The sequence below is a fragment of the Euleptes europaea genome, chromosome 2 (assembly GCF_029931775.1).
Source record: "Euleptes europaea isolate rEulEur1 chromosome 2, rEulEur1.hap1, whole genome shotgun sequence".
Taxonomy (NCBI): Eukaryota; Metazoa; Chordata; class Lepidosauria; order Squamata; family Sphaerodactylidae; genus Euleptes; species Euleptes europaea.
Window position 1 is genome coordinate 11,951,127 of NC_079313.1, and position 122,179 is coordinate 12,073,305.

Consider the following 122,179-nt stretch of genomic DNA (forward strand, 5'->3'; position numbering starts at 1 on the left):
ATAGAGCGGGATCGGGTGTCGAATTGGAGGACCATCCAGTCGGCCGCTTTGCCTGTCATAAGGGAAGCTACGTAGCGCACCCGGCTGTCCTCGGTAGGGAACAATTGTCCCTGTTCTCGCATATAACTGTCCACCTGATGGAAGAAACAGGGTAGGGCTTCAAGAGATCCATCATACGTAGTTTTCAACTTGAGCTGTTTCCAAGGACCGGGTATGGGTTGACCCGGTTGCACAGGCTGACCCGGTTGCACAGGTGCTCCGGGTGCAGGTAGAACGGGAGCTCCGGGAGGTGGAGGTGGTGCAGGAGGTTGGACTGGTCCCCCCTGACCCGGTATTGGGACGGGCTGTGCCTGGGCTATCAGGGCTTGCTGCAACTGCCTGTTGTCCTGAAGCATTTGTTCCATTAGCTCTTGGAGTTGATCGACACGGTCAGATAACTCTCGATTCTGGGCTCGTAACAGGTGAACATCCTCTCCTGGGCCGCCGGTACGATGAGGTTTACTTGTCCGGAAACTCGTGGCCCATTGAGAACTGTCCCCATATAGGTCCTCGTCTGCAGACTCTCCGGAGTCTTGGCGTCGGTCTGCAAGGCGGCGTGTGCATTGGGTCGTGCGCGACGGGACAAACACCGGGGAAAAAGACAGACCTAACGGAGGACCGCTCTTTACAGTGTCCTTAGGGCGACCGCCGGTCCGCGCACGATCCGCAGCCAATTGTAACTCCTTATCCCTTGCGGCTTGGGCTTCGGCCACCGCCTTAGCCGCTTCAGCAGCTTCTTTATCCTCGAGAACCTTTCGGGCTTCAAGTTTCAGAGCTTCAGTTGCAGTAACGTGCGGTAAAAGTTCTGTTTCCAGGAGTGAGAGTATGGGGTCGGGTTCCCCGCCCAGCAATGGTTGTATCTGAACCGCGATAGCGGGTGCGTCGGCCCCAAATGTCGAGGCCAAACGTTGGGCCAAGGTGGCTACCGTAGTATCCTTTGTACAATCCGCAAAGAGGAGGGCCGTATGGACAGCGACCCGCTTGGCTTCAGCTTGACAGCTAGCTGCATCGGGTATCAGGGAAAGACCTGAGGCTCCTGCCATGGTACCTTTTCCCAGGGTAGTAGGGGCCGTGAATGGGAGAGACTCACGGGCAATAAGTTCGTCCAATAATCCGGTTAGTACCTGTAAGTCCTCAGTTGCCAGCCGAGCATCATCCAGCAACTGATCAAAATCCTGGAGATCTAATCGAGTATTAGTATCATCCGAGGCTAACATCCAGAGAACTTTCACTAGAGATTGCCACTGTGTCTGTACTAGTCCCTCCAAGCGGCAAGCCTCTAGAGTGGTCCTAAAAAGTTCAGCGACTATGTCCTGTAGAAGGGTAGGATCCTCACATGAGGACTCCAGGGTTCCAAGAAGTAGTAGTCCCAGTTCACTCGGAGAGCGACCTCCTAGCTCCTATCCGAGTGGCAGGCGAACCCTCCAGGGCTCTAGCCTGACTAGGGGATCGTTGAAGAAGAGTTGTAGATATAGCTGTCATAATGTCAGCTCTTGACCCAAAGAACCAGAAATCACCACAGAGACAGTTAGAATCCTGCCTCCTCAACGGAACACCGCGATGGCTCCGGCTCCAGCTCCGACTCCTTCAACTCAACCGGCCACCCAGCCGCCTGAAGTCTACGCTCCGCAACACGTAAGCGTTTCCCCCTCGCCAACCCCCCTACCTGCTCCTACTACTACTTTGAACGAGGGGGGGGGGTTCCCGTCTCCGATTCTTTCTTAAGGTCCCTGCGGGAACACTGCCTTATGGAACATTCTGATCAAACCCTGCCTCCTGGTGTTATTGAACAAGGGGGCTCTTGGTACAAAGACTCAAAATTGTATGTACCCAAAACGCTCCGAAAAGACGTCTTACACTTGGCCCATGGAATGAAAACCGCAGGGCACTTTGGGTTCCTAAAGACCCTTCACCTGTTGCGCAGACAGTTTTGGTGGGGGGGAATGCGTTCTGATATTGACTCTTTTATTCGCAGCTGTCCTATTTGCGCCACAGTCAAACGATCTCAAGGCAAGCCCCCAGGACTACTGCAACCGCTTGAAATACCCTCCAAACCCTGGGAAGTGATTGCTATGGATTTTATGACGGATCTCCCTCTCAGCGGGGGAAAAACTGTACTATGGGTTATCACTGTCTTATTTTCTAAGCAAATACATTTGGTTCCATGCGCAGGGATCCCCTCCGCTCAGAAATTGGCCCGCCTCTTCGTGTCACATGTCTTTAGACTACATTCGTTTCCGCGCAAAATAATCTGCGACCGCGGCAGTAGCTTTGTTGCAAAGTTTTGGAAAGCTTTTCTCAAATTGGTGGGGGTGGAACAGGGATTGTCTAGTGCATACCATCCCCAAACGGATGGCCAGACCGAACGTGTTAATGCTGTACTTGAATGTTATTTGCGCTGTTATGTCAATTACCACCAAGATAACTGGGTAGAACTGTTACCTTTTGCAGAATATGCTTACAATAATGCTGTACATCAGTCCACTGGTTTCAGCCCGTTTTATGCAATATATAGACAGGACTTCGGTCCTATCCCCCCTGTGGAGGATGTGGAAGGGGAGGGGGATGCCGACATTGCCTCTTGGGCACACACCCTCCGCACCACATGGCCCTGGCTGATTAGCAATCTTGCCCGAGCCAAGCGCTTATACAAAGCACAAGCCGATAAGCATCGGTCCCCCGGTGGGGACCTACAAGTAGGTAACCTGGTATACCTATCCACCAAAAATCTGCGTTCCACCCGCCCGTGCCATAAGCTCAACGCTAAGTACATTGGCCCATTTCCCATCACTCGCATCATAAATCCTGTCACGGTGGAACTATCTCTCCCCAAAACCTTAAGACGTGTGCACCCCGTTTTCCACATCAGCCTCCTGAAACCCCATATTGCTTCTCCGCAATGGCATCCAGAACTGCCTCCCGAACAGCCCATAATGGTGGGGGGGGGAAGAACATTTCGAGGTCTCCAAGGTCCTGGACTCCCGTATTCACCATGGAGTTTTACAATACCTAGTTCGCTGGAAACACTTCCCCCCTGCCTATGACGAGTGGGTTCGCGCACGAGATGTCTCCGCCCCCAAGCTCGTCAACGCCTTTCACATTGCCTACCCAGACAGACCAGCCCCCTTGCAGGATGGGAGGGGGCCTTAAGGGGAGCAGGATGTCAGGCTGTTATCTCGGTTTCTCTGTTGCCTCTGTTCCTTTGCTGAACCGTCCAGACTTCAAGGACGGCTTCACATACCAAAGCCTGGGAACGCTACCCCTGGGAAAGTGTGCTCTGTTTATGCTTTGTGTGCTCTGTAATCTCCCGCCTTTTTCAAGCTTTAAATTGCCAACTAACGAGCAAGACCCTCATAGCTGTCATCTTATCCTATATGCACTGTACTGCCTATTTGACCAGTAAAAGCCATCTGCTTGGATTCTAACTGTCTCTGTGGTGATTTCTGGTTCTTGGGGTCAAGAGCTGACAACCTGGCAACCCTAGCTAGCAAGCCTAGCTCCAAGCCCTGCTTGGATTTTAAGTTAAAAATTAAACCATTAAGAGATTTGGCCATTGGTCTCCCACAGGCTGTCCATTTGGGATGTCAGAACACACCAGAAAACCTGCCCCAGTCATGACAACTGTGTAGGGTTGCCAACCTCCAGGTAATTAGTACAGGAAATAGCTGACACTAACATAGCATAACAAAATTGTATTAACTTGCTTCAAACAACAAGTGAAAGGTATATACAGTGATAATGAAATAAAGTATCCACAATGTTAGTATGCACAATAAAGAAGTCCACATAAATGGTTTCCACAATGTCAATCTGTCCATAAAGGTATCTTCAAACTGAAGAATAAGATGGGATATGATCGTTCGGAGTATTCCTCAGTCCCACTTATATCAACAACAGAAAAGAGGGAGAACAGGGCAGAGGATTCCTCACCTCGCCCCCACCTGTCTAGCAAAACCACCGCCTGCGAGAGAATGACAAAGGGCATCTGTTGGCTGGAACAAGGGGAGGACTCAGGCTTCTCTGCAATAGCCCCGCTGTGTTGACTCAGGCGCTATTTCTCACTCGAGAGGACCTGGCGTGGTTTCCTCCTAACACTAGAGCTTTTGCTCTGGAGGTTTTATGGGGTTGAGGGGGTGGGATGGAGCATCCCTGTCAGAAGCTGGCTCAGACCAGAGAGTCTGTGGAGGCTAGCCCCGCTCATCCTGTGGGATTCCTGAAATTTAAAAAAGCCACCTGCCGAACCAGGCAAGGCAAGGTTTTGGGCACCTGCAGAAAGTCTTTTAATTTTTGTAATTCTTGAATTGTGCTGGAGAAGACCAGCCATTTTCTCCAGGGGAACCGATCTCTATTGGCTGGAGCTCAGTTGTAATAGCAGGAGATCTCCAGTTGGTACCTGGTGGTTGGCAACCCTAGGACCCACGGCGATTTCTTATGGGGTTTTCAAGGCAAGGGACTAACAGAGGTGGTTTGCCGTTGCCTGCCTCTGCATAGTAACCCTGGTATTCCTTGGTGGTCTCTCATCCAAATAATAACCAGGGCTGACCACAGAGGTGGTCGGCGGGCAGAGGAGTAAATGGCCGGGGGTTTGCCTGCCACCAGCGGGCACCTGGCAACCCTATATATCAAACGGGTATACAAATCTAACATTTACTGATAATAAATCATAAAGAAATTTATTGTAAAACAATTCTTTGGTGTGTGTGTGTGTGTGTGTGTGTGTGTGTGTGTGTGTGTATATATATATATATATATGCAAAAAATTCCCCCCCACATTCAGTTACACAACCCCATATGGGGTCGCGACCCACAGTTTAAGAAGCTTTGTTATAGAGATATTGTGTGTTGTTCTACCCATTTTGACTTCATATTTCTTTATTACTGCAGAGATTTGAATTCTGCACACGCGTAACCACAGGTGTCCAACACATTACCTAGACAGTGGTTTTCAACCTTTTTTGCTCCATTCCCCCCTTTCACCATTGTTCAGAATATAATTGCCCCCTTCCCAAGATAATCATAAACATTATTGAATATTGCAGATTAAATTAAAAGCAAACTACAATTGTACAGATTGTTCATAATCTACAGGACATCACATTTTGCTGAATAGCAGTCCCAATTTCCCCCCCCCCAGAACCCTAAAATTCCCACCCCCCCTGGAAAATTGCCCCCTTGTTGAGAACCCATCACATGGCATGTCAGTGAGCAAAGTTCTAACCCAGATCTTTTTGATATGCTGAATTTTACAACAAAACTGTGTGTGTGATTGTGTGTGTTTGTGTGTGTGTGTGAGTTGTGCCGTCAAGTGGCTTCTGACTCATGGTGATCCTATGAATGAGAGTCCTCCAGAATGTCCTATCTTTGACAGCCTTGCTCAGGTCTTGCAAATTGAGGGCCGTGGCTTCCTTTACAGAGTCAACCCATCTCTTGTTGGGTCTTCCTCTTTTCCTGCTGCCCTCCACTTTTCCTAGCATGACTCTTTTCCAGTGACTCTTGACTTCTCATAATGTGACCAAAGAACGATAGCCTCAGTTTAGTCATTTTAGTTTCTAGGGTCAGTTCAGGCTTGATTTGATCTGGAACCCCACTGATTTGTTTTTTTGACGGTCCAGGGTATCCGTCACACTCTCTTCCAACACCACATTTAACGTCCCAAAGGGGGGGGGGAAATTAGCGCTCTGTTCCCTGTCAAGCTAGCTTTCTACGTGCAAGGAATACCGCTGGCCTGTCCTATGAATACATTTCCCGCACTTGGAAAACTAGCACGAAACTGCACAGCCAGGTAGGAATTCCCACTTGCAGAGGCATCCTGCGGCCGAGAGAGGGCAGCAAACATCCCTTTCCTCCGTCTCCCCTCCTTCCAGCTGCCCGGCAACGCCATCGCCCCGCCTCCTCATTGGCCCCGGCCGGCGGCCTCCTTCCCCATTAGCCGGGACAGCCGCCGGTTCCCCCTCCGCCGTTCCCGCCCCCCGGCTTCCGCTTCCGGCGCGGAGGCGGCTAGAGGAGGCGAGGCGAGGCCGAGAGGGAGGCGGGCGAGAGCGGCGGGGCGGGGCAGGAAGGCCCAGCCGAGCCATGGACAACCAGGTGAGGGGCAGGGGGCGGGCCCCGGGCGGGAAGGGGCGTGGCCTGGCTTCTTTCCCCGCCCCAGCGGCTGGAGGGAGGGGCGGCAAGAGCCCCCCCCAAGAGATGCTGGGGGGGCGTGGCAGGAGGGCAAAGACTCACTCCTGTGAGGAGGAAGAGGATCCCACCCCTTGGGGCTGTTTGGATGGGAGGCGTGGGGGTCCCTGCCTCAGACCCAGGGTGCTGCTGTCCTGACTGGCAGGAAGGGGGGGCTGCTGTTCCCCCCACAGCATCTCAGATCTGGATTGGCTTGGGTGGTCCTTGCAGGTGGTACCTGTGGAGGTACCCTTCCCCTCCACAGGTCGCACCTGCAAGGACCACCCAATTCAACCCTGATCTGAGACGTGTTCATGGGAGGTCTCGGTGGTAGAACCCAGATTTGATCCAGTTAAGAGAGGTTTCAGCAGTTGGAAGAGGTTGGAGAACCAATAACGGCAGACGATAAATAACTACATGGATCACTCACTATCATTTATTATGACGGTCATTGACCAAACACGTTGTTTTAAAAATCACCTTTACATACCCCATTTCAATAGTATAAGACCGACACGTTTTAGTTAAATACTAAACGAAATATTGATATCTTTAAAACGAATGCAGCTGCCAAGGGAAATAAGTTCAGACGCACGATGGCAACGAACACCTTTTCATTTCTGCTTAGATTTCTGGAAATTATATACTGTTCTACAGAACTTGGCCACCTGCTTTGTTATCTGTGGAAATTCCTCCTTAAGGAGGATGTCAACTCTGTAGGGTTCAGAAAAACCGGTGCCCTTTCTAAAATAAGGTCTAAGATCTTCAGTCGGTCCTCATTCTAATAGCTACACTTAAGAAGGACATGTTTCAGTGTTTCCGGTTCTCCACTACTAAAGCCACCTGGATCAACAGTTTGACTCCTTTGACTGGAAACAGACTGCGTTGGATGGAGCACCAGAGCCCTACATGTCCCGTTTAGCATTGGGCTGTTTTACAAAGATGCATGTTTCCCCATTGCTTCCCTGTGCCTCCTGTCGGTCACACAAAAGTATATGGTCCAGCATGTTTTCATGTCTCTGACAGACAATTAAGCTGGGGGTTATTATTAACTTTGGGCTGCCTTCTTTTCCCCCCATAAACCCCATCCCATGTTGCACTCCTCCCTTTTTCCTTCTAGTGTACGGTCCAGGTGAAGTTGGAGCTGGGGCACCGTGCCCAGCTGCGGAAGAAGCCCACCACCGAGGGCTTCACCCACGACTGGATGGTCTTCGTGCGCGGCCCTGAGCACTTTGAGATCCAGCACTTTGTGGAGAAAGTGGTCTTTCGGCTACATCAGAGCTTCCCGAAACCAAAACGCGGTGAGTAAGCATCTCTGTGTGTGTGTGTGTGTGTGTGTGTGTGTGTGTGTGTGTGTGGTGGTAGAAAATGCCATCAAATTGCAGCCGACTTAGGGTTTTCGAGGCAAGAGACGTTCAGAGGTGGCTTGCCGTTGCCTGCGTCTGCATAGTGACCCTGGACTTTCTTGGTGGTTTCCCATCCAAATACTACCCAGGGCCAACCCTGCTTCGCTTCCGAGATCAGGCTAGCCTGGATGAGTACATATGTAAACCAAGACCAAGAGAATTTATTGTCTATGGCCGATGGCCGTCACAAATAACTAAAACATAGTAATACAACCAACGGTAGTACATACAACTGGCTAAAACATGGTAACGCAGCAATATAAATAAACAAATCAGCGATTAAAATAACAGATACCAGAATGTACTCACTCACTGTTTTAAACTTAATTGGTAACTCCTTCAGAAACCTTATATCTTATTTTCTTTGCTGCTTGGGCAAACAAAGAAACCCTGTGTGCTATGTGAACATCGATGTCAGACAGCAGAAATTAGATTTTATCCTCATCTGAATATACCATAATAACAGATAATATTCCTGCTAAAAATTTGGCCCAAAAATTTGGGTGACCTTGGGACGGTCACAGTCCTCTCCAAACTCTCTCGGCCGCACCTATCTCACAAGGTGCCTGTTGTGGGGAGGGGAAGGGAAGGCGATTGTAAGCAGTTTGATTCTCCTTAAAAGGTAGAGACAGTCGACATATAAAAACCAACTCTTCTTTTTCTATGATGATGACCTGCTTAGTATTCATAAAGGGCTTTGGAGCGTCCACTTCGCATACGTTATCTTGCTGATTTCCTAGCTATACTGTATGGTCGATCATTAAAGCCATGCAGATGTCACAGATGCAGGGTCGTGGGGACTGAAGCAGGGTGAGAAGGTGGCAGGCAAGCAGCCCTTTCAAGTTTGGCGGCAGACCTGCTTTGAACACATGAAGCTGCCTTATACCGAATTAGACCCTTGGTCCATCAAAGTCAGTACTGTCTGCTCAGACCGGCAGCAGCTCTCCAGGGTCTCAGGCAAGAGTCTTTCACATCATCTATTTGCCTAGTCCCTTTAATTGGAGATGCTGGGGATTGAACCTGGGGTCTCTGCATGCCAAGCAGATGCTCTACTGCTGAGCCACAGCCCCTCCCCTTGCATTTGCTCCTTGCTCGGGCTGTGCCACCGTAGGCTCAAAGTTTAATGCCATTCCCACTTTCTTCTCAGTCTGCAAAGAACCCCCGTACAAAGTGGAGGAGTCTGGCTCTGCTGGCTTCATCATGCCCATTGAGGTTTTCTTCAAAAACAAGGTAAGTGTCTCACCTTCTTCTCTTTCTCTCCCTCCCCTCATTCCTTTCAAAGCGAAGTGGCCAGTCGGTATCTCAGAGCTGGCTTCTGGCAGCCCTGTATCACTTTCTTTGCATTGCTTGCTCATATACGTCTAGGAAAAGCAGCTTGCTTACTCTTCTCCCACCCCAGTCTTGCTTGTTGAACTTGTGTGTGTGTGTGTGCAAAGTGCCGTCAAGTCGCAGCCGACTTACAGCAGCCCCTGGTTGGGTTTTTAAGGAAGGAGATGAACAGAGGTGGTTTGCCATTGCTTTCTACGTAGCAGCCCCGGTATTCCTTGGTGGTTTCCCATCCAAATACCAACGGGGGGCAGGGGGGTGACCCTGCTTGGCTTATGAGATCGGGCTAGCCCAGGCCAATAAGGTCAGGGCCTAGGTGACTTACCACCCTCCAAAAAGCAGGGTCATTAAATGCTGCCAGTGACCCATCAAATTACAGTCATGAATACATGGCCGGGTGAACAGCATCTGTCAAACATCAAACCGGCAGCAATGAGTATTAGGGTCAAGCAGCAGCTTACCTGTCGGATGCTGAAGCAGAGAAGTTTTGAAAACCAAGCGATGCCTCAGTTTCCTTCCCTGCTGCCATAATCTTATCATTCTTCCATAATCTTATCCATCATCTTGTCATTCAAGTGTGCAATGGACATGCTTTCCTGTTGTGTGAACCGGGTGTCTGTCAGTGGCTGGCTTTTGTGTTCTGCTTTTCTGTGGAGAGCCAGTGTGGTGTAGTGGTTTGGTTTGGAGCGGTGGACTCTGACCTGGAGAACTGGGTTTGATTCCCCACTTCTCCATATGAGGTGCGGACGCTAATCTGGTGAACCAGGTTTCATTCCCCACTCCTCCACATGAAGCCTGCCGGTATACCTTGGGCCAGTGACAGGTCTCTCAGAACTCTCAGCCTCACCTACCTCACAAGGTGTCTGTTGTGGGGAGGGGAAGGGGTTGTAAGCTGCTTTGACACTCCTTAAAGGTAGAGAAAAATGGGGTATAAAAAAGAACTCTTCTATATAAAAGGTTACAGGTAAAGGTCCCCTGTGCAAGCACCAGGTCATTCCTGACCCATGGGGTGACGTCACATGCCGACGTTTACTAGGCAGATTTTCTTTACAGGGTGGTTTGCCAGTGCCTTCCCCAGTCATCTTCCCAGTCATCTTCCATTCTCCACTGCGGGGGGGGGGAAGACAGCATGCCCGCTCGCCTGCTCTCTCTCTCTCTCTCGCTGTCTCAGGCGCGCCGGCTCTGCAGTCTGGCTGCTGGCGCAAGCGGGCACGAGAGCAGGGGCTCCGAACCAAGTTTGGAGAGCCGCACTCAACGGGCCAAAGAGCCGCATGCTGCTCGGGAGCCGCTGTTTGCCGACCCCTGGCCTAGAGCATCCCTGACAAGAGCTTGTCAAGCCTCTGCTTAAAGACTGCCAGTGAGGGGGAGCTCACCACCTCCCAAGGTAGCTGCTTCCCCTGTTTTGTAAGGCCATCCCTAGAAGGGGAAAATAGAACCTCCAGGTTCAGGGGCACTCTGCCTCCAAATAGTTGGGGACGGGCGTGAGCTGGCACGCCTAACTGCAAACCCTTCACGAGGCTTTTGCCACTCTCTGTCACAGGGGGAACCCAAGAGAGTTTGCTTCACCTACGACCTCTTCCTAGAGGGGAACCCGCCCGTCAACCACCTGCACTGTGAGGAGCTGACCTTCAACAACCCAACGAAGGAATTCCGACGCAAGCTGATCAAGGCTGGAGGGGTGAGTGGTGCTGTAGAGGAAAAGGCCAGTCACCTCCGTTTCTGGTTTTTTCGTGTTGAGCAAATGCAACAACATCAGAGCATAGGGAAACCCCTCGTGCTCCAGCGATAGGCTACCACCAGCTCTTATGAACCAGTTCAAGGCCAGGCAGAACATAAGAGCCACTTCTGCCTGCTGGTATCAAATTAACAATCGGCGCTCTCCTTTCAGAGTGGGACTCTCAGCAAGGGGTAGCGAAAGAAAAGGGCATGTGGTTGGTAAGCAGACCACAGCTTATCAAGGCAGTTGGATTTAGAGCTTGGAGCCGGGAAGCCAGCCGCCCCCCCCCCCAAGGTATCTTTTAAAAGAGTTTATTCAGGAAAGCTTGTGCTTGTTACAGAAACGAGGTTATTCGTGAAGAGAAGCAATTCAAAATAACAGAGTTTTTAAGCAGCTGACTACACAGTAGGATTCTTAGGTTCAAGAGTTTGGCAAAAGCTTAGCAAGTTACGAAAATGTTACCCGTTTCAAAAGCGATGATGCACATCAGTTCAGCATTCAGTAAGGGTTCCAAGAATTCCGTTCGGCATATCCCTGCCCAAGGAATCAGATGGATTGATGATGACATCCGACATGCTATCCACATGTCCAGACCACCACACCCTATAGCTCAGGGTGGGCTGTATTTATCCTCAGGGGTCTCGATGGGGTGAGCTCAAGGCCCAATGAGATCCCAAGGATGCTAAGACCCAGTTGATTAATGATATGTCGAAACTTTGACCAAATGGAGCATCAGAGAGTTCCGGAGGTGAGAAATGCCTGCAGTAACATATCTCATCTGGGGCCTCTCTGTGACAGGATAAGGGCCTAATTGAAAGCAGTTTATTGCCTTGGTGGAAGGATGTTGTAAAATGCGTGGCAGCTGGGTTATCTCTAGAGGTGAGAATGTTCCCACACGTGCAAATCAAGCTTATTCCAAAATGCCCACAGTTTGATATCACAGAATAAGCAGGCCAAAAGCTTGAACCAGGAAAACAGACAGCAAGGGATTGTGGGGAGCACATTTCCTTGACAGGCGCCGTCTGTCCTCCAGAATGGTGTAGTGTTTAAGAGCAGTGGTTTGGAGCGGTGGACCCTAATCTGGAGAACTGGGTTTGATTCCCTGCTCCTCTACATGAGCGGCGGACGCTAATCTGGTGAACTGGGTTGGTTTCCCCTCTTCTGCACATGAAGCCAGCTGGGTGACCTTGGGCTAGTCACAGCTCTCTAAGCCCCACCTACCTCACAGGGTGCCTGTTGTGGGGAGGGGAAGGTGATTGTAAGCTGGTTTGAGTCTCCCTTAAGTGGTAGAGAAAGTTGGCATATAAAAACCAACTCTTCTTCTTCTTGCAAGCCAAGGCAGCCACCCCCCTCTCCTGATCTGGGTTGGCAAGCCCGCAGTGAGTTCGCCAGCTGAGGCAACAACTCCCCCCCTACTCCTGATCTGGACATCAAAGTTAATGGTGCACATGGTCCAGCCCGACCAACTGACATTTATGTAACAAATGAGCTGATTTAGAACTTGGTACGTGTGGTGTGTGTCACGTCACTGAGTGGTCATTGGTCAGCGCCCAATAGTTGTCAGTGTTTTATGGTCTCCTTTCAACGTCACCGTTCCTTGGAACCCAGGCCACCTTCGCACTGGAGGTGAATTGGACAACAGCTTCACCTGCAGGACAGATACAACCTCAACGCACTTCAGTGTGCTTTGGTGTTGTTCGTTTAACTGTAAAGAATTGGTCGTTAGAACGCTGAATTTTTCGCCCACCGGTGTTCCGATCAAAGGCACTTTGGGCAGTGGGCTGATCTCAGGAAAGTCTAGGGTGATTTCAGCAAGAGGGGCAGCCAGGTCTGTAGTAGCAGTTGCCGATAACTCTCTCGCTCTTCCTTCGTTAGGTCATGGTGATGCCAAAAGAAGCAGAAACTGTTGTGCCTGAGTAATCATGCCTGTATCACATTCAGACCATGCACGCAAAGCATACATGCAAGCTACACGCATAAGCCGTTAGCTGGCAGAAGCCGCAAGAACGTAGAAGCCGCTTCCCAGTGGAGTACGATCACATTCTATAGCCTGAAGGGGGAGCTGCTGGTCCAGGCAGAGGACCAGGGCCGGATAAAAAGTCAGCAACCCTAGCAACCCTGAACTCTCTCTCCTTTCTCGCTTCCGAGAAAAACTGGAATTCATATACAGTATGATAGATACCACATTTTGTTGCTTATCTCAGAGGCTGTTTAAGGTGCTATTTACACAGCTCAAATAATGCACTTTCAACCCACTTTCAATGCACATTGAAGGTGGATTTTACTGTGTGAACTGGCAAAATCCACTTGCAAAGAATCGTTAAGGTGCAGTGAAAGTGGATTGAAAGTGCGTTATTTGTGCTGTGTAAATAGCACCTTACACAGGGCTTTGGAATTAGGGTACTCTTCATCAGCAAAAACACCCATTCCAGAAGCGCAGATATGTTCCTGTCCGCCATAGAACAAGGAAATGTAATACTTCCTCTGGATGAGTAAGAATATAAGAAGGGGCATTCTGTCAGGCCTGCTCTCTTCTCTCTGCGTTTGGAAGTATTTTGTCTTTGCTCAAGGATTGTTTATCTAACTGTTGCATTCCTCTCCAGCCTTTGATGCCTGTGGGAGCCTGGCACCGTTACCCTGGAGTTGCCATGTCAACCTGTACTATCAGATATGACCTGTATGACCACTATTCCTCCATATATTCTGCTGTATGCCCTTGCCCCCCCCCATTCCTGCCTTTTTACTTCTGCAAGCTCTGAATACCTGTATGTTTTCCAATAAAGTCAACTTTCTTTTGGATTGCCTGTCTGCGGATGTTGCTTTAAGGAGTACTACGGGGACAAGTGCTTATATTTTTTTTCCCCCAAAAGAAAGTTGACTTTATTGGAAAACATACAGATATTCAGAGCTTGCAGAGGTAAAAAGGCAGGAATGGGGGGGGCAAGGGCATACAGCAGAATATATGGAGGAATAGTGGTCATACAGGTCATATCTGATAGTACAGGTTGACATGGCAACTCCAGGGTAACGGTGCCAGGCTCCCACGGGCATCAAAGGCTGGAGAGGAATGCAACAGTTAGATAAACAATCCTTGAGCAAAGACAAAATACTTCCAAATGCAGAGAGAAGAGAGCAGGCCTGACATTATCTCTATGCTAAGGCATCCAAATGTGAGTTTCACCAGGAACGATTGACATTCCTAGGTTACATTATTTCGCACCAAGGCCTCACCATGGACCCTGCAAAGGTACAGTCTGTAATCGATTGGGATCCACCCTCAACCCGCAAACAAGTGCAGCAATTCCTCGGCTTTGCCAACTTTTATCGAGGATTCATTCCCAATTTCGCTCAAGTAGCACTCCCAATCACTGACCTACTTAAGACTAAGGGAAAGGGAACCTCAGCCACGTTACCCACAGCAAAAATCCAGTGGTCTCCCCAATGCTAGACCGCTTTCAAAACCCTTAAGCGACTGTTCACCTCTGAACCAGTGCTTAAGCATCCTGATCCTGAACACTTGTTTATAGTCCAAGTGGACGCTTCTGACGTAGCCATGGGGGGTGCCCTTTTGCAACAGGGTAAAGATGGTCTGTTGCACCCCTGCGCTTATTTCTCTAAAAAGTTTGCGCACTCTCAGCTGAACTGGCCCATTTGGGAAAAGGAGGCAGCCGCTGTCTACCATGCCCTCACTATTTGGAGACAATTCCTTGAGGGTTCCAAGGTCCCTTTTGAGGTCTGGACCGATCACAAAAATCTGGAGGCGCTTACTGGAACCCGTAAACTGTCCGTGAAGCAACTACGCTGGGCTGACTTCTTTGCTCAATTCCGTTTCGTGCTCAAGCACGTTCCTGGGAAACAAAATGTACTAGCGGATGCCCTATCCCGGCTTCCCCAGTATCCTACCAAAGTAGACCGCCCCACTGAATCACTCTTCACCCCTGCTCACAGGGGAGTACTCCCTACTCTGGCGGTCCAGACCAGATCTCAAACCCAACTCCAATCCCGTTCTGAGCCGGTCGAAATGAATGTTCGAGGTGGGGGGGACTTCCACCCGGGACTCCAGTCTGACTCCCTCGCCTGCTCCATCCGCTCCTCCGCTGCCCAGGCGCCGGAACGAGCTGGTCGTGCAACCCCCCCTCCTCGCCTCCGGTCTCCCCTCCAACCCAACAACCTGGCCCTGTACCGCCCACCTCACAGGGTAAGATGGATCTACCTGCCTCTTTTCTCGACTCTCTTCGTTCCCAATGCCAAGCAGAACTCTCAGCTCAAACACTTCCTACTTCTCTTCTGGAACGGGGTGGGTATTGGTACAGAGACTCCAAACTGTATGTACCTAAGGGGTTACGAAGGGAAGTCCTGCAACTGGCCCATGGAGCCAAAACTGCGGGGCACTTTGGCTTTTTGAAAACGCTTCACTTATTACGCAGGCAGTTTTGGTGGGCGGGCATGCGTGCCGACATGGACTCGTTCATACGCAGTTGCCCGATATGTGCCACCATTAAACGGTCCCAAGGGAAACCCACTGGACTGTTGCAACCGTTAGAAACCCCCTCCAAACCTTGGGAGGTAATCGCTATGGATTTTATGACTGATCTCCCTCTCAGCGAGGGGAAAACTGTGTTATGGGTTATTACCGACCTGTTCTCTAAACAGGTGCACCTCGTCCCGTGTGCAGGTGTTCATTCCGCCCCAAAACTGGCCCGCCTCTTTGTGTCACATGTCTTCCGACTGCATTCCCTTCCGCGCAAGATTGTGAGCGACCGCGGAAGTAGTTACATGGCAAAGTTTTGGAAAACTTTCCTTAAACTGGTGGGGGTGGAACAGGGTCTGTCTAGTGCTTTCCATCCTCAAACGGATGGACAAACTGAACGTGTTAATGCTGTACTAGAATGTTACCTTCGTTGCTATGTCAATTACCACCAGGATGATTGGGTGGAGTTGTTGCCTTTTGCTGAGTATGCTTATAACAATGCTGTACATCAATCCACAGGTTTTAGCCCGTTTCAGGCTGTATATGGCCAGGACTTCAGTCCCATTGGCCATGTTGATGTGTCGAGGGAGGAGGGCGGTGAAAGCGTGGCGTCTTGGGTGCATATGATTCAAACCACCTGGCCCTGGCTGGTGAAAAACCTTGAGCGAGCTAAACGTAAATACAAAGCTCAAGCTGACAAACACCGATCTCCCAGCCAGAATTTTAACGTGGGTGATTTAGTCTACTTGTCCACTAAAATCTCCGGTCCACCCATCCATGTGGGAAACTCAGTGCCAAATACGTGGGCCCCTACCCTATTTCTCGGATCATTAACCCTGTAACCGTGGAACTCTCCCTGCCAAAGACACTGAAACGCATACACCCCGTTTTCCATGTAAGCCTCCTGAAACCTCATGTTCCCTCCCCAGAGTGGCACCCCGATCCTCTTCCTGAACAACCGGTGATGGGGGGGGAGGAACATTTTGAAGTTGCTAAGGTCCTGGACTCTCGTATTCGTCACGGCTCCCTCCAATATCTCATGCGTTGGAAACACTTCCCCCCTGCCCATGATGAGTGGGTGCGCGCCTGCGATGTCTCCGCCCCTCGCCTGGTGCGGCCCTTCCATACCGCCTACCCCCACAAGCCAGCCCCCTGACAAGGCAGGAGGGGGCCCTGAGGGGAGCAGAATGTCAGGCCTGCTCTCTTCTCTCTGCGTTTGGAAGTATTTTGTCTTTGCTCAAGGATTGTTTATCTAACTGTTGCATTCCTCTCCAGCCTTTGATGCCCATGGGAGCCTGGCACCGTTACCCTGGAGTTGCCATGTCAACCTGTACTATCAGATATGACCTGTATGACCACTATTCCTCCATATATTCTGCTGTATGCCCTTGCCCCCCCCCCATTCCTGCCTTTTTACTTCTGCAAGCTCTGAATACCTGTATGTTTTCCAATAAAGTCAACTTTCTTTTGGATTGCCTGTCTGCGGATGTTGCTTTAAGGAGTACTACGGGGACAAGTGCTTACACCTGCTGGATCAGACCAGTGGTCCATCTAGGCCAGCATCCTGTCACACACAGTGGCCAACCAGTTCTTCTGGAGGTCCAACAACAGGGCATAGAGACCGAGGCCTTCCACTGATATTTCCTCCTAACTCTGGGATTCAGAGGTCGACTGCCTCCGAACGAGGAGGTTCCCTCTAGTCGCCGTGGGTAGTAGCCAAAGATAGTCCTATTCTCCATGAACCTGTCTACTCTTTTAAAGCTGTCCATGCCTGTGGTCATCACGTCCTCTGGCAGCAAATTCCCCATTTTAATCACTCACTATTCCATTGCAATGTATACAGTCAACATACAGCTGACACTCTGTATGCAGAAGTATGTCCCCACCTGCCCCTTGAAAAGGAACTGGAATACTGCCTTCCAATAAATACAGCTCGCATTCTGCAAGCCTAGGTATTCCCTGACTGCCATGGGAAAAGGAAATGGGATACTTCTTCCTAACAATACAGCTTACATTCTGCAAGCATAGATGTAGAATCATAGAGTTGGAAGGGACCACCAATGTCATCTAGTCCAACCCCCTGAACAATGCAGGAAATTCACAACTACCTCCCCTCTCACACCCCCAGTGACCCCTACTCCATGCTCAGAAGATGGGCAAGATGCCCTCTTATGATCTGCCTACGGTCATAGAATCAGCATTGCTGACAGATGGCCATCTAGCCTCTTCTTAAAAACCTCCAGGGAAGGAGAGCTCACCACCTCCCGAGGAAGCCTGTTCCACTGAGGAACCGCTCTACCTGTTAGAAAATTCTTCCTAATGTCTAGAAAGAAACTCTTTTGATTTCATTTCAACCCATTGTTTCTGATCCGACCTTCTGGGGCCGCAGAAAACAACTTGGCACCCTCCTCTATATGACAGCCCTTCAAGTACTTGAAGATGGTTATCATATCAAATCTCAGTCTTCTCCTCTCCAGGTGAAACATACCCAGCTCCTTCAACCTTCCCTCATAGGACTTGGTCTATATCCCTGGCTTCCGCAGGAAAAGAAAGTAGGATTTTACTTCCTAATAAATATGGTGGACCGATTTTTTTAAATTAAAAAAAAATGTTTATTGCAATTTGATTTTGTATTTTCATTTTTAAAATTTTGCAGTTGTGCTGTTCTCACGGGAAACCGGGTTTAAAGAGACCACGAAAAAGTAGACTTTGTATTCTCGCATCCACTCCCTTCCAGACTTTGGGAATTCTTCTCAACCTGCCAAAGGATCCCCCTGTTGATTTAACAAAGGTTGGGAGTTTTAAAAGGGTTTAATGGGGAGGGTCAAAGACCGAGGGGGACAGAGAGAAAAGAGCCTTTCATGGAATGAGCAAATAAGCAAACGGAGCGGGCCATGACCTTTATGGGTAATCGTGTCCTGGGATGAGGGTAGGGTTTGTTTGGGTGTTTACAGGAAACCGGGCTCTTTAATCTGCCAGGGAAATCATAGGGGGACGCAGCCCCCCCCCCCAAATTCCACAGGGAAATGGCATGTGTTACTCTGCCCTTCTTGGCCAATAACCAGCAAAATAGGCTTTCGTTCTGACAATGGTGTGCGAATAGCCCTTTGAGAAGCGGCTTTCTGTAAGGGTGCTAATTGCGGCACAAGAATCAACCCGCTTGGAGGAAAGTGGAGAGAGAAAAACCTTTTTCCTCTGTGTCTCTTGCCATGCTGGAGCTTGGAAACTAGGCAAACAACAACAGGCAATAGTGCTGTATAAATAGCAGGTTAACCCCAAAAAAAACAGCACAGGCTCTTTGTAGAAAATACAATACTATGTTCAAAAAAGCATGTACACAAAACCACACACTAATAAGAATACATTAACTAAACAACACCAATGGCGGAATAACAAAATAGGTTTTATAACAAGAGTTCATCAACGTGGCGATAAGTAAATGAAACATTCTATTCCCAAAGATGGCAAGCTCAAGAGGCAAAACCACTCGTAGTGGAACGACTTCAGCTGCCAGGCGGGTTGGTCATGCAACCCTACAACTGTGATATTAAACATGCATAAAGGGATGGCATAGTTGGCTGGCCTTCCGTAGGGTTGCCAGGTCCCTCTTTGCCACCGGCGGGAGATTTTGGGGGCGAAGCCTGAGGAGGGCGGGGATTATGGAGGGGAGGGACTTCAATGCCATAGATTCCAGTTGCCAAAGTGGCCATTTTATCCAGGTGAACTGATCTCTATTGGCTGGAGATAAGTTGTAATAGCAGGAGATCTCCAGCTAGTACCTGGAGGTTGGCAACTCTAGCCTTCTGCCATCTTGAACCAGATTTCAGAGGATGTCCGCGAACAGAAAAGATTCCCCTCTGCAGAAAAGAGGGAGAATGGGAGCACCTCGCCCCCACCTGTCTAGCAAAACCACCGCCTGCGAGAGAATGACAAAGTGTAAGCTCTAGCCCTGTGGCAAAACCATAAACAGATTCCAGCAGACGGCAAGTCCATGAAAGCAGTTTTATTTGGTTAGAATCGACAGGTTTCAGAAGCCATATTCAAAAAGACACTAGTAAGGGGCAAAGGCAAGGTGCAGAGCATATATGGAAAAGCAAAGGAGATAACTGATAACCTAGGCAACCCCCCTCCCAGAGGCAGGAAGAAGCACTTGGCAATTCCCACAGTATGGGGAATTTATGAAGACTAAACACGGGGCACAGACTGGCCTTGGACAGAACAGTACAACAGCACCTGGGAGCAGCACATCGCACTACCGCATACCATCCTCATGGCTTGCTCCTGACACAAAGGGCATCTGTTGGCTGGGACAAGGGGAGGACTCAGGCCTCTCTGCCCTAGCCCCGCTGTGTTGACTCAGGCGCTATTTCTCACTTGAGAGGACCTGGCGTGGTTTCCTCCTAACAGTAGAGCTTTTGCTCTGCAGGTTTTATGGGGTTGAGGGGGTGGGATGAAGCATCCCTGTCGGAAGCTGGGTCAGACTGGAGAGACCTGTGGAGGCTATCCCCGCTCATTCTATGGGATTCCTGAAATTTAAAAAAGCCACCTGCCGAACCAGGCAAGGCAAGGTTTTGGGCACCTGCAGAAAGTCTTTTAATTTTTGTAATTCTTGAATTGTGCTGGAGAAGAGGATCCCACCGCCACCAAATACTGGAGGAAAACATTTTTGGGGTGGGTGGGGGTGGGGAGGGAATGGCAAGGTATTTTAGCCAAGGACTGTCAGACTCCGATTGTGTCAAGATTATTCAAAGGAAACCATGTGAAAAGCTTATTAAAATTTGGCTCATCTTGCCAATGCCAAAGTTAAGAGTTCTACCGGTTAAATAAAAATAATACGCGCACGATATTTTGAAAGCCAAAGGCTTCAAGAAAAACCGCATTAGTGTTTTGATGCTACTGGCAGAAACCTGCTGGACTTGTTGGTGTGAGGGTTCCCAACCTCCCTGTGCAAACTCCATAAAATCACTTGCTCAGACGGTCATGCAGAAACAAGGAACTTTATTGGAAGCTTCAGGTAGTACAGGCCTTACACTGGTAAAGTTGCAAGTGCTCACGGTTTCACAAAGACAGAATTATAACCCCTACAGGGAAGCAGATGTCAAACGTATGTTATGGGAATCTACGAGATAATTGTGCATGGTACAAGAACATCAAAGACCTCAGGGAGCTCGTTATTGCTATCTACCCACCAAGGCCACAGCTGGCGGGAGGGAGTCAGAGAGAGCAAGGGAGGTGGACGTGGGAAGAGACATTCCAACCTGGGGCCTGTCAGACGCAGCGCCTGAACCAAGGAAAGGCAAAAGGCCTGGACTGCTTTTACGAGTCCAGGGGGGGGGGGAACACACCAGGCAAAGGCATACAGACCCTCACATTCTGCCCCCCTTAAGGCCCCCCTCCCCCGAGTCCGGGTGGACGAGGCTTGTCCAGATAAGCAGAGTGAAACTCTCGAACCAGGCGGGGAGCCGCCACATGGGGAGCGGCCACCCATTCATCATGGGCGGATCCCAGGTGCTTCCAGCGGATCAAATAGAACAGTTTTCCCTTTTTCAGCTTAGAGTCCAACACTTTAGAAACTTCAAGATGCGATTCCCCCCCCCCACAACCGTAGGAATTTAGGACTTAGGGAGGGGGTGGAACTGAGGGGCAGCGACATACGGTTTAAGTAGGCTGATGTGGAACACCGGATGCACCCCTCGAAGAGACTTGGGAAGTTCCAACTCTACCGTGACGTCATTGATCACTCGGGTGATGGGGAAAGGACCTCCATACTTGTCACTAAGCTTTTTGCAAGGCCGAAGTGAACGTAGGTTCTTTGTGGAAAGGTAAACCTGCCCTCCCACCTTGAGTTCCCACCCCAGAGACCGATATTTATCGGCCTGGTCTTTGTACTTGCGCTTGGCCCTTTCCAGGTTTTTCTGCATCCAGGGCCAAGTGTTCTGCACTACTTGTACCCAATCCTGGACCTCCTGCACCCCTTCAAGTTCAGGAGTGATGTTAGGAGAACCAAAGGGCCCAAAGTCCTTTCCATAAACCACATGAAAAGGACTGAAACCTGTGGAGGAATGGGGGGCATTATTATAGGCATATTCAGCAAAAGGCAGTAAGTCTACCCAATCGTCCTGGTGGTAATTGACATAACACCTTAGATAGCATTCTACTACAGCATTGACACATTCGGTCTGACCGTCGGTCTGGGGGTGGTAGGCCGAAGAGAGTCCTTGCTCTTCCACCCCCATGACTTTCAGGAAGGCCCTCCAGAATTTGGCAACGAATTGGGCCCCTCTGTCGGAGAGGACCTTCCTCGGGATCGAATGATGCTTCACCACGTGATTAATAAACAGTTTAGCCAACTTCTGGGCCGATGGTAGCCCCGCACAAGGAACAAAGTGAACCTGTTTAGAGAATAAGTCTGTTATCACCCACAGTACAGTTTTTCCCCGACTTGGGGACAAATCAGTGATAAAATCCATGGCGATCACTTCCCAGGGCATGGTCGGGGTCTCCAGAAGCTTTAAAAGCCCGGGGGGCTTTCCCATCCGTTTTTTGGCAGTGGTGCAGACGGGGCAGCTGCGCACATCGGCTCTCATACCTGGCCACCAAAATTGACGCCGCAATAAATGCAAAGTCTTTACAAACCCAAAATGCCCCGCAAGTTTGGCCCCGTGAACCATCCCCAGCACTTCTTTTCGGAGTACTTCAGGGACATAAAGCCTACCCCCCTGCAACCACGAGGAGCCCTGTTGGTCGAGATGTGCGGGGAGAACCTGCTGATCCACCTCTTTCCGAGAAGCGTCCCGGAGCCGCTGTTGAAAAGCCTCCGGGACTCCCTTGAGGGGAGGAACATCCTGGCGGTGGGACTGGGACCGGGTGGGTACTGCAAGTCCCGAGACTTCCTCTCTCTGTTCAGGGGTAAACAAGGAATCCACCGGCCAGTCAAAGTCATTGCGGTATTGGGGGAGCCTAGAAAGAGCATCCGCTAACGCATTGTCCTTCCCTGGTACATGTTTCAGGGCATGTTTAACAGCAGCGGCTTCCTTCTCCCAAATGGCCCAGTTGATTTCGGATTGGGAGAATTTTTTAGAAAAATAGGCACAAGATTTCAGCTGACCGTTCTCGTCCCGTTGCAAGAGGGGGCCCCCCATGGCAACGTCAGAGGCATCGACCTGGACCACGAAAGGTTTTTCACAATCAGGGTGCGCGAGAACGGGTTCGGACGAGAAAAGCAGCTTGAGCGTATCGAAAGCCTGCTGGCAGTCCGAAGTCCATTGCAACCTAGCAGAGGGCAAGGCGGCTCCCGCCCCTTTCCCTTTTGTGCGCAGGAGCGAAGTGAGAGGGAGCGCTACCTGGGCAAAGTTAGGGATAAAGTTTCGGTAGAAGTTAGCAAAGCCCAAAAACTGCTGTAAATGTCTGCGCGTGGTGGGGGGGTCCCACTCCATTACCGCCCGAACCTTCTCGGGATCCATCTCTAAGCCTTGATGGGAAATCACATATCCCAGGAAAGTGATGGAGGGTTGATGGAAATCACATTTAGAAACCTTAGCAAACAGTTTGTGCTCGCGCAGCCGCTGCAGTACCTCGCGCACCAGTTGTACGTGCTCCTTCATGGTTTTCGTATAAATGAGGATATCGTCCAAGAAAACCATCACCCCGCGGAACAATAAATCATGAAGTACTTCATTAATCAATTGCATGAACACACTCGGAGCCCCCGAAAGTCCGAACGGCATCACTAAATATTCAAACATTCCAAAACAACTGGAGAAGGCAGTCTTAGGTTCGTCCCCTTCTCGTATGCGGATTCGGTGGTAAGCCTCCACCAAATCCAATTTGGTGAAGATTCGGCCCTCTTTCAATTGTGCAAGAAGGTCTGGAATGAGAGGGAGGGGGTATGCATTAGACTGAGTGACAGCATTCAGTCAACGGAAATCAATACACAGTCTTAAGTCTCCCGTCTTTTTCTTGACAAAGAAGGCGGGGGCCGAGTATGGAGCCTTAGACAGGCGGATAAAGCCCCGCGCTAAATTGGTGTCCAAATATTCTCGCAACACCACCTTTTCATTAGGACTCATGGGGTAGACCTTCCCTTTGGATAATTTGCCATCCCCCACTATTTCAATAGCACAGTCCGTCTCCCGGTGGGGGGGCAATTCGTCGCATTCCCACACGTCAAACACATCGGCAAACTGGGAATACTCGCTGGAAGCTGGGGCAGAGAAGTCTCGATAGAAGGGGCCCCCACGAGGGCGGCTGCGGGAGTGTTGAGTACTCGGTCTTTATCATGGAATTCGCACGGGTTGCGGGGAAAGGTGAGCGTCCGCTCAACCCAGTCTATGGAGGGATTGTGCCCCAGCAACCAATTCATCCCTAACACAACGGGCGCGGCGATGGGGGCGATGGTAAAATAAAGTCGTTCCCAATGCTCTCCTATGGCCATGATGACCGCGGCTGTGCGGTGAGTGACAGGCCCTTTTTTAAAGTTACTGCCATCCATCTGGGAAAAGCGGATGGGTTCAGGTAGCCGCTTTCGCTTAACTCGCAATTGTCGGGCAGCCTCTTCGCTTATCAGGGTGCGGGCACAACCCGAGTCAACGAGGGCCGTAAATTCTAACATGGGCCCCCCTTTAGGCAATGAGAGATTGACCTTTACATACACATTGTCTTCCTGAGCGCTTACCATCAGTGGAGCTCCTTGCACAACGTTCGGAGCGGTCTGCTGAGGAGCCCCCTTTACAGCAGACCGACGGCGTTTTTTGCCGGCATGTCCCAGTCCTCCTCCTCGCTGGAGGAAGCAGACGCGGTGTTTGTAATCCGTGACTCCGATGAGTCAAAGGCTTCATTTGTAATCCGTGGCCCCGATGGGCCAGAAGAGCCCGAGGCTTCGACCTCGGCGCGTGCGTGCAAGGCCGAGGGTGTGCCCCGTCGGCTCGGTGCGCCGCTCCGGCGGCGAGGTTGCCCCTCGGGAGGGGACTTCTCAGGTTCGGTCGTTGCCGGACGAGACGGTCCCGGACGTCCGGGTCATGAAGGGCATTGAGAGGCAAAGTGTCCTTTCCCCCCGCAAACGAGACAGACCCCGCTCTCAAAGCGTTTGCGGCGTTCGGTCACGGATGGCCCTCCCCCCAAGGGGGGACGAGAGTCCTTCGGACCGCCGGGCCTGTCTCCACGGGTCTTGGTCTCCCGTCCGGTGCGTTGTCGGGACAGGAGCAGCAGCTGCTTTCGGTTCTCGATGTCAGCGGCGTGACGAACCCACCCTTCAACATCAGGAGGGTTACCTTGCATGAAAGCCCAGTGTTGCAATTCCGGGTTCAGACCTTCGCGGAAATACTGCACCCTGGTAGCTTCACTCCAGTCCAAGATTTTACTCGAGAGCGACTGAAATTCGCTCGCATACTGCGTGACAGATTTAGTCCCTTGGCGCAGTTGTAGCAAGGCAGTTTTTGCTCGCTCACCCAAATGCGGGTCCTCGAAACGGTGTCGAAGGGCGAACATGAAGTCATCGAGACTTCGCAAGACCAGGGAGCGGAGCTCATACTGCAGTACCATCCAGGCGGCCGCCTCACCTTGTAGGAGGGATGCCACGTATTGGACCCGAGATTCTTCCGAGGTAAAAGTCCGGGCCTGTTCGCGCATAAAAATGTCCACTTGCACCATAAAAAACGTCAGCTGGTCACTCTACCCGTCATACGTGATCTTCAGATCTCGGCGGGCCGGTGGAGCGGGACGGATGGGAGGTGCGGGAGCCACAGGTGGGTCTGGTTGCTGCCCTCCGTCCGCCGGAGCCACGGGCGTCGTCGGAACCTTCAGTTCGTCCATGGCTTGAGCCATGTCCAGAATCACCGCGTTCATGGTATCCATCCGGTCCAGTAATTCCTGGCGCTCTTCCTGCCAGCGCTGCCGCTCCTCATCCATCTGGTGAAGCAGCAGGGCTTCCTTTCGGGCGGGATCGTCCTCGAACCCCAACCCGTGCACCGCAGTACGTCGTGACCGCGCGTCGCTCTGCGGGAGCGACCAACCCCGGGGAGATTCCAGCCAGGTATTCAAGCGGGTAGGCTTGGACTTTGTACCCAGACCCGATCCCGAGTCAGCTCCACTGGGCGTCTTCCCAGTCGACTTCCCTTCCGAAGGGGCCGGATCGGGCTGCTTGGGTACGGCGCTGTCCTTCTTGTCGTTGTCATCCCCGTTGCCTGCCATAGCTGTCCAAGAACGGTACAGGAGCAGGATAACGAGGCAGAAGACTTGCAACTTAATGTGAGGGTTCCCAACCTCCCTGTGCAAACTCCATAAAATCACTTGCTCAGACGGTCATGCAGAAACAAGGAACTTTATTGGAAGCTTCAGGTAGTACAGGCCTTACACTGGTAAAGTTGCAAGTGCTCACGGTTTCACAAAGACAGAATTATAACCCCTACAGGGAAGCAGATGTCAAATGTATGTTATGGGAATCTACGAGATAATTGTGCATGGTACAAGAACATCAAAGACCTCAGGGAGCTCGTTATTGCTATCTACCCACCAAGGCCTCAGCTGGCGGGAGGGAGTCAGAGAGAGCAAGGGAGGTGGACGTGGGAAGAGACATTCCAACCTGGGGCCTGTCAGACACAGCGCCTGAACCAAGGAAAGGCAAAAGGCCTGGACTGCTTTTACGAGTCCGGGGGGGGGGGACACACCAGGCAAAGGCATACAGACCCTCACAGTTGGCGATCACCTCATTGGGTTTGTGAACAGCCGTCTTACTGGTATACCTGTTACATCTGCTCCTGCCAATAGAAATTACATACTCTTTACTATGACATGTTAGCAACTTTTCACCTTGTGTTCCGACAAAGACAACTGTGGCCATGGCAAAGTGTGAAAAAGACAAATTCCATGTAAGGGGTTATTAGGAAATGGATTGGATACAAAAACAGGCAGGGGCTTGGCTTCCCTGTATGACACCTTGTGTTTCATGAAGGAAAGGCAGGCCACAATACATAGAAATATGCATGTGTGTGGAAAAGTGCCATCAAGTTGCAGGGGACATATGGCGATCTCTTACGGGTTTTTCAAGGCAGGAGGCTAACGGAGGTGGTTTACCATTGCCTGCCTCTGCGTAGCAACCCTGGAATTCCTTATGTATTCCAGCAACCCTGGAATTCCTTATGTATTTATTTCTCGTATTTCTAACCCGCCCTCCTCGGCCGCAGCCAGCTCAGGGCGGGTAACGACGTCTGAAACCATACACAAATTCATAGCATCCATAAAACAGCCATAGAACAATTAATATAAAACCCTAGGCATAAAATCGTTAAAATTAGAAATCAGAACCAAAGATGGCGTTTGGTTCCCCATGTGCTGATTGTAGTCACCCCTCCAAAACCATACAATATACATTGGCAGTCACCCCTCCAAAACCATACAATATACATATGGGAGGGAGAGGGGAGGGAGGTCAGTAAAGATGGTACCCACGGCTGACCTCAACTGTAGGCCTGGCGGATTCCTTGGTGGCCTCTCATCCAAATAATAACCAGGGCTGACCCTGCTTAGCTTCCGAGATCTGACGAGCCAGGATTGCCAACTGACTTGCATGGACTCCATTGAAATACATTACAGCACAAAAAGGGTTGCAAAGAAAATGCGGAATGGATTTTCCATTAAGGTCACTTGGCCCAGAAAGACTACTCTGGCACTGGATTGACAGCCCCAGAGTGCACCGTCAGTCCACTCTGGGGCTGTCATTCCAGTCCCCAAGCACAGATTCTGTTCCCTGGGACCATTATTCCACTCTAGGGGCTGTCTATCCAGGGCCAGAGTAGTCTACCTGGGCCAAGTGACCTTAATGGATAATGGAAAATCCATTCCGCATTTTCTTTTCAACTGTTTTTGTGCTGTAATGTATTTCAATGGAGCCCACGCAAGTGCAGCTAAATTGGTTCCTGATTATGCAAACACTCCTTCCTCCCCGCCCCCGAGGCTCAGCTGGAGGAGGAGGGGGAAACCCGGAATGCCTTATGCACACAAACAAACCAAAATCAACACCTCTGCACTAATATCAAGGATAAGGAAAGTAGTGCAGGAATCTTAGGCTATAGTTACTACAACACAAATGAGTGAGACATCAAAGTGTAATCAATGCATACAAAAGTGGAAAGGGACAAACATACAACTATATACAATGGTATTTCAATAATCCACAAAGGTATGTATAAATGTGTTTTTTTCAATAGTCCATAAGGGTACATAGATCCAAGAAGATTCCAATAGTTGGTCACAAGACCTCAGCAGATGTGTAAAAGACTATTATGAAAGGAAGACGATCGTTTCATTCTTCATCAGTTCCATTCAATTCATGCAATTCAAAAGGTATACAAGGTTCAAAAATTCATTTCTTCCCCTTAGGGATAAATCTTATAACTATATCCATTGGCAAATGTAATAGTCCATATGGCTTAAAATCTATAGAGGATATAGTTGGAATAAACAGAAGTCATTGCAAATGTAACAGTTCCACAAGGGATACACAAGGTAAAATTTTATGAGGGGTGAATCTGCAGTGGAAGGATGCATTCAGAAAAACAAACAAACCCTGCTTCTATTAGTGGAAATCTACCATTGGATCCACCCCGTCAGAGACTTATGATGAAAGAAGACTGAAGCAGAGTTGAGTCAGGATCTGGAGGCAGCACTGACAGCTAAACCGTAAATTAAAATCACATCTTCTGTTACGGAGAAACCAAAGATCAAGCTGCCGCCGCCGCCACCTCCTCCTCTTCCTCTTCTTCTTCTTCTTCTGCCATTTCCACCTTAAAAGGAGGGCGTTTTTCCCTTTGGCTTTTTTTTTTTAAAGCAGCAATTGACATATCATTATGGCATGATAACATTCTCTCTACTGGTTAGTTTAAATTTATCCCAGCTTTCACTGTTAGAAAAGAGTCGTTCTCATGTAACATCCCAGTTTATCAGGTGTGAGGGTCTGTATGTCTTTATATCTTGTATACTGTCTTTCCATAATTCCCCCCCCTTCCACCTGAACTCGTAAAAGCAGTTCTAACCATTTGGCCTTCGGGCGCCATATCTCTCAGGCCCTGGCTGGTATGTCTCACGAGTGCCTCCCCTGCTGTGTTGCCCGGCTATGCTTTGATTCACTCCCTCTTGCCAATTCCGGCCTTGGAAAGTAGATAACCCTAACTAGCTCCCTGGGGACGATTGATGTCTCCATCGCACCAATATATCTTGTAGCTTCCCATAACAATAGGTGTGACCTTTTGCTACCCTGTAGGGGATATAATCATGTAGTGAAGCAAACCGGTTTACTTGCAACTTTCTATCCGTGTGTGGACTGTATCTATTGTGACTTCCAATAAAGAAACCTTGTTTCAACATTTCTGAATGAACAAGTGATTTTTGGGAATTGCACAGAGAGACCAGGAACCCTCACATTAAGTTGCAAGTCATCACCACGTTGCCCAGCTCCTGTACCGCCTCTGGACAGTTATGGCCGGCAACGGGGACTCCAACGACAAGCCGGAGGAAGGCGACCAGAAGAACGGCGCTGTTCCCACAGAACCAACCGTACCCCCGCCGGATAGAAAATAGCCGGGGAAGACACCAAGTGTTCCCGACAACCGACCCGACTTGGGAACTAAGCCAAAGAAGACCCGCTTGGACAGCTGGTTGGAAACCCCCAAGCATTGGTCGCTACCGAAGGGCGACCAGCAGTCAAGGCGGACTGTACTGCACGGGGTGGGATTCGAGGACGATCCCGCGTGGAAGGAAGCCGTACTCTTTCATCAAATGGAGGAAGAACGGCAGCGCTGGCAGTCGGAACGCCAGGAATTACTGGACAGAATGGACCTGATGCAGACAGCAATGCTGGAGATGGTAGGAGCCATGGATGCGCTGAAGATCCAGCCCCCACCCACAGCTCCACCGGACGGAGGTCGACAACCGCCGCCCAATCCTCCGGTACCCCTCGCTCCACCACCGCGCAGAGACCTTAAGACCACGTATGACGGGTCGAGTGACCAGTTAACCTTCTTCATGGTACAAGTGGATGTTTTTATGCGTGAACAGGCCCGGACCTTTACTTCTGAGGATTCCCGGGTCCAGTACATCGCTTCCCTCCTTCAAGGGGAAGCGGCCGCCTGGATGGTCCAGCAGTATGAACTACGCTCCCCGGTTTTGCGGAGCCTTGACGACTTCATGGTTGCCCTTCGACATCGCTTCGAAGACCCGCATTTGGGTGAGCGAGCGAAGGTGGCTTTACAGCAGCTGCGCCAAGGGACTAAAACTGTTGCGCAGTATGCAAGCGAATTTCAATCGCTGTCGAGTCAAGTTATGGACTGGAGCGAGAATACCCGAGTGCAGTGTTTCCGCGAAGGTTTGAACCCGGAGTTGCAACACTGGGCCTTCATGCAGGGCAACCTGCCCGACGTGGAGGGCTGGATCCGACACGCAGCCGACATCGAAAACCGTAAGCAACTGCTGCTCCTGTCCCGGTGTGAGCTCTTGACCCAAAGAACCAGAAATCACCACAGAGACATTTAGAATCCAAGCAGATGGCTTTTACTGATCAAATAGGCAATACAGTGCACAGAAGATAAAATGACAGCTATGAGTGTCTTGCTAGCTAGTTGGCAATATAAGGCTTGAAAACAGCAGGAGATTACAAAGCATCACCAAAGCCTAAACAGAGCACACTTTCCCAGGCTTTGGTATGTGGAGCTGTCCTTGAGGTCTGGACGGTTCAGCAAAGGAACAGAGGCAACATAGAAACTGAGATAACAGCCTGACATCCTGCTCCCCTTAAGGCCCCCTCCCATTCTGCAAGGGGGCTGGTCTGTCTGGGTAGGCAATGTGAAAGGCGTTGACGAGTTTGGGGGCGGAGACATCCCGTGCGCGAACCCATTCGTCATAGGCAGGGGGGAAGTGTTTCCAGCGGACCAAGTATTGCAAGACTCCATGGTGTATGCGGGAATCCAGGATTTTAGAGACTTCGAAATGTTCTTCCCCCCCCCACCATTATGGGCTGTTTAGGAGGCGGCTCCGGGTGCCATTGCGGGGAAGCAACATGGGGCTTTAGAAGGCTGATATGGAAAACGGGGTGCACACGCCTCAGGGTTTTGGGGAGAGACAGTTCCACCGTGACAGGATTTATGATGCGAACGATGGGAAATGGGCCAATGTACTTAGCATTGAGCTTATGGCACGGACGGGTGGAACGCAGGTTCTTGGTGGAAAGGTATACCAGGTTACCCACTTGCGGGTCCCCCCCGGGGGAACGATGCTTGTCGGCCTGCGCCTTGTATTTGCGCTTGGCTCGGTCAAGGTTGCTAACCAGCCAGGGCCATGTGGTACGGAGGGTGTGTGCCCAAGAGGCAATGTCGGCATCCCCTCCCCCTCCAAACCTTCTATCGGGGTGATAGGACCGAAGTCCTGTCCATACACCGCATAAAACGGGCTGAAGCCTGTGGACTGATGTACAGCATTATTGTAAGCATATTCTGCAAAAGGCAACAGTTCTACCCAGTCATCTTGGTGGTAGTTGACATAACAGCGCAAATAACATTCAAGTACAGCATTGACACGTTCGGTTTGACCATCCGTTTGGGGATGGTATGCACTAGACAACCCCTGTTCCACCCCCACCAATTTGAGAAAAGCTTTCCAAAACTTAGCAACGAAACTACTTCCGCGGTCGCAGATTATTTTGCGCGGAAACGAATGTAGTCTAAAGACATGTGACACGAAGAGGCGGGCCAACTTCTGAGCGGAGGGGATCCCCGCACATGGAACCAAATGTATTTGCTTAGAAAATAAGTCAGTGATAACCCATAATACAGTTTTTCCCTCGCTGAGAGGGAGATCCGTCATAAAATCCATAGCAATCACTTCCCAGGGTCTGTTGGGTATTTCAAGTGGTTGCAGTAGGCCTGGGGGCTTGCCTTGAGAACGTTTCACTGTGGCGCAAACAGGACAGCTGCGAATAAAAGAGTCAATGTCAGAACGCATTCCCCCCCACCAAAATTGTCTGCGCAACAGGTGAAGGGTTTTCAGGAACCCAAAGTGTCCAGCTGTCTTTACTCCATGAGCCAAGTGTAAAATGTCTTTTCGGAGCGCTTTGGGCACATACAATTTCGAGTCTTTGTACCAAGAGCCTCCTTGTTCGATTACACCAGGAGGCAGGGTTTGATCTGAGCGTTCCATAAGGCATTGTTCCCAAAGGGACTTTAAGAAGGATTCGGAGATGGGCCCCCCCCCCCTTGGTCATAGTGGCATCAGGAGCAGTCATGGGGGTTGACGAGGGGGAAGCGCTTACTTGCGGTGGTGTGCAGACTGCAGGCGGCAGGGCGGCCGGTAGAGCTGGAGGAGCGGGAGCGCCGGCCATCATGAGTTTCGGTTGCGGAGGCGGCTGGGCAGCCGGTAGGGCTGGAGGAGCTTGCGCTCCAGTTATTGCGTGCTTCCGTTGCGGCAGCGTTTGGGATCGAGTTTGTACAGCTAGTACAGGCAGGGCTTCTCTTTGTGCGGGTGTAAATAAAGAGTTTGTTGGCTGATCGAGTTTCGCCGGGTATTGAGGTAACCGGGAGAGAGCATCTGCGAGAACGTTTTGTTTCCCAGGGACATGCTTCAGGACGAAACGAAACTGAGCAAAAAATTCTGCCCAACGCTGCTGTTTTGCGGACAATTTATGGGACCCCGTGAGGGCAGCTAGATTTTTGTGATCGGTCCAAACTTCAAAGGGGACTTTAGACCCCTCCAGGAATTGTCGCCATAGAGTAAGTGCATGGTGAACGGCCGATGCCTCTTTCTCCCAAATGGGCCAGTTCAATTGGGAGTGCGCAAACTTCTTCGAGAAGTAAGCGCAAGGGTGAAGGAGACCATCCGGTCCTTTTTGAAGAAGAGCCCCTCCCATAGCCACGTCGGAGGCATCGACTTGCACAATGAACATTCGATTCGGGTCTGGGTGCCGTAGCACGGGTTCCGAAGTGAAGAGGCGTTTGAGGGCTACAAAAGCGGTTTGGCATTTATCAGTCCACAGTATTTTAGCGGAGGGTAAAGTAGCCGAGTTTTCTTTACCCTTGGTTTTCAGCAGGTCGGTAATGGGTAGCGCCACTTGGGCGAAGTTAGGGATGAACCCGCGATAGAAATTAGCAAAACCTAGAAACTGTTGCACTTGTTTGCGGTTGGTAGGAGGGGTCCAATCGAGAACGGATTGGACCTTGGTAGGGTCCATGCTAAGGCCATGGTGGGAGATTATGTATCCTAAGAACGTTATTTTGCTCTGATGAAATTCTCATTTAGCCAACTTTGCAAAGAGTTGGTGATTGCGCAGGCGCTGCAGAACTTCTCGGACCAGAACTACATGCTCATCCATGGTTTTTGAATAAATAAGAATGTCATCCAAATAAACCACCACCCCGCGATACAGCAAATCGTGGAGGATTTCGTTGATGAGTTGCATGAAGACCCCCGGGGCCCCTTTCAACCCGAAAGGCATCACGAGGAATTCAAACATTCCAAAACAGCTAGAGAAGGCAGTGAGGGGCTCGTCTCCTTCGCGGATGCGGACCCGGTAGTAGGCTTCTACTAAGTCCAACTTGGAGAATATACGACCCTCCTGCAACTGCCCCAAAATATCTGATATTAGTGGTATAGGATAGGCGTTGGCTTGAGTAACTGCATTTAGTTTTCTGAAGTCAATGCATAGGCGAAGGTCGCCCTCCTTTTTTCGGACGAAAAATGCAGGGGCTGAGTTTGGGGCATTCGATGGGCGAATGAACCCTCTGGCAAGGTTTTTGTCCAAAAAGTCTCGTAGTACAGTGCGCTCGGAAGCGCTCATAGGGTAAATTTTACTCTTGGTTAGTGTGCAGTCCTTTACCACTTCAATTGCACAGTCAGTGGCCCGGTGGGGGGGTAAGGCATCACATTCTTTAATGTTGAAGACATCAGCAAAGTCCTGGTATACATCAGGGAGGGATGGCGGTGATGGGACTTCGGAGATTAATGCCGAAGCGGGTGGAGACAGCACCGCAACTTGCTGTCGGTGCTGGTTGCATTTGGGGTTGGCAAAGGAGATCGTGTTCGTGTCCCAGTCTATACTGGGACTATGACCTTTAATCCAGTTAATTCCCAGGACCACTTCAAATCGGATAGGGGCTATGGTAAAGTCTATTTGCTCCCAGTGGGAGCCAATTCCCATCGCCACCCCTATAGTGCGATGATCAACTGGGCCCCCTTTGAAATGGCTCCCATCCATTTGGGCAAAATGGACGGGGGCTGGTAAAGCCTCGGACTTGACTTTGAGTGCTGCAAATGTGGCTTCATTGATGAGAGTGCGAGCGCAACCGGAGTCAATAAGTGCCTTGACAGGCAGTTGGGGACCCCCTTTATAGTGTTGTAACACTGCGTCCACATACACCGTACTTTCTACTTCTTTCACCTTCGTCGGTTTCGTAGGTTTTACAGGAGAAACTGCGGGGGTCTGCGGGGACGTTCCATTCACCGCAGACTGTGACCGGTTATTAGACAGGTCAAGAGGCGAGTCCAGGTTTAGCACTGGGGTATCCTGGAGATGATCCCTGTCCGAAGATGGAGAATTGTCCCCCACTGGGGCACTTATAATCCGAGACCCGGAGGGGTCTGTAGAAACAGGAAGATCGGGAGAGTCTCTGAACAGAAGTGCAGAGGGTGTGAACCGACCTGGCGTTGTACTGCGGGCGGTCGCAGCGCCTCCGCGTTGAGACCTTCCCCGGTTTTGTGAAAGGTCAGGAAGCGAGTCCAGGGTTAACGCTGGGGTATCCCGGGAAAGATCCCTGTCCGAAGACGAAGAATTGTCCCCCACTGGGGCACTTGTAATCCAGGACCCGGAGGGGTCTGCGGAAGTAGAAAGTGCAGAGGGTGTGGGCCAACCTGGTGATGTACTGCGGGTGGCCGCGGTGCCTCTGCGTTGAGGTCGTCCCCGACCTGGCGTTATACTGCGGACGGCCATGGCGCCTCCGCGTTGAGACCTTCCCCGGTTTTGCGAGAGGTCAGGAAGCGAGTCCAGGGTTAATTCTAGGGTATCCCAGGGAGGATCCCTGTCCGAAGACGGAGAATTGTCCCCCAATGGGGCACTTGTAATCCAGGACCCGGTCTGCAGAAGTAGGAAGTGCAGAGGGTGTGGGCCGTCCCGGTGCTGTACTGCGGGTGGCCGCGGTGCCTCTGTGTTGAGGTCGTCCCCGAGCTCGGGGCAATGCATTCGGTCGAGGGAGTTCCAGGCGTTGAGGACATGCTGAAACAAAGTGGTTCATCGCGCCGCAAACGAGGCAAGCTCCCCTTTGGAATCGGGATTCGCGATCTCGAGGGGGCCGTGCTGATCTCTGCGGGCAGGGAACGGAGGCTTCGGGGGGAGGCTTTTGGTCTCCCCTCACCTTGGGTCGCTGACAAGGTAGTATCTCTGCCGAGTCGGCAAAAGAGATCTTCAGTTTGGGTGGTCTCCATGGAACTGGAGGTAGTACAGGTGCTGGTGTAGATCCAAGCAACGGGACCCCTGGACTTCCTGGGGGTGGCAGGACGGGAGCTCTGGGGTCCCCTGGCGCCACAGGCACTGCTAGAGTTACTGGCAACATGGGCGTTCCGCCCAGAGGTGCCGCAGCTTGCTGCGGTTGAGCCTGATCCGGAGACCCTGGTTGGGGAGCTGGGGCCGAGCCATCCGGGTCGGCTTGTATCTGCTGCAAGCAGTCGTTGTCGTGAAGCAAAACGTGCATTTGACCCTGCAAGTGGGCCACCCGGTCTATGTGTTCCCGATTGTGCTGTCGGAGCAAAAACATATCCTTGCCCGCATCACCTAAGCGACGGGGCTGGCTGATTCGGAAGTTTGCAGTCCAGAGAGTTTCCTCATAGTGCAAGTCCTCTTTGGTTCCCTTACGATCCGCTAAAACTTGATCCGTTTCAAGTTTGGTGGTCAGGGTCGTGGTCACTAGTGGCAGAGCTTCCTGCTCCCATGCCGACATAGAGCCGGCTTGATCCGGAAGATCCAGTTGCGGCAGGACCTGAACCGCTAAGGTCGCTGCGTTGACGCCAAAGACGGGGGTTGACAGTTTAGCAATCCCGGCCATTGAAGCGGTGGTCTAGGTCATTCCGTGGAGGAGCGCAACCATCCGTTTTGCCAGTATTTTTAACCCGGCTCCGCACAACCGGGCCAGTTGAGCATCCTCCACTAGACAAGCTGACACTAGGAGGTCGTGGCGGGCGCTGGCCTCCACGCTACGCCCTTACAAGTCCAGTCAGGCGGCTACGTTCCACTTCTGCCCGATGAACGTAGTCCAGGGCTTCCCCAAAGGAAGGTATCAAGGAGGAGACCCTTCCAGAGCTCCTGCTCCGGGGAACAGATCCACCGGGAACGGGCTCACTCGGAGAGCTCTGTAGTAGCTCCCATCCGAGCGGCAGGCGAGCCACACGGGGCTCCAGGCACGGTAAACTCACTCGGAGAGCTTTGTCTCAGCTCCCATCCGAGTGGCAGGCGAACCCTCCTGGGCTCCAGCCTGACTGATGAAAAGGGTGATGAAGGTGATAGCTGTCATAATGTGAGCTCTTGACCCAAAGAACCAGAAATCACCACAGAGACATTTAGAATCCAAGCAGATGGCTTTTACTGATCAAATAGGCAATACAGTGCACAGAAGATAAAATGACAGCTATGAGTGTCTTGCTAGCTAGTTGGCAATATAAGGCTTGAAAACAGCGGGAGATTACAAAGCATCACCAAAGCCTAAACAGAGCACACTTTCCCAGGCTTTGGTATGTGGAGCTGTCCTTGAGGTCTGGACGGTTCAGCAAAGGAACAGAGGCAACATAGAAACTGAGATAACAGCCTGACACCCGGCAACGAACCGGACGAGAGATCAAACCCCGTGGAGACAGGCCCGGAGGGCCAAAAGACTCTCGTGCTCCCTCCGGGAGCGGACCTTCCATGGCCGAACGCCGTAGACGTTTCGAAAGCGGGGCCTGTCTCGTTTGCGGGGGGAAAGGGCACTTTGCTTCCCAATGCCCTTCTCGAATCGGACGCCCGGCACCGACTCGTCCGACCACCATCGAACCGGAGAAACCCTCTCTCGAAGGACAACCCCGCCGCCGGAGCGGCGCGCCTCCTCCGAGCCGACGCAGCGCACCCTCAGCCCTGCACGCCCGCACCGGAGTTGTTGCCCCGGATACCGCCGACCCATCGGGGTCACGGAGTACAATAGAGACCTTTGACTCATCGGAGTCACGGATTACCAGTCTCACCACCACTTCTTCCAGCGAGGAGGAGGACTGGGACCTGCCGGCAAAAAACGCCGCCGGTCTGCTGTAAGAGGGGCTCCTCAGCAGACCGCACCGAACGTTGTGGAAGGAGCTCCGCTGATGGTAAGCGCCCAAGAAGAGAATGTTTATGTAAAAGTTAAACTCTCACTACCCAAGGGGGATCCCACCTTAGCATTCACCGCCCTAGTGGACTCGGGTTGCGCCCGTACTATGATAAGTGAAGAAGCAGCCAAACTGTTGAAAGTTAGGCGGAAACGATTGCCCGAACCCATCCGTTTTTCCCAGATGGATGGCACTGACTTTAAACGGGGACCCGTAACCCACCGCACCGCGGCGGTTATCATGTCTGTAGGGGAGCATTGGGAGCGCCTTTATTTTACTATTGCACCCATTGTAGCACCTGTAGTTTTGGGAATGAATTGGTTGCTGGGGCACAATCCCTCCATAGACTGGGTGAAGCGAACGCTCACCTTCCCACGCCACCCGTGCAAATTCCACGACCAAGAAAGGGTGCTCAGCAATCCTGCAGCCGCCCTCGTCGGAGCCCCCCTCCCCGAGACTACTTTGCCCCAGCTCCCCAGTGAGTACTCTCAGTTCACCGATGTGTTTGATGTGCGGGAATGCGACGAATTAACCCCCCACCGAGAAACGGACTGTGCTATTGAAATAGTGGGGGATGGCAAACTGTCCAAAGGGAAGGTGTACCCCATGAGCCCAAATGAAAAGACTGTGTTGCGCGAGTATTTGGACACCAATCTGGCGCGGGGCTTCATCCGCCCGTCCAAGGCTCCTTACTCGGCTCCCGCATTCTTTGTCAAGAAAAAGACGGGGGATTTAAGACTCTGTATTGATTTCCGTAGACTGAATGCGGTCACTCAGTCTAACGCATACCCCCTCCCTCTCATTCCAGACCTTCTCGCGCAATTGAAGGAGGGCCGAATCTTCACCAAATTGGATTTGGTGGAGGCTTACCACCGAGTACGCATACGAGAAGGGGACGAACCAAAGACTGCATTTTCTTGTTGTTTTGGAATGTTTGAGTACTTAGTGATGCCGTTCGGACTTTCGGGGGCTCCGAGTGTGTTTATGCAACTAATTAATGAAGTCCTACATGATTTATTGTTTCGAGGGGTGGTGGTATTTCTAGACGACATCCTCATTTATTCGGAGACCATGGAAGAGCATGTCCAACTGGTGCGCGAAGTGCTGCAGCGGCTGCGCGAGCACAGACTGTTTGCTAAAGTTTCCAAATGTGATTTCCACCAACCCTCCATCACCTTCCTGGGCTATGTAATTTCCCATCAAGGCTTGGAAATGGACCCCGAAAAGGTTCGGGCAGTAATGGACTGGGAACCCCCCACCACGCGTAGACATTTGCAACAATTTTTAGGCTTTGCCAACTTTTACCGGAACTTTATTCCTAATTTTGCCCAGGTAGCACTCCCCCTCACCTCGCTCCTGCGCACTAAGGGAAAGGGAGCAAACGCCGCTCTGCCTTCAGCTAGATTGCAGTGGACTTCAGAATGCCAGCAGGCTTTCGATACACTCAAGCTACTTTTCTCGTCCGAGCCCGTTCTTGCCCACCCCGATTGTAATAAGCCCTTTGTTGTTCAAGTAGATGCCTCTGATGTTGCCATGGGGGGGGGGGCTCTCTTACAACGGGACGAAAACGACCAATTGAAACCGTGTGCCTATTTCTCTAAAAAGTTTTCCCAGTCTGAAATCAACTGGGCCATTTGGGAGAAAGAGGCTGCTGCGGTCAAACATGCCCTCACCATTTGGAGACATTTTCTGGAAGGGGCGGAATTCCCCTTTGAGGTTCGTACCGATCACAAGAACCTTGAGGCTCTAAAGGGGGCTAGAAAGCTCAATGCGAAACAGATTCGTTGGGCTCAGTTCTTTGCCAAGTTCCGCTTCGTTCTAAAGCATGTACCTGGCAAGGACAATGCGTTGGCGGATGCTCTCTCTAGACTTCCCCAGTACCGCAATGACTTTGATCGGCCGGTAGACTCCTTATTCACTCCTGAGCAGAGAGGGGAAGCTACAGGACTCGCAGTGACCACCCGCACCCAGACCCAGCGCCAGCAAGTTACCCCCCCCAAAGGGTTACCAGAAGCCTTCCTGCAAAAGATCCGAGACGCTTCTCGGAAGGAAGCAGAGCAGCAGGTTCTCCCCACACAGCTCACCCAACCGGACTCCCTAGGGGCACAGGGGGGTAAAATTTATGTTCCTGAGACACTCCGGAGAGAGGTCCTGGGAATGGTTCACGGAGCCAAACTTGCGGGGCATTTTGGGTATGTTAAAACTTTACATTTGTTACGGCGGCAATTTTGGTGGCCCGGTATGAGAACGGATGTGGAGGTGTATGTACGCAGCTGTCCCACTTGCGCCACTGCCAAAAGACGGATGGGAAAAACTCCCGGACTCTTGAAGCCGCTAGAAACCCCAACCATGCCCTGGGAAGTGATTGCTATGGACTTTATTACTGACTTGCCCCCCAGTCGGGGAAAAACTGTGTTGTGGGTGATAACCGACTTGTTTTCCAAGCAGGTCCACTTCGTTCCTTGTGCGGGACTACCTTCAGCCCAAAAGCTGGCCAGACTGTTTATTAATCACGTGGTAAAACACCATTCGATCCCGAGGAAGGTCCTCTCCGACAGGGGGGCTCAATTTGTGGCCAAATTCTGGAGAGCTTTCTTAAAATTAATGGGGGTGGAGGAACAGGGACTCTCTTCAGCTTACCACCCCCAAACGGATGGTCAAACCGAACGTGTCAATGCTGTGGTTGAGTGCTATTTGAGATGTTATGTCAACTACCACCAGGACGATTGGGTGGACCTATTGCCTTTTGCAGAATACGCATACAATAATGCTCCACATTCTTCCACAGGTTTCAGTCCTTTTCGTGTTGTCTATGGGAAAGACTTTGGACCCTTAGGTGCTCCTAACATCACCCCCGAAATCGAGGGGGTGCAGGAGGTTCAAGAATGGGTACAGGTAGTGCAAAACACTTGGCCCTGGTTGCAGAAAAATCTTGAAAGGGCAAAACGCAAATACAAGGAACAAGCCGATAAACATCGGTCTCCGGGGTGGGTACTCAAGGTGGGGGAACAGGTATATCTCTCCACCAAGAACCTACACTCCCTTCGACCTTGTAAAAAACTGAGTGACAAGTACGTAGGTCCTTTCCCTATCACCCGGGTGATCAATGAGGTCACCGTAGAGTTGGAACTCCCTAAGTCTCTTCGTGGGGTACATCCTGTGTTTCACATCAGCCTTTTGAAACCATACATTTCTGCCCCTCAGTTCCATCCCCTCCCCAAGCCGGAGATCCCTACGGTAGTGGGGAGGGAAACGCACTTGGAAGTCTCCAAAGTATTGGATTCCAAGATGAAAAAGGGAAAGCTGTTCTATTTTGTCCGTTGGAAACATCTGGGCTCGGCCCAGGATGAGTGGGTGGAAGCTCCCCATGTAGCCGCCCCTCGGTTGGTCCGAGAATTTCACTCTGCTTATCCTGATCGGCCTCGTCCGCCCGGACTCGGGGGAGGGGGGCCTTAAGGGGGGCAGAATGTGAGGGTCTGTATGTCTTTATATCTTGTATACTGTCTTTCCATAATTCCCCCCCTTCCACCTGAACTCGTAAAAGCAGTTCTAACCATTTGGCCTTCGGGCGCCATATCTGTCAGGCCCTGGCTGGTATGTCTCACGAGTGCCTCCCCTGCTGTGTTGCCCGGCTATGCTTTGATTCACTCCCTCTTGCCAATTCCGGCCTTGGAAAGTAGATAACCCTAACTAGCTCCCTGGGGACGATTGATGTCTCCATCGCACCAATATATCTTGTAGCTTCCCATAACAATAGGTGTGACCTTTTGCTACCCTGTAGGGGATATAATCATGTAGTGAAGCAAACTGGTTTACTTGCAACTTTCTATCCGTGTGTGGACTGTATCTATTGTGACTTCCAATAAAGAAACCTTGTTTCAACATTTCTGAATGAACAAGTGATTTTTGGGAATTGCACAGAGAGACCAGGAACCCTCACATCAGGGACCATCAGTATTTTCTCATACCTTCTTTTGGAAACCATTGCCAAGATTCATTCTTTTGCAGCTGTTTTAACATGAGAGAATTTGAATGATCCTCCATATGCAAAAATTGTCTGCACATTGAAAAAAAATTCTAAGGAGGACAGGGATGAATAGGGTTGCCAATCTCCAGGTAATAGCTGGAGATCTCCTGCTATTATAACTGATCTCCAGCCGATAGAGATCAGGTCACCTGGAGAAAATGGCAGCTTTGGCAATTGGACTCTATGGCATTGAAGTCCCTCCCCTCCCCAAACGCCGCCCTCCTCAGGCTCTGCCCCTAAAACCTCCCGCCGGTGGTGAAGAGGGACCTGGCAACCCTAGGGATGAAATCATTCTGACTTTCTGTATTACTATTATTATTATTTTTTATTGTTTTTGACGAGGAAGCCAAGCGGATTGACAGTCTGTCCAGGATAACACCATCAGAAAGTCCTCTGCTACTTAGAAAAGTGTAGTTTATTTTACAGTGCAAAGATATAATACAGGTACTTCTTTCACACTCTCCGCTCATAGCATCCCGCATAGAACTTTGGTTTCACTCCATTATATACACCTGGTGGACGCAGCCACCAATCACAGTAGATGCTTAGTCATCCTGACATGGCTACTGTATTGCATCAGCCACCTGGCTATAACTGGATCAGGCCAGCTTTCTCTAGCTCTCCAGGGACTTTCCAGGTTGACTGCATCATCACTAGATCCATCTGATCTAACCTGCACCTGCCAAACTAATCTGACAGCCTTGTAATCTTGACACTCCTTCTCAAGGATTTTAGATTAGTTTGGTTAGTTTCACAAATCTGTTACTATCTACAATTTTTGTAAACAGATCTGCCACATTACCAGCACTGGCACACTTTACAATATATACCATGCTTTTGTTCACAGCTTCAAGTACATTGACATATCTTATCCTTATATGTTTACTTCTGCCTTTAAAGTTTTGCTCGGTCGCAAGTTGTAGCGCTGATTGACTGTCAGTATATATCCTTACTGGTAATTGTACAGATACATTGAGTTCCTTCATGAGATAGACAAACCATTCCACCTGGTTTATGCATTCACTCACAGCACTATACTCTGCTTCGCATGAACTCATGGCTACAAATGACTTTCACTGATTTCCAATGTATGGGCGCTTCACCAAGATACAACACATACCCAGTCATTGATTTGGCGCTCCCCTGATCTGCCCATGATGCATCTGCATACGCAGTCAGTTCCCCATTACATGCATTCAGGCATAACTGCTTGTTCACAGATCCCTTCAGGTATCTGAGTACACGCTTAGCTGCTTTCCAGTCACTCTGCTTTGGTGACATATTTTTCTTGCTCAGGCAATGCACCGCCTGATATATGTCTGGGCGAGTCCAACAAGCAAGATATAACAAACTTCCTATCAGAGACTGATACAGAGATTTGTCACACTCTTCTTGTTCCTGAGACTCTTCACACAAATAACCTGTGACCATTGGGGTTTCAGCTGCATTAGCATCAAGCATGCTAAACCTTTCCAGCAACTGTTTTATTTTTTCTGTTTGAGACAAGTAAAATACACCTTTATTGTCTCTGTTTATTTTTACCCCTAGATAATTTCTTATCTCTCCCAAACATTTCAGTTTAAAACGTTCTCCAAGCTGTTTCTGAAATTGTTCTTGGTCACTCTCATTATTTGTTATTACACACAAATCATCCATGTAAATTAACACGTATGACTCCTGACCTGTGCACCTTGAAAATAAACAAGGATCAGCAACACTTTGTTTGAAGCCTAATTTTTTAACAGCATCAATTAAGCATTTGTGCCACTCTCTGGCTGATTGATGTAAGCCATACAAAGCCTTGTTCAGCTTTAGTACCTTTGCTTCTTCCTTTAATTCAAAACCTGGAATTTGAGTCATGTATACTTCTTCTACCAAAGGTGCGTTTAGGTATGCTTTCTAAATGTCATAATGGAAAACTTTCAGACCTTTCAACCCTGCAACTGCCAGGGCTGTTTTAATGGTTTCACAACGAACCGTGGGCGAAAAAGTTTAATCAAAATTAACAAATTTCCTTTGAGCAAACCCTTTACAAACTAGTCTGGCTTTTCTTTGTACAGTACCATCAGCCAACTGCTTGAGTTTGTAAACCCACCTGCAACCTATCACAGGTTGTCCCTTTGGTAAATGCATTGGTGTAATTACATTGTGCTCCTTCAAAGCATTCATTTCCACACCCATGGCTTGCAGCCATAAATCCCTCTCTCTATCACCAAGAGAAAGTACCTGCTTGTAACTTTCAGGTTCAATTACAGACACGTGGTTGATTAAGTCACAATCTTCAAAGCCATACCTTGGTGGAGGTACTCCTTTATTACTCCTGTTTGAACGTCTGACTACCGTGTCACTAGACTCTCCTCCTTCTGGAGTCTCAATCTTTACTGTTTCCCTGCTTGAAACATCTCCAGGAAAAACACTTTCATCTGCCTCTGGCTGTCCATTAGCCAGCAATAAAACCTCTTCAGAAACCTTATCAGTGACATGTAATCTTGGCCAATTAAAAGATTCTCCGAAGTTCGCAGACCTGCTAAATGACACCTGATTCTGATCATTAGCAAAGCGATAAGATTTTGCTGCATTCTGATATCCCAGAAAAATCAACAGTTTGGATTTCTTGCCACCTGCTCTGCGGTTCTTTAAAGGTATATTCACCCAAGCCTTTGTACCAAACACTCTTAAATGCTTTAAAGAGGGATTTCTATTGTACAATGCCTTGTAGGGAATATTGTTAATGCTGGAGGTCCAAAGTCTATTGATCAAATAACAAGCCACCTTGATGCCTTCCCCCCAGAACTTGGGTTTTAGATTAGCATCCTCTATCAAAGCTTGCAACATTGACTTCAGGTAACCAATCCTCCTCTCAGCCACTCCATTCTCCTGAGAAACGCAGGGATTAGCCAATCTGTGCTCAATTCCCTTGCTCTCTAACCACTGGGCAAATGCATTAGAGACAAACTCACCGCCTCTGTCAGATTGCAAACTGGATACCTTGAGGTCTAGCTGCCTTTCCACCCTATTAATCCAATACTTGATGGTTTGTCATGCCTCACTTTTCTGCTTCAGCAGATACACCCAGCCAAAATGAGAAAAATCATCCACAATGCATAAAGCATACCGGTCCTTAGACACACTCTCAGGAAATGGACCACAGAGATCTACATGCACAATTTGCAAAGGTCTGGTTGCCACCCTTTGGCTTACCTTAGCCACTGGACGTCTGCTTTTAACAGATTTGCAGACAGTGCAATCTAGGAAAGAATTACACTCATTTAGCTTAATGTCATCCTTCCCTAACACACTCAGGGTCTTCTTTAGAATGGAATAGGAGGCGTGGCCAAAACGCCTATGTAGAAGGTGTATGCACTCATTATGTTGATTTTTATTTAAAGACTCCACTACCATAGACGTTTCTCCTGTCCTTCTATGTACCATATAAACATCCTTTTGCAAGTGCCCTTCTAACATTACAACTCCTTCCTGGCTTATCTGGCAGGTGTTCCCTTCAAACTGCACCTTAAAACCAGCCTTAGCCAGCACAGAAACACTTAGCAAATTATTCTGCAACTCAGGCACACAAAGTACATTTTGAAACGTATAGTTTAACTCTGGGAAAAACACCTCCCCCTCAGAGTGTACCTTTAAGTGTTTCCCATCTGCTAGACTTACATTAGACTTAGCAGACTGCTTTTGGTTAACCAACATGGAAGCTTGTTTAACAAAACATTTACTTGCCCCACTGTCCAAGAGCCAAATGTCCTCTTTGCCTCCAGCTTCTGCCAGCACAACAGCAGTGTAAGTTCCATTCACTGACTGTCTCTTAGGTTGCTTTTTCCTGGCCAACTGCGGACAGTTTCGTTTGAGGTGTTGCGCGGACCCACAGGCAAAACACTTCCTGATAAACATCACGCATTCCTCCTCTTGCTTGTAGCTCCTACTCTTCCGGTCTCCCTCACGTGCTTGCGTCTGAGCCATCTGCGCAGGGTAGAACGCTGCCCCTCTTCCTGGGTTGACTCCCTGCTGGGCTGCTGGCATTGGCGTTGACTGTAAATGACCTCTTTGCCTAGGTTGATTTACACCGAACTGCACGGCACTTGACTCCCGCGGCGACTCTGACGCTCCTCTGAATTCCTGGGCTGCAGTCATCTGCTTACGTCCTTCCTCCCGTCGTTCCTCGTCCTCCAGAATCCGTCCCATCACGTATTCATAAGTTAACTGCCCTGATGCCAAACTCTCCAGTGAGGTTACTAAGATATCAAAGCTCGCATCCAGAGAACTCAAGAGCAAATACACCCGGTCTTCTGCAGCTATATTCTTCCCTCTTAACTTCAGCTGTCTAAACAACTCTGCCAGAGTTTTCAAGTGGGCTGCGGCTGGCGTGTGCGGTGATTTATTGCACCTATAAAGCCGTCTCATTAGCTCCAGCACAGTGCCCGCCGAGTCCCGGAGATACACTGTTCGTAAACAATCCCATGCTGTCTTTGCATGCGCCTTGCCCGCCACATATATGAGCTGGTCATCTCCCACCGACAAGGTGATATTGGCAAGGGCTTTTATGTCCTTGGCAATCTCGGCTGCTGTGGTAGGCAGCCTCTCCACAGCGTCCCACAAATCCTCCCTTTTCAGATACTGCTCCAGCCTCACAGACCAAACATGGTAATTCCCAGAGGTGAGCTTATCCAGAAGGATAATTGAGCCATATGATTGAGCCATAACTCACACAGCCTTCACTTTTCCTTAGTAGCTTCTGAAAGATCCTGGACTCTGCTTATCTACCACCACACATAACCTGCACAGTGTAGCAGAAACACTCCTTTAACGTGGAGCTTGGCCCATAACCCTGACGCGGAAGCCAAGCGGATTGGCAGTCTGTCCAGGATAACACCATCAGAAAGTCCTCTGCTACTTAGAAAAGTGTAGTTTATTTTACAGTGCAAAGATATAATACAGGTACTTCTTTCACACTCTCCGCTCATAGCATCCCGCATAGAACTTTGGTTTCACTCCATTATATACACCTGGTGGACGCAGCCACCAATCACAGTAGATGCTTAGTCATCCTGACATGGCTACTGTATTGCATCAGCCACCTGGCTATAACTGGATCAGGCCAGCTTTCTCTAGCTCTCCAGGGACTTTCCAGGCTGATTGCATCATCACTAGATCCATCTGATCTAACCTGCACCTGCCAAACTAATCTGACAGCCTTGTAATCTTGACAGTTTTGATTATTATTGTTGTTATTATTATTATGTTCAATTTGTACCCTGCTCTATTTCCCTGCCAGGGCCGGAAGCAGGGCTGGGCTCAGAGCGGCTAACAATCGTTAAATAACCCAACACATAAAATTCAGCAGGACTATACACAAAAATCAATAAAAAATATAAACAATTATAAACAATGAGCCATTAAAACCTAATTATACTAATTGCCACCATTAATAGAACACTAAAGCCACAGAGAGTGACGGGGTGCGTGGGTGGGAATCAGGATGCAGGGAATATGAATTCTATTTGATATTAAAACATTCCCTGCATGTGTAAAAGTAGTAGTAGTAAAAGGAGCAGAGTTCTATCTCTGGATTCTCCCTGAATCACTAATTTTCTGTGTGGAACACACACTAACACCAGAAACACACCAGAAAGACAAGGCTTGGCTTAAACTATGTTCCCTGACATGTTAAGGTAGGTGCAGAAGATTGGAATACTTCTCTCTATCTTTTTAAACATTTCCTGCATATAGAAAACTAGCATCTCAGGGAGCAGGGCTCTTGTTCTTGCCTTCTTTGCATGCTAGTTTTCTAGATGCAGAGATGTGAATTCTACACACACATATGCCAGAAACGAAAAAGGGGGGGGGAACCTTAACCCTAAAAAAATCTAGAATAAGGTACCCTAAGGTCAAGAATCAACATGCACCATGGGACTAATATTGATATAAGTGATCTTATGAATGATACATAATAAATTTAATACATACACAAATAAACAACTTATATATAGCCCAGTTCAAGCCTCTATGTTATCTATTGTTAATTTTAAACATTCAAAACACATAAACACAAAAATCTGACCAGATAATAATACCAAAACTAACACCAAATGCATTTTGGTTGTAAAGCCTTCTTCAGTGGTCTGAATACATAAAATTCTGAATACACATGCCATTATACAAGAACATAAATATATATGTTACAATCTTTGTGACTGAGTAAAATGGTGTATGTGAAATTCAAAATGTATTTATACAATCTCCATCCAGGATTGCCTTTTTAGTAGGCTTCCACTGAAATACACTATTCAAAGTCTCTCAGTCATAAAGATATATGACGTCAAAATGGGTCAAACTACACACAATGTCTCTATAAGGAGCACCTTATAGAGCAGGGCTTCTTAAACTTTTTTCACTCGCAACCCCAAACCAAAGAAATTTTTACGCAACCCCAGGTATATAGGTATATAAAACAGGTATACAAACCAAACATTTACTGATAATAAATCATAAATAAATTTATTTTAAAACAATTCTTTGGGGGGGGTGTATGCCAAATTTTTCGTGACACCCCAGATTCAGTTACGCAACTCCATATGGGGTCGCGTCCCACAGTTTAAGAAACTTTGTAATAGAGATATTGTGCGTCGTCTTACCCATTTTGATTACATACATCTTTATGACTGCAGAGATTTGAATTCTACACTCACATAATCACAGATGTCCAGCACATTACTAGACAGTGGTTCTCAACCTTTTTTGTTCCATTCCCCCCTTTCACCATTGTTCAGAGTATAATTCCCCCCTTTCCAAGATAGTCATAAACTTTATTGAATATTGCAGATTAAATTAAAAGCAAACTATAATTGTGCAGATTGTCCATAATCTACAGGACATCACATTTTGCTGAATAGCGGTCCCAATTCCCCCCCCCCAGAACCCTAAAATTCCCACCCCCCCGGGGAAAATTGCCCCCTTGTTGAGAACCCATCACATGGCATGTCAGTGAGCAAAGTTCTAACCCAGACCTCTCTTTTTTTATACTAACTTTAAATGGAGGGGATTTTAAATGAATGCTTTAAAATGAATTTTAAATGAATGCTTCATCATACAACAAAACTATAACGTCCAGGAGGGGAAAAAATTAGGAGCTCTGTTCCCTGTCAGGCTAGCTTTCTACGTGCAAGGAATACCGCTGGCCTGTCCTATGAATACATTTCCCGCACTTGGAAAACTAGCACGAAACTGCCCAGCCAGGTAGGAATTCCCGCGGCAGAGGCATCCTGCGGCCAAGAGAGGGCAGCAAACATCCCTTTCCTCCGTCTCCCCTCCTTCCAGCTGCCCGGCAACGCCATCGCCCCGCCTCCTCATTGGCCCCGGCCGGCGGCCTCCTTCCCCATTGGCCGGGGGCCCGCCAGAGCCGCACGCGCCGCCGCCGCCTCTTCCCATTGGCCGGGACGGCCGCCGGTTCGCCCCCTCCGCTGTTCCCGCCCCCCGGCTTCCGCTTCCGGTGTGGAGGCGGCTGTGGGAGGAGGCGGAGGAGGGGAGGCGAGACAGAGAGGGAGGGAGACGCGCTGCCGGGGTGGGGGGCGGGCGAGAGCGGACCGGCGCCCCACCCGCCAACCCACCCGCCATGAGGCCGGCGGCCTGGGCCGGGGAGGCGGCCGCGAGCGGCGCGGGGGCGGCGCCCTGAGAAGCGGCCTGGCCAGGCAGGCGGAGGGAGACGCAGGAAGGCCCAGCCGAGCCATGGACAACCAGGTGAGGGGCAGGGGGCGGGCCCCGGGCGGAGGGGGCGTGGCCTGGCCGCTGTTCCTCGCCCCCACGTGGCGTGGCTGTAGGGAGGGAGGGAGCGGCAGGAGCCCCCCAAAGAGATGCTGGGGGGGGCGTGGCAGGAGGGCCAGGACTCACCCCTGCGAGGAGAAAGAGGAGCCCACCCCTTGGTGGAGGAGCTCGTTTGGATTGGAGGGGTGTGGGTCCCTGCCCCAAACCCAGGGAGCTGCTGTCATAACTGGCAGGGAGGGGGCCCCTGCTGTTTCTCCCCCCCCCCCATAGCATCTCAGATCTGGATTGGCTTGGGTGGTCCTTGCAGGTGGGACCTGTGGAGGGGAAGGGATGGTCGCTGCCCCTCTACAATCACGTGCCCCCCCCAGCAACAATAAAGGGTGTGTGTTGGGTTATGCTTTAGGGTCTCTATCAGTAGCTGTGGGGAACAAATGAACACACGAGGCTGCCTTATATTAAATCAGACCCTGGGTCCATCGAAGTCAGTATTGTCTACTCAGACCGGCAGTGGCTCTCCAGGGTCTTTCCCGTCACCTACTTGCCTGGTTCCTTTAACTGAAGATGCCGGGGATTGAACCTGGGACCTTCTGCATGCCAAACAGATGCTCTACCACTGAGCCACGCCCCCCCCCCAAGTCAGTATTGTCTACTCAGACCGGCAGTGGCTCTCGAGGGTCTCAGGCAGAGGTCTTTCGCATCACCTACTTGCCCGGTCCCTTTAACTGGAGATGCCAGGGATTGAACCCGGGACCTTCTGCGTGCCAAGCAGATGCTCTACAAACTGAATCACAGCCCCTCCCTATGAAGCTACCTTATACTGAATCAGGCCCTTGGTCCATCAAAGGCAGTATTGTCTTTTCAGACCGGCAGTGGCTCACCAGAGTCTCAGGCAGAGGTCTTTCGCATCACCTACTCACGTAGTCCCTTTCATTGGAGATGCCGGGGATTGAACCTGGGACCTTCTGCATGCCAAGCAGATGCTGTACCCCTGAGCCACAGCCGTGTGCATGTCCAAAAGAAGCGTAATGGGGGCAGGTGCCCCTCCAAATATAGTGAAACAAGACGGGCTTTGTCGTTTGAGGTAGGTTGGCTACTGTGGTTGAGGGCCCCTGTCATTGGGAGTGGGCCGAGGGAGAGAAAAGGAAGTCTTCCTCACTCCCTTTGGAAAAAGGAGATGGAGGGTGTGTGCTTGGTAGTCTCTTCCTTAATAGTTGAGGGTAATGGCTGGGCAGGGACTGAGCTCCCTGCAAAGAGGAGCTGTGAAATAGGGGAGAAGAGACCTCAGGGTTGTCTTGAAGTGTTTTGATCCCACGTACCTTGTGGTGATCCATGCAGCAGCAGCCGTGTATGGCCGGGGCTGTTGTTGCTGTTTGCGTTTTTGGGGAGGGAGGAAAAGCTTGGGGTTGGCAGTGACCCTCACCTAAGGTGAATTTCTAAAGGATCATAAGAACATAAGAAAAGCTGGATCAGGCCAAGGCCCATCAAGTCCAGCAGTCTTTTCACACTGTGGCCAATCAGGTGCGTCTAGGAAGCCCACAAACAAGACGACTGCAGCAGCATCCTGCCTGTGTTCTACAGGACCTAATATAATGGGCATGCTCCTCTGACACTGGAGAGAATAGGTGTGCATTAAGACTACTATCTATTTGGACTAGTAGCCATGGGTAGTCCTATTCTCCATGAACATATCCACTCCCCTCTTAAAGCCTTCCAGGTCGGCAGCCATCACCACATCCTGAGGCAGGGAGTTCCACATAAATCGCAAGTCAGCTGTGACTTGACAGCACACACACTGGGATTTGAGCTCTGGATTTCCTGATCTATAGCCTGTATTTCTAAATACCACAGTTTTGTTGACAGTAGTAATTATGCTTGGCACCTTTCACATAGGGGAGTTTAATAACCCTAACAAGCAGCCCTGTTAGGTTGGCCAACGTTCTGCTTTGATGTATGGGGAAAAGAAGAAACGAAGACAGTGTTAGCCTCCACCCAAGGAAGGCTTGAATGGGATTCTTGGCCTCATGCTTTTCTGCCCTGCTCTGCTGCTGCTCACCACTCATATGACGCTTTAAAATGTTCCTGATGCTTTGTACCGTTGTATTCTTGTAGTTCTTGCAAAATCCTTGCCTGCTAGGCCAGTATTGTGCTTCCCATCTTGCTGTAGGGGGACCTGAGGCTGAGAGAATACAGCAACTTGCTGACACTCCTTCCCCATGAGATTGGCACTAGTCACTCCGCAATTGCTGAGCATCATGTACGTGATGGGTCGCTGATTCTCGTGAATATGCGTTTGCTGCTCCGGTGGCAGCATCGCAAGACGTCTGTCATGTGTCAACCTAAATGGACCGCTATTGGTGCAGTGCCACAGGTAGAAATTTGGCACCGCCTCTGAGGGTGGGCGCTATACCTGTGGTGGGATAGGATTGTCTTCCACCTGTGTGCACTACAGTTTTTATGGACACGTGCACTTATGTATCTGGCTGAGGGTCCATTTTGTTGGCTTTCTGAGCTCTTGGGCAGACAGGAGATTTTCCTGGCCCTGCTACTTTAGAATCCTTTTTAACTGGTGATCCTGGAGATGGGGCCTCGGATGAGCAAACCATGCTTCCTGCCTCGGTGAGGCCCGGATTCGATGTCCAATGCAACTGCGTAACAGCTCCAAAAGGGTTGTTGAAACAACCAGAGGTCGCGTGGTCTTTTTAAGGCTCACAGAGCAGAAGCTGTCGTGAACTAGAGACGGCGTCCTTAGATGCGTGTCTGGCGCTCTGCATGTAATTCAGCCAATTTGTTCTCTGCGTGGTCCGGATGGCGTTCCCCAGGGTTACGCTTTCCGGGACATATTTCAGCTCCTGGCTGGTCTTCCAGGCTGTTGGCAATACAAACAGAGGGGAGATTAGATCTTTTTACAACCGTGGAATTTTCTCTTTTGGCCTGGAGAAGGAATGGGGGGGAGGGGATAAGATTCTGTTCCCTCTTGTGTCACATAGCACAGTGGGTATGTTTTTGGTTCTCATCCTAAGCAGACTGCCCCCCCCCCACTATATAAGGTGATGTTTCCAGCACAAAGCCTTTTCCACCTTTCTGGTGCCTTTTAGGAGTTTCTTAGATGTGCATTCGAGAGAGAGAAATAGAAAACGTTGTGGAGTTCGGTTTTCCTAATGGAGAACGCTGCGATCGTCTTGAGAGCCGTGCCAGATCCTTGCGCTTTCTGTCTTCCACGTGTGCAGCGCATGGAAGAAAGCACACAGCTTTTAGCTGCCTGCCCTACTTGTGCCTCAGTTTCAAACTAGTCGGGGCAGGTTGAGATGAGGCTGCTGGGATCCTGGCGGTCTTTGAGATTTGGCAGGCATTTCTCAGAAGTGACCTTTGCAGCCCAGGAAGACAATTCTTCCAAGTCCCAGCTGGAAGAGTACTAGCGTTTCTAGTTCCCTTTGCTCCAGGCAACGTTCTCTGTATTGACAAGGAAAACCCCCCTCCACTGTAAGGCGATGTTTGCAGCACAAAGCATTTTCCACCTTCTTGGTTCCTTTTAGGAGTTTATTAGATGTGTTGTAGCTTTGCAGGGAACTTGGAGTTCATGCTTGAGGGCAGAGTTGAAGTAGAGCGCTGGCCACAGTTTATGAGCATGTGCAAGGAAGTGTTGAGCATTCTCGTGGATCTACAGGATGCAAGGACTTGGTCGATTTCTCATGGAGGGGTCCGTGAAAAGTTTCCAAGGAACATCACTGACCTAGGAAACGGGAGGGGCCGTGGCTCAGCGGTAGAGCCTCTGCTCGGCACGCAGAAGGTCCCAGGTTCAATCCCCAGCATCTCCAGTTAGAGAGACTAGGCAAGTAGGTGATGCGACAGACCTCTACTTGATACCCTGGAAAGCTGCTGCCGGTCTGAGTAGACAATACTGACTTCGATGGACCAAGAGTCTGATTCAGTATAAGGCAGCTTCATGTGTTCCTGTCTTCCCCACCCCTGCTTATGCAGACCCTAAAGCAGGGGTGGGGAACCTCAGGCCCGGGGGCCATATGCGGCCCCTGAGGACATTTTTTGTGGCCCTCGGGAGCTCTGGGACCCTGCTGCAGAGGCGGGGGCGCAGGCCGGCCCTCCCAGAGGGTGTTCCTGGCACCACGGCTTACAGCAGCGCTGCGGCGCCCTTTGGACCTCCTCTCGCCGACTGTCGGCTGTTGAGCAGCGAGAGGGAGGGGGAAAGAGGCTGGCAGCTCCCGGCAGCAGAGCATGCATGCAGGAGCCGATTGGGCTTCGGGGGGGCCCTTTTGTGGACTCTGAGGAGGAGAGGGCATGGAGACTGGGGCCCGGTCGCGCGGGGCTCTGTGCGCAGCCGGGTGTGTGTGGGCAGGGGAGGCTAGGGCCCGGTCGCGTGGGGCCAGCGGGTGTGTGTGTGTGTGGGGGGGAAGGCTTTTCTCTCTTCATCTTTTTCTGTCACTCTTTCTCCTTTCTCTCCCTCTTTCTCCCTGTCAGCTCTTGACCCAAAGAACCAGAAATCACCACAGAGACAGTTAGAATCCAAGCAGATGGCTTTTACTGGTCAAATAGGCAATACAGTGCATATAGGATAAGATGACAGCTATGAGGGTCTTGCTCGTTAGTTGGCAATTTAAAGCTTGAAAAAGGCGGGAGATTACAGAGCACACAAAGCATAAACAGAGCACACTTTCCCAGGGGTAGCGTTCCCAGGCTTTGGTATGTGAAGCTGTCCTTGAAGTCTGGACGGTTCAGCAAAGGAACAGAGGCAACAGAGAAACCGAGATAACAGCCTGACATCCTGCTCCCCTTAAGGCCCCCTCCCATCCTGCAAGGGGGCTGGTCTGTCTGGGTAGGCAATGTGAAAGGCGTTGACGAGCTTGGGGGCGGAGACATCTCGTGCGCGAACCCACTCGTCATAGGCAGGGGGGAAGTGTTTCCAGCGAACTAGGTATTGTAAAACTCCATGGTGAATACGGGAGTCCAGGACCTTGGAGACCTCGAAATGTTCTTCCCCCCCCACCATTATGGGCTGTTCGGGAGGCAGTTCTGGATGCCATTGCGGAGAAGCAATATGGGGTTTCAGGAGGCTGATGTGGAAAACGGGGTGCACACGTCTTAAGGTTTTGGGGAGAGATAGTTCCACCGTAACAGGATTTATGCACCACCTCCACCTCCCGGAGCTCCCGTTCTACCTGCACCCGGAGCACCTGTGCCACCGGGTCAGCCTGTGCAACCGGGTCAACCCATACCCGGTCCTTGGAAACAGCTCAAGTTGAAAACTACGTATGATGGATCTCTTGAAGCCCTACCCTGTTTCTTTCATCAGGTGGACAGTTACATGCGAGAACAGGGACAATTGTTCCCTACCGAGGACAGCCGGGTGCGCTACGTAGCTTCCCTTCTGACAGGCAAAGCGGCCGACTGGATGGTCCTCCAATTCGACACCCGATCCCGCTCTATCCGTTCCCTCAACAATTTCATGACTGCTTTACGTAGGAGGTTTGAGGACCCCTTTCTGGGGGAACGGGCCAAAGCGGAGCTGCTACAACTAAGACAGGGCTCTACTCCAGTCCGAGAGTTTGCCGATGAATTCCAAAGACTGGCGAGCAAAATTGTGGGCTGTCCCGAGGCCACCCTAATTCACCATTTCAGGGAAGCCTTACACCCTGACGTCCTGAACTGGTCGTACATGCGGGGCGATCCCGACACTCTCGAGGATTGGATTCTATTAGCCGAAGAAGTAGAAAGCCGCCGGCGCTTTATTTCCCTTGTCCGCCAAAAACACAAGGAGAAAAGCGCCCAAAAGCCCCAGCCCAAGGCACCCCCCCCTATACGGAAGCCGACGCGTCCACCCCAGGAGCGCGAAACCCGATTCCAAAGGGGTGCCTGCCTCATTTGTGGGGAACAGGGCCACTTTGCAGCGGTCTGCCCGTACCGCCCTGAACCCTTTCGTCCCAGCACGGCAACTCGAGCTAGAGGACGACCGCAACGCAGAGGCACCGCGGCCACCCGCAGCGCAGCGTCGGGAAGACCCACACCCTCTGCACTTCACGCTGGAGACTCATCCGTCCTGCCTGCATCAACTGACCCAGCCGGGTCTCGGATTACAAGTGCCCCATTGGGGGACAACTTTCCCTCTTCGGACGAAGAGAACCCATGGACTTCTCCGGCTTTAAACCTGGAATCTCCCCTTGATTTGTCAAAAAACGGCTCCGGTCTGTGGTGAGTGGAGCGTCTCCACAGACCTCTGCAGATTCTCCTGCTAAACCGACAGCTCCCACCAAAGTAAAGGAAGTAGAAACCACCGTTTATGTAGACGCCATTCTACAACATCACGAAGGTGGCCCCCAACTACCCGTTAAAGCACTTATTGACTCTGGTTGCAGTCGCACTCTCATAAGCGCAGCCACATTCGCAGCACTCAAAGTCGAGTCCGAGGCTTTACCAGCCCCCGTCCAATTTGCCCAAATGGATGGGAGCCATTTCAAAGGGGGTCCAGTTGATCATCGCACTATAGGGGTGGCGATGGGAATTGGCTCCCACTGGGAACAAATCGACTTTACCATAGCCCCTATTCGATTCGAGGTGGTCCTGGGAATTAACTGGATTAAAGGTCATTGTCCCAGTATCGACTGGGACACGAACACAATCTCCTTTGACAACCCTAAATGCGATCAGCACCGACAGCAAGTTGCGGTGCTGTCTCCACCCGCTTCGGCATCACTCTCCGAGGTCCCATCAACACCAGCCCTCCCTGAAATATACCAAGACTTCGCAGATGTCTTTAACATTAAAGAATGTGATGCCTTACCCCCTCACCGGGCTACTGACTGTGCAATTGAAGTGGTGAAGGACTGCACATTAACCAAAAGTAAAATCTACCCAATGAGCACTTCCGAGCGCACTGTGCTTCGGGACTTTTTGGACAAAAACCTTGCCAGAGGGTTCATTCGCCCATCGAATGCTCCCAACTCAGCCCCCGCGTTTTTTGTCCGAAAAAAGGAGGGCGACCTACGCCTCTGCATTGACTTCCGAAAACTCAATGCAGTTACTCAAACCAACGCCTATCCTATACCCCTAATTTCAGATATCTTGGGACAACTACAAGAAGGACGTATTTTTTCTAAATTGGACCTGGTAGAAGCCTACTACCGCGTCCGCATCCGAGAGGGGGACGAACCCCTCACTGCCTTCTCCAGCTGCTTTGGAATGTTTGAATTCCTTGTGATGCCCTTCGGGTTAAAAGGGGCCCCGGGGGTCTTCATGCAACTCATCAATGAAATCCTTCATGATTTACTATACCGCGGAGTAGTGGTTTATTTAGACGACATTCTCATTTATTCAAAAACCATGGACGAGCATGTCACATTGGTCCGAGAAGTTCTGCGCCGCCTACGCAACCACCAACTCTTCGCAAAGCTGGCTAAATGCGAATTTCACCAGAGCAAAATAACTTTCTTGGGATACATAATCTCCCACCATGGCCTTAGCATGGACCCGGACAAGGTCCGTTCCGTCCTCGAATGGGCACCTCCCTCCAACCGCAAGCAAGTACAACAATTCCTGGGCTTTGCTAATTTCTACCGTGGATTTATTCCAAACTTCGCCCAAATAGCACTGCCCATCACTGACCTTCTAAAAACCAAAGGTAAAGAAAACTCTGCCACATTGCCCTCCGCTAAAATACTGTGGACTGATCAATGCCAAGCCGCCTTTGTAGCTCTCAAACGCCTTTTCACATCAGAACCGGTGCTACGGCACCCAGACCCTAATCGAATGTTCATTGTGCAAGTCGATGCCTCCGACGTGGCTATGGGGGGGCCCTGCTGCAAAAAGGACCTAATGGTCTCCTTCATCCTTGCTCTTATTTCTCTAAGAAGTTTGTGCACTCCCAATTGAACTGGCCTATTTGGGAGAAAGAAGCCTCAGCTGTTCACCATGCTCTTATTCTTTGGCGACAATTCCTAGAAGGGTCCAAAGTCCCCTTCGAAGTTTGGACCGATCACAAGAATCTGGCCGCCCTCACAGGAACCCATAAATTATCTGCAAAACAACAACGTTGGGCGGAATTCTTTGCTCAGTTTCGTTTTGTCCTGAAGCATGTCCCAGGAAAACAAAACGTTCTCGCGGATGCTCTCTCCCGATTGCCTCAATACCCGGCAAAACTCGATCGGCCAACAGACTCTTTATTTACGCCCGCACAAAGAGAAGCCCTACCCGTATTGGCTGTACAAACCCGATCCCAAACGCTACCCCAGCGACAACACACAGTCACCAGCGGGCAGACCCCTCCAACCCTACCGGCTGCTCTCCTGCCTCCTCAACGGAACACCGCGATGGCTCCGGCTCCAGCTCCGACTCCTTCAACTCAACCGGCCACCCAGCCGCCTGAAGTCTACGCTCCGCAACACGTAAGCGTTTCCCCTTTGCCAACCCCCCTACCTGCTCCTACTACTACTTTGAACGAGGGGGGGGGTTCCCGTCTCCGATTCTTTCTTAAAGTTCCTTCGGGAACACTGCCTTATGGAACATTCTGATCACATCCTGCCTCCTGGTGTTGTTGAACAAGGGGGCTCTTGGTACAAAGACTCAAAATTGTATGTACCCAAAGCGCTCCGAAAAGACATCTTACACTTGGCCCATGGAATGAAAACCGCAGGGCACTTTGGGTTTCTAAAGACCCTTCACCTGTTGCGCAGACAGTTTTGGTGGGGGGGGATGCGTTCTGATATTGACTCTTTTATTCGCAGCTGTCCTATTTGCGCCACAGTCAAACGATCTTAAGGCAAGCCCCCAGGACTACTGCAACCGCTTGAAATACCCTCCAAACCCTGGGAAGTGATTGCTATAGATTTTATGACGGATCTCCCTCTCAGCGGGGGAAAAACTGTACTGTGGGTTATCACTGACTTATTTTCTAAGCAAATACATTTGGTTCCATGCGCAGGGATCCCCTCCGCTCAGAAATTGGCCTGCTTCTTTGTGTCACATGTCTTTAGACTACATTCGTTTCCGCGCAAAATAATCTGCGACCGCGGCAGTAGCTTTGTTGCAAAGTTTTGGAAAGCTTTTCTCAAATTGGTGGGGGTGGAGCAAGGATTGTCTAGTGCATACCATCCCCAAACGGATGGCCAGACCGAACGTGTTAATGCTGTACTTGAATGTTATTTGCGCTGTTATGTCAATTACCACCAAGATAACTGGGTAGAACTGTTACCTTTTGCAGAATATGCTTACAATAATGCTGTACATCAATCCACTGGTTTCAGCCCGTTTTATGCAATATATGGACAGGACTTCGGTCCTATCCCCCCTGTAGAGGCTGTGGAAGGGGAGGGGGATGCCGTCATTGCCTCTTGGGCGCACACCCTCCGCACTACATGGCCCTGGCTGATTAGCAATCTTGCCCGGGCCAAGCGCTTATACAAAGCACAAGCCGATAAGCATCGGTCCCCCGGTGGGGACCCACAAGTAGGTAACCTGGTATACCTATCCACCAAGAATCTGCGTTCCACCCGCCCGTGCCATAAACTCAACGCTAAGTACATTGGCCCATTTCCCATCACTCGCATCATAAATCCTGTTACGGTGGAACTATCTCTCCCCAAAACCTTAAGACGTGTGCACCCCGTTTTCCACATCAGCCTCCTGAAACCCCATATTGCTTCTCCGCAATGGCATCCAGAACTGCCTCCCGAACAGCCCATAATGGTGGGGGGGGGAAGAACATTTCGAGGTCTCCAAGGTCCTGGACTCCCGTATTCACCATGGAGTTTTACAATACCTAGTTCGCTGGAAACACTTCCCCCCTGCCTATGACGAGTGGGTTCGCGCACGAGATGTCTCCGCCCCCAAGCTCGTCAACGACTTTCACATTACCTACCCAGACAGACCAGCCCCCTTACAGGATGGGAGGGGGCCTTAAGGGGAGCAGGATGTCAGGCTGTTATCTCGGTTTCTCTGTTGCCTCTGTTCCTTTGCTGAACTGTCCAGACTTCAAGGACAGCTTCACATACCAAAGCCTGGGAATGCTACTCCTGGGAAAGTGTGCTCTGTTTATGCTTTGTGTGTTCTGTAATCTCCCGCCTTATTCAAGCTTTATATTGCCAACTAACGAGCAAGACCCTCATAGCTGTCATCTTATCCTATATGCACTATATTGCCATAGTTGCATATATGATAAGATGACAGCTATGAGGGTCTTTTTCTGTCTCTGTCTTTGTCTCCCTCCGTCCTTTTCTTTGTCTCCCTCCGTCCTTTTCTTTCTTTCTCCCTTTCTCCCTCCCTCCCTTTTCCACTGTTTTCCTTCCTCCCTTACCGATCAACTGTGGGCTGCGCCTCCCTGGCACCTCGTTTGCTCGGGCCCACTGCTGGCTGCCCTTCCGCTTGGGAGGGGGAGGGGGGGCACCCCGCAGGCATTCTCTGTGTGGCCTCCCCTGGGGTTGCCAACCTCCAGGTGGTGGCTGCAGACCTGGCAACCCTCACCTCTTCCCCCCCCACCGGGAGATCTACACCTGGTATGGCCCCTGAATGATGTCATAAATGTGCCAATGGCCCTTGGCAGGAAAAAGGTTCCCCACCCCTGCCCTAAAGCATAACCAAACACACACACTTTATTGTTGCTGGGGCCATGTGATTGTAGAGGGGCAGCTACCATCCCTTCCCCTCCACAAGGTCCAACCTGCAAGGACCACCCAAGTCAATCCAGATGTGAGATGTGTTCATCGGAGGGCTCGGTGGTAGAACCCAGATTTGATCCATTTAAGAGAGGTTTCAGCCTGCAGCTGTTGGAAGAGGTTGGGGAACCAATAACGGCAGACGATAAATAACTACATGGATCACTCACTATCATTTATTATGATGGTCGTTGACCAAACAAGTTGTTTTAAAAATCACCTTTACATACCCCATTTCAATAGTATAAGACCAATACATTTTAGTTAAATATTAAACAAAATATTGATATCTTTAAAACGAATGCTGCTGCCAAGGGAAGTAAGTTCAGACGCCCGATGGCAAAAAACACCTTTTCATTTCTGCTTAGATTTCTGGAAATTATATACTGTTTGACAGAACTTGGCCACCTGCTTTGTTACCTGTGGAAATTCATCCTTAATGAGGATGTCGACTCTGTAGGGTTCAGCAAAACCCGTGCTCTTTCTAAAATAGGGTCTAAGATCTTTGCCCGGTCCTCATTTTAATAGCTACACCTAAGAAGGACATGTTTCAGTGTTTCCGGTTCTCCACTACTAAAGCCACCTGGATCAACGGTCTGACTCTTTTGACTGGAAATAGACTGCATTGGATGGAGCACCAGAGCCCTACATGTCCCATTTAGCGTTGGGCTGTTTTACAAAGATGCATGTTTCCCCATCGCTTCCCCGTGCCACCTGTCGGTCACACAAAAGTATATGGTCAAGCATGTTTTCATGTCTCTGACAGACAATTAAGCTAGGGGTTATTATTAACTTTGGGCTGCCTTCTTGTTTCCCCATAACCCCCATCCCGTGTTGCGCTCCTCCCTTTTTCCTTCTAGTGTACGGTCCAGGTGAAGTTGGAGCTGGGGCACCGTGCCCAGCTGCGGAAGAAGCCCACCACCGAGGGCTTCACCCACGACTGGATGGTCTTCGTGCGCGGCCCTGAGCACTTTGAGATCCAGCACTTTGTGGAGAAAGTGGTCTTTCGGCTACATCAGAGCTTCCCGAAACCAAAACGCGGTGAGTAAGCATCTCTCTCTGTGTGTGTGTGTGTGTGTGTGTGTGTGTGTGTGTGTGTGTGGGGTGGTAGAAAATGCCATCAAATTGCAGCCGACTTAGGGTTTTCGAGGCAAGAGACGTTCAGAGGTGGCTTGCCGTTGCCTGCGTCTGCATAGTGACCCTGGACTTTCTTGGTGGTTTCCCATCCAAATACTACCCAGGGCCAACCCTGCTTCGCTTCCGAGATCAGGCTAGCCTGGATGAGTACATATGTAAACCAAGACCAAGAGAATTTATTGTCTATGGCCGATGGCCGTCACAAATAACTAAAACATAGTAATACAACCAACGGTAGTACATACAACTGGCTAAAACATGGTAATGCAGCAATATAAATAAACAAATCAGCGATTAAAATAACAGATACCAGAATGTACTCACTCACTGTTTTAAACTTAATTGGTAACTCCTTCAGAAACCTTATATCTTATTTTCTTTGCTGCTTGGGCAAACAAAGAAACCCTGTGTGTTACGTGAACATCGATGTCAGACAGTAGAAATTAGATTTTATCCTCATCTGAATATACCATAATAACCGATAATATTCCTGCTAAAAATTTGGCCGTAGGACCTTCATACAGGGGGGAGTACATATGTATAGTCTGGGGCAGGTGCAGTTAAGAGGCCTGAATGAACCATATGTCCCGGTCTTATATTGTTGGTAGAATACCCGCTCTTGCTACTTGATAGAACATCTTTGCGGAGGATACCCCTTTCTATGGCTTCTAGCCACGCTCGCTAAGTGGAAGCTCCAGTTTACCCCTGACAACCAGAGTCTTGGGAACAAACTGAGAGGGAGGCTACTGCTTGAGGGCTCCATTTGAGGGCTTCCGGAGGCACTTGGCCACCTGTTGTCAAAAACTGGGTGCTAGACATTTTCCAGCCGGGCTCTTAGGATACGCTTCGTGCTGGCATCAGTCGCCACTTGCTGCTTTGTTTATTTTTTAAAAGGAAAGTTGTGTTGGGTGGTAACGATTGCCTCCTTTCATGAGGGTGTGGTGGTTAGGAGCAGTGGACTCTAATCTGGAGAACCAGGTTTGATTCCCCACTCTCCCACATGAGCGGCGGACTCTAATCTGGAGAACTGGGTTTGATTCTCCACTCCGCCACATGAGTGGTGGACTCTAATCTGGTGAGCTGGGTTTGATTCCCCACTCCTCCACATGAAGCCTGCTGGGTGACCTTGGGACGGTCACAGTTCTCTCTGAACTCTCTCGACCGCACCTGCCTCACAAGGTGCCTGTTGTGGGGAGGGGAAGGGAAGGCGATTGTAAGCCGTTTGATTCTCCTTAAAAGTTAGAGACAGTCGGCATATAAAAACCAACTTTTCTTTTTCTATGATGATGACCTTCTTAGTATTCATAGAGGGCTTTGGAGCGTCCACTTCGCATGCGTTATCTTGCTAATTTCCTAGAGATAGCCCTGTATGGCCGATCATTAAGGCCATGCAGATGTCACAGACGCAGGGTCCTGGGGACTGAAGCAGAGTGAGAAGGTGGCAGGCAAGCAGCCCTTTCAAGTTTGGCGGCAGACCTGCTTTGAACACATGAAGCTGCCTTATACCGAATCAGACCCTTGGTCCATCAAAGTCAGTACTGTCTGCTCAGACCGGCAGCAGCTCTCCAGGGTCTCAGGCAGGGGTCTTTCACATCACCTACTTTCCTAGTCCCTTGAACTGGAGATGCCAGGGATTGAACCTGGGACCTTCTGCATGCCGTGCAGATGCTCTACTGCTGAGCCACAGCCCCTCCCCTTGAATTTGCTCCTTGCTCGGGCTGTGCCACCGTAGGCTCAAAGCTTAACTCCATTTACGCTTACTTCTCAGTCTGCAAAGAGCCCCCGTACAAAGTGGAGGAGTCTGGCTATGCTGGCTTCATCATGCCCATTGAAGTTCACTTCAAAAACAAGGTAAGCGTCTCATCTTCTCTTCTTTCTCTCCCTCCCCCATTCCTTTCAAAGCGAAGTGGCTAGCCGGTATCTCAGAACTGGGTTCTGGCAGCCCTGTATCGCTTTCTTTGCATTGCTTGCTCATAGACGTCTAGGAAAAGCAGCTTGCTTACTCTTCTCCCACCCCAGTCTTGCTTGTTGATCTTGTGTGTGTGTGTGCAAAGTGCCGCCAAGTCGCATCCGACTTACAGCAGCCCCTGGTTGGATTTTTAAGGAAAGAGATGAACAGAGATGGTTTGTCATTGCCTTCAAGGGAAGTAATACTACCACTGTATTCTGCATTGGTCAGACTTCATTAGGAATACTGTGTCCAGTTTTGGGCTCCAGAATTTAAGAAGGATGTTGACAAGTTGGAGTGAGTCCAGAGGAGGGCGACTAGAATGGTCAGAGGTCTGGAATCCATGCCCTATGAGGAGAGACTTAGGGAGTTGGGTTTTGTTTAGTTTGAAGAAGAGAAGGTTGAGGGGTGACATGACAGCCAAGTTTAAATATTTGAAGGGATGTCATGTTGATGAGGGAACTAGCTTGTTCTCTGTTGCTCCAGAGACTAGGACACGGAGTAATGGATTTAAACTAATAGAAAAGCGATTCCACCTAAACATTAGGAAGAACTTTCTGATGGTGAGGGCTGTTCGATGGTCCCCGTCTTTGGAGGTCTTTAAGCAGAGGCTAGATGGCCCTCTGTCGGGAGTGCTTTGATTGTGGGATCCTGCATGGTGGGGGAGGGGGGTTGGACTGGATGGCCCTTGTGGTCTCTTCCAACCTTGTGTGATTTCGTGAATTTCCTGCATTGTGCAGGGGGATGGACTAGATCACCCTGGTGGTCCCTTCCAACTCTATGATTCTTCTACGTAGCAACCTTGGTGGTTTCCCATCCAAATACCAATGGGGGGCAGGGGGTGACCCTGCTTAGCTTCCGAGATCTGATGAGATCGGGCTAGCCCGGGCCATCCAGGTCAGGGCCTAGGTGACTTACCGCCCTCCAAAAAGTACCCAAAGGTAAGCAGGGCCATTAAATGCTGCCAGTGAACCATCAAATTGCAGTCATGAATAAATGACCGGGTGAAGAGCATCTGTCAAACATCAAACCGGCAGCAATGAGTATTAGGGTCAAGCAGCAGCTTACCTGTCGGATGCTGAAGCAGAGAAGTTTTGAAAACCAAGCGATGCCTCAGTTTCCTTCCCTGCTGCAATAATCTTATCATTCTTCCATAATCTTATCCATCATCTTATCATTCAAGTGTGCAATGGACATGCTTTCCTATTGTGAGAACTGGATGTCTGTCAGTGGCTGGCTTTTGTGTTCTGCATTTCTGCAGAGAGCCAGCGTGGTGTAGTGGTTAAGAGCGGTGGACTCTGATCTGGAGAACCGGGTTTGATTCCCCACTCCTCCGCATGAGTGGTGGAGGCTAATCTGGTGAACTGGGTTGGTTTCCCCATTCCTCTGCATGAAGCCTGCTGGGCTAGTCACACTCTCTCAGCCTCACCTACCTCACAGGGTGTCAGTTGTGGGGAGGGGAAGGGAAGGTGATTGTAAGCCAGTTGGATTCTTCCTTAAGTGGTAGAGAAAGTTGGCATATAAAAACCAACTCTTCTTCCTTTCTTTTTTACTTAGTTATTAGTCTAGATATATACAAGGTGGTGGGGAATCTGCTCTTTGGTTTTTAATCTTTTGTTTGGTTTATTTTTATGGCATAGTGGTTAAGAGCAGCGGACTGTAATCTGGTGAACCGGGTTTGATTCCCCATTCCTCCACATGAAGCTTGCTGGTATATCTTGGGCCAGTCACAGTTCTCTCAGAACTCTCTCAGCCCTACCTACCTCACAAGGTGTCTGTTGCGGGGAGGGAAAGGGAAGGTGATTGTAAGCCATTTTGAGACTCCTTAAAGGTAAAGAAAAGCGGGGTATAAAAACCAACTCTTCTTTTTAATGATGATTTAATTATGACCTTCAACACCTTGTAGATCCGTTCGGATTAAACCGTAGGGTAATAAGGCTGGCTGTTTGTCTGGAGGGCAGAATGTAGAGTGAGCTCTCCCTGCCTTAAAAAAACATAGAATCATAGAGTTGGAAGGGGCCCTACAGGCCATCTAGTCCATCCCCCTGCTCAATGCAGGATCAGTCCAGAGCATCCCTGACAAGTGTTTGTCCAGCCTCTGCTTAAAGACTGCCAGTGAGGGGGAGCTCACCACCCCCCTAGGTAGCTGATTCCATTGTTTTGTAAGGCCATCTCTAGAAGGGGAAAATGGAACCTCCAGGTTCAGGGGCAGTTTTCCTCCAAATAGTAGGGGACAGGGTGTGAGCTGGCGCGCCTAAGTGCAAACCCTTCACGAGGCTGTTGTCACAGGAGGAACCCAAGAGAGTTTGCTTCACCTACGACCTCTTCCTGAATCTGGAGGGGAACCCGCCTGTCAACCACCTGCGCTGTGAGAAGCTGACCTTCAACAATCCAACGAAGGATTTCCGACGCAAGCTGATCAAGGCTGGAGGGGTGAGTAGCACCATGTGTCCTCCAGCATGGTGTAGTGGTTAAGAGCGGTGATTTGGAACGGGGGACTCTGGAGAACTGGGTTTGATTCCTCACCTTTCCACATGAGCAGTGGATGCTAATCTGGTGAACTGGGTTGGTTTCCCCACTTTTCCACATGAAGCCAGCTGGGTGACCTTGGGCTAGTCACCACTCTCTTAGAGCTGTCTCAGCCCCACCTACCTCACAGGGTGTCTGTTGTGGGGAGGGGAAGGGAAGGTGATTGTAAGTAAGCTGGTTTGATTCTTCCTTAAGTGGTAGAGAAAGTTGGCATATAAAAAAGAACTCTTCTTCCTTCTTCTTCCTCCTCCTCCTCCAAGCCAAGGCAGCCCTCCCCCCGGGCTGGCAAACCTGCTGCAGGCAGCCACCCCCCTCTCCAGATCTGGATTGGCAAGCCTGCAGTGAGCTCGCCAGCTGAGGCAATCCCCTCCCACTCCTGATCTGGGCATCAAATTTAATGGTGCACATGGCCCGTCCCGACCAAGTGATATTTTTGTAACAAATGAGCTCAACACCCCTGATTTAGAACTTGGTACGTGTGGCGTGTGACACATCGCTGAGCAGTCATTGGTCAGCGCCCAAGAGTTGTCAGTGTTTTATGGTCTCCTTTCAACGTCACTGTTCCTTGGAACCCGAGCCACCTTCGCACCGGAGGTGAACTGGACAACAGCTTCACCCGCAGGACAGATACAACCTTAATGCACTTCAGTGCGCTTTGGTGTTGTTCATTTAACTGTAAGGAATCGGTCATTAGAATGCTGAAGTTTTCACCCTGCGGTGTTCCAATCAAAGGCGCTTTGGGCGGCATACTGATCTCGGGAAAGTCTAGGATGATCTTAGCAGAGGGGTAGCCAGGTCTATAGTAGCAGTTGCCGATAACTCCCTCGCTCTTGCTTCCTTAGGTCATGGTGATGCCAGAAGGAGCAGAAACCGTGTCTCGGCCCAGTCCTGACTACCCCATGCTGCCCACAATACCGCTGTCGGCTTTCTCTGATCCCAAGAAGACCAAACAGTCCCATGGGACCAAGGTGGGTGGCTTTGGAGCTGCGAAGGGTTCGGTGCTCTCGTTTCCAAAGCCGAGAGATCTAGAAACTTCATTTTGAAACAAATGCTGCTGAGTCATAAATCCAAGTGACAGAATCTTTGCACATCAGACTCTTTCTCCGCTTTAGGGTGGCTGGTTTGGACGGAATTATGCCCCCAGCATAGTAGGGTCAGGGGGTTTTAGCCCGTGGAATGCGACTCGGGCAGACATGGAAAATTGTGTTTTTACGGCATTCGCTTGATTAAAAAAAACATAAAACCCTCGGAATCATCAACATAAAACCCTCGGCATCATCAATGAGTTTGATACTCATTACGAAAGCAAGCGCAGCTAATTGTTCTTGCAAAACAAATTGCGTTTCCTTGAAAAGTGTGGCGTCGTTACAACTTCTGACAGCCTCCGGCGAGGTTCCTATACAATGGGATTGCTTCACTAAACTGTTATCATCGAGCAGCCAGCTCTTGCAAGATCAAGGTGCGGGGGCTGGGAGATGGTCTAAAAAGCAAAGTGACAGCAGCTGTTTATTTATTTGTTTATTTTTTGTTATATAAAGGGATACAGAAAAAAGAAAAAGGATACAAGGGGAAAAACAAGCAGGTCCGCATTTCTGTGTCCAAGCCACCATCTTATAATACATTTTTGTCCCCCGTCACCAACTTTAGACTTTGATTGATAAACTTTAACCTTTATCAATAACATATTCCATATCTGAGATAGTCATGTAATAAAATATAAAGGAAAGAATGGAAAGCCGTTCATTGATCAGTAATTGCAAGATATTGACTATTATAGTAAAGCTTATAAGTGATTCAAATATCTTCTGTATTAATTAAACTTATTTATTTATTTTAGAACATGTCTTTTTGGCTGCCCTTCCCCACTCGCTTAGGCGGGTTAGGTTCCCCCAAGAAAAAAAAATCTGACAACTTTCTTTTAAAAGTGGTTGTCCTAAGCAGGCGGCTGAGCCATTCTCCCTCTCTGGAGATGGTGGTGGCGGCGGTTTAACAAGTGGGGCTGCTCTAGGGGCTGTGACCCACTGTCTCTCCCTAGTAGCTGGAGCCCCCACTCTCGTTGCTTCCTCGTTCCTCAGGCATCTTTCAGTGGAGCTTTGAAGGGAGCTTTGACTCTCAAATGCTCACGCCCTGACAACCTTGTTGGTCTCCAAGGTTCTACTGGTTGTGTATTCAGCTGTTCTAAGAATATAGGAACATAAGAAAGGCTATGCAGAATCAAGTCCAGCAGTCTGTTCACACAGTGGCCAACCAGGTGCCTCCAGGAAGGCAACAAGCAAGACGATGGCAGCAGCATTCTCCTGCCTGTGTTCCACAGGGCCTAATAGAATAGGCCTGTTCCGCTGATCCTGGAGACTATAGGTCTGCATCGTGACTAGTATCCCTTTTGACTAGTAGCCATGAATACCCCTCCATGAACATGTCCCCTCTGAAAGCCTTTCAAGTTGGCAGCCATCACCACATCTTGGGGCAGGGGAGTTCCACAATTTAACTATGCATTGTGTGAAGAAATACTTCCTTTTATCTGTTTTGAATCTCTCACCCTCTAGCTTCAGCCAGCGACCCCGCATTCTGGTATTATGAGAGAGGGAGAAAAGCTTCTCCCTGTCCACTCTCTCCATACCATGCATAATTTTATAGGCCTCCATCATGTCTCTCCTTACCTGCCTTCTTCCCAAGCTAAACAGCCCAAAGCGTTTTAACCTCTCCTCATAGGGCAGTCGCTGCTGCAGACCAACACAGCTACCCCTTTGAAATCAAGTACGATGTGCCCATTTGGATCGCTGAGCCGTGGCTTGGGATCGGTCAGTTAGTGGCAGCTGGCGCGAAGTGAGTTTGTGCTCAGCGTGATTGCCCAAGCCAACCGGTTTGTGTCCCCGCTCTCGCTCTGCTTCTGGAAGCTCTTGCCCTGTGGCAGACGACGCTTGGCTCCGAGCCGGGGTTATCTTGAGAAGTGGCAACCCCGCTTCGGCTTCTGAACTCGTGCAGTCCCTGGCTTGTTGTGGCGTCTGACCCATCACAATTTGCTAAAACAAATAAATAAAATACAAATATAATAGTTTAGCATGTAGAATATTAAATAGATAATGGACTACTAAGCCCTTTGCAGAAGAGCCCTGTGGCTCAGAGTGGTAAGCTGCAGTATTGCAGTCCAAAGCTCTGCTCGTGACCTGAGTTCAATTCTGTCGGAAGTCGGTTTCAGGTAGCCGGCTCAAGGTTGACTCAGCCTTCCATCCTTCTGAGGTCGGTAAAATGAGTACCCAGCTTGCTGGGGGTAAAGGGAAGATAACTGGGGAAGGCACTGGCAAACCACCCCGTAAACAAAGTCTGCCTAGTAAACGTCGGGATGTGACGTCCCCCCATGGGTCAGGAATGACCCGGTGCTTGCACAGGGGACCTTTACCTTTACCTATAAGCCCTTTGCAGACAAATAAACTGAATGCTTCCGATTCCTGTAATGCTTCCTTTCTACTGAACAATTGTTCACCCCATTTTCTGGAGAAGGTAGCACAATTTTTAAAGAAAGCTGTGTGTGTGTGTTAAGTGCCATCAAGTTGTTTCCGACTCGAATCAGAGTCAACCTATGAATCAATGTTCTCCAAAGTGTCCTATCCTTGACAGCCTTGCTCAGATCTTGCAAACTGAGGGCCGTGGCTTCCTTTATAGAGTCAGTCCATCTCTTGTTGGGTCTTCCTCTTTTCCTGCTGCCTTCAACTTTTCCTAGCATGATTGTCTTTTCCAGTGACTCTTGTCTTCTCATAATATGTCCAAAGTATGACAGCCTCAGTTTAGTCATTTAACTTCTAGGGTCAGTTCAGGCTTGATCTAAAACCCACTGATTTGTTTTTTGGGGGCTGTCCAGGGTATCTGTAAAGAATGCTATAGAACGCCGCAAATCAGTTAAACAGATGGATGTATCAACTCACAACACTATCTTATGCAAGTGTTTTTTAACCATTTTGTAAGGTTACATCTCAAATATTTGTATTTTTACACGCTATCATGTGTATAGTGATTTTATGCCAATAAAGGTCGGTTGCAAGGAAATAAATAATGGGATATACTAAAACATTTCAATTCAAAAGAAAAGTAGCTGCTTCTTCTGACACTCCATTAGATTTTATTTTCTTTGCTGCAAGAGCAAACAAAGAGACTCTATATGATGCATATGCATCAATATCTGATAACAGAAATATAATTTTATCTGCATCCGAGTGTATATTGAGACCGGATAATATTCCTGCCAAAGATTTAGCCCTGGGGGACTGCATACAATGGGCAAAATAGAATGTAATGAGGCAAATCCAGAGTTGAGGATCCACAAGTACAAAGAAGTTGGCGTTCTCTTGGTGCTCGAGAATCAATGGGTTGAAATTAAACCAAAAGAGTTTCTGTCTAGACCAGTGGTTCCTAACCTTTTTTTGGCCATGCCCCACCTAAGCATCTCTAAAATCCTGATGCCCCCCCCCCCGTGACATATAATTCTTATTATTCAAAAAGTGAACTATTCACGTGGAGGAAGTCTAAAAGGCCACTAACCTGGTCTAATCAAGCTTCCAAAGAACATGGCATCCATGAAAGAGAAAAATAAAAGAACAAAATGACAGTTTACTATACAATAAAATAAAAGTACCTAACAAATTCAAAATACAATTTGAGCTCACCTCAAGATAAGTAGACTAAAGTTAGCGAGATCCTCATTCTCGAATTGCCCCCTTTAAAAATCAAATTGCCCCCCTGTGGGGCGTGTGCCCAATGTTGGGAACCACTGGTCTAGACATTAGGAATAATTTTCTGACAGAGCGGTTCCTCAGTGGAACAGGCTTCCTCCGGAGGTGGTAAACTCTCCTTCCCTGGAGGTTTTATATGCAGATGCTAGATGGCCATCTGTCAGCAATGCTGATTCTATGACTTTCAGCAGATCATGAGAGGGAGGGCATCTTGGCCACCTTCTGGGCATGGAGTAGGGGTCACTGGGGGTGCGGGAGGGGAGGTAGTTGTGAATTTCCTGCATTGTGCAGGGGGTTGGACTAGATGACCCTGGTGGTCCCTTCCAACTCTATGATTCTATGAGAGTAGTGCCCCTCACTTCCCTCTAGTAACTTTTCTAGTAACATTTCTCCCCTTTCCCCTTTTGGCCCCGGCTCTCAGGAGGCGGGCAAAGACGGGAGCAAAACTTCCAAGCCGCACAAGGTGACCCGGGAGCACCGCGAGAGGCCCCGGAAGGACTCGGAGAGCAAAGCCTCCTCCAAAGACCCCGAGAGGGATCCCGGTAAGCCTCCAAAGGACTCCTCGAGGAAAGCTGCCGAGAACAAGGCGCCCAAGGAGGACAAGCCCCTCCCCAAGGCAGCCTTCAAGGAACCCAAGCTGGCTCTGAAGGAGCCCAAGGCGGAGAACGCCTCGCCCAAGGGGGCCCCCCCGCCGGGCGAGCTCAAGCCGTCCAGCAAGAGGCCCCCAGCGGTGGAGTCACCCAAGCCCAGTGCCAAAAAGCCGAAGAAGAGCAGCTCGAAGGGGGCCAAGACCGTCCCGGCCACTTCGCCCCGCGCCGCGTCTTACGCCGAGAAGCGGCCCCCCAAGGAGAAGCCCGGCGCCAAAGCGGAGAAGGCAAAGGCGGAGAGCGAGCCCAAGGCCCTCAAGAAGCCCGTGGAGGTGGCGGCGGCGGCGGTGGTGGCGGCAGCGGAGGAGTCCAATTCAGAGGACGAGGCTTCTCTGAAATCGGAGGTGAGCGGCCTGCGAGCTTGGGGCAGGGGGAGGAGCGTGGTGTAGACTTCCCCGTTTGTCAGATGGTGTCCACTATGCAGGCGGTAGCTATCTTGGTGCCTGTTCATCGTAAGAACATAAGAAAAGGCCATGCTGGATCAGACCCAGGCCCATCAAGTCCAGCAGTCTGTTGCCACAGTGGCCAACCAGGTGCCTCTAGGAAGCCCCCAAACAAGACGACTGCAGCAGCATTGTCCTGCCTGTGTTCCACAGCACCTAACATAATTTAAGGCATGCTCCTCTGATTCTGGAGAGAATAGGTATGCATCATGACTAGTATCCATTTTTACTAGTAGCCATTTAACTTCCACTGAAGGAACAGGTTTGTAACGTGAGGGTGTTGCTGAATCCTGGCTTACAAATGGAGGCTCAGGTTTCCTCTGTGGCACAGTAGCACTGTTTACCAGCTTTGGCCAATATATCAGCTATGTCCCTTCCTTGAATAGTTATTTGACTGTTATGATCCATGCAATGATCAAATCCAGGTAAGACTACTAGTAGTCATGCATAGCCCTCTCCTCCATGAACATGTCCACTCCCCTCTTAAAGCCTTCCAAGTTGGCAGCCATCACCACATCTTGGGGCAGGGGAGTTCCACAATTTAATGATGCGTTGTGTGAAGAAATCCTTCCTTTTATCTGTTTTGAATCTCTCACCTTCCAGCTTCAGCAGATGATTCCCGCGTTCTAGTATTATGAGAGAGGGAGAATGGTATGCCAATAAAGGTTAATTAAATGAAATGAAATGAAACGAGAGAGGGAGAAAAGCTTCTCCCTGTCCACTCTCTCCATACCTTGTACTGAATCAGACCCCTGGTCCATCTGAGTCAGCATTGTCTACTCAGACTGGCAGCAGCTCTCCAGGGTCTCAGGCGGAGGTCTTTAACATCATCCACCGCCTAGTCCTTTCTTTTAAAAAATGGAGATGCTGGGGATTGAACCCGAGATCTTCTGTACACCGAGCAGGTGCTGTACCACTGAACCATGGCCCCTCCCTGCCTGCTGGTACTGTTGAAGCAGATCTGTGGGAGATTAGGATGCAATGGGAGGGTCAGGGAATTACAACATCAGGTACAGGTAGGCCCAAGTTAGGGATGTTGAGTTGAGGATCTGGCAGAGGGGGGAGAAAAGGGACCCATCTTTGTCCAGAGCTAAGCGCCCTCTATCCTTCCCTCCATGGTGACTTCCAAAGCAGAGGGGGAAATTGCCCAACCTAAAAATAAAGTTGGGTACCCAAAAGGTTAGGTGAAATAAAAAACAAACAATTAAGTGTATTTATTATAAAGCACTCATGCATATATTAAAAACAAGCCCCTATGGCAACAAACACATTTCTGCTTCCAGGCCTTCTTCAGTGGTCCAGTAAAACATATGCACACACAAATCTTAATTACAAATAAAACGATTTTATATGAGCCCGGGTATGTATTGTAAGTTTTAATACGGGTGGACTTTGTGCTTATGGTACCAGAATTTTACTGAAACATGTCTTGAATTGTCAAAGCACACCTTCAAGGAATGTAGTATAAATATATCTTTTTGGAACGGGCTGGCATTACGTACAATGTTGGCATTACATACGTTCCTTGAAGTTGTGCTTTTACAGTTCGAAACATATTTCAGGAAAATTCTGGTACCGTAACTCCACCTGTATTAAATCTTACAGTACATACCCAGGCTCATATAAAATAGTTTTATTTGTTAATGAAGGTTTATGTGTGCATAATATGTTTCACTCGACCACTGAAGAAGGCCTGGTGGCTGAAACTTTGCATTCGGCATGTGGTTTTAGATTATCAACCCTGTATTTGTTGCTAGTCTAAGGGATTGTTTTTAATATATGTTTGAGCGCTTTATAATAAATATACTTAGTTGTTTAATTGTATTTTATTTCACCTAACCTTATGGTTGCCTGAGATTGGACCTGGCACCTTCTGCATGTGAAGTTGGGCCCGTCTCCCAAGAGGGCCTGTATCATTGGTCCATAATGGCAAAAGAGGCCTCTGTAGTTACTATGTACTCCTCTTAGTTACTTAGGAAAATCTCTGCAGGAAATGTGGGAGTGGGGGAGGGGGAGATCAGTGCCGTCATTCTGTCTCTTTCCTATGCCTCGGAGGGTTTAAGATTCTGCTCGTTTCTCTCCTTTCTATGGGGGGTGAAGTCCGCCGCGTCCAGCCCTTCGAACTCCAGCTCTGGCTCGGACTCCAGCTCCGACTCTGATTTCGAGCCGTCTCAGAACCACAGCCAAGGTGCGTTGCGGTTTGGAAACCTCACGTGAGTCTTGGTGCAAATTACACCTACCCTGCCTGAAAATACGGGGTTGTCGCTGTTTTAAAGATGACGGGCTCTTCCGTGGCGCTTTAGAGGGATCGGAGGGCTTTGCAATTTCTCAGTGATTGCTGTGATGATCCTGCTGTTGCAGCTGGGGGGAAGATGGGGTTGAGGGGCAGTAGGTAGCTATAGCCACCTGCTAATGGGAGTTGGTGGGTGGGTCATCCTGTCTGATGTTCTTTGTCTCTGCCCTCCGCTGGTCCATCCTAATACTTTCAGCACTGATAGTTTCTCCAACGCAGAACCTTTCCCTTTCCCGGTATCGGAGATCCTTTTAAATTGGAGATCCTGGGAATTGAACCTGGGACCTTCTGCACACAAGCTCCCAGCCCTGAGCTGTGCATCTCAAAGCAGAGGAGTGTGGGTGTCACGGGCAAAAATCTACCCTCTTGAAGATACCTTGTCCCAAGTCAGACCCCTGTAGTCCGTCCAGCCAAGGACGGCTCTCCAGGATCTTGGCTCAGGGAGGAGAGATTCTGCCCGATGCCTGAGATCCTTATCCCAGTCAGAAGCCCCGTCTCCCCCTGCAGGCATCGTAGCACCCACGGGTACCACATTGGGAACTCCTGGAGTAAGTGATGACTTTCTGTGGCAAGATGATAGAGGGGCAGCCCTGAGACTGGTGGGAACAGCAGCTGCTTCCAAGATCTCTGCATCCGCCCCACTATCCTTCAGATGACCCTGTGAGGGTCCCCCGTGTTGCACATGGGAGAAGCTGGAGAGCCGAGTGCTTTGGCAAAGGCCAACGAGCGTGCAGTGGCAGAGGCCAGATTCACTGCTCAAGTTTTTAGCCGGTGTCAAAGAACGTACAAACCTGCATTATCCTGCATTAGACCCTTGGTGCTTTTAGTCCACTGTTGTCTCACCTTGTAGTGTGAGAGTTATCCCCTGCACTGTTGGAGAAACTCGTCCCGAACAATCTTTCAAAAGCTTGTCTTGAGGAACGTTCTCTAAGATTCATCATGCCAGAGAGAGTCACTCCTCTAACTCTTGCTAATACAAAGTTAATCTTTTGGACATGAGTTTTTCTCTTTTAAACGGCCAGCAACTAAACGAGACACCAGTAGAATCTTTTATTATAACGAAGAAGAGACTCGTTTTATTAAGCAAGACAGTAAAAAATAAAGGCGTTAGATAATTAACCCCTCAGAAACTGTGGAAATGCGTGCGAACAAGATCAGCGTATCTAGCGTTATTTATTCATATTATAATTGTTTACAACAAATCAGGGTTTTAGCTTTTTGTCTCTGCTTTTAGGGATTATCGAAAGAGACCCAAAGTACCCAATATCTCACCGAGGTATCTTAATCTCTGCTCTTGGAGACTCTAGCCAGGGAAATCTGATTTGCTTATCACAGGAGTTCTTATGTATAGAGAAAATTATATCTTATCTTTCTCTAAGTTTGGTTCTCACAATCATGTGGCCGTTTCTGAATATCTGATTGGTTACTCTAAATAAGAGACCACAGGTGGAGATAGCCAGCATGCACATATGTGATCCTCCAAGATAGGCCAAGATAAGAACTCTTAAAAAGCAATTAATCTAGCCCTTTTCTGTAATTGTTCCAACTAACTATCCAAGGCAAAAGGATGGTCAGAACAACAGGTGCGCAGTCTCTCATTCAACTTGCAAACTCAGCAAGAAAAAAGGAATGATATCATTGCTACTGCAGCAATCTTGAGTGGCAATGGCTCCCAAGCAGAGAAAGGTCTTTCCTGCTACTTGAGTGTGGTTGCCGGGGATTGATCCTGGATGCACACGGGCCTGACCACTGAATCCTGGGCTCCCTGGCTGAAAGCAGACAAGCATGGCTGCGGAATGGGCTCTCCCACTGAGCCATGACTGTACTCCCTCAGATGGAACAGATTTTAAACTCCCCTGGTGCGCCTAGCCAAGACTCGTCTCTGACTGGCAGCAGCTCTCCAGGGGCTCAGGCAGAGGAAGGTCATTCGTAACATCTGCTGTCTTTGGATCCTTTGACTGGGGGGTGCCGGGAATCAGTGGGCGGCTTCTGCTTGCGCACAGTGCGCTACCGCTGAGCTGGGGGCCCTCTGGCTAACAGTGATGAGCGGACCCGTACGCTTCCACTCACAAACGCATGAACACACATGAACACATGAAGCTGCCTTATCCTGAATCAGATCCTTGGTCCATCAAAGTCAGTATTGTCTATTCAGACCAGCAGTGGCTCTCCAGGGTCTCAGGCCTTTCACATCAACTTCTTGCCTAGTCCCTTTAACTGGAGATGCCGGGGATGGAACCTGGGACCTTCTGCATGCCAAGCAGATGCTGTACCAGCCACAGCCCCTCTGCTTCGTACCATTGGTCCATCTGGTATTGTCTGCTATGCTTATCAGAGACTCCCGAGGTCTGGGCAGAGGGAGAACTTCCCCAGCCCCCAACGTGAGGGCCTTGAACTGAGGAATTAAGCCCCTGGTACCTTTTGTGTGCGAGGCATCTGCTCTGCCTTGAAACGAAGAATAATCCTATGTAGCACATTCAGAGTGTTCTTAGAACAGCTTGCGATATTATAGCTTAGATTAGGGTTGCCAACTCCGGATTGGGAAATACTTGGAGATTTTTGGGGTGGAGCCTGAGGAGGACAGGGTTTGGGGAGGGGAGGGACTTCTATGCCATAGAGTCCAATTGCCAAAGCAGCCATTTTGTCCAGGTGAAGCGATCTCTTTCGGCTGGAAATCAGTTGTAATAGCGGGAGATCTCCAGCCACCACCTGGAGGTCGGTAACCATAGCTTAGATCCTAACCATGTTTTCCACCAGCGTGTTTTCCACCAACTTCCACCAGCGGAAAAGTGTGGGCCAGTTTTCAGAAACTCCCCTCCCCCGGTGTGGACTCCCACTTTCCCCTCATGCTGTTGGGGAACCCTGACCAGTGTGATGGGGGGGGGGGGCACAGCAGGCTGCAGCATAGGGGAAGGCAGGAAGGTTTTTTTCTGCGAGTCCCTCTCTGCTGATGGTAGATACAGTCAAAGGTCTTAACCTCTGAGCTGCTTGCAAAGCAGGCCAGTATTTGCACCCTCGCCGCTTACGAGGGAGACGGAGGTGCTTCAGCCCCCTGGAGAATTTGCAGGAGAGTTGGGATGCAAACCAGGGGCTTCCTGATCCACGGCTCGGTTTCTCAGCTGCTGCCTGACCAACAGCTCTTCAAGGCGTTGAGCCCGAGGAGGGCGAGAAACGAGTGCCCGACAACGGAGGGTAAAGGCCTCCCAGGGCAGGCCATGGGGTCTCCTCCTCCTGCTGTTTAGGCCAGCCATGTATAAAGTGGGAGTGGTACCTGAACATAAACCAATACCACTGTACAATTATGAGTCTGTTTTATATACATTCATTAATGGTTAACTCCATTACATATATAAGCTTTAATACGGATATTTTATAATTTTTTATTAAAGGATTTTTAGGATACAGAAATAAAAAGGGGAACTTGGGGAAAGAGAAAAATATTCGATTCAGAACATATGAATATTCCATCTTACAAAAATCCATTTGATTTATAGTGCATCCAATCCAATATTTTCTCATCTAATAAGCATTATTTAAACCTACATTAGTATTTACACTGGTGATACATATCATTTTCAACATCTAGTTGACTCTTTTCTATTTCTTATATTTCTACTTAGAACAATTGATTAAATCTTTTTGTGCATCATCCATGTTTATCATTAAAAAAATTGCCGTTTCGCCGGAATTCATTTAATATGGATATTGTAACATAAATACATAAGCTTTTAAAAAGGTTTCGCGATTTTTCCTTGTTTCACTTCAGCTTCCTCAGAAGTCTGTTGCTTTAAAATTTCACAGGAGAATCTTAGCTGCTTTTGAAGTCTTACCGATTCTTATTCCCGGACTCTATGTAAAACAAAGTTTCCAACGTAAGTTTACTTATCCCCTATTAACTTACGTATTATACAGACAAAACGGTGTTACTGTATTTACTTGCTTGGGTAATTATAGTAACATTATTTTGTTAAGGGGAAATCGCGAAACCTTGTCAAAAGCATATGTATTTATGTTACAATATCCGTATAAAAGCTGATATATGTCATGCAGTTAACCGTCAATGGATGTATATAAAATAGACTCATAATTGTATAATAGTATCGGTTTCTATTGGTTGCTGTTTAGGCTAGAGCTTTGTGGAGGTGGATGCCTTAAATTTCACAGGAGAATCTTAGCTGCTTTTGAAGTCTTACTGATTCTTATTCCTGTTCTCTTTGTAAAACAAAGGTTATAACATAAGTTTACTTATCCCGTCTTAACTTATTTATTATACAAACAAAATAACGTTACTGTATTTACTTGCTTGGGTAAATAGCGTAACATTATTTTGTTTGTATAAAGTGAAACAAGGGGAAATCGTGAAATGTTGTCAAAAACGTATTATTTACGGTACAATATCTGTATAAAAGCTTATATGTGTAATGGAGTTAATCGCTGATGAATGTATATAAAATAGACTCATAATTGTATAGTGGTATCGGTTTCTGTTGGTTGCTGTTTAGGCTAGGGCTGTGTGGAGGTGGATGGGAAATGGCGGAATCCCTGGTTTTTAGTAGTTTTCCCTGGTTTCGGTGTTTTCGGAAGGATTGCACCATTTGTGGGGTCAAAGACCTGGATCTCCTGGTGTACGAAGCCGGGAGAAAGGGGCGGGTTGGGGAATAAAGGTAAGGCTTATTCATGATGCCTGATACGATAAGCGTTTTATGGGTTGGGTTAAAGCAGGGCTTCTTAAACTTTTTCCACTCACGACCCCTTTTTGCCCAAGAAATTTTTACGCGACCCCGGGTATATAAAATAGATATACAAATCAAACATTTACTAATAATAAATCATAAAGAAATTTATTTTAATTTTTTTTGAAAAAATAGTGACCCACACATTCAGTTATGCAACCCCATATGGGGCCGCGACCCACAGTTTAAGAAGTTTTGGGTTAAAGCAGGGTGTGGGGAGAGGGAACCTCTGGACGCTCTGTTCCTTGTTCTCCGACGTTTGGCTTTCCCCCATTGATTTGCTTTGTAATCGGAGAGTCAGGGCGAGCCAGGAGGAGAAGGAAGAGACAGTAGCCTGAATTGGGGTCGCACATAACACACCCCGCCAGGTGTTCAACCATCGGCTTGTGGAGCAACAGCAAAAAAAGCAGGCTTGCCCAGGCCTCAGTGGTCCTCCTTAAGCAACTGGCAGTCTCTGGTCATCTTGGTGAGCCGTACGGCCTTAGCAACCCCCTGGGAGAACCAGATGGATAGCCACAGTCTGACGGCGGGGGCCCTGAATGTGCAATTCCGTTTGGCGCTGAAATCCAAATTCTCAGGCGTCGTGCCCATTAAAACCGCTTTTTCCTGGCTTCCTATGCCCAGGGCCGCTGCGATCCATGGTGGAGGACCTCCAGTCTGAGGAATCGGATGATGATGACAGCTCGTCTGGGGAAGAGACAGCTGTCAAGGTGACCCCCATCAGCAGAGACCCCAGGTGAGCCAGCGGCCCGGTTGGCACACACGGGTTTTGCAACCTTGCTTTATGCTTGAGTAATGTGTTGTGGCAGTTAATATAGCCATGCTCTAAAAGAAGGAGTCTAGGAGGCCTTGTAAGGTGATTTGTTTGCCTCCTTCCGTCCTTCCTACCCTGCTCAGCGCTGAATGTTGTACCTTGATGTGGTCAGGGTGAGACAGCAGCTTTGTCATCTGTATTGTTGTTTTGTTTTTTCCTTTCCCTAGATTTAACAGCCATTGGCTATTCATCTAACCTTTCACACTTTAAAAAAGGGGAAATGAAATTTAATTTTTCCTTGACGCTATCAAGAGAAAAGTTGCCACATCTCTCACGCAATTGACCCATCTATCTGACAGCAGATAATGCAGTATCCGCATCTCAGAAAGTGTCTTTAGCTATTTTATCAAGGGAGTGCTATATTTATTTTGTGCAATATTATTTTGTGGACATGCAAAAACAATAGGGCCTAGGGAGTCTATTTAGTCCGGACAAAATGGGCATTTTCGTTCTGCAGTAATTTTATTGTATCGCCCTTGTGTCTCGGCTGAGTCTAAAGCATTACATCTTGCCGGTAAAAAAGCTCGTCTGAACTTATGAATTTCTAACCAGCGGAAATAGCAAGAAGAAAGTTCGGTTGAAGGGTATCTGGTTGCACAAAACTGTATTGGATGTTGCAGCCTCATTAGAAAGTGCAAGTGAAGCCAGTTTGCACGCACAATGTTGCTTAATTCACCTTTCTGTCACCTGGGCGGCAGGGTGGGGAAGGATAAGAGGGGCTATCGGAAGTATAGAAGAGCCGTGTCCTGAACCAGGCAAGTCCTGCCAGATGGTCCTTGGGGATTTCAGAATAGAATCATACAGTTGGAAGGGACCCCCAGGGTCATCTGGTCCAACACCCTGCACAATGCAGGAAATTCACAACTACCTCCCCCCCATACACCCCCCCCCCAAGTAACTCCCTATTCCATGCCCAGAAGATGGCACCAGAAAAAAACCCTCCAGGATCCCTGGCCAGTCTGGCCAGGAGGGAAGTTGCTTCCTGACCCCAAAGTGGCAATCGGCATTACCCTGGGCATGTAAGAAAGGACCACGAGAGCCAAATGCTGAAACTTTTTTGATTTAATTTCAACCCGTTGGTTCTGGTATGACCTTCTCGGGCAACAGAAAACAACTCCGCACCATCCTCTGTATGACAGCCCTTCAAGTATTTAAAGATGGTTATCATATCACCTCTCAGTCGTCTCCTCTCCCGGCTAAACGTACCAAGCTCCTTTAACCTTTCCTTATAGCACCTGGTTTCCAGACCCCTCACCCTCTTCATTGCCCTCCTCTGGACACGTTTCAGCTTGTCTACATCCTTCTTAAATTATGGTGCCCAAAACTGAACACAATACGGTGAGATCTAACTAGAGCAGAGTAAAACGATACCATCACTTCACGTGTTCTGGACACTATACTTCTGTTGATACAGCCCAAAATTGAATTTCCTTTTTTAGCAACTGCATCATACATAATTGTTCAGTGTATGGTCCACTAAGACCCCAAGATCCTTTTCTCACACACTACTGCCAAGGCAAGTCTCCCCCATCCTGCATTTGATTTTTCCTACCTAAATCCAGAACTTTACGTTTATCTTCGTTGAAATTCATTTTATTAGTTTTAGCCCAATTCTACAGCCAGTCAAGATCATCCTGTATCCTCGCTCTGTCTTCTGCCATATTTGCGACCCCTTCCAATTTAGTATCATCTGCAAATTTACTAAGCATCCCCTCTATTCCTCCATCCAAATCATTGATAAAGGTGTTGAACAACACAGGGCCCAGGACAGTTCCCTGAGGAGCTCCACTTGTCAGTCCTCTCCAAGGGAATGAGGGACCTTTAACAAGCACTCTTTGAGTTTTCAGCTAAACATCTGTCAACCAGTTACAGTTCCACCTAACAGTAATATGATCTCAACTACATTTTACCAACTTGCCAACAAAAATATTATGTGGACCGGAATGTACCAAGCACTCTGAAAAACGGTGCAGATGCAGTTTCTTCAATGCCCCAGAGGGCTTGTTGGCTTTAAAATGAATCAGTTGGGGGAAGGGTCTTCTGGATTAGTCACCCCAATAATTGCTTGCTTGCGTGGGCTGGTAACAGAAACATGGGACAGACAGCCAAGGACCTGAGCCGTCTCCAGTAAGCAGCGCTGGTTGCCAGAGCTTAACGTTTCCTGCCGGGGAGCTGGAAATCTTTCTTTTTCTCTGTTGTTTCCCTCTCCTTCCCCGTCGAGTGTGCTGCGTAGTGGCTGAAGAGCCTAAGTGTTGCCAGAGAGCCGTCTAGGCCAGCAGTCCCATTTCAGGCAGCAGCGTGTCGCCTCGGAGAGTTTGCAAGCCAGCCGTGATAGCTTGCCTCCGAACGTGGAGGTTCTGCTCCTTGCTACCCCCAGCGAACAGCCGTTTGGAGAGAGGGTGACTGGTGCCTCTTTTTCCCCACTTTCCTCTCCAGGCTCAGCCATAGCGACAGCGACAGCGATAACAGTGCGGATTCCTGCTTGCCAAGCCGCGAACCTCCTCCTAGCCAGAAACTCCCCCCTTCGAGCAATAAGGTAACCTTGAGCCAGGGCTTTACCACTCCTGTCTCAAAGCTTATTTCCCCCCTGCTTGGTAAATTCCCGGAAGAGTCAGTTGAGCTTTTGGCAAAGAAGCTCCCATTAGGAGAAGGTCCTCAGCTCACGCTCTGAACTGCCAAGTTCTGCGCTGCTGCTATTAAAATATGCAGTACTTTATTAGAGAATGATCGTTAGAATATTTTACAATTTTACCAATTTTAAGGTGATGATTTTAACCAGGGGTTGGTTTTTATTGCTCTTACACCTTTATTTGTACGGGCAGTCTGTGATTCTGCGGTGCAAAACTATTGAGTCTGGAAATTTTGATGTGTTGGCAGGTAATTGGTCAGTTGACCGTATTAATAAATTTGAGACCACTACTATGCAGTATTGGGGATCACAGCATCCTCCCTGCCCTGCCCCGCAGATCGGTGGAATTTGGCCTCCCTGCCTTTCCTCCCTTACGTATACACCCTCCTCACCCAACAGATTAAGGGGCAGACAGCTCCACCTCCCACTTGTCTCGTTCTCCTTTGGCGTTGTGTGTGTTTCCTCTGAACCGAACCTAATGGGTGCGTGTGATTGTTCCCCTAGAGCCAGCATGGTGTAATGGTTAAGAGCAGCGGACTCTGATCTGGAGAACCAGGTTTGATTCCCTGCTTTGTCACATGAGCAGCAGACTCTAATCTGGAGAACTGGGTTTGATTCCCCACTGCTCCATGAGTGGTGGACTCTAATCTGGTGAACTGGGTTGGTTTCCCCACTCCTCCACATGAGTGGTGAACTCTAGTCTGGAGAACCAGGTTTGATTCCTCACTCCTCCTTGAGCGGCGGACTCTAATCTGGAGAACCGGGTTGGTTTCCCCACTCCTCCACTTGAAGCCAGCTGGGCGACCTTGGGCCAGTCACAGTTCTTCCCGAACTCTCTCAGCCCCACCTACCTCACAGGGTGTCCGTTGTGGGGAGAGGAAGGGAAGGCGATTGTAAGCCGGTCTGAGTCTCCTTAAAAAGGTAGAGAAAATCGGGGTATACAAACCAACTCACCTTCTTCTCTTCTTAACCCTTCTCAGGTTCCTGGGAGAAAGAGTCCGGAGTCCTGCAGCAAGCCAGAAAAGATCCTCAAGAAAGGGACCTATGACAAGGTAAACTTCACGATGAGGGGGCCTTTTGGGTTGCCCGGAGCGGGAGAGGTCCGGCCTCTTTGGGATATCCTTGCTGCACTTTGCTGGGAAATAAAACCAGCCCTAACTAGCTGAAGCTGTCCATCCCCGGGGCCTTGTGAACATGTGAAGTTGTCTTATACCAAGTCCAGACCCTTAATCCATCCAGCCCAGAGCTGCGGGGAGGGAAAAGGTTTTCCCCGTGGCTTGCTTCTAAAGATTCTTTTAAGTGGACAAGCCAGGAGTTGAAGAAGAAGAGTTGATTTTTATATGCTGACTTTCTCTTACCGCTTAAGGCAGAATCAAACCAGCTTATAGTCACCTTCCCCTCCCCATAGCAGACACCCTGTGAGGTAGGTGGGGCTGGGGCATAAGATTGCAGAGCTGTGACTAGCCCAAGGTCACCCAGCTGGCTTCATGTGTAGGAGTGGGGAAACAAATCCAGTTCACCAGAGTAGCCTCCGCCGCTCATGTGGAGGAGTGGGGAATCAAACCTGGTTCTCCAGATCTGAGTCCACCACTCCAAACCACCGCACTTAACAACTACACCATGCTGGCTCTCATGCTGGAGCCTGGGACCTCCTGCCCATAGAACCTTCTGCTGCTGTGCCTCTCTCGATTGCTTTTAGCTCTAGATTCCACGCAGCTGTCTTGAATTTGGCCAAAGGATAACTGCATATCTGTGGCTCAGTGGTAGAGCCTCTGCTTGGCATGCAGAAGGTCCCGGGTTCAATCCCTGGTGTCTCTTATAAAAAGATTTTTATATGATGGTGGGGGGAGAGAGAGCGGAGTTCCCATTCCTTTCTGCCCATCAATTCATCCTTCCATACTTGGTAAGATCAAAGGGGTTCTTGTTACTCACTTAGATTTCGGAGGGTGAGGTATTTCTTCCTTAAGATAGTTCATAAGTTGGTTATAGGTAACGGAGGTTCAAGCCTAAAGCCAAAGAGATGCTTGCGGCGATGCAATCTCCCCTCGATGGACAACATCCACACCTCTGGGGGACTTTAAAAAGCTCCCTCGGAGAGTATGGGAGTCATACCACTTTCTTCTGGCTGCAGAGGAATTCCTGCTTCCCGGTCCACTATTTAGAACCGGATTGGAGTGCTAAAAAACACTCCAATTCAAAGCGTTTCTTGGATTCCCTTGGGAGCTTTCCAAGGAACGTGTGCTGGGACCAGAAAGATATTAAATAAAGCAGCAAGGACTTTATCAAGCAGATCTGTGGGTAGACTAAACAAAAAACTTTTTGAGAGTTGTGGCAACCACCAATCAAAAGGAGTGATGTTTGAGGGGAAAGGAGAAATAAAACCCTCCTACCCCTTGGTCACGATACCTTTTCCGGGCTGAGAAGGTCCGCCAGCCACGTTTGCAAGATCCATTCGGAAGTACCGGAAGACCTCTAGGAAATAACTTCACTGCATTGCAAGACGATCGCTGGCAACAGGGAGACAGGAAGGATAGAAGCACTGCTGGACCGGAAGTGAGCTCCCTTGGTGCACCAATTAAAAGGTCTGACTCTAAAAACTACAGAAAGGGGACGACAGAAGGTCCGCGGTCTTACAACTTCCGGCTGACTTCCTACTTCCTTTATATTTGCCGACCTAGAGCGTCCAGAAAACTCGATGGTACTTCAAACTTTACAAGCTTATTTTTGAGCTAATTTTGAAAATCTGCGTTTAAATATCCTAGCGATTATGTTTAGCACAAAGTTCTAAACTACCCACACACTGGAAACAACGTTTAAAAGACTGAAGACCTACCCTTAAATTGAGAACACTGCTAGATTATATATCAGCTCCAAGGCAACGTTCTGGATCACTGCAAGTCCTGCAATCTCTAAACCTATAGATATAACAGTGGAGAAACAAGATAAAAAGACACGACCAATTAGCCAAACAAACTGATCTTTTTACTAAACAAATGGAAAAACAAATGAGCCAGCTAACTGAGATGCTAGCTGGAAAAATGGATACTGTGACAAAAGAAGTGATGGAGATGAAGACTCAGGTTACTTCAATGCAATCTAATATGATGACAATAGATGCTTCTATCAAGAAAATGACCGAAGAACATAAAGAAGTTAAGAAAAAAGTGGAAAGTCATGAAAAACAACTGAAAAAACTACAAACACAGGAGGAAACCATGAAAGATCAACTTGCTATGATGGACTTGAAAGTCAGAGAACCTAATCTACGCTTGAGAAATCTACCTGAAGATTGTGGAACTACAAGAGAATCACTGGTGAAAACATTGGCAGGCTTATTCCACATTGAAGAACAAGAATTAGACCATGCTATCAACAGGATCTACAGGATGCCCTTGCCCCCTAAACTGAAGAGAGCAAAGGCAAGAGATATCATGCTATCCTTCTATGATATCAGGATGAAAGATATAATAATGCAACAGCACTATAAAGATCCAATAGTCATGGATGGGAATGCATTAATACTCCTCAAAGATATACCAAGACACCTGATGTCAAAAAGGAATATTTTCAAAGACTTTACAGCAACTTTGAGGAAAAGTGGAATAAGATATAGATAGCTACTTCCACAAGGATTAACATTCACCTACAAAGAAGTGAAATACATTATCACCACGATAGATGTTGGAAAATTTCTGAGAAAATATAAAAGGGAACTCACAGGCCTTACACCAGATCAGAAACAAGACTCAAGCCAAGAAGAAGAAGAAGACTCAGAAAAAGGCGCAGTTGGTGGATTATAAAATTTATATATTAAGACTCTGACAATATGGCTAAAGTTATTTCGTGGAATGTGAACGGTTTAAATGAAAAGGTGAAAAGAGAACGGATTTTCAAATTTTTACAGAAACAAAAATATTCTCTAATATGTTTGCAGGAGACTCATATCTCCAGAAAAGACAAAAAGTACCTAGAAAGAAACTCCTTGGGGCAAATCTTCATCTCCTCATCAAATACAAAAACTAAAGGAGTATTTATTTATTCACACGCCTCATATGCTCCAGAACCCGTATATAAAGATGAAGAGGGCAGAATACTAATAATCAGAGCCAAAATATTAGGCCAAAAAACATTGGTAGTAGGGATCTACGCACCTAATGAGGGCAAGGCACAATTCTACAAGCAGCTTCATGACATCCTACTGCAACATGCAGAAGAACAATTATTGTTAATGGGTGATTTCAATGGAGTTATAGATTGTGCGTTGGATAAAAAATCAAAGGCCAAGGATGACAATGAAGGTTGCCTTCCTAAGACTTTTTTTCAACTTACAGATGAATTTAAAATACAAGACATTTGGAGAATAATGAATATGTCATCGAAAGAATATACTTTTTATTCCTCAAGACATAATTCACACTCCCGCATTGACATGATATGGGCAAGTAAATCTATATTTACGCAATTACGCAAGGTACAAACAATACCTATAACTTTTTCAGACCATAATCCGGTTTCCTTTCAATGGAATAATAGAAAAGCAGTCAGATGGAGATTAAATGATAGACTTTTACAAGAGGACAAACCAAGAGAAGAAATACAAACTCTTATCAAAGACTTTTTTGAGATCAATATGAATGGAGAAACCAGCTTAAATATAATTTGGAATGCTTTTAAGGCTGTGTTGAGAGGATTTATGATACAGAAGAATACTGCATGGAGGAAGAAACAATTACAACAAACAAATGATATACTTTGGGAATTACAAAATTTAGAGCAACAACTTATTTTGGAATCTAAAGAAGATCAGAGGAAAAATATTTTGTTAAAGATTAAGGTTGTTAAACATCAACTTAACTTGGTGGTTATGGAAGAAATGAATAAAAATATGAAATATGCAAAGCAGAGATATTTTGAACATGCTAATCGTCCAGGTAAACTTCTGGCCAGCCAATTGAGGGACTCTGTGCAGAAGAAGATAATTAGTAAACTACAGACTGAAAAAGGACCGGTTTATACTACAACAGCGGTACAGAAAGAATTTGTATCCTTCTATACTAGATTATATCAAAGATAAATATTTGAGAACAGTAAATATCAACAAGTTAACTCCCGAACAACATAAAGTTATAGATGCTCCAATTACAACAACAGAAATTGAAGATGCAATATCTAAACAGAAGATAGATAAAACACCCGGCCCAGATGGAATTACAGCTCTGTTTTTTAAGATGTTTAAAGATGGCTTGAAGAATCCCTTTTTGAAGCTATGCAATACGATATTGGACACGGGATTATCTCCTGAGACGTGGTCACATGCTTTTATATCACTAATCCACAAAGCTGGAAAAGATCCGGAAAGAGTAACTAATTACAGACCAATCTCTCTTTTGAATGTGGATTACAAAATATATGCCTCTATACTGTCGAATCGTCTAAAACAATTTATTACAACTTTGATTCATGAAGATCAAGCGGGCATTGTTCCTGGAAGACAGATAAAAGATAATCTGAGGATATTATTAGATGCAATGGAATACTATGAATAAAACAATCAACAGAAAGCTGCTTTTATTTTTTTGGATGCTGAGAAGGCTTTTGACATGGTTTCTTGGGAATATATGAAAAAAGTTTTGGAAAAAATGAATTTTGGTGTAAGATTTCGGACTGGGATTGACGCAATCTACAGTATACAAAGAGCTAAAATATTAGTGAATCAGATAATTGCGGAATACAAAAAGGAACTAGACAAGGATGCCCGCTTTCTCCTTTGCTTTTTATTTTGACTTTGGAAACTTTATGCTGCAAGATACGTGATACAGATTTAATCCACGGTCTCAAAGTAAACAAACAAGAATTTAAAATGAGAGCTTTTGCAGATGACTTATTACTTATTTTGAATGACCCGAATCAATCTATAAACAACTTATTGGAAGTATTGAAGCAATATGGTGAAGTTTCGGGATTTAAAATTAATCAAGATAAAACTCAGATATTGTTCAAGAATCTCTCAATAGAAGAACAAAAAAACTTCATAAATACATCAAGATGGGAGAAAACAAACAAAGTAAAGTATCTAGGTATTTGGATTACAAATAAAAGCAAAGATCTAATAGTCAACAATTATGTTAAACTATAGGAATTAATTAAAAAAGACATGATATCGTGGTCCAATAAAAATATTTCCTTTTTGGGCCATATTTCAGCAGTACAAATGAATATTTTACCAAGACTGTTGTTTCTATTTCAGAATTTACCAATTGTAACACAAACAAAATATTTTGATGTATGGAGGAAGGACTTGTTGAACTTTGTCTGGCAAGGGAAAAAATCCAGAATTGCCTACAAATATTTGGTTGACTCTAAAGAAAGAGGAGGATTTGCTCTTCCTAATTTTAAACTATATGCGGAAGCATCGGCTTTGGTATGGCTAAAGGACTGGATACAATGAAAGAATATCAGTTGATTGGATTTAGAAGGTTTTGATAATAGATTTGGGTGGCATGGTTACTTATGGTACGATAAACTTAAAAATCATACGGCTTTTCAACATCATATTGTGAAATCCTCTTTAATAAAAACTTGGTTGAGATACAAACATCTCTTAGAAATCAGAACGCCTTTATGGATCTCTACACAAGAAATGTTAGCATTACGACCATTGAGACCATTACGACCATCAATTTGTAACTTACCTGTGCCCTAAAAGATCAGGAAGATTTAAAAGAACATTTGACTTGGTTCCAATATCATCAGATAAAATCTGTATATAAACACAATATGAAAATAGGTTTCACCAAAGACAAATCAATTCTACAACGAACGTTATTGGAGAATAATGACCATCTAATCTCAAAGATGTACAAGATGTTGTTGATATTATATACAGAACAAGATCAAATTAAACCTACGATGATAACTTGGGCACAGACAGCGAGTTAAAATATTCCTTTGAATAGATGGGAAAGACTTTGGTCAAGAGACATGAAATCGTTAAGAGAGAATATTTAATCATTAAGAGAGAATTCTCGTTAAGAGAGAATATTTACAAGATGATCTATAGGTGGTATTTAACACCAAAAAAGTTGGCTAAAATGTATAAAACAATGTCACCAAACTGCTGGAAATGTCAAGACGAGGTTGGTTCCTTTCATCATGTTTGGTGGCTATGTGAAAAAGCTAAGAACTTTTGGGATATGATCTACAATGAACTAAGACTGATCTTACAAAAAAAATCCCTAAAACTCCGGAAATGATGTTGTTAAGTATTATACCGGAATCAATATTGACTCAGAGATCCTTTTTAATATATGCCACCATAGCCACAAGATTGGTATATGCAGCAAAATGGAAATTGTCAGAGGTGCCGGATAAGACTGACTGGATCAATAAAATGTTGGAACTAGCAGAAATGGCTAAACTTACAGCATTAGTAAATCAGAAGGAAAATATGGAATTTGTGGTAGAATGGGAGGCTTGGACAACATATTGTATAAATGAATTTAATTTGGGAAGTATCAAAGGTTACATTTTGAGCTAATTCAAGTGATTAAAGTAGAAATAATGATAAACAGTTTTTAAGACCATGAGATATGTAATTAAATATATAAATGACATATAATGAATTAGAATTTGAATGCAAAGGGGAGAATAGAGATACTAAAGAGATAGAGGAGGGAGAGGGGAAGTCAATAAGTAAGAACAATAATGATTAGAGAAAAATGGCTATGTTGTATGATTTCGTTGATTGGAGGATTGATGTTAATGTGATCTAATTAGAAAACAATTAAAAAAAAAATCCCTGGCGTCTCCAGTTAAAGGGACCAGGCAAGGAAGTGACGGGAAAGGCCTCTGCCTGAGACCCTGGAGAGCGGCTGCTGGTCTGAGTAGACAATACTGACTTTGATGGTAATGCAATGCCTTACTTTCAGCTCTCCTGGAAGGCAGGTATCTCCGTACTCCCTTTTATCAACGATTATGCCCATGCAAAATAGGAAAAGTGGAAACAATAGAACATGTTCTACTGCAATGTCCCTTCTACAACGACATAAGATTGCAGTACATTCTCCCCATATTGTCATCCTTTCCTGGGAGATCGGAAGAAGCTAAAGTTTCCCTTCTCTTAGCAGACTCCTCTCGGGAGATAACCACTCAAGTAGCCAAATTTTGCCTCCGGTCTAGTGGGATTCGTAAACGGCTGGTTGAAAACCTTTCCCCATTGAAGATCTTTCCTCCTCCTCTTCAAATCATCCCTCCCAGAACCATCAACTTTTATTATTTTAACCTACCTTCGATTTTTATTCAGAGCTGATTTGTATCGAAATAAAATTTGATTGATTGATTGACTTGGGTGGATCAAGGGTCTGATTCAGTAGGAGGCAGCTTCATGTGTTCATGAGCATTACATAAGTCCTGCTTTCCAGGGCACCTTTGGTCTCTTTATGGGAACACTCCCATAAAGTTCGTGAGGGAAACATCCTCCGCTGACCTGAATAATCAGTATTCCACCCTTTGGAGCTGGTTGCATGAGAAATGGGTTCACCAGTTTCAGGTGGGCTCTGTAAAGGTGGGGGCAGCGCATACAGGGAACGCCTGCTGTGTCGCTTTCTCATAAGAGCGACATAAGAAAGGCTGTGCAGGATCAGACCCCAAGGCCCATCAAGTCCAGTGGTCTGTTCACGCAGTGGCCAACCAGGTGCCTCAAGGAAACCCACAAATAAGATGACCGCAGCAGCATTTATCCTGCCTGTGTCCCACAGCACCTAATATAGACGCGCGCCTCTGATCCTGAAGAGAATAGGGATGCATCATGATTAGTGTCCATTTTTACTAGTAACCATGAATAGCCCTCTCCTCCATGAACATGTCCACTCCCCTCTTAAAGCTTTCCAAGTTGACAGCCATCACCACATCTTGGGGCAGGGAGTTCCACAATTTAACTATGCGTTGTATGAAGAAATCCTTCCTTTGTCTGTTTTGAATCTCTCACCCTCCAGCTTCAGCAGATGGTCCTGCATTCTAGTATTATGAGAGAGGGGAAAAAGCTTCTTCCTGTCCACACTCTCCATACCATACATACCGTATATACCTGTGTATAAGCCGACCTGCGTATAAGCCGAGGTGCCTAATTTCTCCCCAAAAATGGGAAAAAATTAGGCACCCGCGTATAAGCCGAGGGTCGGCTTATAACCCCTCCCCCCCCACAGGCTTACCTGACTGGGCTCCTGGCGGCGGGAAGCGGCGGATCCGGCGGGGGCGGCCTTCCTACAGCTGCAGGAGGCCCCCCCAGGCCGCTCCTGGTGGCGGGAAGTGGTCCGGGGGCGGCGGAGCGGCCTCCCTGTGGCCGCAGGGGGCCTCTGGAGGCCGCTCCCGGCCGGGAAAAGGCGGCCGGGGGCGGCTGAGCGGCCTCCCTGCGGCCGCAGGAGGCCTTTGGAGGCCGCTCCCAGCCGGGGAAAGGCGGCGGCGGTAAGTTCCCCCCTCCCTCCTCCCTCCCCCTTCTGCCGTATTGACCCGCGTATAAGCCGAGTTCGGCTTTTTCAGCCCTTTTTTTGGGCTGAAAAACTCGGCTTATAATCGAGTATATACGGTAATTTTATAGACCCCAATCATGTCTCCCCTTAACCACCTTCTTTCCAAGCTAAACAGCCTTAAGTGTTTTAACTGCTCCTCATAGAGCCGTTACTCCAGCCCCCTGTTTATTTTGGTTGCTCTTTTCTGCACCTTCTCAAACTCTGCAATGTCCTTTCTTAGGTGTGGTGACCAGAACTGTACACAGTATTCCAAGTGTGTTCTCACCGTAGATTTGTACGAGGGCAGTATGATAGCAGCAGTTTTATTCTCTATTTCTTGTCTAATTATGGCCAGCATGGAATTTGCCTTTTTCACAGCAGCCGCACACTGGGTCTGTGTGTTCATTGAGCGATCCCCTACCACCCCAAGACCCCTTTCTTGGTCTGTCGCTGCCAGCACAGATCCCATCAGTGTAAATGTGAAGCTGGGATTTTTTTTGCCCCAATATGCATCACTTTGCACTTGCTCACATTGAATCTCATTTGCCATTTTAATGCCCTCTCCTCCGGTTTGGAGAGATCCTTTCGGAGCTCCTTTTTCACTCTCGGTAGAGAATTGCCTGTCTAGCACCGCTGGGCTGCTCTAGACCACTCCTGGGTCTCCCCTGCTGAAGCAGGTGTGTCTCACCAACAACAAAGGGGGGAAAAACCTTACCCTAAAAACAACAGAATTAAGTACCCAAAGGTCAAGAAAAAACATCCAAGGCAAAGGTTATACAATGTACTTTACTTTAATGATACTGTTCATATGGCCAATTTGGCCCTGAACGATGTCAAACTGAGACCAAAATAAAAGGGGGGGGAAGGAACTATCTAAATAACCCATAAGGAAATTAATATTTTTTAATCTTAATTGACTGAGAAAGAAATTTGGCGACTGCCAATGTAGTATTAAAATCCACCCCTGCTAAAAGAACCCTCCAGATTATCCAGTTTGGAGATAGATTCCTGAATAAAAGGCTTTATCAATCTGTCTCTAGCCTCGTTGAGCAAGTCACAGCTAAACAAGGAATGCTGAAGGGTGTCTATTTGGCCAGAACCACATTGACAGACTCTCTCACAGCACAGTACCCTATTTAAACGACCTGTTAACTCCCCTGATGGGGTGGCATTCAGTCGAGCCAACATAAATAATCGTCTATATCGCGGGGTTATCAGAAAATCAAGGTTATACAATGTAAAGGTTATATCGATACAAAATATGTATATATTTATTACAGGCTAAAATCAATAACATATATAAGGCCCTGCAATAGCCTACAAAACCAACAGGTTTTTGTAAATATACAACACAAATAGACATAAAATCGCAGAATTAGACTGTGACCAAACGCGTTTCGGCCAAATGGCCTTCTTCAGTGGTCAAAACACTCACAATTCCAGATTACAAATGACTTTCTAAAAATCTTTATGACTGTTGTTACATTGTGTTCTGCAAGGCTTCTTCATCTGTTTCAGGCTTCCATACAAATGGGCAACTAACCCCCTGTGTGCGTTTCCCTCTTAATGAGGAGATGCTACATTTCAGCCATAAATAAAATTGCCAACGTATCTCAGTCATAAAGATGTCACAAAGTCTGGAGCAATTATAAAATATTTAGGTAGAAAAAAAAGAAGAGTTGGTTTTTATATGCCGACTTTCTCTGCCACTTAAGGAAGAATCAAACCGGCTTACAATCACCTTTCCTTCCCCTCCCCACAACAGACACCCTGTGAGGTAGGTGGAGCTGAGAGAGCTGTGACTAGCCCAAGTTCACCCAGCTGGCTTCGTGTGGAGGAGTGGGGAAACCAACCAGGTTCGCCAGATTAGCATCCACTGCTCATGTGGAATCATAGAGTTGGAAGGGACCACCAGGGCCATCAAGTCCAACCCCCTGCACAATGCAGGAAATTCACAACTACCTCCCCCCTCCACACCCCCAGTGACCAGAAGATGGCCAAGATGCCCTCCCTCTCATCATCTGCCTAAGGTCACAGAATCAGCATTGCTGACAGATGGCCATCTAGCCTCCGCTTAAAAACCTGCAGGGAAGGAGAGCTTACCACCTCCCGAGGAGTGGGGAATAGAACCCGGTTCTCCAGATCGGACTCCACCGCTCCAAACCACCGCTCTTAACCACTACACCACACTGGCTCTCAGATATTTACGTTGTATGTGTACATGAGCATGTTGGTTTGGTAGGCTATTGCAGGGCCTTATACATGCTATTGATTTGAGCCTGTAATAAATATATACATTCTTTTGTATTGATGTAACCTTTACATCTTGACTTTGGGTGCTTAATTCTGCAGGTGTGTGTTTGACAGGAAAAGTACTTTCCTAGCCCCAGAAGGGAGCCTGGGCAATGGCTTCTTCCTGATTTCCCGGCAGGGTAGATAGGTTTATTGTATTCGGCCACAGACCTTTTACAATCGATTTCCCGGTAGCGGGAACCGAGCAGCAGGACTGTGGGGGAGATTAACCCAAAACCTCTGAGTAGCGATCCAGTTCTTAGATGTTTATGCTAAGCACGCACAAGCAGATGGAAAGAGAAGCTTGGAAATAATATAAAACACCGGTTTGGAGCTAATTCAAAGGTTGCAAGGATTCTGTGGGGCAGCTGCACAGAAAGCGGGCTTTCTGTACCACTTAAGGAAGAATCAAACCGGCTTACAATCACCTTCCCCTCCCCACAACAGACACCCTGTGAGGTAGGTGGGGCTGAGAGCTCTAAGGGAACTGTGACTGGCCCAAGGTCAGCCATCTGGCTTCATGTGGAGGAGTGGGGAAACCAACCCGGTTCACCAGAGTAGCCTCCGCAGCTCATGTGGAGGAGTGGGGAATCAAACCCGGTTCTCCAGATCCGAGTCCACCGCTCCAAACCACCACTCTTAAGGAGAGGTTGAGGGGACGACGACACGATTGCTCTCTTTAAGTATTTGAAGGGCTGTCGCTTAGAGGAGGGCAGGGAGCTGTTCCTGTGGGCAGCAGAGGATAGGACTTGCAATAATGGGTTTAAATTGTGGGAGGAAAGGTACCGGCTGGATATGGGGAAAGGTTTTCACAGTAAGAGTTGTTCGATAGAGAAATTGGCTACCTAGGGAGGTGGTGAGCTCCCCCTCACTGGCAGTCTTCAAGCAGAGGCTGGACAAACACTTGTTAGGAGTGTTCTAGGCCGATCCTGCTTTGAGCAGGGGGTTGGAGTAGATGGCCTCTGTGGCCCCTTCCGACTCTGTGATTCTATGACCTCTTGTTAGTCGGTGGGAAGAGCAGATTTGTCTTTGGCCAGTTGAAGTGCGTGCAGCACATGTGTGTGTGTGGGGGCATTTGCATATGTTCCCTCCAAAAAGTCCCAGACCAACAAACTGTTCATCCCCGAGGGTGATGTGCATGCTTGCACTTAGCACTTTTGGGGTTGCTTGCAAAACTTAAGACTGGGGTGCAGAGGCTTCTGAGCCCCAGAGGCATTAGGTGGGGGGAAGGTTTCCATTATCCTCCCCCAAAGATCGGCACCCACTGTGACGCCCATCTAGGTGTCCAATCCTGTATTCCGATGGGACCTGGCCCCGATTGTGAAATGGGAGGTTTTTTGGGTCAGCCAAGATGAATTGCTTTCCCACGCATTGGGCAATGCACTTTCAAAGCCCTTTAGCAATCGTCGGCACGTGGATTTTCCGGTTTCCACATCGCTGCAGACGATTGCTACCGTGGGATGAAAATGCATTATCCCGTCGTGTGAAAGCAAAGCCACGGTCGTGCCAACAACCAGCCCTTCTGACGGCAGTGGGGCTTGTTCATCCATCACAGGCTGTACCCCCAGCGACAGGACTCCTCACGTCCCCAAAAGGGAGATGGTGGGTCGGCAGCAGAAGCATATGTTTTGCATGCTGGAGCTAGCTTGGTGTAGTGGTTAAGAGCAGTGGTTTGGAGCGGTGGACTCTGATCTGGTTAAGAGCGGTGGTTTGGAGCAGTGGACTCTGATCTGGCTAAGAGCGGTGGTTTAGAGCGGTGGACTCTGATCTGGCTAAGAGCGGTTGTTTGGAGCGGTGGACTCTGATCTGGCTAAGAGCGGTGGTTTGGAGCGGGGGACCCTGATCTGGTGAAGAGCGGTGGTTTGGAGCGGTGGACTCTGATCTGGCTAAGAGTGGTGGTTTGGAGCAGTGGACTCTCATCTGGTTAAGAGCAATGGACTCTGATCTGGAGTACTGGGTTTGATTCCCCACTCCTCCACATGAGCGGCGGAGGCTAATGTGGTGAACTGGATTTGTTTCCCCAGTCCTACACACGAAGCCAACTGGGTGACCTTGGGCTAGTCACACTCAGCCCCACCTACCTCACAGGGTGTCTGTTGTGGGGGAGGGGAAGGGAAGGTGATTGTAAGCCGGTTTGATTCTCCCTTAAGTGGCAGAGAAAGTTGACATATAAAAAACAAACTCTTCTTCTTCTGAAGGTCACAGCTTCAGTCCCTGGCAACTCCATTCACAGTAATCTCAGGTGCAAGGAAAGGCTTCTCTCTGCCTGATAGCCCCAGGGAGCCACAGCCAGTCTGAGCAGGTCATAGAATTACAGAGTTGGAAGGGGCCAGACAGGCCATCTAGTCCAACCCCCTGCTCAATGCAGGATCAGCCTAGAGCATCCCTGACAAGTGCTTGTCCAGCCTCTGCTTAAAGACTGCCGGCGAGGGGGAGCTCACCACCTCCCTAGGAAGCCAATTTACTAGGTCGCTTAGGCGATTCTAAGCTAGAGGGGGCTCAGTCCGAGGGAGGCAGCTACTTGCGTTGCATCAACAGAGGGCATCAACAGAGGCGTAACATCCAAATTGCAAGATGCCATAGTTCCGCCATACACAGCCTTGGTCAGGCCGCACCTGGAGTACTGTGTGCAGTTCTGGAGGCCTCGCTTCAAAAAGGATGTGGACAGGATGAAGCTGGTGCAGAGGAGAGCGACGAGGATGATCAGGGGTCTGGAGACCAAGCCCTGTGAGGAAAGTCTGAGGGACTTGGGAATGTTCAGTCTGGAGAAGAGGCGGTTGAGGGGGGGACATGATTGCTCTCTTGAAGTACTTGAAGGGCTGTCACTTAGAGGAGGGCAAGGAGCTGTTCCTGCTGGGCAGCAGAGGATCGGGCTCGCAATAATGGGTTTAAATTGCAGGCAAAGAGGTTCCGGTTGGATATTAGGGGGAAAACTTTTTACAGTAAGAGTTGTTCGACAGCGGAATTGGCTACCTAGGGAGGTGGTGAGCTCCCTCTCACTGGCAGCATTTAAGCAGAGGCTGGACAAGCACTTGTCAGGGATGCTCTGGGCTGATCCTGCATTAAGCAGGGGGTTGGCCTAGGTGGCCTGTCTGGCCCCTTCCAACTCTGTGGTTCTGTGCTGTCAGGTGTCTTCTGGTCCAGTTCAGGCTTGAATCCACCACCACCCCTCCCCTGGGAAGCCTCAGCTTGACAAAGGGCAGTGGCCCCATGGCGAGACCTAGGATTGGCCACACTGATCTCCTTTCTCCCCCCTCCCTGCTTCTTTCCCTTCCAAGGCCTACACCGACGAGCTGGTGGAGCTTCACCGGAGGCTGATGGCGCTACGAGAACGGAACGTACTACAGCAGGTATTTTTTTTTTGGGGGGGGGGGTTACAGACAAAACCAAGCAAAGCTCCAGCGTCTGAAATACCGAGCAACGTTTGCCAGTGTCTGGATTTACGAAACCCAGGTTCGCCTGCTTTCGAGGGACAAGAGCGTGAATGAATTTTGCCTGAAGCTGGCCAGCTTGTTGCCCTTCAAACCCCTTGTTTTGGCACTGGCTCAAAACCAACCTGGTGCCGAGGAAGAACGCCCTCTTTCAGTTGCGCTCAGATGCATCGCCCTCTTGTCTCTTGACCGTGCTGCACTTTCCCGAAAGATCAAGGGAGCACGTGTGCTGTTCCCCCGCCTCTTCCTGCCTTATTGCCATCCTTCGTAAGGACCAGGGACTTGGACGGAGCAGGGAACGTGTAGGTTGATGGCCTCTCTCTGCTACCTTTTCCGTTTTTTCCTTTCCTTCCTTTATCCCTCAGAAGCTCCTTGATCCATTGATCTTGAGCAGCGTAGTTTTAAATCTAGTGTTTGAGGGAGATAAGGACTGAAATAAATCTTGCCACTGACAATGTAGCCTTGAGATCCCCGTCACTTAATAAAAAAGCCATTATGTCAGGCACAGAAGCATTAGATTTATATGTTAAAAGGGGAGAGATATAACGTGATCAAAGTTCTTCATAAAAGCGGCATCCCAAGAGGGTATGGAGCTAATTAATCAATAGAGCCAGAAGGGCAAGGACAGGTCCTTTCTGGGTATGGTATATTCAAAATTCTGCCTTGCATAACCATAGATGGGTTTGCATTCAGTCTAGCGAAACAGAAGGCTCTAGGAAGATGAGTTGTCAAATAATAAGTATGTGGGGAAACCGCGTGGTAGTGGTATTCTGAAAAACTGACTTCTTTTCCGTTTTTAAAGCAGCTTCAAGGCTTCAAAATGGCTGCGCTCAGTTTGCATTGTGCCGACGTCAGCTCAAAGAGCCAGCTAGTCCCACATCCTTTCCCCACTGCAGTGCATCCAGGAGGCCTGAACGCAGGGCGCAAAGACAACAGCCATCCCCTGCCCCCACCCCAAGTGGGTATCGGACAGAAGGCAGCACAGCATAGCAGAAGAGTTAGTTTTTATATGCCAACTTTTTGTACCACTTAAGGAAAAATCAGACCAGCTTACAGTCACCTTCCCTTCCCCTCAACAGACACCCTGTGAGGTAGGTGGGGCTGAGAGAGCTCTAAGAGAACTGTGACTAGCCCACTGTCATCCAGCTGGCCTCATGTGTAGGAATGGGGAAACCGACCCAGTTCACCAGATTAGAGTCCGCCACTCGTGTGGAGGAGTGGGGGATCAAACCGGTTCTCCAGATTAGAGTCCACCACTCTTAACCACTACCCCACACTGGCTTCTGATCTTGGAAGCTAAGCAGGGTTGGTACTTGGACCACCAAGGACGGCTCTGCAGAGGAAGGCCCTGGCAAAACCACCTCTGCTTCTCAGTCCCCGCGAAAGCCTCTTGCTAGGGTTGCCGTGAGTCGGTGGCGTCTTGACGATACACATGTACGTAAGCTGGTATCCTGAGGGTGCTGCCTCTGGACAGGGAGGTTCTGTTTAGTCATTGAACGCAACATCCCTGCCCCTCAGGAGTTCAGAATATTCACTGTGGGGAGGGGACTAGAAAAGGGCAATTGCAAATTATGCATGGCCGTTTCACTCGCCGTCACCCCTCCAACGACTTCTGGTCTTTGTGTTGCTTATGCGTGTCGTTTCCGACCATCACAGGTCACCTCGCTCTTCCCCTGCCTTTCCCCGTGTCAGAGAGCTGATTTATCTCAAATTTGAAAATATGGACAAACTGCAGGGAAAGGCAAGGGGAGAGTGAGGCCTCTGACGGTCAGAAACGGCTCGCATAATCAACACAAAGACCCAAAGTCGTCGGGGTGTGTGTGATGGTGAGTGAAACGGCCATGCATAAAAGACCTATGATTTATGCATTTTTCAGACCGGCTGTGTCCCTGACCTCTTCAGTGAGCGGACTCCTTGGTACATATCCTTTTGCACTGTCCTTACACATACCAATTTAAGCTAAAATTGATTATACCATGTTTTAACAAATGGTCCTCATCTTCTCGAGCAACTTTGGAGCAAAAGGTTCAGTTCCTCTTAGAGGACTCTGACCCTCAGCATCCTTATTTTGTTGCTCGTTTTCTGGAGGCTGCAGAGAAGAGACGAAGGGAGGTGTTTTTAGAGATGGGTCTTATTTAAGTGTTATGGTTTTATTGTTCAAGACCTCGGTCTAAGAACAGGGGGGAAAGAAAGAAAGACCTATGATTACCAGGGAGGAGCAGGTTTCAGACACTGTGTTGGAACGAAGCCCGAGCAAACCTCGGTCATTCTCCCTCCCCCCCCTTTCTCCTTCCTAGATCGTCAACCTCATCGAGGAGACAGGGCACTTCAACGTCACCAACACCACCTTTGACTTTGACCTCTTCTCCTTGGACGAGACCACGGTCCGCAAGCTGCAGAGTTACCTGGAAGCCGTGGCCACGTGACCCGCAGCCTCCCGAATCCAGTGGGACGCTTTTTGGAAAACCAGATTTCCCCGCCTCTTTGGTACCAGGAAACCAACCCATGGGCCTCGGTCGCCGCCTTATCCTCCTCAGTTCACCTGAAGCACTGCCTTAGAGAACAGCCGCGCTCTAGGAACCCGCCGCGCTTTTCTTTCCGAGCTTCAGCCGAGCCGCCGCCCACCGCCCAGCCTGTCCTCCTCTGCTTCGGCAGCTCCCCTGGGCCTGATCGAGCAAAGCCGCGTCAGTCCTAAGCTGGGCCGGGTTCGCCCGTCCCTCCCTCCAGCTTTTTAAAGAAACATTTTTTTTAGAAAGAGGTTCCGCGGGTGCGGGTGCTTGTCTTTTGAGAATGCACTTTTGAGGCCGCCTCTTCAGCTCGGAGTCAAGCGGAGCTGTTTCATTTCCGACAAACGGACGGACTGTGGAAGACGCCTGCCCGCAGTGTTCTGGGGCTTACCCGTCGAAACGAGTCGGGTGTCTGCATCCGACCGGCTGTAGTTTTGATGTGTTAGCAGAGGACCGTTGGACTCGTACAGTATTCTCAAACCTTCCGGGGAGGAGGGGGCAGCCCAGACTCCTCCGGCAAGTGGATTGTTAAAAACTTGTGCTCGCGTGTGCTGAGAGAGCAGCAAAAAGCTTGCAGCCTGCCATTCTTGCTTGCTTTCGACACAGCGCTGGTCCAGCCCCCCTCAAAGAGAGCCTCTCCTTTCTGCACCCTGTTTTTTTTTTATACGCTTTAACTGTAAGGACTATGTTCATTGTATGCTATTTTATATATATATTATATATATGTATGGTGTAAAAAGGGCCTAATTTGGGTCTTAACGGCTTCAATAGGTGTGTATAAAGGTCGGGAAGAAGGGTTGGATCTTTTTTTTTTAAAAAAAGGGGGCGAGATTTGACCTGTTTGTTAAAATGCCTCTGAGCGGGACAGTTTCTAGCATCTGGAAGCCAAGCAGGTATGTACGAAGCCTTCTGTTCTGTGCTCTGAAAGGAGCTTATCGGTGTTGCTTTTATTATTATTATTTTCCCTCCAACCATCAGTGTTTGCAAATATTTTTTGCCAAAATGCATTGGCCCTCGTCGCGGTTCTGTGTTCTTCTTCTTCGAGAGAGAGAAGCTTTGGGACTGTCTAATAGCAGCTACGGGTGGGGTGGGGAGAAGGATGGAAAGAAAACAAGATGGGGGGCATCTTTACGCGTCTCAGAGATTTTTAAAAAAACTTGCAGGCTTGCAGTCTGCCGTTTTCTAGGACTTTTGAAAGCATAGCGTTGGGAAGAGACAGAAAACACTAATTGGAATGTTTGTTGATATTCTGTGCTCAAATGGTATTTGTGTGAGGTGAGAAGGGAGGGTTGTGTCGTGGACGTTCCTGCAAGGTGATTTGCAAGCGCGCCAAACCCTTCTGAATCGGTCTTCGTAGACTTAGAGATGTTAACTTGTTTCCAGACAAGGAGTCTTAAAACCTTTTTTTTTTTTTGCCAAACGTCGATGCAGCTGCTGGCCAAGGGGTGTTGGATGAGAGACTTAATCCCGTTTTGTGCTTTTCAAAGGGTTCCTTGTAGAGGGCGGTTTCCTGGCTCAACTTTAAAGCAAACAAAAATCAAATAGGAAAGCTTAGTTCCTTGATCTGCATCCTTTCCATCTTCTTTTTTTTTTTAATCACGCAAGTAATTATGACTGAAATGGCAATAAGCTGACGTGGGAAAGGTCACGTTGACCCCCAAATTCCTACAGAACTTGTTCTTCCTGTCCATCTGCATACTGTTGTCCTTCGGTTATAAAAACGCCTCTGTCCCGGTGGTCCCCCCAGCCCCGCAGCAGCGATTGAATTGTGCCTCCTCTCTGAGCCTTGGAAAGTCCAGAGGAGTCAGCGTCGCATTAGCAGAAGCGCTTACCGGGCCGTTGGACGCTCCGCGGCCAGTTAGGAATGCAACCAGTCTGAATGCCGGAAGGTTCCCCGGACTTGCGTCGTCCTGTTTGGGGGGTTCGGCGGGTGACGCAAGAGCCGTACAGACCTCGGGAGGAGGCCAACTTTGGACGCTAGACACGAGTCTTTGAACAGTGACCAAAATCCCCTCTAAAGAAAATTACACTAAATTGCTTCCTTCCAAAGTTAATGGATGTTCCCCCCTGCCCTCTTCTCTTGAGTAGTCCTGAACGGATTTCACTCGCCAGTATCTCTCTGCTCAAATGCGTTTGCCCTAAAAGCTGGGTAAGTCATCTGTCCGAGAGCCTAAGAAACCTTTTATTCTTTGTGGGGTGGTGTCCCTGTGTTTAGCTGTACTTTTGTGGGGGAGGGGCAGCCCGGGGGGGGGGAAGGCCTTGGCTGGCACGATTCACAGCAGCATCCCGACCTGAAACCTTATATTCCGTGGGAATATTTCAAGTGTCCTCTTTGATGCGGTGGGGGAAAGATTCCTTCATTTGTATGTGAGGGTGGGATTCTTTGTTTCAAAAGTGTTTTGTGGACTGGTTTTAAAGAATCCCCCCCCCCCCACTCCAAAGAACACCAGTTCAGCCTCACTGACATCTTGGTCAACCAAGCAAGTGTCCTCTTCCCTCTTTTCCTTTTGCGCTTAAATATATATATATCAGAAGCCTTGGAGGCCTTCAGCCAGTGGCTCGGCCATTGGTCCTGGTGTCTTTGGTGTCTCCCGTCTGCCCATTCTGTTGTAGTAGATTCTTTCTTCGGCTGTGTTTGTGGATTCAGTGTGTATGTGTGTGTTTGTGTCTGCCTCTCTCGCGTGCGAGAGCATTTGATAGGTAGCTAAAAAAAATAGTTGGGAGATGGGATGGTACCACGTCGCAGTGAGCCTCGTGATAATTACTGTACAAAGGAGCTTAGTGAGGGATATAAGGGGTGCGACTGACATTTCAAATGGATATCTTTGCCATATTTTCCCCATTCCCCCTCCTCCTCACCCACCCCACCCTAGAAACTGGCATCTGTTTCCTGCCTTTTCGCATGCCGTTATGGGGCATAGCTGGGGAAGGACAAATCAGAAAGGGTTCAAGTGGAGGAAACGTGGCCTCTTCACTTAAATCAGAAACTTTACTGAGGATGGCGACCAACTCCTTTATTTCTTGACCCAGTGGCTTTAAGCAGACATAAGGAATCTTTTTTGTAAGTAGCTCTGAAGCCACGGGAAGAGAGAAGGGGGATTTTAAAAAAAGGAAAAAAAAAGAAACAAAACTTGGGAGGGAATTCAAATTTTGGCTCAGTGGCAAACCATCTGCTTGGCGGGCAGAAGGTCCCAGGTTCAATTCCTGGCGTCCCCAGTTAAAAAGCTCAGGCGGTAGGTGATGTGAAAGACCTCTGCCTGAGAACCTGGAGAGCCGCTGCCGGTCTTAGACAATACTGACCTTGATGGACCAATGGGCCGATCCGCCCTAAGGCAGCTTCGTGAGTTTAATAACTTATACACTTTAACATTGACACGATGATTTACATGATTTTTGATCCTGCATTCTGCATGTCTGATGATACCGTTTCCAAAAGGGTAGCTACGTTTAGCCCGTTCTAGCAAAACAAAGCCCCGGTAGAGAAGAGCCTTGTGGCTGTCCTTGAAGGCTGATGGACATATTATGGTCTGTGGCCCGCAAGAGCTGGGTAGCGCATGGTTATAAGCTGTGGAGCTTTGTGACTTCTTTTAAAGCAGAGGCTAGATGGCCATCTGTCAGCAATGCTGATTCTATGACCTGAGGCAGAGCATGAGAGGGAGGGCATCTTGGCCATCTTCTGGGCACGGACTAGGGGTCACTGGGGGTGGGGGGGGGAGGTAGTTGTGAATTTCCTGCATTGTGCAGGGGGTTGGACTAGATGACCCTGGTAGGGGTACCCGAACTCTTCCCCCCTTGTTGCCGTTTGGTCCAAACATCCGTTAAGAGTGTGCGTTTTGCCAAGAATTGCCGATAACGCTCAGTGTTAAGAGGGGAAGCTTCCATTCACCCATGCCAAATCCGTACGCAGACGCTTGCCCGGCTCAAGGGTCAAAATCGCATCAAAGCCAGCCAGGCAGGGAAGCAGTTTAGAAAACAGGGGGGGTGTCTTAAACCAGCAGGTGTGTTACTAAATGACTGGTGTTAGGTCAATGGTTGTGGACCAGTTGCTTGTTTGTGTGTGTGTGTGTGCGCGTTTTGCGGGGGGAGGGCTTATTGCACAAGTTCACAAACACCGGGGCGGGGTGCCCTGACTTGGGGGAAGAGGTCGGTTGTGACGTCTCCAGTGGAAACCCATGGCCTTGGGCCGGCTGACAGTTGGCGACCTCCCGCGGCATGTTTTCGAGGCCGACGGTGTTTCTCTTAGGCTGAGTTGGCAAAATTTGGGGATGGGGAAGGGGTTGATGGGAGTAGAAACAAACATATTGTGACAAACAGAGAAGAAGCTTGTGTTGGGGGGGTATTAGTATGTATACCTGCTTGTTGTTATGCATAAGCAAAAGGGGGGGCTTGGAAACGAAACACCCTTTTAATGCTAGTTTCAGAGTGTAGACGTGTCGGGCTGCAGTACAAGAGCCGGATTCGAGTGCAATAGCACCTCAGAGAAACCAACAAGATTTTCGGGGTGTGAGCTGTCAGAGCTGGCAAAGTGAGCTTTGGCTCCTGAAAGCTCACACCCCGAAAATCTTGTTGGTGTCAAAGCTGCCGCTCAAATCCAGCTTTTAACGCCGTTAACATAATTTTCATCGGGGTTTTTTTTAAGCACAAGCTTCCAGTATTTTCTTTTGCAATTCCGTCCACCCCCACCGTGCCACTTTTCAGCTTTTTCATACCAGGCCTTGGCAAGTAGAGAGAGTAGAAAGCTAGATTTAGACCTCTTATTTGGCATTCTTCTGAGAGCCAGTGTGGTGTGTTGGTTAAGAGCGGGGGTTTGGAGCGGTGGACTCTGATCTGGAGGACCGGGTTTGATTCCCCGCTCCTCCACATGAGCAGCGGAGGCTCATCTGGTGAACCGGGTTTGTTTCCCCACTCCTCCAAATGAAGCCAGCTGGGTGACCTTGGGCTAGTTACACTCTCTCAGTCCCACCTACCTCACAGGGTGTTTGTTGTGTGGAGGGAAAGGGAAGGTGATTGTAAGCCGGTTTGATTCTTCCTTAAGTGGTAGAGAAAGTCGGCATGTAAAAACTAACTCTTCTTCTTCTCTCCCCCCCCCCCCAATCCCTTGCCCCAGCCTTTGGGTCTGGTGTCAAACTGGAGGGGCAACTGCAGAGACTTAAATTTATCACTGATGGGAAGATGGAGCGTGCTTTAAGCTTGCACATTTAAAAAGGAGAGGCGCTGGGCAGGAGGGTCAGAGGTTGTATGGAGAGAGCTGGGGCTGGCAAAGTGGACCCCAACACTGGCAGTCGCTAAGAGAAATTAAGCCTGGGAGAGATGAAAGTTGTCTAGAAGTTATTCTGCAGCTCTCCTCCCCTCTGGCTCCCTTGAGTTTTTGGAGTTCAAAACAGATAGAAGGAAGTATTTCTTCACACAATGATAGTTAAATTGTGGAACTCCCTGCCCCAAGGTGTTTTGATGGCTGCCAACTTGGAAGGCTTTAAGAGAGGTGTGGACATGTTCGTGGAGGAGAGGGCTATCTGTAGCTACTAGTCAAAATGGATACTAGCCATGATGCATACCTATTCTGTCTAGGATCAGAGGAGCATGCCTATTATATTAGGTGTTGTGGAACGCAGGCAGGATAATGCTGCTGCAGTCGTCTTGTTTGAGGGCTTCCTAGAGGCACCTGGTTGGCCGCTGTGTGAACAGACTGCTGGACGTGATGGGCCTTGGTCCGATCCAGCATGGCCTTTCTTATGAGTTTCACCCAAACACCCGTTGGTCCTGGCGGGGCGCCGTCTCCATCCATTAACACATGATTGAAGCGCTTCATTTTGGGACCGGATCCCGCGTCCTTTTGAGTGCGGTCACAAGCCTTTGCATTTCCTCGCTTTTGTGGTTTTAATGCCGTTAAGCCCGCATGTTGCCGGGCGACCCATCGGTTGTACTAGAGACCGCGTGTACACTTCTGTTACATGCAAGCTTTGAGAGAAATCCTGGTCCCCAGGATTTAACCTTCTCGGGTGTATTGTTAGCTTAAAGAATGAGGCAGGCGTGTAGTCCTTGTGACACATGGGTATTCTCGCCAGTACACGGAGGCAAGAGTGGGGGCGCACCCGGAGGCAGAGGGGTTAGCAGACTCAGATTTCCAGGAGGTTTGCACATCATATATGCAGACGTCTTCTCTTTTATAATGCAAAGTACGCACGGCCTAAATTATCCTCCTTGAACAGGCCTCTTATGTATTACAAATTTGACTGGGGGTGGAATAGTTGGGGGAGGTTATGGGGGGGGTAGCCCTGATGAACAAAAGAGTTTGCACTCTTCAAGGAAGCAAATGAGTACTTAATCCTCTTGCTGGCGTGTTAAAAAAAAAACTTTTTTCTTGCTGCTTTTTTGTCTGCCAAAAGCAAAAAAGAAAAGAAAAAAAGGTATTAAATACCTGGTTGCGGAATAGAGAGGATATTAAAAAAGATGTGTTAAAGGGGGGGAAGGGTTTTTTTCTTTGCTCACCCAGCCCAAGACTCCAAGGCGAAATCCTGAAAAGGTGGGACGGGAGGGGGAAAATGTTTGTAATGAGTTAATGGGATCGTTTTTTGTCCTGACTTTTAAACTTTGTTAAATTTGTGAAATTTATGGAGGAGTTTTTATAGGAAAAAAAAAAGGCAAGAAATAAAAAGGTGAGAGAGTCACAATCTGGATGCGTGGTGGCGTTTTTCCTCTTCTAATGTTGGGGTGGCTACACCGGTTTGTCTCTCTCCCCCCCCCCCCCAAACCAGGAAATAGAAAATTCCAGAGGCATCAAATTAGAGGAAGTGACTATTAAAGGAAGGGGGCCGGGAAATTAAAACTTTTTTACAATACATAATCAATTTTCAAAGCATGCAAAGACTCCATTGCAAAGGGTTGTTAGAAACAAAGACTGTATTGAGACTTTTTAAACTAATAAGCTCTTACAACCAAATCCACTTTACAAATTTAGTATCATCATTTACAGCATAGGGTGTAAAGGCCAAGTATTTTGCTATAATGTTTGATAGCACTCCTGATATTTCACACACTGACCAAATGTCCCAAGTGATTCGATATGTGCATATTGAAGATTCAGGAGTCCATGTGACAGAGTCTTTCATTGACTTTATTCAGTTATATGGGAAATCAGCTGATGTCATTACAAAACAAATTTGTGACAAGTTGCAAGCTGATGGCCTTAAACTAGAGCATTGCTACAGCCAGGGATACGACAATGCTGCGACTATGGCTGGACACATTAGTGGTGTACAAAAACGTATTTTGGATATGAATCCCAAAGCAATGTTTGTGCCATGTAACAATCACTCGCTCAATCTTGCTGGGATGCATGCAGTTGGTGTTGGGACAAAGGCTGCTACTTTCTTTGGCACTGTGGAAAAGGGTTTCTTTAACTAATCTAGTGGAAGAGACTCGAGTGCTAAAATCCACGGGTTAGGGGGCGCAAATTACTTGCCTTGCCCCGGGTGCTGACAACCCACGCTACGCCACTGCCCCCACCTGATTCTTATGCTCCCCATCTGAGATTTTAGCACCATTTTTAATTGCACTCCAATAATGTCGTGAAACTGGAGCATTGTGAAGAACCACCGACAAAAGACACATGAATATGAACAACGGCTCCGATGCTCCGAAGTGACGTCGGAGTCAGGTCCAATCGTCGCCTGCCAGGCACGGCTGGACCCCCCTGGACTCTGACGTTCAGTGACGGTGCTGCCACACGGCAGCTGCTCAGTGGCTCGGTGTGGGGAGGGACGCAGGGCCCGGAGTCTCGTAGATCACGAGGCCCCACTATTTGGGTGGGTGGGTGTGTGAAAAGCGTGCGCCCCCCCTGCTTTAGACGATTTGCAAAGGGGGCTGTGCCAAAACCCGACATTGGGCGGCTGGTTCCGTCAGCGGAGCTTGCCTCGGCCAAACGCACCGGTCTCCTCCTCCTCCTCCCTCTAACGCCACCGCACCCTAGAGGCCCCGATCCAGGCACGTGGCTTGGCTTCCCTTCCTTTCATTCACCCGCTTTGCAAGGAAAAGGTCAATGACCGGCAGTTAACTCGCTCCCCCGCGCACGGCGAGGGGGGCGCGGCTCGCAGTCGGCTGATGAGCGGGGCGGGGCGGAGAGGAAGGTGGGGGGTGTGCTTCCCCTTTAAAGGCGGTGGCCCTCGCCCAAGATGGCGCCTCCAGCCTCGCGCGCCCGGCTTGAGCCCTCTTCCCGAATCAGCCCGGGCCGAGCCGGCCGCTCCTTCGCCCTGCAGCCAATAGCGGCCGTGGTGGGCGGGGCCCCGGCTTGGGTTTACGACTGGGGAAAGGGGCGGGGCTTGGGGAGTAGGGGGCGGGGCCTATTCCCTTTGCCCTGTATAAAGCTTCCCGCCGGCAAATTTTGGCAGCTGTGGAGGATTTTTGCGCAACGTGGGCAGGTAACGCGCGAGCCGTTTTCTTTTCCTCGTTCGGCAGCGCGGAGCATCTGGCTCTGGCGCTAAAAGAGTAATAATATTAATAATAATCTTAATAAAGTCGGGGGGGGGATTAGTGATGCGCTTTGTTAAGGTGGTTAAGAGGAGCGCGCGGCTCGGAGAGGAAGTGTGGGAGGGTTTTTGCGCGGCGCCTCTCTGGACGCCGGGGCGTTGGATGGGCGCCGGACGCCTCGCCAGCCCGGAGGGAGGGAGGGAGCCGGCCGGCCGAGGGGGTTTTGCGCGGCGCCCGGCACGCTGGAGACGCGCGAGGGGGGAGAAGCGAGCGCGGCTCGGAACACGCCTTGGAAGACAAAGCGGTCTATACTTTCCCCGCTTGTCCTAATTAGGCCATTGATGCAGGTGAGCGTTTTGCCTGGGATTCGCTGCTCTCTAGACGCGCGTTTCCCCCACCCGGATTCTCAAAACTCTGCATGGGGGCTGCTTGTTGACTTTTGAGGATGGGGATGGGGAGAAAGTACATCTAAAGAGTGGCCAAACCTCCCATGCGTCAATGGGCCAGGTATTCATGGAAGGTTTTGCCTTGGATTCGCCACTTTCTAGATGCACATTTTCCCCATCTGCATTCTCAAAACTCTGCAGGGGGGCTTATTGTTGAGTTTTGGGGATATGGATGGGGCAAAAGTGCACCTGAAGAGTGGCAAATCCTGTGGCAAAGAGTGCATCTAAAGAATGGCAATTTTTTTGCATGGGAGGTGTTTGCCTTGGATTTGCCGCTCTCTAGATGCACATTTTCCCCAACTGAATTCTTAAAGCTCAACAATAAGTCCCCTTCTAGAGTTTGGAGAATTCAGGCGGGGGGAAATGTGAATCTCGAGAGCGGCGAATCCAAGGCGAAACCTTCCCGTGCATAAATGGCATTAAGTGAACTATTTTAAAGGTCTGTGCGGCTGGGGCTGCAAGGGTTAACGCCACACAGCCGGGTCTGGACAGCACCTTGTGCCCTGGCGGAATTCGTGAGGAGGGGCTGTGGCTCAGTGGTAGAGCATCTGCTTAAAGCTTTGTATGCAGAAGGTCCCAGGTTCAATCCCCGGCATCTCCAGTTAAAGAGACCAGGCAAGTAGCTGATGGGAAAGACCCCTGCCTGAGACCCTGGAGGGCCGCTGCCAGTCTGAGTAGACAGTACCGACTTGGATGGACTGAGGGTCTGATTCAGTATAAGGCAGCCTCATGTGTTCATCTTAGATGGGAAACGGCAGGTCTACCTATTGGGGCGGGGAGGAGATAAAGTTTTCGTTGTGTTCTCGGCAGTGTGGGATGGTAAACGCAGGATTTGCACACCCAACCCACCCCCATAGGCTAGAGGGTGCCTTGATAATAAATGAGCATTGTGTGTGTCTGTGTGAGTGGGGGGTGTCTTTGTGTAGCTCCTATGCCCCTGAGGCTTCCGATGGTGGCTCTGCTCCTCTCTTTTTTGGGGGGGGATCCCTCTTTTAAAAACAGCCTGCGTATCAGAGGAGATTTCAAACGGAAATCTAATCTTCCAGACCTGCCCGAAATAACACAGGTGCCGACTACTCCCTTTTCTGTTGTCTGGCTTTTTGGGAAAACTCGTTCCCAAACCTTCCGGCTGTCTGGCTATAATACAGTCCTAGCAGATCCTGAAGGAGGTATGTGTATCCTGCTGTCTACCTCCTGCTTATTTTTTTATTTTTTATTTTTAACCTTTTTATTATTTTATTTATATAATTGGAGGGTACAGGAAGGGAAAAGGGGAAGGGATAAATGTTATCATTATAAAAACAATACAGTATTATAAAATGATTTTTAAATAAAACATAATTACAAAATATCTTTAGTTTGTTATACTTGCATCAGGCTGATTTATAATATTTTAAAAATTCATATTCTACTTGGCAGTTAATTGAGATAAAAAATATAATTCAGAGTTTATTATAACGTTTGAGCATATTACGTTTAAATTAGCTGCATTTCACCTCCTGCTTATTTCTACACCAGGAAACGGTCCACGATTTTGCTTCTCTCCTACTTTGCGGACGAGGCAATCATGGGAAGCTTTCAGACGCACACGATATCCCCGCCTGCCCCTTGACTTTTTTGTCCTGCATCATCTGGTGATGAATTTTTGATTTGTTTTATTTTTGAACCGTGCAGAAGAGTCAACATGCCCTGCTCTTGCGTTAGAGTGATTGGCGGCCCAGGGGGTGTACCAGGTCTCTTACCCCCCCCCAGTCTTGTTTGCCCGCCTGGTTTGATTGACAGGTCCCCCTTCTGTCCCTTGAGTCACGCTGGCAGCTGGTCTCTTCCTTCTCTCTTAATCCTGGTACAGGTTTTGTTGTTGAAAAAGGGGCGCTGCTGTAAGTCTTGTGTCTACACTGAGAACGGAAACTGGTTTTCATGCTTAGTTTCAGAGGGTAAGCGGTGTTGGTCCGCAGTAGAACAGCTAGATTTTAATCCGGTAGCTCTAAAGCGCTATTGGACCCAAATCTAGCTGGTTTTGATGGTGGTGACTCTTTTTTTGTCCTTTGTCTTTCAGGCTTCTTATTTGGGCTAAAAATTGGGTCAAATCCCCCAGAAAAGGCAAAGTTTTCCTGTCTAGATCTCACAATTATTCTGTTTTATGGACAACACACAACGTTAACCCAATGCTTTTTTTTTGTCTTGCAAGGAGTTCTGTTTCATTGCCATGAAATGGCCAGGGAAATCATTCTTCCCCCTCCCCAAATTTTTTTGGCAGCTACTATTTACATAGTGGAACAGACCCAAACCCTGTGAGCATTTTTTTTTTATTGCTTTGGTTAGGCTTATTATATTTTAAATTAGTGTAATTCTTTCGCCGCCCGAGATCTCAAATAAACTGGCAGCAAAAGAAAAGTTGATAGCATCTAAAACTACATTTAAAACAAAAAAATGCTAGGAGTCTTTATCCTACCTCTGCAAACATGCACCCTAATATTTCAGCAAAATGTACTTGAAATACCCCTTGGATAGAGCATGCCGGATTTTTCTCCACTGCTAGGTGATTACTTTTTAATGAGCAGGGGAAGGGGGAAGGGCATTGGGGGGGTTGGATAAATGTCTAAGGCATGGGTTCTCAACAAGGGGGGAATTCTCCCCAGGGGGGGATTTTAGGGTTGGGGGGGATTGGGACCACTATTCAGAAAAGTGTGATGTTCTGTAGGTTATGTACAATCTGTAAACTGTAGTTTGTTTTTAATTTAATTTGCGACATTCAGTGAAGTTTAATTACTTATCTTGGGAAGGGGGGAAAGTATATTCTGAACAATGGTGAAAGGGGGGGATGGAACAAAAAAAAGGTTGAGAACCTCTGGTCTAAGGCACGTCCTTGCATCCTGGGGTACATTAAACAGGTAATGTGCGCCTTTTCTTAGCGCAAAGCTGACCCACAGAAGCATCTAGAGAGTTCTAGTTGGAGGACGAGGAGATCTCTTTGGGGGAGGGACTTCTCTTTGAGCAATACCTCCAGCTTGTAGTGCAATCCCTATGCAGCTTACTCCCGTATCTGATTTCACTGGGCTTAGCTTGGAATCAGTCCAGATAGGAAGCCCTGTAGAGTTGCTGGCCAGAGCTTCCAAGTAGCTCATGGGGGGAAGCATGTGTGTCTTCTCTTCCCCTCCCACACGCGTGTACTACGCTCCGGCGCATGATGCAACATGGTGTATTAGCTCATGCATAGCACCTGCTCCAACTGCCAAGAGAGGATTTAGAGTAAGCTGATACGTTCCAAGGGCTGCTTTAGGGAGACCCTCCTGGATGATTGAGGAAATGGGCTGGTGGTTAAATGGCTTTAAAAAAAAAACCCAGCCAGAAAACATGATGCTGCTTTACTTCCTGGTGTTCTATTTCCTGATTCAAATGTTCCATGCCACAGTTTTTTCATGTGAGGAAACACAATAAATGTATGTAGAAACCAGCAGCTTTCAAAACGGCAAGATGGAACCTCACTGGTCAGAAGCAGTATACCTGTCAATACTTGTTGCTGGGGAGGGGGCAGGGTGGAACCAGGACCAGGCTTTTAGAATCTCAGCCCGGTGCTCACGTGCTTTCTGGGCACATCTGGTTGGCTGTTGTGTGGCATTTGATGGACCTTTGGCTCTTGCATTCTTGTATGAAATTCCCTGCATGTAGAAACTAGTGTGTCAGAGTGGAGGCTCCTTAGCCTAGCCTTCTCAGTGGCAGGTTAGTCTTTTAGATGAAGGGAGTTTCCATCATGTGGGCCTTCTCACCTGCAGTCTAGATAGCCCCAAAAGACAGCTTCACTGCCAGGGGATAGACTGGTCATGGTGGCTAAGTGGAACCTCCATCTGTTGAGACTGCCTACCTGAGAATAACAGGTGCTGTAGGTTTTATGCTCTTGAGTATTTATTTATTTATTTATTTATTGGCTGGACAATGCAGGAAGTGGGGTTTTGGAGTAAATGGACCTCTGATTTGCTCATTAATAGTATGCAAACAAGGTCTGTGCTCTGATTATACATTCTGTTGAAGTACATTTTGGAAGAAGTAGGATTAATGACAGCTAAACCTCTTTTAATCCTAACATGTGGAGCTTTTAGAAAAAGGTTAGGAAAAATAAACATTTTAAATGAACACATGAAGCTGCCTTCTACTGAATCAGACCCGTGGTCCATCAAAGTCAGACGGGCAGCGGCTCTCCAGGGTCTCAGGCTGAGTTCTTTCACATCCCCTACTCGCCTAGTCCCTTTAACTGGAGAGGCTGGGGATTGAACCTGGGACCTTCTGCCCGCCAAGCGGATGCTCTGCCACTAAGCCACAGCCCCATCCCCATCCCCATCTTTAACTTGCTTCCTTTATCAGCCCTTTTTATAAATAGCAGTAACTGCGCTTTGGGATGTGTCTGGCATAAACTGGGCTTCTGGCTTGCCCTCTAACTCCCTGTAAATATGTCAGCACACTGTTCACTCAATACGAAGATCTCGGCTGCTTGGTTTTGTAATAGCCAGTGGGGCATAGTGGTTAGAGTGTCATACTCGGATCTGGGAGACCCGGGTTCCAATCCACGTTCTGCCATGGAAGCTTGCTGGGTGTTCTTGGGCCTGTCGCACACTCTCGGCTTAACCCGCCTCACTGGGTTGTTGTGAGGACAAAAGGCAAGAAAATGTCGTAAACCACCTTGGGTCCCCGTTCTGGAGAAAAGCAGGGTATAAATGAAGTAAAAAATTAATTAGGCATTGGGAAGAACTTTCTAACAGTTAGAGCGGTTCCTCAGTGGAACAGGCTTCCTCGGGAGGTTTTTAAGAAGAGGTTTAGATGGCCGTCTGTCAGCAATGCTGATTCTGTTATCTTAGGCAGATGATGAGAGGGGGGGCACCTTGGCCATCTTCTGGGCATGGAGTAGGGGTCACTGTGTGTGGGTGTGGGGGGGGAGGTAGTTGTGAATTTCCTGCATTGTGCAGGGGGTTAGACTAGATAACCCTGGTGGTCCCTTCCAACTCTATTATTCATATTTCCATCATTCAGGAAACCTTGACATTATGAAAAGAGGAACAGCCAGTAGGTTGAGGTTTGGGTGCGTTCTTTTTTTAATTTTGGGGAAAGGAAACAAATATGGATTGTGCGGTAGGGGGAAATATTAAATCTAATACATTTGACTTAATTGAAAGGCAAATGGGGAAGCGTGCATGCTTTTTAAAGACCACAGTTTTGGATGCTTATTTGATGCTTCTGTTGCTGGTCTCTGTTTTGAAATTCTGTTGTTTTTTTTACTCCCATGTTGAAAGCGGCCTCTGAATGGTAGCAAATAGGCATTTGAATATTTATACGTGTTACAGGTGGTTACCTCTCAATGAGGGATGTTTGGTTACTTCTCATCATGGCATGCTTGCGGCTTCCGTGGTGGCTGGCTGCAACTCATTTGGAAATATTGGCTGCAGTGCGCTGAGATGTAGTGCCAGGTCCCCACCTCACCCCTGGCCACCGGTGGGGGTTGGGGGGCAGGGTTGCCAGCTGCAGGTTGGGAAACTCCTGGAGATTTGGGGATGGAGCCTGGGGAGGGCAGGGACCTCAGTGGGGTGCAATGCCATACAGTTCACCCTCCAAAGCATCTGTTTTCTCTAGGGGAACTGATCTCTATAGTCTGGAGATGAGCTGTAATTCCGGGGGATCTCAAGGTCCCACCTGGAGGCTGGCATCCCTAGTTGGGAAACGCCTGGAGATTTGGGGATGGTGAGGACAGGCACCTCAGTAGGGTGGAATGCCATAGAACCCACCCTCCAGAGCATCCATTTTTCTCCAGTAGTCTGGAGGTGAGCTTTAATTCTTGGGGATCTCCAGGTCCCACCTGGAGGCTGGCATCAATAGTTGGGAAACGCCTGGAGATTTGGGGATGGAGCCTGGGGAGGGCAGTAGGATGGAATGCCATAGACCCCACCCTCCAAAGCATCCATTTTCTCCGGGGGAACTGATCGCTGTAGTCTGGAGATGAGCTTTAATTCTGGGGGATCTCCAGGTCCCGCCTGGAGGCTGGCGTCCTTACTGAGATGCCACATTATGACCAGTCAGAAATACCATTTTTGGTACCCAGTGTTGGAGACGATCTCTGAAAAACATTTGCGGCTGCAGGTAGCAATCTGCAAAATGTAGTGACTGATTGAAAAACCACAACACTGCAAACCGGTGTACCTATTTCAGTTTGGGAGGGCTTGGAAAACCTTTGCCGGTTCCTTGTGCATCTTCCTTTTGTGGATGCCCGAGAGGCAGATGGTGATCTAGCGGACTGGCGCGGCCTCTCCGCCCACCCCTCCTCTGCTGAGCCAGTGCGTGGAAATAAGCCGGCTGGAGGTTCTCCGTTAGGAGTTCAGCCTGGGAGTAGGTGAATGCGCTCTAGTAACCCCGGGAGCATCTGGAGACCATCCTCGCATGACGAGGCCTGGGATGATGGGGCGATGACTAGGAGGCTTGCGATTGGCTGAGCTGGCTGGGATGATCCTGCGGATGGAAAGCCCTGCGGCAGGTGCGCCCGGCTGCCATTAAGCAACCGGAGCCGAGCGGCAGTGAGAATTAAAAACAAACCTGAGAATCTGGCTCTCTGGGGATGCCAGGATGCCGCGGCTGGGGGGCTTGCTGTCGCCATGGTTTTTGTAGTACGGCTTTTGTAACGGTGACCCTCTGAAGCTGTGATCATCTTTACTTGGGAGGAAGCCAGTGAAATAAGGGGGACTCCTTGCCGAGTACTCAGCTTGCTGGGGGTAAAGGGAAGATGACTGGGGAAGACACTGGCAAACCACCCCGTAAAAAAAGTCTGCCTAGTAAACATGGGGATGTGATGTCGCCACATGGGTCAGGAATGACCCGGTGCTTGCACAGGGGACCTTTGCCTTTTACCTTGCTGAGGAAACACAGATAGGGCTTGGTTGTGCAAACTCTCCACTGGGGAAACGCAGCTGGTCATCCCTTCCCCCCAATGCATTGCGTGGTGTAGTAGTGAAGAGCGGTGGTTTGGAGCGGTGGACTCTGATCTGGAGAACCGGGTTCGATTCCCCACTCCTCCACATGAGCGGCGGAGGCTAATCTGGTGAACTGGATTTGTTTCCCCGCTCCTCCACATGAAGCCAGTTGGGTGACCTTGGGCTAGTCACAGCTCTCAGCCCCACCTAGCTCACAGGGTGTCTGTTGTGGGGAGGGGGAGGGAAAGGTGATTGTAAGCCGGTTTGAGTTTCCCTTAAGTGGTAGAGAACGTCGGCATATAAAAACCAACTCTTCTTCTTCCTTAAATTGTCAAGCTACGGGGCACCCTAAGGACAATAACAGACGCTTTCCTTCAGTCTTCTTGTGGCAATTTAATGATTTTAGTGGTTAGTTGCCGCCACCCAGACCAAGATGATTTTTTGGGGGAAGCTACAGAGGAGGGCAAAAACCCGAAGAATGCTAAAGCTGTCTCTAGACTTTCATCTTGATGACGGCTTTTTTAAAAAAAGCTGTAAACTTGAAAACAGAGTAGGGGAAATGAAGCGAGGAGAACTCTGTCCTGGGATGATCCAGGTAGATCGTACAATGTGAACTCCCTTGAGAGAAGAGGTCTTCCCTGTGCAAAAAGAACGCATCCCCTTGTGTAGACTGAGCGTGGTTCCCCCCCTAACTTTTAAAATGTTCTTAAACGGACGCACTTTTTCGGCGGAGGAAGTGTTTCTAACAACCGACTTGAGGCCCTCTGGGGTGGCAAAGTAGTATAAAGCCATGCTGAACAAATTCACCTGCTTTTAATGTTTATTCCCCACCACCACCCAATTTAGACCCAGCCTTCTATCCCCGGCCGAGGCCGGGCTCAGGGCAGCTAAGAGTACAACAACATACAATATAAAACTATAAAATACAATATTAAAAAAACTATAAAATACAATCAACCTGCATATATTTTTATTTCCTGCATTGTGCAGGGGGTTGGACTAGATGACCCCAGTGGTCCCTTCCAACGCTATGATTCTAACCTTACAATTATAAAAACAGATCTAATTGTTAATTGGCTAAATAATTAAACAAGCTCTCATCACGGGAGCATAATCCCATATAATGTCGCTGTATAAATTACACCACATGGGTTCAATGACCTCTGGTCAGTCGTGATGTGGGTTTTCCAGGGGAAGGTTCCAATACAACTTTAACCCAATAATTTAAATATTTAAATATTAGCAAAAAAGAAGGCAGGTACGCTGTGTACCAGGGCTGCTGTTTGTCCGTGCTTCATGCCCCACATTTAACGCACCTTTCATGGTTGATCAGCACAGCGACCACCCAGACAACTATAGACAGACTGTATTTACGGATGTAGGGTGGAAAGCTTTCCATAGACAAATAGAACATAAGAAAGGCCCTGCTGGATCAGACCAAGGCCCATCAAGTCCAGCCGTCTGTTCACACAGCGGCCAACCAGGTGCTTCTAGGAAGCCCACAAACAAGACGACTGCAGCAGCACCATCCTGCCTGTGTTCCACAGAACCTGATATAATAGGCATGCTCCTCTGATCCTGGAGAGAATAGATATGCATCATGACTAGTGTCCAGTTTTGCTAGTAGCCATGGATAGCCCTCTCCTCCATGAACATGTCCACTCCCCTCTTACAACCTTCCAAGTTGGAAGAGGGTGTGGACATGTTCATGGAGGAGAGGGGTATCCATGGCTACTAGTCAACATGGATTCTAGCCATGATGCATACCTATTATCTCCAGGATCAGAGGAGCATGCCTGCTATATTGGGTGCTGTGGAACAAAGGCCGGATAATGCTGCTGCAGTCACAAAATCACACAAGGTTGGAAGAGACCACAAGGGCCATCCAGTCCAACCCCCTGCTATGCACGATCCCACAATCAAAGCACTCCCGACAGATGGCCACCCAGCCTCTGCTTAAAGAGCTCCAAAGGCGGGGACTCCACCACCCTCCGAGGCAGCGCATTCCACCGTCGAACCGCCCTCACCGTCAGAAAGTTCTTCCTAATGTTTAGGTGGAATCGCTTTTCTCTTAGTTTAAATCCATTACTCCTCTCAAGCAACAGAGAACAAGCTAGTTCCCTCATTAACATGGCATCCCTTCAAATATTTAAACATAGCTATCATGTCACCCCTTAACCTTCTCTTCATGTTACCCATTAACCTTCTCTTCTCCAGACTAACCTTCTCTTCTTCAGTCGTCATTTTTGTGGGCTTCCAAGAGGAACCTGGTTGACCACTGTGTGAACAGGCTGCTGGACTTGATGGGCCTTGGTCTGATCCAGCATGGCTGTTCTTATATTGACCTGTCCTTCCAAGACACCTTAGATTGGGATTTGACCCTGGTCTCTTCGGTATGCAAGGCAGTGGCTTTGCGGCAGAGCTGTGTCCCTCTTGGTTTTCAGCAGAAGGGCGTAGCCGTCAGTACCTGAAGCTGCCTTATGCAGAGTCGGAGCTGGCTTGGATCTGCCAACTTCTTCCCAGACTGGCAGGGTTCTCAGCAGAGAGCGGTCTAACTGCGTTTTGAACCCGAGACCTTCCGCACGCAAGGCAGATGTCTCGTCCAAGAGCCACAGCTTGGGGTACAGGTGGACTGTAAGTTAAATATGAGCAGCCAGTGTGATGCAGTGACAGAAAAGGCGAATGCGATCTTGGGGTGCATCAACAGAGGCGTAACATCCAAATCGCAAGATGCTATAGTTCCATTGTACACTGCATTGGTCAGGCCTCACCTGGAGTACTGTGTGCAGTTCTGGAGACCCAATTTCAAAAAGGATGCGGACAGAATGGAGTGGGTGCAGAGGAGAGCGACGAGGATGATCAGGGGCCTGGAGACTGAGCCCTGCGAGGAAAGGCTGAAGGACTTGGGAATGTTTTATCTGGAGGAGAGGCGGTTGAGAGGGGACGTGATTGGTCTCTTTAAGTATTTGAAGGGCTGTCACTTAGAGGAGGGTAGGGAGCTGTTCCTGCTGGGCAGCAGAGGATCAGACTCGCAATAATGGGTTTAAATTGCAGGCAGATAGGTACCGGCTGGATATTAGGGGAAATTGTTTTACAGTAAGAGTTGTTCGAAAGTGGAACCAGCTTCCTAGGGAGGTGGCAAGTTCCCCCTCACTGGTGGTCTTTAAGCAGAGGCTGGACAAGCACTTGTCAGGGATGCTCGAGTCTAGAGTGATCCTGCATTAAGCAGTGGGTTGGACTAGATGGCCTGCCTAGCCCCTTCCAACTCTATGGTTCTGTGATTCCTATGAGGGGCCGTGGCTCAGTGGTAGACCATCTGCTTGGCATGCAGAAGGTCCCAGGTTTAATCCCCGGCATCTCCAGTTCAAGGGACCAGGCAAGTAGGTGACATGAAAGACCTCTGCCTGAGACCCTGGAGAGCCGCTGCTGGACTGAGTAGACAATATTGACTTTGATGGACCGAGGGTCTGATTCAGTAGAAGGCAGCTTCATTTGTTCATGTGTTCATCGTGGGATGACCTGAGAATCAAATCAGTAGTTTAGGGCATCACAGCCAGGAAGCCTCTGGCTGCTGGCAGCGGCGGGAACATTTATTGAAAAACTCATGTCCAAGCTTGTATTTTTTTTTTAAGTCAAGGCGTTGCCAGCCAAAATAAACCGTTTGTGCTGTTTGCTGAGGACTGCCATATAGATAAGACGATGCTCACCTAAGGTTGTGGTAACCCTGGCCTGGCTGGCATGGGTAGGAAAGACCTTTGGCCCAGTTGAGAAACCTTCTTGCACAACAAGCATTAAGAGGATGGCGCTGCCGTGCCTGCCTGTGTCTGATCTCACGGGCACGAGCCAAAGATATGTAGTGCTGATAGAAAACGGCAGTGTAAATTTAACCATACAGTGGGGCAAAAGCCACCCCTCCTCCCATATACATCCCTTCCCAAAAACTAGTTCTCTGAACTAGACCCACGTGGAATATATTAGAAAAGCATTTTCAAACATCTTCCTTGTCTGGTCGCCTGGAGGAGATTTCGACTCACCTGAGGCGATTATGCAAGTGCCAATTGAAAGCCTGAAATTACCACCTTACTCACAAGGAGTTGTGCAAGCTACCAATGCCCTGACCAGTCCTCGGTCTAAATCTTCTTGGGAATTTTCACTTTCCTCCAAAACGTTTGGAGCGCTACACGTCGTTCTTCCTCCGTTTCATCTTTGCAACGGCCCAGTGCCATTAGAGAACATAAGAAAGGCCCTGCTGGATCAGACCAAGGTCCATCAAGTCCAGTAGCCTGTTCACACAGTGGCCAACCAGGTGCCTCCAGGAAGCCCACAAAAACAAGACGACTGCAGCAGCATTGTCCTGCCTGTATTCCAGAGCATCTAATAGAATAGGCATGCTCCTCTGGTCCTGGAGAGAATAGGTATGCATCATGACTGGTATTCATTTTGACTAGAAGACCGGGCTTCCCAATGTTACCTAACGAGCTTCAAGGCAGAATGATCCGAACCTCCTACAGGAGGCCAAATCAAAATATCTCCAGCCAGTGTTAGTTGAGCTTCTTGATTAATCTGATGCGGCCAAACTGGAATATCTGTTGTCCGACAGAAACCACTGGGTATCCAGACAAGTTGGCAAATTCTGTCTAGGGATATGCAAAACATGGGGAAACGATATTAAAGCTGACGCAGAGTTTTAAACCCATTTGACTAGCTCCAATGTTCATGCAGCTAATTTTGTTGTTGTATTGAACTGTTGTTTTAATGATGTTTTAGCTTTGTGATACTGGCCAATGACCGCAATAAATTATAATGAATGAATGAACCTCCTATATTCTAGTCCGATGCCCATACTGACTCCGGTTTCCTCCACCCCACCAATTTCTGATTTTATCAAGCAGTGCCTGTATGCATTCAATAGGGTTACCAGCTCCGGGTTGGGAAACACCTGGAGATTTTGGGGGTGGAGCCTGGGGAAGGCGGGGTTTAGAGAGGGACTTCTATGGTTTCAATGCCACAGAGTCCGCCTTCTAATGTGGCCATTTTCTCCAGGTGAACTGATCTCTTTCGCCTGGAGACCAGCTGTAATAGTGGGAGATCGCCAGCCACCACCTGGAGGTTGGCAGCCCCAGCATTCAAGCTGGCCTTGAGGTCTAGAAACTTTAAAAAGGCTGGTGTTAGGGGGATAGATGCTGGATTTTGTGGACAGGGGATGGGTTGAAGTGCTTGTATCAGCTACAGAACAAACACAGCCATGCTTATGTTCACTGGATGAGTCTGTTTTGCAAATACTTGTTATTTTGGCTTCCTGTCAGTCTCCCCACACACACCTCATGCACCAGCTTAGACTTGTCAGCATGACTTTTTTATCTTTAACCAGATGCTTGCCTAAGAAAAAGCCAACCATCTCTCTGTATCAGAAAGTGGCAGGCATCCATGGAAATGGCAAACCGGGTAGTGGAGCAGGTAAAGTTTTGAGAAGAGGAGACAAACATCAGAAGTCAACTTGACATCTTCCCCATCAGCTAATCTTTCTAGCTCTAATCTTTTCTTTATGGAAATTTCTGAATTTTGGCTGGATGGGGGAAGGAAAAGGATAGCAGGCAAACAGGATGAAATAAGCAATTCTTTAAATTGGGGGGGGGGAGTCTTGGTGGCTGTAATAGCTCAGGTAGAGCCTCCCTCTTAGCAGGCAGTCTACCTCAATGTTGGATGCCGTGGTCCAATAGAGGGGAGGGTTTGTTTCTTCTGGGAAGCTCAGATAGGGCAAGAAACTATCCTTTTGGCCAGGATGAAATAAGCAATTATTTAAAATGGGGGGGGGGGTTTCTTGGTAGCTGTTGTCTGTAATATCTTAAGTAGAGCCTCCCTCTTAGCAGGCAGTCTACCTCAATATTGGATGTGGTCCAATAGAGGAGAGGGTTTGTTTCTTCTGAGAAGCTCAGATAGGGCAAGAAACTATCCATCTGGCCAGGATGAAATAAGCAATTCTTTAAAATGGGGCGGCGGGGGGAGTTTTGGTAGCTATTGGCTGTAATAGCTTAAGTAGTGCTTCCCTCTTAGCAGGCAGTCTAGCTCAGTGTTTTATGCCGTGGTCCAATAGAGGGGAGGGTTTGTTTCTTCTGGGAAGCCACTACCTGTGTGTGGATGCTGGGGTGGAGGTTTGGCAGATTTTCCTTGTGGCAGATGGATCTACCTATAGCTAAGCCTGAACTGCCAAATGGAGCTTCCATGTTCAGGTGCAGTCTTCCTTTGAGGGCCTGGCTGCGAGGACACTGGTGGGCATTTCCTTCATGCCTTGCTTGGAAGTTGTTCCAGAATGAGCACTTGCTAGGCTATTGTTTGGGGAGGAGACGCGTGCCAGTCTAGATGCCCCTTTTGTGGCCTGATCCCCCAGGGCAGTATTATGGGCATGAGATGTGTTAGGGTGAAGAGTTATATTTTTCTTCGAAGTCTTGCTGGCCGTCGAATGGTATAGTGGTTAAGAGTGGCAGACTCTAATCTGGAGAACCGGGTTCAATTCCCCACTCCTCCACACTAAGCCTCCAGCTGGGTGACCTTGGGCTAGTCACAGTTCTCTCCGAACTCTCTCAGCACCACCTACTTCACGAGGTGTCTGTTATGGGGTGGGGGGAGGAAGGGAAGGTGATTGTAAGCTGCTTTGAGACTCCTTAAAGGTAGAGAAAAGCAGGGTATAAAACCCAACTATTCTTCTTACCGCTAGGAACAATGTCCCCTAAAAATTTATATCTCTGTGCCAAGTGATGCACGCCAGGGTGTTCTCAGCTGGGCACAGCTGCAAATTGTGCAGCTGCGGCAGAAATTTCCCCGGAAAATCCCTCTCCTCTATGCTCTTTGGGGACTTGAATGTCGCGATGAGCAGTAACAGAAATGATTCGATTGGGTCAGCAGGGCTAGTCGGTCATCACTGAACCAGTGGAGGGAATGACTTGGCGGAAAGATTGTGGGAGGGGTGTGTGGCCGGATGGGCCCCTCTCCAGATGTAGGGCAGGAAGAACCGTGACATCTGCTAAGCCCGCTCTCTTCTGCGGAGGACACGTGACCACAGGCAGCTGCCTGAGCTCAAAAAGAAATCGGCAAGCGCATCATCTTTCATTTCCTGCAAGCACTGAGTAAAGCTGGATCCCCCCTTTAGAAACAGCATCTTATTCAGGCCGGGTTGGGTTGCTAATAATACAAAGATGGGGTTTGTTTGGCTCCAAACTGTTGCTCCTTTTTTATTTTACCCAAGCACACAAATACCTGACGGGTGCAGATGGCCTCGTGGTTGCTAGGATTCTGGCGCTGGTTGGGTCTGGATTAGTCAGCCCTTTGTGGAAAGGGTTACCAAGGCTGATGGGGGGACTGCCCCCATTGAGTTTACACTATAAATATGGGGTCAGTCCAAGAGATGTTAGGCAGGGTGAAACTGACCGTAGTTGCATGCAAGTCGCTTGGATTTTAGGCAGGGTGGTTGTTAGGCAGGGTGAAACTGACCATAGTTGCATTCAAGTCACTTGGATTTTCTTTCAGTTGGGGCAGGGAAGAAGGGACTTGATCCAAAGGGAAATGGCATTTGAGGACGGGTCTGGAAGGGGAGGTGGCACACAATATAAAGCCAGGGAGGGAATTCCATTCATGGGAGTGAGCAGGGGGGCATTTCATAAAATCATAGAATAGAATCATAGAGTCGGAAGGGACCACCAGGGTCATGTAGTCCAACCCCCTGCACAATGCAGGAAATTCCAAACAACCTCCCCCCCAAA

General features: G+C 48.7%; 1 protein-coding gene and 1 non-coding gene across 2 annotated transcripts; both read left to right on the plus strand.

The window, feature by feature from the left end:
* Positions 1–48,093: 48,093 nt before the first annotated feature.
* MLLT1 (MLLT1 super elongation complex subunit) lies at positions 48,094–98,672 on the plus strand. Its single transcript, XM_056844370.1, has 12 exons — positions 48,094–48,248; positions 59,788–59,968; positions 61,833–61,915; positions 64,302–64,445; positions 65,384–65,509; positions 69,690–70,259; positions 72,459–72,546; positions 78,009–78,120; positions 80,635–80,734; positions 81,808–81,879; positions 95,904–95,975; positions 98,354–98,672. Exons 1-12 carry the CDS (start codon positions 48,237–48,239, stop codon positions 98,480–98,482), a joined length of 1,689 nt encoding a protein of 562 aa, XP_056700348.1. The 5' UTR covers positions 48,094–48,236; the 3' UTR covers positions 98,483–98,672.
* A 9,325-nt stretch (positions 98,673–107,997) lies between these two features.
* On the plus strand, positions 107,998–108,076 carry TRNAF-AAA (transfer RNA phenylalanine (anticodon AAA)). Its single transcript is given in 2 exon segments — positions 107,998–108,033; positions 108,041–108,076. It is a non-coding gene; the product is annotated as a tRNA-Phe (tRNA).
* The last annotated feature ends 14,103 nt before the right edge of the window (positions 108,077–122,179 follow it).

Excerpts from the sequence above, each read along its gene's own strand:
- MLLT1 (XM_056844370.1), top strand. Across the intron at positions 65,510-69,689 it reads AACAGTCCCATGGGACCAAG|GAGGCGGGCAAAGACGGGAG; the intron begins GTGGGTGGCTTT and ends CCCGGCTCTCAG. Across the intron at positions 78,121-80,634 it reads CCCATCAGCAGAGACCCCAG|GCTCAGCCATAGCGACAGCG; the intron begins GTGAGCCAGCGG and ends TTTCCTCTCCAG.